This window comes from Patagioenas fasciata, chromosome 2, assembly GCF_037038585.1.
Source record: "Patagioenas fasciata isolate bPatFas1 chromosome 2, bPatFas1.hap1, whole genome shotgun sequence".
NCBI classification, from domain to species: Eukaryota; Metazoa; Chordata; class Aves; order Columbiformes; family Columbidae; genus Patagioenas; species Patagioenas fasciata.
In genome coordinates, this window is record NC_092521.1 from 51,602,953 (window position 1) to 51,747,131 (window position 144,179).

The 144,179-nt window shown below is 40.8% G+C and overlaps 2 protein-coding genes, 2 long non-coding RNA genes and 1 pseudogene across 8 annotated transcripts; 3 read left to right on the plus strand and 2 right to left on the minus strand.

Moving 5' to 3' along the window:
• Window positions 1–6,161: 6,161 nt before the first annotated feature.
• Window positions 6,162–56,875, minus strand: YES1 (YES proto-oncogene 1, Src family tyrosine kinase). The gene is made up of 12 exons (XM_065830721.2): window positions 56,630–56,875; window positions 22,372–22,644; window positions 18,248–18,347; window positions 17,064–17,162; window positions 14,017–14,120; window positions 13,696–13,845; window positions 13,326–13,481; window positions 12,880–13,059; window positions 10,449–10,525; window positions 9,956–10,109; window positions 9,264–9,395; window positions 6,162–8,488 (listed from the first exon to the last, which is right to left on the minus strand). The coding sequence occupies exons 2-12, from the start codon at window positions 22,634–22,636 to the stop codon at window positions 8,280–8,282; spliced, it is 1,626 nt and encodes a 541-aa protein (XP_065686793.1). The 5' UTR covers window positions 22,637–22,644; window positions 56,630–56,875; the 3' UTR covers window positions 6,162–8,279.
• Window positions 23,793–24,821, plus strand: LOC139827373 (histone-lysine N-methyltransferase SETMAR-like; annotated as a pseudogene).
• Window positions 56,876–56,954: 79 nt separating the features above from the next.
• On the plus strand, window positions 56,955–68,263 carry LOC139827172 (uncharacterized). The gene is made up of 2 exons (XR_011737460.1): window positions 56,955–57,432; window positions 65,581–68,263. It is a non-coding gene; the product is annotated as an uncharacterized lncRNA (long non-coding RNA).
• Window positions 68,264–86,700: 18,437 nt separating this feature from the next.
• On the minus strand, window positions 86,701–107,745 carry LOC139827173 (uncharacterized). Of its 2 annotated transcripts, XR_011737461.1 has the most exons (6): window positions 106,604–107,745; window positions 106,384–106,445; window positions 100,665–100,845; window positions 96,174–96,267; window positions 90,004–90,179; window positions 86,701–88,367 (listed from the first exon to the last, which is right to left on the minus strand). It is a non-coding gene; the product is annotated as an uncharacterized lncRNA (long non-coding RNA). The 2 variants fall into 2 exon arrangements; XR_011737462.1 differs by lacking the exon at window positions 96,174–96,267.
• ADCYAP1 (adenylate cyclase activating polypeptide 1) lies at window positions 102,628–109,424 on the plus strand. 4 transcript variants are annotated; one of them, XM_065832932.2, is made up of 5 exons: window positions 102,628–102,645; window positions 103,927–104,034; window positions 105,996–106,130; window positions 106,663–106,758; window positions 107,601–109,424. In XM_065832932.2, the coding sequence occupies exons 2-5, from the start codon at window positions 103,934–103,936 to the stop codon at window positions 107,785–107,787; spliced, it is 519 nt and encodes a 172-aa protein (XP_065689004.1). In that variant the 5' UTR covers window positions 102,628–102,645; window positions 103,927–103,933; the 3' UTR covers window positions 107,788–109,424. The 4 variants fall into 4 exon arrangements, with proteins under 4 accessions (XP_065689004.1, XP_065689002.2, XP_065689003.1 ...); XM_065832930.2 differs by lacking the exon at window positions 102,628–102,645 and adding an exon at window positions 102,845–102,987; XM_065832931.2 differs by lacking the exon at window positions 102,628–102,645 and adding an exon at window positions 102,951–103,646.
• Window positions 109,425–144,179: the final 34,755 nt, after the last annotated feature.

Genomic DNA, 144,179 nt, shown 5'->3' on the forward strand with positions numbered 1-144,179 from the left:
CCCAGGCACGGGTTGTCTGTGTGGTGGCTGGCTGTACCACGGCACCGCCTGGGACAGACCGAGGCTGTGCATGCCAGGGGCTGGGAGGGTTTCCTGATTCAAGCTCCATGGTCTCTGCACATAATAATTGATACAGCAGGTTTGGTGGCAGTCAAATTGCTGCGTGTGGCCCACAGGCTTTACCTGTGTTTGTTTTTTTTTTTACTGGAGTAGCTCAGGTGTCTATTGTGGGGCATAATGGGAAATTGCTGCAGGCTTTTCTTAGGAAATCGCCTTTCCAAGCTCAAGACCAGGAGACGAGGTTGGTAAGCGATGCTAAAATCTGCCCATCTGAAAGAAAATTCACATTAGACTGAACACTAGGTTCTGGCTGCTCAGTCACAGTCCAACTTAATCCTGGATGAGTCAAAATACCTCTTCTCCTCTTGCTTAATTTGCCATCTGGAGACAGTGAAACTGATCTCATTTGTGAAGAGTTTGAGAGTGAGAAGTGTTATATATTAGATAATAATTAGATTGTGGGCTGAGATGGCAGATGTCTTAGAAGCTCCAAAGAGAGATGCTTTGCATCAGTGAATTTCTGCCTATTGTCCGGCATAACGCTGCTTTTGGATGAAGAACAAATGAGGTTTGTGTTATTTTGTTGACAGATTAAGAGCATTTGCATAGGGCAGGCTGACCTGCCAAAGTGAAAGCGTATCACACTAACTTTCTGAATATCATTTGTCTTCCCTGAGCTGCAGGAGGGTCATTCCTTCTTATTCACATTAATGATCAGTTGAACTCAAGGGGCATGTCTATTGCTAAGTATACATACACTTGCTCTTCAAAACTCTTAGCAGTCTGAAAAGGCTGGTGCCGTTCTAATGACGGTGGCACCAGAGATTATATTTAGCCTATTAGTAATCTATGTATTATAACCTGAAACCCAATGAAGCTATTGATTGAACTTCAGTTTCATATGAAAAAAGAAAAATCTCCCCTTGCAAATGATAGTCCTTTGATAAATGTAGCAAGAAGATAAAATGCACAGATTTTGATGCAGTCACCTTAACAAATAACACTAAATTAAAATGTAAACATGGAAACTATTTCTATTGCACTTTCATCTTTTAGCTCAAAGGAAAAATTTACATTTACACTACTCATAAGCCAATTCGAAAGAGAAGGTCATTTCAGAAGTGAAGAGGATAATATAAAACAAAATTAAAGTGATACGGATCTAATCTTGCTCTAATAAAGCTGCTCAATTTGCCAGGCACCTCCATTAAAAAAGAAAGAAAAAAGAAAAAACAGAAGAAAAAAAAAGAAGAAAAAAAAACCCAACATGGTATGTAAGGTTGCTAAACGCTTCTAATCTTTAATTCAGTGAATTCTCATATGTGTTCCAGCTATTACTGCCCAGCCACACGACGGAGAAGTAGAAGCCAGTCAGTTGTGGTGAAGTGTGAGCACCTAGACTAGAACCAAGAGGAAGGTGGGTAGAAGCCAAAGGATGTAAGTCATCTGGTGGTCACCTTTCACTCTTAGAAAAGCGAGCCAACATTCTTGCCTTTTCTTGGGAACTCTTCAGAAGGGCAGAACCACAGACTTGGCCTCCTTGCCAGGACTGAACAGGGGCTGCAATCTAGCACAGTCATTCACTGTTCAACAACAGACCTTGAGCATCACCATGAGTGGCATATTCCACAAGTGCTGGAAGAGCAGAGAGCCACCGTCACTGTTTTCATGATGAAGCAATCAAACAACTAGATATTCTCCTTATTTGTGGCATTTTTATTATGGGAGTCATGCTGAACTGATATTTATCCTTTTTTTTTTTTCAAAGGGCAGAAATGCTTCTTTACCCATCAAATACAATCATAGAATCATAGAATGTCCTGAGTTGGAAGGGCACCACAAGGATCATTGAGTCCAACTCCTGTCCCTGCATATGACAACTCCACAGTCCACACCATGTGGCTGACGGCATTGTCCAGTCTCTTCCTGAACACTGTCAGGCTTGGGGCCGTGACACCTCCCTGGGGAGCCTGTTCCAGTGCTCCAACCACCCTCTGGGTGAAGAACCTTTTCCTAATGTCAAACTTGAACCTCCCCTGGCACATTTTCCTGACATTCCCTTGGGTTCTGTCATTGGTCACTAAAGAGAAGAGTTTAGCACCTGCACTTCCTCCTCCCCTTGTGAGGAAGCTGTAAACCATGATGAGGTCTCCTCTCAGTCTCCTCTTCTCCAGGCTCAACAAATGAAGTGACTTCAGCTGCTTTTCATATGGCTTCCCCTCCAAACCCTTCACCAACTTCATAGCCCTCTTCTGGACACTCTCCAGTAGCTTTATATCCTTTTTATCCTGTGGTGCCCAAAACTGCACCCAGTGCTCCAGGTGAGGCCGCAGCAGTACAGAGCAGAGTGGGACAGTCACCTCCCTTGCCTGGCTGGCAATGCTGTGCTTGATGCACCCCAGGACACAGGTGGCCTCTTGGCTGCCAGGGCACACTGTTGGCTCATGTTCAACTCGCCATCGACCAGGACCCCCAGGTCTCTCTCTGCAGAGCTGCTCTCCAGCATCTCATCCCCTGATCTGTATGTACAGCCAGGGTTGCCGTGTCCCATGTGCAAAACCCGGCACTTGCACTGGTTGAACTTCATGCGGTTGGTGATTGCCCAGTTCTCCAATTTGTCCAGATCCCTCTGTAGGGCCCCTCTGCCCTGAAAGTATCTACAGCTTCTCCCAGTTTTGTGTAATCAGCAAACTCACTAAGTAATCCCTTTACTAAGGGATCCCTAAGGTAATCCCTTACTAAGTAATCCTAGCACTTCCAAATGCCGAAGCAGAGAGAAGGATCATCAGCCATGGAGACCCTAGATGGCTGTCCCAAACATGAATAAATGTGGGGGTATTGAATGAATGGTGAATGCAGCAGCTGGCACCTGTTCAGGTCCAGGACAAAAGTGAGTTGTTAGCACACATGGGATGGATTGTCAGGGCAAAATGTGAGATGCACCGATCTATCCATTTCACAGTATGTACTCACTAGCCTCAGGTAGAGACTCAATAACCTAGCAGCAGGGCACAAAGGAGAGGGGTGAAGTGCTCCTACTGGGAGTAGCTGTTTGATGGAGAAAGGAATGCTTTCACAGCAGTCAGCTTCAGTGTTCGCACATGACTGATTCATCAAGAGTGCTTGTATTCGGGTTCCCCTTTTAAATTTCCAGTCTGTTCCGAGTTTAACTAGGTAACTTGTCCTCTCTCCTTTAAGAAGAACAAATCAAAAGCAACATGATGGCTAACAAGTGTTTCTACTCAAAGTAAATTAAATACTAAGAGGAGATGGACAATGATCTGTAAAAGTTCATAGTGCTGTGAATGCTTTGACCTCCCAAGAACAATAGTTATTACAATTTGACAAAAAATATGCCTTTAAATTAAAAAATAATGTTAAAAATCAATAACCAATGTGCTACCTACAAGAAGCACATATTGTGCATGAAGAACTGACAAGGGAAAGAGGCTCAAAGAGCAGGACCGGTGAAGAACACTGGTCCCAGGGGCAATGCCTGAACTCTGTAAAGTTCCTAGGCATGCTGCACCCTCATGGGAAGGAGGGAAACCTAACAGAAAATCCCACATACACTAGGAAAAGAAATGCTAAACTACTTGCCAGAGCATCTGAAATGGCATCACTCAGGGGCTGAAGTCCAGAGACAAGCATCCCTGTCAATACGGAATCGAAGGACCAGTATCCCTCTGGTTAGGCTATTCTTTTTTGGATTTTTTTTCCTCCTGAGAGCTGATCTAGGTTCACTCCTACAAATGACAGAAGAATAAAGCTCTCTTTTTATATTGTGACTCCCCAGCTAACATGAAGGGGCTCTGCTAGGAACCAGTCAGCGTGAGCTGACCAGAACCACCACAGGGAACAGAAGCAGCACTTGGCATTAGCTTTGCTCCATTTCCACTGCCCACAAGGGAACAGATGCTCCTCAGTTCCCCTGCGTTGCTACCTCCTTTTCAAACTAGGACAGTGAGGAGAACAGATGACACCTGCTATGCCACATCCCTCAACCTGCTTCCCTCTGCTCTGTGAAGGAGCAGAGAACTTTGCACCTCAGCTGATCACCTCCATCCTTCTGTCTCACTCCCTTCCCTCCACTAACAGAGAAGCAGGGAAGCTGTCGATGTTTCTCCAGTGACCACTCTCCCTGCACTTGTCACTGGGGAAAAGTGCAGAGAGAAAAAGGAACCCTGGTCCTTGAGTAAGTGTTTAAGCCTGCAGCTGCGGGTGAAGTCCTGCAGTGGGTTCTGCTCCCCGCTAGCAACCTCCTAACCACCTCCCACACCTAACAACCACCTGTGCAAGAGCCAGCAGCAATCTAGATCAGAGCCCAAGCTTTCCACTCTAGGCCATTATATCACAGACGATACATGGGAATGAGGTGGCTGTATCTATCTCTTCCCACCCTGTCTTGACAATGTTTCTGCCAGAGATGTGGATCCCCAGGGGTTCTCAGCCCTCCACTGCCCACCAGTCTTCTGCAGCTCCTGAAGGTCAATGGCACCAGGGTCCTGCACCAGGGTCAGCCTGGGGGAGGTCCAAGATGTGCTGCTGGGAAGGCACTTACACAAATAGAGTCCAAATACCAGCTGGACAATAGCTATTGGATGAATCACAATTTGGGACTTCAGCAGTCATCCACCCATACCTGCTTACAGTACCCAAATGAGTTATTCAAATTTAGTCTTAAATTCCTTAGCAAGGTATGAAAATTTCCATCTCCTGTTTGCAATGTACTGCTTACCCTGAGCACTCCTGTGGTTTAAACCCAACATGACTGTGTAGCTCTCTTGTGTGTTGGGGGAAAGCTGGCACAAATACATCTACAGCAGCTTCACAGAAAACTTAAAAACTGACAAGTTGATTGAACAGATAAAATAAATAACAGAAGTGGGGGAGTAATTTACTTGTTTATATTAATTTATACTCATTCCAGGTGTGGATAATGTTTTAGAATAAGCAGTATTGTAGGCGACTATGGGTAAGATGGCATTCCAGCTTCTTTCTACCCATCAGCAAACTCTAAGAGACAAACCCAACCAAACAAAACCCAGCCAATCAACCAAAGAACAAACCAAAACCAAACCTTGCCAAGGTTATTTTTCAGTGGTAAGAGCTACTCACAAGCCTAGTGGAACAACAATTCAGTGGTTGCAAGGATAAGAACACATAAGGTTCTTTTCATAATGCTTTTATGCTAAAATAGGGATGTATTTTATCTAAATAGTAGGATCGTACACATTTTTATGTTTGGAAGTTTACTCAAAAATAGTATGAAAATATTCTTAAAATACTACAGCTTGAAACAACACATGACAGAAACAATCTGCAGGCCTAGCATGCAGAATATGTAACACAATGCTCTGACGGACAATGGGGAAAGTGCAGATTTTCAGAAGTTACATTATTGTTGCCATTAAAAATCATAAAACATTAATTACATTGCAGGAAATACCAAAAATACAGCAGAGTTTGCAGGTTCTGGAAGAAGATTGGTTTTAGTGTTGTATTAGTTATTACTGAAACTCAAACAGCACCATCTCCTTAATCTACAGTGGCACTGTCTATATGTGTCAGGATTTGTCATTTGAGTTGTACTGGTCATTGAGACAGGTAACATCCAATGTTATGGTAAAACAAAGTTGCGATAAAACATTAGCTAACACAAGAGAACAAATGTCCAAAATCCTCTGAAAAGCTGCATAGAAGTCAACAGTGGTTGCTAATACCAGACAAAGCAAGAGAGAGATGTGTTTGCCCAACAGCATGGTGGTGGCCACCAGCTGAGAGCCTACATTGAACTTGGTCTCACCAAAATCCCAAGTCCGTCTGTCTGACCATCACACGGGTTAATTTTAGGTCCAGACAGAATTGTGCTAGCCCATTCCTGCCAAGGATTTCTGAACTGCTCTAGAAAATGCCTCCCTTTTCACAGAAATAATGTTCCACAAACTCAGCATCTTGTACAAAAGTACATTAAAATAGTTTACAGACAATAAAAATACACCCAAAACTTAAGAAGGTTTTATTCCCCTCTTTTTCCCCTCAATACGAAGGCTACTCTACTTGTGCCCCCCTCCCACCTTCCCCCTTCTCAAATAAGCAGATGCAATCAAGGAGAAATTTATTTTGAACCAATTCTGCAAAACAGTTCAATAATGCCATACTTTATAAAAATACTTAGTTACATAATTAAACTTATTACTATTTATATAAAAAGTGTGAATGTGAATTTTAAACTCTGTTAGGGTAAGAATCGCGTCAAGGTCTTCAGGTGAAACAAATAGATTTTCATAAACATACAAACTCTTTTGGAGAAGTCTTATAATACACAACCATTTACAAAGAACACGTTCATTAAGTTAGTGTTTTATTCCTTTACTATACAAGTGTTATTACAATGAACTGTTCCATTCAGTAATTAAAAATCCAAACAATGCCAGTGTCATTTTTGGCATTTATTGTTATAACTGTATTAATACATAAACTCATATGATTGTGTTATTAATTTTAAAATATTTAGAAAAATTAAAATTCATTTTATTTGCGGGTTTTTTGATTATTTGTGGAGGGGGGTGTTTTTCTTTTTTTTGGTTGTTTTGTTTTTCTTACATAAAGCCCTTATAAAATTTGATAACCACAGATGTATAGGTGATGAGTGATGATGAGACAAAATGAAAAATAATGGCATTGTTCTTACAAAGATCTGTTTGGTAGTTGGATTCAATGTAGTGTAAACTAAACCCATGAAGAATGTTTAGTACCAGAACTATATTACCAGCTTTCCTGAAATTCATTTGTTGGATAGCTTTACAATGATAATATGAATTCCAACCTGGTAGCTAAGTAAGAGTTTAGTGTTTCAAAATCGAAGTCCATAAGCTTGATCAGAAATTCAAGAACCTCATGCAAATTGTTGAGTAAATGACATGTTATTGCTTGATATGTCAGTAGCCAAAGAAAATAATCTAGATGTAGTGTCAGCTGGGCAGAATGCCAGCAAATTTCAACGTCACTATATTCGGACAATATTAAATATACTTTATCCCTTTAGGTTTTAAACTTCCACATTTTCTTTTGTCTATTTTTAGTTAAATAATTCTGTAGGAAGGTCATAAATGGGAAGAGCAATTGTGTGTAAGTGTGCCTTAATAGTCAAGAAAAGCAAAAGTGCAATCAGATCCCTGAACTAGTGACAGCACTTGTGGCACCCGCCTTTGTTAGCACACAGTAGCCACATACAACAGTACCAAACCTGTCTGTGAAAAAGGACTAAGAAGTGGCCATTTACCAGCTTCAGTCTTGCTCTCCTGGTGAGCTTTGTTCAGGTATAGTCTTCCCATACAAAAGCTTGCTGTTGGATTGGAGCTTAAAAGATTAAAGGCTTTCCTCCCCTGATTGTATTACATAGCTTCAAGTTCAAATATCATCATACTTTATCAATACAATTTTATAAAACATTACCTCATTTTCTAGTTACCTTCATTATTCTTAATTAGCTATGTAGAAAGAAAAAAAGAAAAATCTCTCATGCTACTTTCCAGTTATATTAATACAGTATTAACACAGTGCATTATTCTCTCTAATTTCACTATTGAGGTCTAACATTTAGATCAAGTTTGTCATTTGCTGTTCCAATTCCTCTTTTAACCTGCCTAGCCTAATTAAGTCCATGCAAGAGGAAGCTTAAAGATCAAGACTATATATCAAATAGAGTTGTACCATCTTTTTTTCTGGAGGGGTGAGGGGGCACACACACGTAATTTTGAACACAGGGAGTCTTACAAAAGTGGAATAGAATTGCTTGGTCCCACAAAGTTCTGCTCTAAAAATGTCCTACCCCAAGATCACTTCAATTCCAGACAAATCCCTCTGCAGTAGAATGATTTTCAAATATTGGGAAAATAAAGGATTTGAAACCTTGTTTTTCCTGCTATTGTTCACACCAACTCTCATTTTTCTACCCCATCTTTTCAGTAAGCTTCCTTTGGACCCTGAAAATAAGTTGGGAAAGAGCAAAAAAAAAATAAAAACATGTCATTGGTAAATTAGAGTATAACACTTTAAAAGTGGTTTTGTGCAACTGCATTATGAAATTCCAGTTTGCCATTAAGAGCATGCAAAGTAGCGAAGATTTTCTTTCCTTTGATTCCTTATAGACATCAGGAATTCTTTGCAAGTCTTTTACATTTGGCAGATTTGTGCATGTTATACAGACTGTTGGCTTATAAATTGTCTCCAGGCTGGTACTGTGGTTCTGTAGCAGTAAAGTAGTCCTCCAAGAAAGACTGTATGTATTCAAATGTTGGTCTCTCATCAGGGTCCTTCTTCCAGCACAGTTTCATTAACTCGTGGAGAGACTCTGGGCAGCCTTGTGGGCAAGGCATCCTGTATCCACGTTCCACTTGTTCCAGAACTTCCCGATTCACCATCCCTAAAAGGAAAGCATTTTAGCTCTTAATGACACTACGCAACGAACAGTTTCCCAAAGTTCTTAAAATGTCTTTCCAGCTGCAATGCATATGAATATGGCATAGCAGAACCTTTAATGAACGTGCTTTATAATGAATTAATTTTTTTACATTTTGCATTAAAAACATTTTCTGAAAGTTATTTCGTTACACTGGTAATTCCTCAACACCTGGTCCTTCCATTTGTATGCTTTCTCATTTGTGTATTTTCCCAGTGCCTTGGGCCTGTCCTTTCAAAACAGAGACTCAAGCACAAATACCTGCTGCCTCCCTCAGGTTCCGTTCAAGGGCCACCTAATTTGAAATCAGGCCAAGAAAAAGGCATTATATACCTAACAGAACAGCTTCACAAATTCTAGTCGCTGTGAAGTATCTGTCAAAATATGTTACGTACGTTTAGTTTCAAAAACTGGTCTAGCAGGTTCACTCTGCTGATGCTCACTGTATACTGGGACAATGTCAAAAGCAGAAATTTCAGGGACAGATAGTAAAACATAAGGACACCTACTAATCTGAAAGGAACTATCAGTCACATTTACAAATGCGATTACCTTAAAACACTTTAAAATATATAACAGTTAATCTGTAACTAAAACAAAGCTTTGTGAACACAGGAACCAGTGAAGTGTGATTAAGTTTTTGTCTCTGTAAACTGCGGGATCTGAATGAAGGCAACAAGTACAAAAGGTAACTTCAGAAGCACAGAATAAAGAAAAATCCATTAAATATTCCTCTTACCCGGATATGGCACTCTCCCCTTTGTTACCAGTTCTGTCAGTAAAATTCCAAATGACCACACATCAGACTTGATTGTAAACCGACCGTACAATGCTGCTTCTGGAGCGGTCCATTTAATTGGAAATTTAGCTCCTACAAACATTGGAAAGACAGATATTCAATTTTCCCTTGCTTGTGTGTGGAAATATTTAAAAAGCAATAGTGCACTCAAATTTTTAAATTTTGCTTTGTTGACAAAATTCAAGATGGTTTAGTATTTTAATATTTCAAACTGGAAACCAGTTTCAAACTGAGGAAGCAACTACTGGCTTACAATTTTTGGAAGCAGACACCTGGGATTCCTAATTAAATGTTTCAAAAAGTGGGATGATCTTCAGAATCTGAAGAGCAACCTCTGGAATCTCAGTTCCCTTCAATCTGTAGCAAGTTTTATCCAGGAAAAAAAAAAAAACACCAAACCAAACCAAACACCAAAACTAAAAACATTTTTCGAAAACATAAATGAAGCGCCAGATAATTTTGAACATTAAAAACTTTACTTAGGCAAGGGGGACACCTAAACATAGCTGTGAAAGCACACATCCATAATCTTTAATTATGCAATCAGAATACACATATTCTGCTAAATTGAATAGTTCTAAGTAATTTGAAGGTAACTGGTCTTATTTATTCAGTAAATAAATGGGTCTTACCTTGTCTTGCAGTGTACTCATTGTCCTCTATTAACCTTGCCAACCCAAAATCTGCTATTTTACACACAAGATTGTCTCCTACAAGAATGTTAGCTGCCCGGAGATCCCTGTGGATGTAGTTCATTCTTTCAATGTAAGCCATGCCATCAGCAATCTTAAAAATAAAGTTTTATTAAAGATTATTTTTCATTCCTACATACATTTCTCCCAAGCATTAAGCTGTACCCCTTTATTTTAGCTTCATTCTCATCGCATAAGTAAAGGAAATATAGCATAGCAAGAGTTTGTGTCAGCACCCAGAGTGTCTCTGGCTATACAGTATCTGCTGAGAACCGTTTCTTTTTGATAAATTACAAACCTACAAAAGAATATCTAAGACAGAACTGCATACAATAGCCGGAGTGTTCAATATTTATGTTTAGTTGACACCTGATATAGTTTTATACCTCTTCTCTAAGCACAAAATGCAATCTTATTGGTTTATACAACGTACCTGAGCAGCCATGTCGACCAGCTGTGGGAGCTTTAAGTATTTCCCTTCTCCTTCTTTAAGGAAGTCTAGCAAGCTGCCTGTAAAAGATGACAAATTTGGGAAAAAAAAAACCAGAACAAAAACATTAATTTGACCTGAAAACATGAATGAGATTTTTCTTCCTAGACATCATGATTTACACAATCAGCCCCCAAAATCCATGTTTGAAAACTCATCACTTAACAGAACATATGACTCAATTACCATGGCTGTAGTTGACTCTGCCCTGATAACTAGTACCAGTTTTACACAAGTATTTTGGAATCCATTTCAATAACTCAGACAACTGAACACTAATAAAACAGACTGCTGCTTGATGATTATATGGCAATACATAAGGATTTTTCCCAATATTCCTGGTATCTTCCTAGGCAACACATAAGGATTTTTCCCAATATTTCTGGCTCTTCCTAGTTGGACTTTTTTCCACAATGAGATTTAAAATTAAAGAACAAAGACCCTCCTGTCCATTACTTAAATTTTTCTGCCAGCTCCAGTTATGCAGTTCAGAAACGATTCTGAATTTGTTGCTTTTTCTTCCTTACAGGGGAAACCAAAAGCATCTTCCATTCATTACGATATATTCTCTTTCCTCATTCATATAATACAATTGTGTCCAGAACATTATGACATGAGTAGTATCTGAAATCGGTTTCAAGGACCTGCGCTCCTTTTAAAACAGTAATCTTTAAATGAGTAGTAAGACTTTGCCTCTGACATAACATCTTTACCTACAGGTGTTATTATGCCATAAGTGTACAGGAACATACTATCTTCCTTAAGAAGCTGGTGAAGATTGATAATTGATCAGTCTCATCACAGTCAAAAGTACAATGACAAAATTACCGGTGTGGCAATGGTGGAGAAAAAAAACCCCAATGAACTGCAGATCTTGCAGTAGATTCATGGCTGTAGCCATGAATTAGATACCTCTGATGTGGTTTTAGTCACTTGCTGTATTTTTGCACTGAAAGTAAAAGCGTGACAGGCCAGACCCACAGTGCTGCTGCTGCTTGTACTGTGTGTTTGCACAGGCCTGTTCCCATCTTGGTTCATGAGCTCACAGGACTGAAGAAGAGCAAAGATTTCACAGTGACCTCTAGCCACGTGTCCATATTTGAAAAAAAAAATTTGGGTACTGTGCTATTCTTCCCCAAAAAGAGTTCCTTGTAAAAGGAGGAAAAAAAACATATAAAAGAAAGAAGACCCTTGTTCTATTAACTTTCAAGTATGAATCACCAAAGAGGTTCTATGTTTTTTGGTAAAATATGAGTAGCTTTTCAAATGAAAACAGTGGCTTCCAATGGCATTTTGAATCCATAATTCAGACAAACATGCAACTACTTTTCCAATTCTTTACTTCTGCTTTTGCAAGGTAACATTCCAGTTCTGGTTTTAATCTTTACTTTTTCTTAGAATGTTATAAAGCATTTTTTTTGTCTTAATTGCCTTGCCAAAATGTGTTTTCTGATCAACGAAAATTGATTTTGCATGGCAGCTGTCAGCTCAGACCGAGACTCTAGTGTTATTTAGGAACAACAATAACACAATATAAACTTTGGATTTTATTTTCCTATCTACCTGTTCAATCTTATACAACACTTAAAAGGTCCATCCAAACAAGGAAAAAAAAAAAATCCCCTGCATATTTGTGCCAGAGTATCAAACATAAATCACCACTCTCTCAGACTTTAACATTGTTTATATTTCTTACCAGGGTAGCAAAATCTCTCTGCGTAAGGTGAACAGAAGTCTGCATTTTGTGAAACTGGAACAATTGACAATCTGCTGCTTCTTAACACTAATATGCTTATGATGTTTATTTCTACATCCAGCCTAAATCTTTAAATCTCTGTTTCAGCAGCAGAGGGAGGGGGAAGTGATATAAAGCAAGGGAAGAAGGATGGAAGACTGAAACCAAGGAGATAAAGGAGGGATTCCAGGAAAAAAAACCCTCAACCTTTTTAAAATTTACTATTATGCTGCTGGAAAAGAAAAACTAGAAAAACCCCAAACCCAATTGATTCTGTCATTGTGAACATGATCTGTTTACAGTGAGGTGTATTGTCATCATAATATCCCCAGCTATATCATCCAATTGAAAATGTAAAAGGCAGTGCATACTACAAAATGAGGAGGAAAAAAACCCAATCTTGTACTTGGAAGATTAGCAAGGGTGACACAGATGTGCAAAAAAATCATGGTTCCACCCACGATCTAAATCAGAACTGCTTCAAGTAGGTCAAGCATTGCTCATTTTAATTTAATCAAAATTACCACTTATACTCCAGTCAGCTTAAACCTAACATTAATTAAGCATTTATTTTTTTTGCTCAGATCTTAAATAATCTTAAAATGCACTATCTTGAAACTATTCTATTTTGTCACACACCTTTTGTCATGAATTCAGTGACAATATAGATTGGTTCCTCAGAAACAACAGCATACAGGGGAACAAGCTTGTCGTGTCGTAATTTCTTCATGATCTGAGCCTCCTGCAGGAAAGCTTCTGGCATCATTGTACCAGGTTTTAGTGTCTTGATCGCTACTTTCGTGGTTCCATTCCATGTTCCTAGAGAAACAGATTTGATTTTATTCTCCCTTATAATACCGAAGAGATTTTCTGCTGAAACTATTTGCGTTTTGCTACTGTTTTGTTAGCTAACGGTATAATTCTAAATTAGAACTATACCGAATATTATTTTTACCTTTACGTGACTAAGAGAAAGAGTAATCAGTTACAATCAAATTCTTTATCACATTATCTTTTCAGATTTTGATACTGATTTACTTAAGCATTCACACAAACAGCTGAAAGGGGTCACATAAAGCTCTTACCCATCCATACTTCACCAAAACATCCTTGGCCCAACTTAACTTCCAGCCTCAAGGACTCTCTAGGAATTTCCCAGGCATCTTTTGCTAGTCCCTGTGTTTGTGGTTTCACAGTGGGGCACACAGTTGTTAGCTTATGACACAGCCCATCGGCATGTTCTGGAAAGCGGAAAAAATAAGCTCAGTCGTGAAACAAGTGTAAGACTATAATAAAAATAACATCCTAACATTGATTAAAAGAACTAGTCCACGTAGTGTTTGTTGAAATACAAAAGAAATTTTATAATTGTGAATTTTAAGAATAAGCTACATACAGTTTTTCTTCCTAATGATAGGCAGAAGGTAGCACTGGGACACTAGAATTTGGGTTTACCTCTGTAGTGTTTCACCAGCTTCTGTAGAGATTCAAATTGTGCTCTGGTTGTGATATAGTATCCACCATTGTCAAGTTTTCTGATTTTGTAGTGTTTCACATTATCACCTCTGACCTCATCCCAGTCACGTATGGAAAGGGAATAAGCACCTAGGAAACAAATCATACTTGGTTCTTCACCAAAAGTTTAAAAACACACTTAACATACGTATGTGCATATGTATACCTATAAAGTGACAGACAAAAATGGCCATTATGTCCAGCTTGGCAGTGGGGGTGTGGGGGATGAGAGAGAGAAGACATATACAAAAATATACATACCTTTAGTGGTTTCACTCTCTCTCACTAGAAAAATACCACGCTGGTTCCCAGGATTTAAAAGTAGCCTTTCTGCATCCTTCCTGCCCATCTTACCAAAATACCACCTAGAAGATGTTGAAGGAAACGTGTAAGTAAAAGCTTCTTATGCCCTGGTATTCATATAAATACAAGATTCCACAATCTCAAGCATTGACTAATATCCCAAAGCAATTACAGATCAACAAAGTAACGACATCCATGTAACTGAAAGATTAAGATGACCTGTTTCTATTGTTCGCAAAATATATGTTAAGAGGCCTCTATCTTCAAATACTGTGTTTTTCTGATGAACAATGGATATCAACAGTGCTCATCATTGAAAGTAACACCTTCCTTCTAACTGAGAATCTCACAGGTCAAGCTGAACCAGATGACACACTTTGGCGGCACACCTGAAGCACTGCAGCAACCAAAACTACCTTCTCTAAGAAGTTTTGGCTCTATATTAAAAAACCCAATATTTAATACAAAGTGGGCGTGCATAAATATCACCAGTTCAGGTTGGAAGGGGCACTTGGGAAGTCTCTAGTCCAGCCTCCTGCTGCAGAAGCAGGGTCAGCTGTGAGATCAGACCTGGTCACGCAGGGCATTGTCCACTCCAGTCTCGAAGACCCTGAAAGATGGACCATGCACAGACAATCTGGACAGCCAGGAAGGGACAGAGGTTGCCCTCAGGATAAAAACATTTCTTTTATCCAGCCAGAACCTACCCTGTTTCAACTTCTATTGCCTCCCATCCTGTACCTCAGTGAAGGGAGCACTTTTTTCTACTGAACATTTAGAAACAAGCCTGTGGTAGGTATTATTTGTCTTTGAGTAATGCTCTATCTTTGCTGCATCATTCTGATAACTGAAAACACACAGGTGTTTTAAAACGCTTGCATTTACTCTTTCCTTAAGTTCTTTCACAAAAGGAATTTCTTCTTTTATGCCCCCAAAGAGTGCTCATCCTGATGAAGAGCCTGCACACAGTTTTGTCCTGACCCAGTGATAATTTGGATCCATCTTCCTGTGAATGCCCAGACTTTGGAATAACACTTATGTCTAACAATATTTTATTTTGATTGTATGCCTCAGAAGTCACAAAGTGATGCCAAGTGTAAATTTCAAACTTTTTAATTTCGGACGAACATAGCATCAAGTAAATCTGCCTTCGTTAAGCACTGGTAGAAGAAAAGTAGTATTGGAAACTGCAGCAAAGCAATAGTTTTGTGAGTGAAATGGTTTGTGGGGGAAAACTGTAGGTAGGGATGGATCATTTTGTTGGCCTGTGAACAGACTGGTCTGTACAATCACTTGGGAATTTGAAACTTATTTTTACTTTATATTGTGCTTGCAGTCTAAGTAGATGTGCAAAGTTAGAAGTGGATATGAGTGCACATGCACTTGAGAATTTGTATGTAACCTGTGATGTTATCAAAGCAAACCTGAACCTTAGTAATTGCCTGACACGAAAATGCCTCCTCCCTGGACTACTGTGACAATGTACAAACTACATTGTAAAGTGTTATTTTATTTCATTACCCATCAAATAATAGTAGGGTTTACTTGGGGCTTTTAAAACGAGCTTTAAGCATTTATATTGTGATATAATTCAAAAGCCACACAGATAATACGGACCCCGTCACAAGCAGGTTTTGATATAAATGTCTTCAGGCTTAGAAAAGAGCACTTTAAGAAAATCCCAGCAATCTGGGGCTGTGCATTGCTTTAGCACTTGTAACTCCAACTGCAATCACAACACAAAATCTACAAACACTATCAAAGCCCTGGGCTAACAAATGAACTCTACTCCAAATGCTGTGGTGATATTTAATAATATTAGCACTAGTGTTTTAAAACAGTCAGTTTAAAAAACCTTCGTCGTGCATCATCCCTCACTCTCACCTCCAGTCATCACATAAACCTATGGCAAATCCCAACACCTTGTTTTGTCAGTCTTCAGGAGCAATGCTTTATTTGCAGAAACACTACACCCTTGGTTTGCAAAGCACTGTGGTTTTCATTTTACCACCACTGCAGCTGTAATGACGACATGCTTTGATTGCATAGTTTTAAAAAAAAGGTTCAACTTTTTTTCAAAAAATCTGAAGTCAATAATTTTAAAAGCTGTTGAAACTCATGGGCATAAAGTAACAGTGCATCTTTGATGCAATCACTTCTTAATAGCAATGAGACAGGTGAGAGCAGCAGCAACATGCTAGTCTCAGCCTGAGATTCAGGAAACATCTTGGAAATCGGGCACTTTTCCCAGAAGTGCAGTAGCAGACACAGAAGCACGCAGATCATGTATCAGGGAATTGCTTATTGGCAGTACCATGCCTGTATATTGGAGCAAGAGCTGCGGAGCTTTGTATTCCTTGTACAATAAATACAATTAATCCCATAGAACAATATAACCTGAAAGTCTCAGTTCCCACAGTAACTTTATGTGATTCTCTAAGTGCTCTGGGATCATTGTTTGTAAATAAATGTAAGAAGTACTGGGTACCCAAAGCAATGCAATTTTCGCAATTCGTAGAAGTTCTTAGCGTGCCTAACAAGTCTGCCACCAAAAAGTTGTTATAGATTAATAGATTAGCAGTAACTGTCTACAGTTATATAGTTGATCTTGAACTAGGGTTTGGCAAGCAAAAATAAGGAAAAAAAACTTAGAGCTGATGGTGTGTGAACTCTTTAACTAAAAACCATCCATTTTTGCTTTATATGAAACACAGTGCATGTCCCCCAATTCTTATCTTCAATATTGCATTCTCCCATCCTTTCTCCTTCAGCCCTACATATAGCAAGCAGGCATAAAAACAATCTGCCTGGGTGTCCACCTCACACTTACTACTAATAATTATATTTTTGACCTCAATCAAGTAGCATTGCTATCCTTTAATTAGTAGAATTATCCTACTTTACCCTTAAATGTTACATGTACTGACTTAAAAGAATAGCATCACCACAGGGCACAAAACGTAGAATGGATAATAAGAACAGATTGACAGGATACAATGTCTTACTCTTCTGCTTGAATGGAGTCTGCAGGAGCAACATAATTGCTTGGGATGTAGCCCGTTTTTCCCGTAGCAATGGATCTCGCTTCCCACCAGTCTCCTTCCCTGCAATACATCATCGGTTATCTCTTACATATGCGTAATACATCATTCTCTTGCAGTGATATCATCCTCACATATCAAAGGCAGGTTAAATTCAGGTAACATTTTAATTACGAAGGCACCTAAAATAGTTTGCGCTGCACCTAAATATACTTGTCTTCTCATTGTAAGCAACATGAGTACCTCTTAGTAGAATTTCGTATTTTAAAGATTTTTTTTTAAAAGTGTAAAAGGTATGTATCTATGTATGCAAAATGCAAACCAACAAAATATTTTACGGCAGAAATGTGTAAATAAACTTCCCAGTTCTCTAAGTCTTCATCTGCCTCTCCCAGATCATTCTGCCTGTGTGCTGACAGCGAGTGAAAAAAGAAGCAGAAAGACAGCTAATAATAAAATTAAAGAACTGGATAAATGAAAACTGCTCTACGTACGAATTAGAACTATTACCTCAGCTAAAAGCTGCATGCAAACAAATCTTCAAGGTGAACAAATTAATTCCTTTTCACTACACTTCTAGAAATCAGGCCATAACTTCAAACTACTCCTAAGCTGTCTGAGCATGGATTTACTGTGGAGGCTGGCTAGATGCATGTCCATGGCCAGAAGTCCCTGAACACAGGCAGGACACTCACTCTGGCATTTGTGGTGCTGTCAGCTGCTCCCACCCCCGTCAGAGATGGAAACCTCTCAAGAGAAAGCCTGCAAGGCGCAGAGCCTGGGACAGGGTCGCACAGGCTGCATCTCCACCTCTGCTGACTCAATGCAGGTACCTGTGCCTCTTTGTCACAGGGAGTGGGAGGATGCCACCTAACCAGCTGAGGAGGAGGAGGCTTGGGGCTGCCCAAATCACTGCAGTTCCACACCTGCATCCAAACCCTAACCTCAGCCTGAAGGTTATTGTCTTACCAATATCAGTATTTTAACCCCATGCTTGTTGAACATGTATTCAAGGAAAAAAAAATTGAAAAAAAAAAAATCAATCAATCTATTCTTCACTGAAATAGGATACACAGATTTCAAGAAGAGGTGAGCGTCTATTTATTCCTAACAACCACCAAGTGAAGACGGTGAATGAGAACACTTACGTGTTATTTATTATCTGGAACCGTTCGCCTTTCTTAAATGAAAGGTCATCTGTAGTTCTAGCTTCATAATCATATAAGGCCACAAATACAGTAACACCACCTTAGGAAGAAGAAACAAACAAACAATATATGATATAGCAGTAACGCTGCAACACTTGAATTAAGGACTTGCCTGCGAAACAACTCCTCAATTTTGATTTGGAAGCAACTAAACACTCTGAGTTGCATCTCATTTTGGAAGCTGGATCAATAATCAGCTCATTTCTTAAGAGGCCAGGACATCGAGGAAAGCCTATAAACAGACACCCTAAAAATATGCTTCCACACCACAAAATGCAGCTAGATACATCACTGGAAGTACTTTAGAGTACTTTGATACAGAAATCGGCACACTACATCAGCCGTAAAAAAGCCAGCCTCCTTATTAAGCTACTTCTTGTAAAGAAATACAATTCTAGATGATCCCACAACACCACAACAGTGAACCATCAGCCACAAATTTTTACAGAATTAGTTTCCTGTTGAACTTCACTGTAACTAACTGATGTGTTCCCAGCTTCCTGGGGTTATGCATCAAGAATCATGGAATTGAACCAGAAATAAAAAGCATTCTGTTGGAAACAAAAAACTTTAGGACTAATATATATATTTTTTTTTTTTCCTAATCCCACCCAGCCTCCCCACCAGTGAAGCAGATCCTTGCTGAGGAGGATCCATCAGAGCATTAGTCTAGAGAACAAGGACTGAGATACGTTGCAAGACAAGCAGCTGCACTCCATGGATCCCAAGGATTTTTCTTCCCCATCCCACTTCTGGTACAGGGCACATCGTTCTTGCATCTCATTTTAGATACTAGGATTAACATGACAGTGATCAGAAAGAATACATAATGCAACAGGTTATTGTCTACTTCTAATATTTTTTTACAATGTACACTTTCTGGTGTAAGAGCTCCTAATCATCTAAATACTTTAATTTGATTTAGAGTCTTCCTGTGATTACACTTTCTCAGCAGGACTCAGCTGGAAATGGATTTACAGTTCTTCAAGGAAAAACAGAACAAAAAAATGCCCACAGGAGGTTACAGTAATTGAGGTTTTTTTTTTTTGCAAGTGTGATTTATGAACTGAAGATGAATTATAATATTCCCTAAAAGCTGACAGTTCTGAAATTAAGTTAAAAATCAACATAGCTCTAGCAATTTTTGCCTGCATCACTACATTACTGATTATTTTGAAGACAAAAACTGCTACATGGAACAAGAAAACTCTGGGGACACATGCCATATTCACAAAAATAGAAACCAAATGATATAGAACTAAACCACCCCCAGAGAGTTCTTCAGCAAATGAAGAAAATCAATACTCAAAATTCACAGTACTATAAACATTTTTAACTGCATATAAAGAAACTCGATGACTCTGAGAAATTAGAAGCAAACTGTGCAACATCTAGAAAGATAACAATACGGGAACAAGACAGTGATTATTTCATCTAGACAGTGTAGCCCTAGACAAAGTAAAGAATACAAATGTAAAGGATGCAATAAGAAAGTTATCAGTAATTATCAATATTTGTATAGTCTTAATTATTTTAAAAGAAAGAATTGGAAAAGCTAACATAAATCTTGGAAAGTTTCGTTTCAACACTTAAGCTACTATAAAACCTCTTTGTATTCTCACTCACAAGTGTTTTTTATTTCATAACAAAGAACAACAAAATATTTCAGAAGAACAGCATCAGCACAGAATGTTTTCAACAAATAGATAATGCTCAAATGATTTTTGAATCTTTTGCAGCTGTTTTCTTTGTGAATCGCTGCAAGGTGATCTAGTTTAAACTGTTTAAGCTATTTGTGGTCATAATATTTCCCTTAAAGGTTATCCTTTCATTAGGTCAGTAGTCCCAAACTCTAATCTAGGACTGGTTTTAGAGAGTAGATTTTAACTTTTTTGTTCAGCATGAGGACTACAGAGCACTAGTGCTTCCACAGCCTCATGGGAGACAAGAATAGTGGTCCATTTTTCCATTTTGATTTTCAGTAATGTTCTATGAATTCAAAGTATCTGATGACTTAGAATGTGTAATACAGGAGTAGCGTGACTAACTCAGATTTCTTCTCTTGTTCTGCTCCAGAGGAATGAAAGGTGGCTCAGCTCTTTTCAGCCTCACTGCAGGCTATGATGACAAACACATCACCCTTTCGTCAGACAACGCTGATGGGCTGGGTAAGTACTGCTGACAGTTATGTCCTGTTTGACCAGCCCATCTATTCTCCTCTCTTGCAAAACAAAGGGCCACAGAACACGATCCACTGTTTTATTAGTCACAAATACGGGAAGCTTACAGCCAGATGAGGTTTGTCAGCTTATTGATTCACAAAAACACCCAACGTTGATTGATCTGAAAATTGGTACCAAATGTACATAACAGTTACTAGGGCAATTTTTTTTTTAAAAAAAGTGTGTTTGTGGGCTGGTTTTACAAAACAAGGAAGAATAATTTCATATGCACTACAATTTTAACTGATCGCAAAATCATGAGGGTGTTCACCCAAATCAACCTACCTGCTGATAACTGAATCTGCACTTGTGAGATTCAAGACTACCTTTTCACGAGAAAACTCTCCTGTTGACTCTAGTTCAAGACATAACATGCTTAACTACCAGCAGGACCAGGGATGAGCAAGAGAACATCCGTTCTGGTCTGTGCAGCAAAGGATTTGTGGTACCTGGGCTGGGGGGTGCTTCATCTTTGATGTCTGATAATACCCAGGAATGCCTGCAGGCATGTGAACGAAGAACCAGATCTAGTCAGAAGAAATACAGAGCTTCTTTTCAAATATCTCCTTAAGTGTGATAAAGTTTACCTAGTGGAGCTAATGAATAAAAAGAAATGCTTCTCTTATTTAATTTTTGCATATGTTAATCCAAAAGACGGATTCAGAGCAGACCCAACAATTTTGAGACAGGACAGATGCTCGTTTTAGTTCTTTGGTTTTTAATTAATTCCCGAAAAGGGAATACGAGGTGGTCATTACCTGACAATTCATATTTGGTTTCCTGAATTGCTTAATGTCAAGGCCACAGTGGGTTTTCATGGATCTCCAATTTCTTGTGTTTAAAAGACTTTAAATGCCACTGTAACAAAGAAAACATTTAAGCACTGCAATTGTGCTAAAATTAGAGGTTTGTGGGAACACTAGAAATGGACTAATAAGGAATTATTTATCTTGTTTTTTAAAGTGTCTGTGAAAAGCTTCTAAATAAATTACTCTTTCTTTTCTCTCTTGGAAAAAGAATAAATTATGGCTTCCTCTCAAAAATATGCAGCAAAAATACTCCAATTACCCACAAAAATCAATGGTTTTTGTAATGAAGTTTTAAGATTTTGATACAAAGGTGGGTTTATAACATCTAATGTGCTTATTGCCTTAAAAGCATGTATCTTCGGAGACTTTTTATCTCAGACAAGACAGTCTCTGCACTTTGTAAATTCTATTTTTATATTTCAACTTAGGTTTGAATATGACCTCCAGCAATGAGAATTCTGCTCTTCTGTTTCACACATATTGTTCATATAGTACACAGAATATACTGCATATCCTATTCAGCTTTGTAAATGAACAGATTCAAAGTTGCATTAATACAAGTAACTTACAGCTAATCAAGAAAGTCTGAAAATCAGTTTAAAAATACCAGTTTCCTGAACTTGAAGTGTTTTTCAGTTTGCATCTCCCTCCAAAAGTTTAAAGCCATTATCTCACGTGGATGCCTTCAACATCTTAGAACCGCTAGCACTATTTTATCAACTATTTCCGTTACTGCCTTTAATGAGTCTTAAATTCCTCTGTGCTATGATCCTAAAAAAACCCACCCCAGACAAAAAAAAAAACCCCAAACACCCAACCCTCAAGGCCCAGTCACTAGCGAATATGGGCTGAATTATTATCTGAGCAGCAAAGATATTGAAAATCAGTAATCCCTAAAAAGCAATTTATTTTAAATTTGCAACTTATTTCCGTGTGGTAAGGAGTCGTAATATTTTTTTAAATATGACTATCAGGCAGTAATAAGAACAACAACAACAATCACAATAACAGCATCATTTTATGTAACACTCACCTGTTAATGTACTAGGATATGGACTTGGCACAGCTGAAAATGAAGATGATGCTCCTCCAAAGGGTGTCATTCCTGAGGGTCCTCCAAAAGGAGTCATGGAATGACTATTAAAATTAACTGCTGATCCCTTTATTGACGGCGACTGTGTTGCTTGGCTGGAGTCTGATCCGTAATGGCTGACGTGGGAAATAACGGGTTCTGGAGTATTATCAGTTCTGTATTTCATGGCTGGACCTTTATCTTCTTTGCTTTTAATGCACCCCATAGTTGCTTCTGCGAAAATGAGAGGCAAAAATAAGTTCATGTCTATGTTGTGTCTTTAGATATTTACCAGAGAAGATTCCCAAAAAGCTACTGAAAATGCTCATCTATTACCAGTTTAAAAAAACCTTAAACAATCCCCAAGAATTGCTCCTAGGCGCAGTTTACAGACTCAGATGAAGAAGTGTTCTGGAATAAAATTTTAAGTAATTCCTAGACTAGTGAGGACATAATTATTTTCCTTTACAACAACATGTATTAACAGAGCATTTGGATTATTCTTCACCCCAGTTCCTTGGAGGACTGTAAATGGTAAACCAGAAAAAAAATATAAAAAAGGGAGTCAAGTAACAGATGAAGACAAGACACTCAAGACTTATATAGCAGGGTGGAACGGGAAACAGAGGTGACAAATCCCAAGGCAATTAGAAGCAGCAAATCCAAAGCAATTATATGAAGAAAGTGAGTAAGGCGTTCCTGCTTTCTTTTTTTAAGCATCTGTGCAATAGGTGCTGTCCTGCTGGTGGTATTACGACTTATATCTTTAAAGCGAAGTTTTCACCCATTGGCAGTCCCGAAAATACAACTCACAAACAAACCTGGGATATTCATGGCCACAGGATAGGGTTATGCTCTAGAATCTAACCAGAATTAGAAAAAATATCTAGAAGACTAATTATACCATCCGTAGTAGTTTAGAAAGTGAACTGCACCTGACAGGTGACAATTTATAGCCCTGACAGCCCAAGATTGCCACCAGCTCCTGCTACGTGCAGACTGCACCAGAGCTGTTTACTGCAGGGATACCTATTACCTGCTGATGGAGGCAATTGGAAAGGAGACCTGTCACTGACAATTAAAATGACTGTGTCTTAAGAAGTCACCACCTGCCATTTATCAGGTGGCGACAGCTGAGAGCAGGCATTTTCTGGCTTACCCAGCTGGGAAAACAAATCAGGAAGAAAACAGTAGTATCTTATTACGAGGCTGGTGCAAAAGTAATTGTGTTTTTTCAGTTGTTGAAATGTACCGTTTGATATTGGAACACATTCTTAAATAAACGTGATTATGTTACACATAATTTTAATGCACTTTTCTCACTTCATGCTTTTTTGCTACTGACTTATTACTTGCTGTTTATTTTATATTTATTTTAGATCATGGAAATGATGTTAGACAAAAAGCAAATTTGAATGATTTTCTTATTACAGTTCAAAATGGGTTGTAAAGCAGTGGAGACAACTGACAACATCAATAGCACATTTGGCCCAGGAACTGCTGATGAATGTACAGTGCAGTGGTGTGTCAAGAAGCTTTGCAAAGGAGACGAGAGCCTTGAAGATGAGGAGCATGGTGGTGGCCATCAGAAGTTGACAATGACCAATGGAGAGCAATCAAAGACGATCCTCTTATAGCGACAAAAGAAGTTGCTCAAGAACTCAGTGTTGACCATTCTACGGTTGTTCAGCATTTGAAGCAAATTGGAAAGGTGAAAAAGCTCACTAAGTGGGTGCCTCATCAGCTGGCCAAAAATAAAAAAAATAGATGTTTTGAAGTGTCAACTTCTCTTGTTCTACGCCAACAACAATGAACCATTTCTCAATCAGATTGTGACGTGTGATGAAAAGTGGATTTTATACAACAAATGGCGACAACCAGCTCAGTGGCTGGACTGAGAAGAAGCTTCAAAGCACCTTCCAAAGCCAAACTTGCACTAAAAAAAGGTCACGGTCACCATTTGGTGGTTTGCTGCCCGTCTGATCCATTACAGCTTTCTGAATCCGGGTAAAATCATTCCATCTGAGAAGTCTGCTACACAGATTGATGAGATGCACCAAAAACTGCAATGCCTGCAGCCGGTGTTGGTCAACAGGAAGGGCCTGATTCTTCTCCATGACAACGCCGAACCTCACATCACACAGCCAATGCTTCAGAAGTTGAACGAATTGGGCTACGAAGTTTTGCCTCATCTGCCACATGCACCTGACCTCTTATCAACTGACTGTCGCTTCTTCAAGGATCTTAACAACTTTTTGCAAGGAAAACAGTTCCACAACCAGCAGGATGCAGAAAATGCTTCCCAAGAGTTCGTTGAATCCTGAAGCACAGATTTTCAAGCTACAGGAATACACAAACTTATTTCTCATTGGCAAAAACGTGTTGATTGTAATGGTTTCTATGTTGATTAATAAAGATATGTTTGAGCATAGTTATGATGATTTAAAATTCAAGGTCCAAAACCGTAATTACTTTTGCACCACCCTAATAGATGCTGCAATACTCTGACATGACAATTCCTATATTCTTGAGAAAAAAAAAGAGTTAAATTTTTAACTTCAGTAGTAGAAACCTCCACAAAAATACAAAATCAACTGCTTCACATTCTCTAATGAATCAGTTAAAAAAAACCCCAAATCAACAGCAGTCTGAAAGCATTACAAATACCTCTTTTGATAGCTACAACAGTTTCATGGGTCTAACTAACACTTAGTCAAACTGTTTCCCATTGTACATGTAACTATTTTTTTCCTTTCCAATTCTCTCTTACCTTGTTAACTATTACACACAGAAATACGCAACAAAGTAAATCTTACTAAATAAATACTGCTTTAATGTAGTCACACTGAGAGAAACTAATTCCCTCAGTGTAACTAAGCACTACAATATTAAAGATACTGTAATCTTCTCAAGAACTGTAAAACAGAACTCCTGGAAAGAAGAAGGTCTGTAACTGGCGAAATAGCATACAAAATGTACTGCTCATAAGATTAATAATATTCATTCTGTCAATTCAGCCCCTAATGCTGTAATAAAATACAATTACTGGTGCAAAACCAAGCAGCAAAGTAAAAAAACTGCGTTTTTACAAATCTTGTCTGAGTTTTATACAGAATAACGAATCATCACAGGAGCGTACCTTATCCCTATTTTTTTTTCACTTCTGATAATTATTGGAACCTATTAATTGTGAAGAAATGTTAACAGAGCAAGACACAAATATATGCATGAAGAACACAATGTGTCTATATACCTTACAAAAGAAGCCTTACAATCCACAGCAGAAAAGCCAGTTATTAGTTCATGAGACAAGCCAAACATCCAGTCACATCCTCTGCATTAGACACTGTAATTGGAACCATTTTTTTTTCACCATGAGGCTGCATAGTGTGAATTCTTGCCTTACTTCTAGGCCTATTTCTTTGATTCTCTTTAAAAAACTGCAATCGAAGTTTTCTGCTTGCACAGAATACAAATCCAATCCTCTTTGCCAAAATGTGTTTGCTAATAGCGCTGATTCCATGTCTTTTTTTAAAAGTTAAGCATGACACACAACTTAAAAGTCACAGAATCATTTTGGTTGTAAGAGACCTGTAAGATCATCCAACAAACTACTTACATTAATAATGTAGATTAAAAGGGAGATGTCCGGGCATTTGTATGATTAAGTGCTCATCACAAATATTTTTCCTCCCTTACTTCCAGAATTTGCTTAACTTGTAACAGGCTGATAAGACTTCAAGATTTAAAAAAAAAAAAAAAAAAAAAAAATCAGAAAAGAATTTACCAATTCAGGTAAAACTGCTGGATTCTGCCCACAGTATTGCTGATTTGACCAAATGGCTGGTGCCAACACTACCCTGCACTGCAATTTTAACTGCTATCACCCGTATGTGCTCACCTACTTAAGCTGTGGTTAGCAGCAAGAAGCTACCATCGGTATACTCAAGAGCCACAGAGAAAAGCCCTTACTGAAGGCCTGAATTCATCTGAGAGAAACAGGGTCAGCCTCTCCCTTGCTTCTCCCCTCCCCAGCCACTTCGCTGTTAACATAATCTTCTTTCAGGGGTTAAAGAGATTAGCAACACAGATTCAATCAGTACTTCAAAGAGAAAGACATTCCGAAATATACAGACAAAACTTTTAAAAGCTCTGCTTTTATAACTGCATACCCACAAATTAAAACTAAGGAAGCAAACTCATTAGCTTCAGAGGTCAAAACATAGGTGGAAATTACTATAAAATACTGTGTATGCATTTATGAGGAGGAATTCGAGGAATGAGGGGAGAGAAGATGACATAAGCCAAGACTGAGTGGCAGGGAAGGGAAAAACGATTGCCTACCCTTAGGGTGTAAAAACCCAATGACTTACTAAGGTTTAGTCTTGTAATAAATTACTAGATAAAGAAAAAAAATCCTTAAGCAACTGGTATGCAGTGTTGGATTTGATTATTTTGGTACTGTATTTGTTATCAAAAACGTATGCGACTGAAATAACTTTACAACTATTTTTATCACAATTTGTCTGACCAGCAAAAAATTATGAAGGAATATATTTCTGTCATAAAATTCATCTCTCTCCTTCTAAAGCACTGAACTCTTTTTAGAAACAGATACAGATGAGAAGTTCCTGTTTGCTCTACAGAAGTCCACCTATTCAACCAAATGCTGGCCCAAGGCAGGTTATTCACAAACCACAGATCCATTTCTATTAGTTAAATCATTATTTTAGGTGCCTGAAGCAAACTACTTGAGTAACTTAAGCAGCTTGTTCTTTCTTTGAAAGAAATACTTTCCTGTTGATTCTGACCGAAATGCTCACATGCTTGATCGGTGGGTTGGGAGTCAGCTTGCTGGAGGTCTATCAAACAACCATGTCCAGAAATGCATGGACTAAAAGCACAAATATCTTGTTCTGCTCTCTAGATCAAAACAATCCTATGTTAGAGTGTTTTCAAGAATAAACTGATCACTGGAAGGAGAACTGAAGGTTAGCAGGATGCCCACAGAAATCAATAGAAGAATTAGAGTACTCCAGGAAGCGGTCATCATATGAGATTTTAGTGATGCCTAATTTGACTTGGGCTTCTTAGAGAAGTCACACAAAGGGCAACAGCTCATTGTGGTTCAATACTCTACGAACAGGTCAGACAATGAGAGAGGACCCTTAATAACCGCTCTGTGAAACAAGATTGCTCCAAGAAAGTCATTGCTGCCCTCTTATCTTCCCAACTCCTTTTTGTAGCCAAGCATTGGATCATGAGGAAAGCTTTGCCAAACAACAACTGACAAGTGTGGCCATCAAAGTTGTTTTTTTTTTTCTCCTTTCCTTTCAAAAGGATGACCTATTAGCCCAAGAAAAATGAGTTTTTCCTCAAGAGCCATCATATCCATGGATACCGACAAATGATTCCCCCAGGGTGTGTGCAGCCTCACCCGTCCACCCCAGAGAGGTGGATACCAAAGGGAACCACTTATTTGTCCAGTGAATCTTTGTTCTTTCCAGTTGATGGTTACAGCAGTTATCTGCTCATTGGTTCTGTGGGACACGAGGTTCTCAGGAGTCCTTTAAGAAAGGTCTCCTACTGGCATGAAGGAAGATGCGAGAGCTTTCTTTGAGAGAGGTGATTTTAGATCAGGGAATTAAACTGACAAGCTGTTCCAGCTAGCTGCCCCAGAGAAAAGTAGTCTGGAAATGTCTCTAAACTCTGTATTAATTTTTCTCCCAATACTCCACACTTCAGCATCAAGATTTTGAGGGCTAGATGTTAGCCTCTGAAACCCTGAAGACCAAGAGCTGGGACAGTCTCACATTTTTTCTGTACTTGCTGTAATGAATCTGCTAACAAAACTCTTACACCAGGAAAACAAACAAAAAAGAGTCCACCCCCCAACAACCAACCAACCAACCCCCACAAAACCAAAACAAGCAAATAAAAACCCCAACCAACAAACCTCCCAAACACAAGTAAAATGAGGAGTTTCCTCTGGGGAGAGTTAGTGGTATTCTTCTAATCTTGCAGTTCTGTTATGTTCTAGCACATCCCTAAGTGGCTTCTGGAGATCTGATCATGATGTTAAGACCATGAAAAACAGCCACACAGGGCTGTTTTGTTGTGCCACAAATTGAAAGATGCTTTAACTCCTCCTACATTTATACAGTCCATTTATACATTTGGCCCTTTGACAGCAACTGTGAGGCTGACGTGGCCCCCTGTGAAAATGGGTTTGACACCCCTGGTCTAGGGTGGTGCTCTCTTTTTGACCTCTAGACTAAATTAGGTACTAAAACTGTACAAGAACTAAATGCAAGAGGTAAGGCAAAAAGAATACCACTAAGGGGAAGGGCAAGTTACAAGATTTCTTTTTTCCATTCCTTTTGATTACTGAAATTGTTCATACAGCCAAAAAGAACACATAAGTCATTTTTCACTATGAAGAAAGAGTCAAGTTAGAAGAACAAGCAAGCCAAATCTCTTTCCAGGATAAAGCAAGACTGCAAATATCCTCCTGCATAAACCCAAAACAAACTAAATAAACCACCTCCCATGCTGCATAAGAATTTCATTTGAGGTTCACAAATTGCTAATAAAAAGACAACATTGAAGATTTCTGCTGCCATTCTACCTTCACTTCTCAGTGTTAGCAAAAAAACCCCAAGTTTCTGTCAAGAAGCGCCTTCACTTCTCAAACGTGAAACAAATATCTTACAAAAAGGTCCTCTTAACTTTCAACTAAAGTAATGATTCAAAGTTATTAAAAATTCATGCAATGGCAAAGACAGGATACTCTGCAGAAAGGTCACTAATGGACCCATTAGCTGACTGTTTGCTCAAACTAGCACTGAGCTGTTCCCTGTGTCACTGGAGACACACAACCTGCACTGGCTTTTCATACACAAGCCATCAAGGCAGAGCATCCACAAAACAGGTGGTTTCAGTTTGTGGTATTGAAAACTCATGTCACTGAAAGGAACAGAGGCAACCAGAGAAGAGGCCAACAACCCCTTTGGCCAATACTATAACATCCACCTGATTCAGTCCATCTTTAACAGGTCATGGTATGAAAATAAAGGTGGGCTTTCTCATCTACAAAGCAACCTGCAATGTTTGTAAGGGAAAATAAACAAAAGATTTGCCCTGTGTTCTTTGCCGAGTACATGCAGTTTTAAAAAATTATGCAGTTTCTATCATGTGATATAATTTCTCTTTTATGAGCTGTCATATATTCAAAAGTTTGCTTACTTTACCATGAATAACCCATGGCATTATGAAGAATGATGTTCTACTAGATTCAGTTGCATAATTAGTAATAACATTAATGCAATGAGACCTTAGAGAGTATGCATCATTATACATTTAAAGTGCAACTGACATAACCTTGTAATCCACCCTCTAACAAGGAGCAAAAAGTGACAATAAAGGAAGATGAACAAAGATACTGAAGCAAGGATTTAGGTTACTAGATCTTCAATGTTTACCACACATCTTTGTGCAGTTCTACCCAGCAAAATAACCATAAACCAGCACTATTAGACCTTAAGTTGCCCATGCACTAAAAATGTATTTAAAAGTAAAGAAACATCCTCTTCAACACTGACTAATGCAATCTGAAATGTTTGATCCTCATGTTTCTACAGACAAAATCCTGCTTTCAACAGGACCATGCAAACATATTCAAGGAAAAAATCTGGATGTTCTGTGGTAACGCATTTGATTTCATAGAAACAGAACAAATATCAGTTTGTTTGCTAATATAGCTCTAACTAGTTAAACCAGTGTAGCAAACAGAGGATGCTGCACAAAAAGAAAAAAAACCCCAATTAGTATAAAATTCCTTATCTAGTTGGACATTCTGTATTTCAGAATAAAAAGCTGTTGCAAATATTACATATTTCTGTTCTAGCTTATGCTTTTTAAAGAAATCAGATTTAAAATTTGCATTAAATTAATGATTGAGACTGATCCTTCTACCGCAGGAACTAATTAATTACCTGGCTGACAAGACTGCTAAAACATTAGTGCTCTGAAAGAATACCAGATCTCAAAACACTACCTGGAAAATTAGGATATAGAGGAATTGCATTAAAAAAAAAGAAACGGGTCCCTCAAGCTTTCATGTCTTTCTATAATTTCTAGAGGTTTTTTTTTTTAATGGAAGAAGAAGTTCGATGGAAGAGTGCTTCCTCTGAAGTCTCAAGACAAAGGCTTCTCTCCTGAAGAAAGCCCTACTGGTTTTGTTGGAACTAACAGGCAGAATATGGAGCAGCCCCAACAGGCGGTACAACCCTCATCCCAATCCACATCAGGCCTCACCACAGGACTGCAAGGTCCCACTGGAAGTCAGGTTGCAAAGTTGAAGGAAAAATTAAGCACTGCAAGAACAAGTTCTGATAAATAAAGTGGAATTAAGGATTATCAGTGAGGCAAAGTCAGGAGAGATACAAGTCACTCTTCAGTTTTCCCTCCCAGTCATATCCTTCTTTTATCAGGACTAAACATGCAGTATCTCCTCCCACTCACTGTGTATTTGAACAGCTGAATCTATAGAGGTAGCCTTTCATTTTTAAAAAAGGGCAAAGGCTGCAAGAGCATGTTGGAGAAAATGACATGGATGATGTGTGGCTGGCTCTGCAAAATACACACTCATAAAACTGTGTTTATTTATGATCAGTTTCACCTACACTATCTAAGATAGCACAGGTTTCCTTTGACCAGCTGTTGTATGCAAGCATAGCAAGAAAAGGTGGATTTTCCAATCAGACCAGTGAGTGGTGAGAAAATACACACTAGAGGTGGAAGAAAGCAAGCCTACTATCATTTTAAAGCCTTTTCTAATCAAAGAAGATCCAGTCCAGTACACTGTCTTCAGTATTGGACTTTGACTCTAACCAGGAGCAATTCCTTCACCATGGGCCTGTGCATGGCCTCTGACAACAAATCAGGTTGTCTCTTTATAGAATGAGTAACCAACTGGAGACGCCTTGGAAGGTGAGAGCAGCAGGAAGAGCACGGACTGCTCTAACCTGCACCAGCCTGCAGATCAGAAAGTCCACACTCAAACGGAGACTAAGGACTCAGCTATGTGAGAAAATTCCTGCAGGTGTGATCTACCTTATGAATTTAAAGTAATGTAGTTATGTTGATGCAACATCTGCACAGGATTTGTATTCAGTAATGTCTTTACTTGTATTGTTTTACGCTGCTTGGTTTAACTCAGAATAATCATATCCAAGAAAATAAAAATAGTTACTACTATAATGATAGATTTAAACATCATAACTTTCTACTCTAGACAAGGCTTCTGAAAACCCCCAAAAGGTTTGTGTCACAGCCAAGGCCTGGACTCGGATCTTCCAAGTGCAACTGTAGCAGCCTGACTTTTGGTCTGATACACCTGACCAAGGCTTCCTTGCCAAAGCTGTTCAAGCATCTGAAGAGCACACTTCTATCACCAGACTGGTTGTCTTCCAGTTGCTGGGTGGAAAAAACAACAAAATAAACAACAACAACAAAACCCTTACAAAAACCCACCACAAACAAAAAAGCAGCTAACCCTCCAAAGCCACCTGCAGTAGGTACAGAACCTAGCTGGGGGTACCTGACTGACAGCCAGAGGGAGATGCTTCTAACTTCCACAGCACAGTAGAGAAAATATTTGTCAAATTTAAATGTTTAAAGTTCATTAAAAAAAAAAATGTCAATTGCTAAACAGAACTTCAGTTTTCAGAAAGTTTGTTTTCAGAATCTGTTCTGAATTTCCAGTGAAGTCAGTATATTGTTCACATCCAGAAGAGTGAAAAAGAATTTGTGCTTTTTGTACATCCAACAAAAAACCTGCCGACAAACCTAAGGCAGATGATGCAAAATGGGTACACAACACCGACGGATTAGTTTTCTTTATTCCAGCAGGCAGGATCACAAGGGAGAGATTAACTAAAATAACAGAATTGCAAAAGCAATTTTATGTGCTGAAATACATTATACATATACACGAGAATGTTATTAAAATTTAGGGTTACAATGTCTAGCTATACAATTGCAAAACCTTTACCACAGAGAGACATTTTCTCTGACAACAGAGGATACCACAGACAAAACAACCAATATATTGTCTAGACAGCATTACTGCTGCTCCATTGTCTTGAATGTTTAAGTACATAATAAATAAATGCAAGCAGAAAAGGATTTTTTTTTCCAGTGTAATAGCTATTTTTATTAATTTCTGAATAATTACAACTATCTTAAAAACTAAAAGTCTGATATATTCAAGAAGTCTGGTCAAAAGATTGTTTCAGAATACAGTAAGATGTGTGTCATGCTTTGTCAAAGCCACCTCACTTATTTCAGACAGGATTTAGGAACCAATTTACAAATGGAAAGATTTTGTTTTCATTGAATCCTATTTGGAAAACGACTAAAAGCATGCCTGACATCATAGAATATTTTAATACATTCAGTTTCCAACCATTCCATTTAAGTATATTATTTCCAAAAGAGATGCCCATGAAAGTTATTTAAAAAGCGACTTTTAAATATTGTTTACTAAAGTAAACTAAAACTATGTTATTTGGATCTCACAGCAGGAAGCATGAAATCCACCTTTCCAAGGCACACGCATGTTACAGAAAAACACGAAGTAAACCTTACATAGTAGCAGAACAACTTGGCAGCATTTTTGTTCTGGAAAAAAAAAAATCTACGAAAATTTACAAAGTAATTGCTTTCGAAGTTCAACTATGAACTACAGATGAAAAGATGGACTACAAGATTTGCATGCTCACAGAAATTCAGAGATACTGAAATTCTTATGAATCTATAGTATTTTTCTTCTCAGCTGGGCATACAGCTGAAGCGGCAATTACATTTTACCATAACAGGGGAATTAAATATCAACGAGAATCCAGCTGCAACTTCATATAGTCAGCTTAGGAATATGAAGGAAAGGAACAGTCACAGTAACTTAAAAGACGAAGCAAAAAAAGATCCTGTAATAAATGACTGCTATATCCATCCAAATTATAGTACAGAAACATTGCTAGGGAATCCCATGAAACTTAGTTATTTGGTGCATATTTGACACACTTCTTTTACATTTGCACACACCTGCTTTGTAGAGATGAATTTTCCCAGCTACTGTTTGCCAAATGCCAGCATGGGTTGAAAATAAATTCCCTTTTATTCTCAAGCTACTTTATCCAAATATAATTGACATGATTAGCACGTTAACAAAAATCAGTAATTAAAGTATTTAAATCCGATTACTGACAAAATGTTGCCATTCATTTATTCAAGGGCCATATACCCAGATCCCCATCAGCAATTAGCTCTTTGCTGAGCAGCAGGAATTTCAAGAAGCCAGCTGGAAAATATCAACCTTTTGACTAAAACAAAAAGTAAACGTATGTATGAACAATTACAACTACACATGCACACTGTTCTTCATGATTCAATAGCCTGTGTTTTTCTTTGTACATAAAAAAAACATAAGTGAAAAGTGCAATTAAATTGTAAAGAAATTCAAAATTGAAAAAGAAAAGATGACACCTGCTAAATAATACCCTTATTAAAAGGGAAGAGCTGGAAGACATTTTAACTAAACAAGAATTATTACCCTAATAGCTATCATTACTGCTGTTATATTGCTGTCTATACTGACAGATACAATGGTATTCATCCACAAGAAGACTGGGAGAAATTACGCTATTTAGCTTGTCGGGCATTGTGCACAATAGAGGTCAAAGGGCTGCCCTAAATTAATTTATCTTTTTTTTTTTTTTTTTTTTTTTGAGTGTTTTTGAAGGTACACACATGATGAAATTCATTCAGTTTCAAAGTGACCTGTTATGGAAAGTCGACCCACATTGGACAAGTCCTAAATTTTAAACACTGTAACCACTGAAAGGACATGCCTCATGTCCCATCTGAATTTAATGCCAACCTCCAGCCAGCAATCTTGTTACGCCACCCTGTTTATGTTTCCCTACCTAACCATGTAGATCACAGCTCTTTTTAACATTCCCCTTGGCAAGAATGATGGAGTCCCAGCAGACTCCAGTCTAGTGACCTTCCAGTCACTCCAATCACCTCATTTTCTACAAGTTCGCCCAGTTGTTTCAGGGATCACCAGGAACAGACACAGTAGTTCAGGTAAGGAATATGTCTTCTTTCATAGCATCACAAAATGGTTTGAGTTGGAAGGAATCTTCAGAAATAATTTAGTCCAACCCCCCTGCAATGGGCAGGGACATCTTTCACTAGACCAGGTTGCTCAAAGCCCCATCCGAGCTGATCTTGAACACTTTCAGGGATGCGGTACCCACAACTTTCCCAGGCAGCTTGTCCCAGGGTCTCACCACCTTCATTGTAAAAAATTTCTTCCTTATATCCAGCCTAAATCTACTCTCTTTCAGTTTAAAACTGTTACCCCTTGTCCTGTTGCTACAAGCCCTGGTAAAAAGTCTCCCTCCATCTTTCTTTTATATGAAAGGCTGCAATACGGTCTCCCCAGTGCCTTCTCTTCTCCAGGCTGAACCCCAACTCTCTCAGCTTTTCCTCACAGCAGAGCTGTTCCAGCCCTCTGATCACTTCCGTGGCCTCCTCTGGACCCACTAACAGGTCCATGTCTGTCTTGTGCTCGGGGCTCTAGACCTGGATCCAACGCTCCAGGTGGAGTCTCACAAAAATGTATGCTCCCCATACTTTCATCCTCCAGTCTGTACTGATATTGGGGATTGCCTCAATCCAGGTGCAGGACCTTGCAGCTGGCCTTGTTTAACTTCATTAGTTTCACACGGGCCCAATCTGAGAATCTAGTATTTCTTTTGGCAGCAGTCTCTGTCCTTTATGACTCTCAGGTTTTTTTTTTGGAGTACTGCTCTAGAACAGAAATTCCCATATCCTGAAAGCACAGCCCACATCCTTCTTGCTAGAAGTATAATATTATATTTAGTTGTATTAAACTGACACAGACTCTCAAGTAATCTGGATTACTCCAATCATGGAGCTGTGAGATAAATCTGGAAAAAAAAAAAAAACAATAAAATCTATCACACATCTGAAAACTGAGACAACAGGACACAGTAGAGTGGAGTCTCACCATGACCCTACCCAGGGCTTCCCACGCTTATGTCCAACACTCCATCGCTCTGTTCAACATCTGCCCCACGGAGCTCAGCCATGCAGCAGCTCTACCTTCCACACTTATCTGCTTCTGCAGGAGAAAGACAGCTCTGCTGCATCTCAGCAAGCACACTGCAGAAGTAAAGTACCCACTATCTTCTCATCTTGAGAGGAAAAACTGTCTTATTTGTAGGTGGCAGCTACTTGTCCTAAGTCAGGGCTGACTCCTGCAAAGCACATGTATCCTCTGTGATCAACAGAAAAGTTATGTTCTGAATGTGGACATTTTGCTAGTGATTTTGTGAGCCTGCTAATAAACAAAACAAACAAAAAAATCTTTATTTTCTGCTTTCAAAAACAAGGTATTACTTTCCCTCACACTCATATTGTTTTATTTGCCCAAGGAATCACAATACTCAACTCTTTCCAGCCCCCGACTAGCAATTAGTGACATGTACAGTGATGGCATATAATGGAAAACGACATAGTGTTCATTTCCCATTTCTTGTTCATTTTCCTTTAGACTCATCTTCAGTTGATTTTTCTTCTACCACTTAAAACTGTTGAAAGGGCTTTAAACATAGTTCATAAAAGCATTTCTGAAAAAGATGTCACAGAAAAGACAAACTTTTCCTGAGGGCGTTCTTATTTGATGGAGTGAAACAAAGGGGAACCATCTCAGCATCTCCTGTGATGGGAAGGTTCATCAAAATACAGCTCAAAAAAAATGCTGACATCTTCAGACATCTTCTAAGGATACATTAAAGATGACATCACTTTTCTGTTCATTTTTTTGTAAAGGTTTTCCATATTAGGTAACGTGCTTTCCCTCTAATTTAGCATTTTCCATCTCGGATTACTCTACCATGCAGGCAACGCAATCCAAGCGTGAACAGAACACATTATCAGTCACTGCTCTCCAAAGACACGCAAAGTGAACACAACTGATAACTCTGAGTTAGCTGCTGTGCAGGATACAAAATAAAACAGAAATAGATGAGAGAAGGATATGAAGAGGAGAGTGAAGATATGGTAGAACAACAAATGGAGTGCCAAGAGTTCTCTTTGAAAAAGAAACGGAATATTAGTAACTGAAGAACAAAGAAAGTAACAACAGAAAATAGTTTCGACATATTTCATGCAGGTAAACGCACTACAGCCCAAAAACATCCCTCAGTTTTTATTTACGGGTTCAGATAATGCACTTCTAAACAGGTAAGTAAAACATCTTGGCCATTTTGTGTTATCAATCACTCTGGTACCATGTTTTCAGGAGTACACAATGTATATTCAAAGATTCTGTATATTCTGTGATTCTGTGGTTCTCTTCAGGCTAAACAACTACTCTTTAGTAGCAATTTTACTTGTTCCTAACCAGTAAGCAGAGCTTTTAGCAATACTCTTGTATTGCCAGAAGGAAGGAGAATTTCCATTTTAATTAAATATTACAGGTAGAAACACTGAAGGGTGGGGAAAGACATTAGGGATTCAGTAGAAGCATGCATGTCAAACGACTTAGTCCTCAGAAACTTCCCTTCCATGAGTTACTTAAATTTTGGTCACAGGTCTGAAGGATTTAAGTTATGAGTAGCAATGAAGGAAACAACAAATTAACACTATTTGAAAATAACTCAGGCTGTCTGAGACAGAAATATTGCAATGACAGAACCTGCCACCCTCAAAAATAAGCAGCATGCTTAAAAGAGCTAAAATATGTACCTAAAAAATACAAACATTTTAAATAATTCTATTTTATCATGTTCCTATAAAACAAGAGAAAGGGAATAAAGCCTTGTTCCATTTCTCTCTTAGAGAGCAGGAGAGAGGTATTTTAAGTCCTTTTATGTAGTTTTCCTATTCATTTCAGTGTTCTGGTTCTTACACTGATCTAAACTAATGATTTACAAATACCTAAAAACTCGCATTTCTCATAAGCTTAAATAGGAAGCTGTATGTGAGAGAAAGTTAAGAGATGCGTCCCATCCAGAAGAAATGGGATTTCTTTGCTAAGCCTTAAATCTTCTAAACCTCAAAAATTCTTTAAGTCCTTTCCAGTTTTATAAACTTAATGCTTCTAAATGTCATCTTCTGAGCAGGAAGCAATGCAATACTATCACCCCACAGGTTAGCTTTAAGAATCAATTTTGTGTATTTTTAAACACCGTCTTCTAGACTAAACATGATATGAACCTTCTGAAAAACAGGTTTTACTGTTTACAGTAATTTGTGGACTGCTCGCTGCCAGAATCCACTGCTATTCATAAAAACCAAAATACTAAGAGTATTAACCCTGAGGTCAAGTAGAACTAGAAGTAGTAAAAATCTGTACCTTCAGCCACCAGAGGAGTAGCATAGCTCACTGGTGATTGGTCTAAAGACAGGTCAGATCTGCACAATATAGCACTAAACCCCAAATATACAGTAAAAAGAAAGCAAAGAAAACCCAGAAGGGAGTAACTTCCTTTGAAAAGTCTATAATGGAAGGAGTAGGTAGCACTTCATATTTCTACCAAACACTGGTTGTAACTCAACATGAAGAAGGGACATTGTCACCAAGCAAAGTCCTACTGGAACTCAAGAGGAGAGCTCAGTGATTGCTCCTTATCACACAAACTGACAGATTTGCCTTTTCTGCTCCTACAACACCCAGCATTAAACTGCCAGGGATGGGGAGAATTATCCAGCCATTCTGAGCTGGTAGAGACAACTGGGGTTTTTTTATGTCCCTTCTTGCACGGAAGGTATTTTTTTTCTATGAGTAACTGGCAACTTCCATCTGACAAATGCTCTGCTGGTCTTTAGGGCTGGTGATGAGCTTCATCTGTCCTCATATCCTCCCGCAGTGTGTCACAGTTGTCACTTCTGACTTTTGCTATTTTTGATAGAGAGCTTAGAACTGTTTTAATCCTTGTCGGTACAAGGGAGGAGGCCAGCACAATATCTGTACAGCATCCAGTTCTCCCAGTTAGGAACCCCCAATAACCCTTCAGTTCCAAATTTGCAACCAACTATTTCCCCTAAGCTCCTAGTGAGGAACTCCTCTTCCTCCCATGTTTGTATCCGGTGGAAGAAAATGTTTGAAGGATATAAGTTTCTATGACATACATACATAACTTGAAATGCTGTTGTGAGTTATATTCTGATCCCAAACTACTTTTCTAGAATGTTGAGGCTGATGTATGAAATAAAAGAATGCCCACTTTAATATAAAAACAAATCAAAACACATAACAAAGCTGACAGAGCTCCATCAGCCTTTGATAAACAACTGAACATAAGTATAATTAACACAATAGAAAAATAGAAGCAGTATGATAGCTAAGAGATTGTAATAATTTCTTACTTTTGATCAGGTATAAAGATAGAGTTGGATGTCAGGACTTGACCAGCATGACCAAGAGGGTAAAGTTGCCACAAATTATGACATAAAAAGCAAAGTTTCCAAAAGGAAAGAAAGAGAAAAGAATGGGAGATTGCCACAGACAGGAATCAAGACCTACAAACAGGAAAAAAGAAGGAGGGGCGGGGGGCGGAAATCAAGAGTTTTCAAGCATGGCAGAGCGAGCAAACATGGCACAGCATGAAAAGTACTTTAAAAGGATACCAGCCATTCCAAGGGTCTGCGCCAGACAAACAGAACAAAAATCAAGGAAGTTATCTGCACAGCCTACCTTTTAGTCCTGAAAATCTGAAGGCTGGATCACCTTACACAGGCTTCTTGTACAGCCAGTGGAAAGACACAGGCTCCTTTAAAGGAGCAATGATTTTAAGTACATCTTTTTTTTTTTTTCACCCCTAGCATTTAACAAAGTTTAGAACAGAAAAGAAGTTGTGTTATATGCCCTGCTCTTCTCATTATGCTAGTCTCTGTTATCATTCTCTACCCTAAAAATCAAACCAGTTGATTAGTTAAGACTAATCAAGACTAGTTAAGACTAGTCAGACAGCCTCAAAGAGCTAGATGCTTAGAAATTAGGCTCTGTGAATATACCTTACTTGTTAAGTTTCAAATCTGCCATAAAAGCAGAGCACCTTCAAACAACACAAAATGCAAAACAGGCTACAAAGTGCTGATTTTAAATCTCTGAAACCTAATTCATGGAAGAAAACAAAAGACTTCTACTCAGTTGTCATGCTAGTCAAGCTAGTGCCCTTTAAAATAATCCCCTAGTTTAAACTAATGACATTTGTATTCAGTAATGGACTTCAGGTGGAATTCATCTTCCAAATTTAGACATCCATCTGGGGGTGAGATGAATCATGCAGTGAAAGTGCTTATTTCTCTCCACTGACTATAAAGGGAACTTACAGAACTAGCTACATAGAAGCAGCCAAAGCTGCTGTTCACCAACCTGCCTCCTGGTAGCTAATGCTCATGTCTACGCTGCCTAGCAAGCCTAATGGTCAACTCCTATCACTGAATAAAAAAATTAGTCTAGAAAAGTTTTCTTTCGAGAAAGTGAGAAGCAGCACTGCCCTAAATTAGCACCTGGAATTTGCTTATATCTTTATGTAAACATTAGCAATCACTATTTTCCCCTTGGACAAGAGGTAGATATCTGTTCATGGAAAAATAGACACATCTTTCAAATAAACCCCTCACACATATGACATCTTTCTACAAATCTTAACACCTATTGAGTGTGAAAGAACTATTTTAAAATAATGTAGTCACATACAGAAAGCTATCCAGAAGCCCATATCTTCATAAAATGATGCATAACTGAAAATATACAGGCTTTTTAAAAAAAACACGGACCAAATTTCAAATTGGGCCACATTTCATCTTGGGTCCATCTTTTGTAAACATCCTGTATATTTTCAGTTATGCATTACTACGTCCACTAATTACCTAAACTCAGCCTAAACTTTAAGAATGTTTCTACAGAAAGCAGGGCTGTAGGATTTAAAAAAAAAAAAACAAAACCAAACCAAAACAAAACAAAAAAAAACCCAAAAACCAGTGACACAGTATACTACTATATCAAAATAATCCAAACAGTAAAAATCTGCTGTGTTTTTCACAGCTGTCACATTATGAAAAGGAACAGGGCAGCTATATAAAATAACAGCCTCTTATTTCAATTAGTGCAATTCTTTACAAATGCAGTATTTCTCTTCAGCACAATGTCTGCTTAATATTACTTCTCCGTTTACAAGAACAGAAGTCCCTTGATTATTTCAAGTCATTACAGGCACAAATAAGTATACTTTTATCAATAAGCAGGCCATATGCAACAAACAGATACAGGTACTGAGCATGTTCAGGTGAGGGAAGTGCAATACAAAAATCAACACAAAGGAGTCTGAAGGGACAGCAGAAATAACCAGCCTACAGACAGCACAAACCAGACATTTGTTTGATCAATACCCACTCAAAACTGCCTCTTTCTTAAAACATCTCTTTCCCTAAAGGGCCTCTATTGAGCGAGGAGCAAACAAGAGAGATGTGGCTGGAAGTGCATCCATTACATGACCAAAAAAAAGTACTATGCAGCAGTAAGAGGATGAAGTAACATGAAATTAAGCCATTGACTGACCTGCACCTGCACTCCTACCCCTGCTCTGAACACAATCCTTGCTTCATGGAGATTTTGTATTTTGGTAGAACGCACAAGATCACACAAAGAAAAGAACATGTAACCAGTGGTCCTAAACAGGTCAGAACCCCATTTTGGGCAAAAGTTTGAGGGTTACTGATAGAAAGAATTCTGAAAAATAAGTAACAGAGGGGAAAATAAATAAATAAAGGGCAGGCTTCACAACAAAGGAATGGCTGTACTGAGCGAGATCCAAAGGTCCATGTCCATTCAAATGCCTTCTCACTAACAGGAGCCAATAATAGATAACAAGTGAGGCATGTAAGAACACAATAAATATATAGTAATACTTCCCCAGAATACTCCCTGAACCCCCAACAGTTTGCAGAAGCAGGATTTCCTGAACAAGAATAGGTATTTGCCTTTGAGGATTCTTCTTCCACGAAACAGCAGTTTCCCTCTGCACTGATGTAATGTTTAGTCTCCTTAAATTCCTGAGGCAAGAAATTCTATAGCTTAATTACATGTTCTGTTGAGAACCACCCCTTTTCTGTTTTCAATTCATCAGCTGTTAGTTTCATTATATACCTCCTAGTGTATGTGCACTAAAAAAAGACAGTGAATAAACACTCTCTATTTATGTTCCGTTGGCTGCTGAACACATTACAGGATTCTGTCACACCACTTTTTGGTCACCTTTTCTACCACAGTGAATTCATGCTGCTCCTCTTACAGAAATTGTTTCATAATTTGGATTTACTCTTCCTTAAAACCTCTTTTTGATACGATGACAGGGATATGGGTGAGTAGGGCAGAACTACATAAGATAATTCAATTTTATTTTTTTTTAACAGTATAGTCATTATTCTCCCTTTCTTTCTGAACAATTTCAAGTGGCAATCATCAGCTTTGAGCTCATTTTTTTAGATTAAAAGGCAAGCTTGCTCCTCTCCACCTCCAAATACACCACATGAAGCAATTTATGGGAAATTTCATCTGCTATTTTGCCGTCCAGTTGCTGAGCAATGTCAAGTGTTTGTGCAGAGCTAGGGTCTCCCTTTGCATCTGCTACCCATCAGTAAAGTCTGTGAGCTCACTTTTCTTTTGTATCCTTTATTAAGTTGAACACTTTCCATTAACCTAACCCTGGAGAATTGTTAGCCAGGACCACTCTCTATTTACTCCAACTCTCCCTTTTTTATATTTGTCATTCATTTAACTCCATAAAGTCCTTTTCCCCTATCTTATGGCTGCTTAGTTTCTTCAAAATTCTTTGGTGGGGGCCTCTGTCAAATGCCCATTGGACATGGAAATAAACTATTTCTGTCAGATCTTACTTATTCGTGTGCTTGCCTTCAAAAAACCTCCAGTGAATTTGCAAAACCTGACAGAAGGCTCTTAATTCTTCCTCGGTACATCATGTTTATCTACATTATCTTCATTATTATTTTGATTGATTTACTTAGTACAGATGTCAGGCTTACTGTTCTGTAGTTCCCCAGATCTCTCCTGAAGCCTTTTTTTTTTTTTTAAAAAAAAAAAAAGGTCAAATACAGATTAAGACACTATAGATCATACACAAATGAATTAATATCTTAGCTAGATGTTGTATTTGTTGCTTACTGTCTATGGTACAATGATACTTGCTTGCTTGCCATTTGGAAAGCTGTACTACTTGTAAGTGCAAAAGCAAGCTTCTCTAAAGACACTCAGGTTTTGTTTTTTTCCTTAGAAGTTTTACACAGTATCTTTGAGAAGATCAGCACATTATAAACATTTACCATAACAGTAATACTACAAACTTTTAGCTATACCAAAAGAACTCTCCTATCTTTCCAGTCTGTAAATGACAGCTCCTTAAATATATGCTCCTGTGCAGTGGTAGCCATTCAACTATTTAATAGCTGTCCTAATTACCAGAAAACACAAATGAGCTTGTGAAAACACAGCTATTCATTTGCAAATGAGACCGCATTCAAGGAAAGTATAACTTCTAACATCTTGCTAGAAGACTGGAACTGCAGAGATTAGAACCAACAAGCAGGCAACATGAGACAAGAACTAAACTACATCAATTTTCAATATGGACAAGTATTTTTATACTCACCAGTTGTGTGAAGTTGCAGTTTTGTTTCACAAGGTTTCTAAGTGCCCTTTAAATTTCAAGTACAAGTTCACTATTTTTTTTTTTTTTGCAGCATAGCACTGACTTTAATCTTTTTCACTCACAAGTCCAAAGACAAAGAGTCAAAAGTGAGTCCCATTTTATTAAACTGATCAGGTGCCTTTCTGCAATGCAAACTTAAATGCTAGGTTTCATTGTGACCATATTTCTATTAGTAAGGTGTCAAACATATTAGTGTGTTTAAATCCATATGCAACTGTTTGAGCTCCTTTTTCACCTCTGTATTTTGTATTAGTCTAACAGAAGTTTGTAGTTCCAACACTAACAGAACAAGTGTGGATTCATCAATTCAGCATGTTTAGACAAATGTAGTGAGAAAAACAAAACACACACCTTATCATTATTGGTAAAGAGACTGTTGGCACAAACATACCATTCACATCCTAAATTTTTAAAACATTAAGAAGAACAAAAAAATACTCTATCATAGATGTTGAAAAAACACCTTTCCAAATACGAGATTAGAACATTTCCTTGATTTAAAAGCCTCTGGTACTTCTCAGACTTCCAGGAACCAGTTAACCATGTCCTCACCACCACTACCATGTGAGCAGGCAGAAGACACAGCAGACAAAGCCACACACAGACTTCATTTTAATAACACAAAGCTAAGAAACCCAAGAGAACAACACAGTTGCAGAGTTATCTCCCCTCTTCCCAAGCTGTCATAAGAAAGCTCTTAGAAACAAACAAAACCAGCTTCCAAAACAAAAACAAAAACATTCTGCCTTTCAACACCTGTGTTTTGTTTCATTTCAACTACCAGCTTATTGTCGTGGCCCACTTAAATCCTTTCATGAAAATCTCAGAACAGCTGAAGTTGGAAGGGACTTCTGGAGGATGCCTACTCCAGCGCCCCTGCTCAAAGCCATGTCGATGACAGCAAGTTGCTCTGGGCTGTGTCCAGTTGGGTTTGAGTTATCGCCAAGGATGGAGACTCCAGAACATTTCTGGACCACCTGTTCCAGCATGCCCATCACCCTTACAATAAAAAACCTCAACTTTTTTGTCATATTTGAATGGAATTTCCTGTATTACAATTTGTGCTCACTGCCTCTCGTCCTGTCAGTGGGCACTACCAAAAGGAGCCTGGCTCTGTCCTCTTTATTCCATCCCATCAGGTATTTATACACATAAAATCCCCCTGAGACTTCTCATCCCTAGGCTGAGCAGTCCTGGCACTCTCAGCCTCTCCTCATAGGAGAGATACTCCAGACCCTGAGTTATCTTAGTGACCTTCTGTTAGCGTCTCTCCAGTATGTCCATGTCTCTCTTGTATCAAGAGCCCAGAAGCAGACAGAGCACTCCAGGTGTGGTCTCACCAGTGCTGAACAGGGGAAAAGGATCATCTCCTTGACCCGCTGGTAACTCTTTTCCTAATGCACCTAGGACACCCCTGGCCTTCTTTGTCACACATTACTGCCTCATGTACATCTTTTCCATCAGGACTCTCAGGTTCTTTTCTCTGAAGCTGCTTTCCAGTTGGTTGGAATATACCATATAGTATGTTCCTTCCCCCAGGAGCAGGACTTGGCATTTCCCTTTACTGAGCTTCATCAGGTTTCCATTAGCCAATTTCTCTGGTCTGTTGAGGTACTTCCGGATGGCAGCACAACCCTCTTGTCTATCAGCCACTCCTCACAGTTTTGTATCCTCTGCAAACATGCTGAGGGTGCATCTCTGTGTGCCAACCCAGGTCAGCAACAAAGGTGTTGAACAGGACTGGCCCTGGTTTTGAGCCCTGGGGTACAACATTAGCAACAGGCCTCCAGCTGGACTTCGTGCTTCTGACGACAACCCTTTCGGCCCAGCATTTCAGCCAGTCCCCAGGTGCTCTCACTTTTCACTCACCTCATGTGTACTTCATCAGTTTGTCTATGAGGATGCTATGGGAGGCTGCGCTGAAAGCCTTACTAAGGTCAAGATAAACAATATTCACTGTTCTGCTCTCATCCACTCAGCCAGTCATCTCATCACAGAAGGTGGTTAAGCATAATTTCTCCTTCAAAAATCCAGGCTATGCTGACGAACAGCTGTGTCCCAACCAACTTCTAGTCCTTCATACTTGGGAGTTATTCTAGGTCTTGTTATTTGTCTTTTTCCATCAATTTTTTTTTCTGATGTATATAATATGCAACTATTAATGAGTTAGTGTATCTACTAATTGGGATGTCCTTAAAACAACTAACAATCTCAGGGCACTGCTTAACAAACTACTTATTCCAGCCAGGCACTGAAATAACAATGCTTCTTTTTTCTCCACAAATGTGTCTGAACTAGTAGCAATGTTGTTGCAGCTGTAATTGCCTAATGATCTCAGAGAGGCAAGGAAAACACCCTCCTCCCCACCCCCAAATATACTCACTGCTCTTTGGATAATACAAGTTTACCAGGCATACCGTCCAACCATCACACCTGTAAGAATTTTTCTCTCCTTTAAACTAGAATTTTGTTAATAGCATCCTTTCCACGCATCTAGTATAATTCCCATATTTTGTCAGGCTCTTGACAGACAGAAGTGGCTCCTTTTCTCAGATTTCCTGGCCTCCCTGAAACAGAGATATCAATAATTTCAAATAGCATCTTCTCCACATGTGTTTTCCTTAACTTTTTTCACCTTCTCTCTTCTCTCCAGGAGTGCAGTGAAGACATATCAGACCCAAAACAACTAAGAAACATCCTGTGCTTACACTTATTGGGGAAGAAAGAATGCACGGCACCAAACCCTCTGCATTCAAGTGATGGTGTACCTAGAAGGCAAGCATTCTTTCAATCTCCACTAAAATGAAGAGTGCATCAAAAAATTTTGGTCAGCAAAGCAGAAATGCAGTTTTCCTAAATTCTGTCCAGTTCTAAACACTTCCAGGGAGTGGATAATCCAGCAGCTGGTTTGGCTAAATGGTAGCTCCACTCTGTAGGTCTTACAGTAATGGCAGGTTACAGTTGTGGTTTTACACTGTGTTATACACCCAACTAAGTGCTTCAAACACACTCTGTGGCATTAAACTGAACTGGAAGAGTAGATTACAACACGAATCCCTCATTCTTTCACCAGTTTAGTGACGTACTGCCAAAAAAAGAGTCCATTTTAAAAGCCGTGTTGTACATTTGGCCAGGACACGTCTGCTGTAGTTCCGACAGACCGAGGACGATCGTCTGACAACAGTTTCTAGGGTATTAACGCTCTCTGCAGCCAAGTGGTTGACTAAAATACTTTAAACAAATTTGGACATACAATCAGATTATAAGAATTTTCAGGCAGCTGAAGCCCTGGGCCAACACTAATTGACAGCATCCATTTAAAAACTCTTTCACACTTGTGCAAAGTTAAATCAACTTGGCACTCTCTCTGGTAGGCAATTGTCTCCTTAAAGTATGAGCACTATTCATCCAAGTGAATTGCTGCATTAAGGGGACAGTTGGCTGGCATGGGGAGGATGGGACCAATCGACAATGTGCCTTAGTCACAAAGAAGTTGCAGCAAGAGTTTCTAAAATCCAAAAGGCAGTTGTGACCGTGAATAGATGAAGCTAGCTGAAGACGACAAAAGTACAGGATGTTTCTGGGAAGATGCTGGTGGTTCAATAAACTTCCTAACTATAAGTAATCTTAAAAAAGTTCTTGTGTCTTGTTTTGTAAATTTAGCACCTCAAGTGTTTCAGATAATTTCAGTTTACTACTTAACGCCTTAACAGCAGCTAAATATTGCAGCAATAGCTATTTGTGGATTTTTTTTTTTCAGATATATGTAGACTAAACAGCTAAGAGCTCTGTGGACCTGCATCCTTGCCAGGGAAGGGATTTTATTTCATGTGTAATAAAGAAATGCAGAGCAACATTTAAGGATTCATTCTCAAATTGTTCTAAGGCAATTACAAAGTTCCAGCTCCCCTTCCCTCAGTGAAACTTCGAAGAGAAAGTACAAGAAAGCCACACAGTGCTCAGGTCAAAATAATCACACAGACTGTTGAATTAATTCATTATCCCAACAGGTATCACAAGCACCGAAACAACAGCTTGGCAGTGATAAATGGTACAAGTAGTACAGCAAACTGCTACATAAGTTATCACTCTATTTGAGTTAATTTTTCAAATACTATTTTTAATTGTTTGTGTACACAAGACAGATACCATTCTGTAAAGCATTAAAAAAGATGCTACTGTCCACTGTGGAAGTCAGTGGGATTACTCCGCATACCACCAACAAACACATGGGATGACGTCCAATCCAGCTTGTGGTTTAAATGAATTAACTTCTTCCCACCTCAGCAAGACTACAAACAAGACCCCCAAATCCTACACGACTTGTCATATAAAGCCTGTTAAATTTAAATGATACATGGATCCCTTTCAGCAACTTAAGGATAAACTGCTCAAACATTTGCTAACAGTTTATAAAGTGTTCGAATTTTCTTGTGACAATTTTATGTCACATAGGCAAAAGAGTTCAGAAACAGACTCTAGCTTATGTAGAATATTTGCAGTCAAAAATAAGTGATGTCTTATTCACTGTTCAATGCAGTGAATTAGTATAACTGTACTATCTAATTAGAAAAAGGAAAAAGTCTCTGATTCAACTGCTAAATTAAGCTAGCTATTTGAGTGAACAGCTCCAATTTCCTTGCTTGTAAAGGCAGGCAACACTTCTTTGTCTTCATTTTATACTCTAATGAAGTCTACTTCAATAGAGTTGCCTCTACTCATCCCAGAAGACAATTTGGCCCTTTTGTGTAAAACTAATTCCGCTCTCCCTGAAGTCAAGGGGAATTTTGCACTTGACTTCAGTGTGAAAAAGGATCAGATCATAGAACACCATCACTAAAATATTTGTGAATAATTAGCAAAAAAATAGGAAAAAAAAAATACAATTGATTTGATTTAAAAAACTGAAAATAAGTCTAATTTCCATTTCAGTTTAAACCATGTGAAAAGCTGTTCTACATGGAAATGTTTTTAAAAAGGTAATATAATCCCATCCAAATATTCTGACTGTAAAACTACACTATCTAATGCATCTTGCCTCATCTTTTCAGTTTCAGAGGAACTGAGGGGGAAAAAGTAACTATCCCTCAAGCCCGGGAAATACTTTTAGAGAAGCAGCAGTATCATGGCATGGTTTCCATGCAGCAATAACACCTATGAACTTTTCAATTCTCTGACAGCGCTGTTAGGGTTTCCTCAAGAATGTCTTACACTGTGATCAGTCCACTGGCTCAAAAGTTTTGGCAGGTTACACTGTCAGCCTGATTACGATTTTATTCCATCACCTAAATTACCTGGTTGCCTGGCTATACTATACTACATATAGTGCAGTAAACAATGTTTACTTCTAAGTATTTGTGTAAGAGCAAAAGTAAAATACAACAGACCTGCAAAACAAATATATAGTTAAACCCAATGTATTTTACTGATCAGTAAAACTCAACCTCTTTCTTTGAGAAAAGAATGAAGAAGAACAAGTTTAAAACGAAGTTAAAACAATCATTCAAAATAACCATATAAAATCAAGGTGTCTTTCTTGTTAATGTCAGTCACTCTGTATTAACTTGGCTACAGTTTTACCATGTATGAGCCAAATTTAAATACTATTCTGAAGGTATGTCAGATCTAAGCTAAGAAGTGGGGGGGGGGGGAAGAGAGAGCCATGGACTTAATAATCAATGGAAATTAATTCCAGAATATTTAAATATCCTTATTTTGTATGAACAAATCAAATGTTTCCAGGGAAATAATTTTTCATCTAAAAGCTGTCACTTGCCTGATTTTACGTACATCACAATAGGTTTCTACAGCATTCAAACTAAGAAATATTTTCTAAAATGAAACAGATTGATATCTTTAGCAAATTACATAATATATATAATTATTCAGTCAGTTATTTTGGAAGCTTATCACTTTAAATAACCTTGACTACTATGATTTATGAATTGTGTTTTATTTTAAGTGTATAACTGTGCTTAAAATACAGTATAGAACTGTATTTGAAAGTAAAAAAAAAAAGTATCTGTATTGCTATTGCATCTTAGCCTCTACAGTCATATACAAGTCAGTCGAGAATTTTATACAACTAAAAAAACAAACAAACAAAAAAACCAAACCAAAACACACACGCAAAAAACAGAACTTCACCCCCTACAGAATATTAACACAATACTTACTTTTCAGGCTTAAAAAAGTGTGACTACTGAAAAAAGGAATTTTACTCAAGAAAATTCCCTCAACTGACTAGTAGTAACAGGAATTATCCTGGATTTCCCTTCTCTTTCCTTCATGTGTAATTGTTTTCAGAAGGAACAGTATTTTGCTCTATGCTCTAAAGTGTTCCTGAATAGAGAGTTTAACTTTACTACGAAAACAGAATTAAACACGGCTGTCTACAATGGGATTAGTACACTAATCTTCTCTCTCCAATGAACGTTTTTAAGTTAGGTACAGATGAGTTGGTCTAGCCAATACTGTTATAACCTTTAATAATCCTTTAAACAAATATTTAACAGGGGTGTCACTTAAACAAACTCCTTCCTCTCTTTGATTTCAGGACTTTGTCATTTTATTAATACACCTTCTACTTAGAACTCATGGCGGGGGGAAACCCAAAAAACAAAACCAACATACTTTGGCAAAAACCCCAAATATGGCACACATCGGAAAGCAAGAAGCAAACTTACATTTCAAGATATTCCCAAATTCTTGGGATGTTAAGAATCTTTCCTAAATTGGGGGGGGGGGGGGGGAATAATAAAAGAAATATTTGCCTAGATGGACTTCTGATCTGATTCATGACAGCTATTGTCTCAGTAGGCTTTACTTAATGAACACATGTGAAGAGGAGAAGCACTGTTAAAATTTAGGATAAAAAAACAAACAAGAAAACCGCAAGTCTTCCATCTCACTGCAGTACAGGACAGCTTTCTCACAAGAATGATACACAACTCACCTGGACTAGTCATGACAAAAAGCAGAGAACGGTCTTTGCCCTATGGATCTTATCTAAGCCTTGCATAAATCTGCATTAAAAAAAAAAATCCATATTTTCAGGTTCACCTGTCACTGAAGTATTGCAAGATCTCCTATTAAAAGAAATTATCCACACGTGCATAAGATGCACTATTACATACGTTTGTAGCTTCATCATAGCACCCATATAAGTTCGCATGTCTAAGGAAATGAGGAATACTTCAACTGACCTACTGGAACCACAGCTAGTCACACATACTAAATACTATGTATCAACAAAAACAGCAGAAGTAGTAAAATATTCCGCTGGTACATTCTGTTTTCAGCTCAAAAATTTATGGGAAAGGGGACACAAACACTCACTTTTATCACAGTAAGCCTTCTTCCCTTCCGTCTCACTGCTGCTCAGTCCCCACATGAATATAAATGCCACATCTCTACAGGTTTTTTAAATGTGAAGTTTGCTATTAGGTTTGGTGTACATTTTTAATTTTTAATATGTCTGGAGATGACTATTTTACACAAATTTCAGACTTACATGTCACATTTAATTCTCTGTTCTCACAGACTAACATTGTAAGACTTTTAACTGAAACACTAAAATTTTACCTGTTAATACGCTTCTGAAAACCTTGGTTTGGAAATCAGTAAGGTAAGGCTTTTATCTCAAACTGCATTCAGAAAAACAGCATCAGAATCAAGGCAAAGAAAAGAGCTAGAAGAGAACTGAGAAAAACAAAAACAAAAAACTTGGAAGATGTACTACTAAACTGATTGATTTGTTTTAAACACTTTACAATGTAACACAGAACTTCTGTATTTATATTCAAATTTACCTCCTCAGCTGCAGCTCTTTGTTAAGGCTCTCTTTCCCACAGTTTGACAAATGAATGCTAGTTTCAGATAAATGCATATATTGAAAACCAAAATATTTTCTATACATTAACTCTATATTAATTTTACAGTGGTGCATGTTTTGACCAAAGCCTTAACAGCACTTCTCCTCTTTGAGGCATATGTTCATTAAGTTACGCCTACTGGAAGGTCAGCCCTTATGAATCACACCAGAAGTCCATCTGGACCAAATATCTCCAAGTCAGGTCAGAAGTTCATCACTGGTCCCCACCGTTTGAGATGCCGGGTGACACTGGATGCTCAGGAAGGGAGCCTAAGAACCAAGAATGCCTTTGGCCATGCAATCCTTGGCACAGTCTTTTAGCTTCTGGACTTTGGGGTACTGTTGCTCACAAAATAGAGTATTTGTGTTGAACAAGCTAAGCTGCTAAAAAACAACCAGAAACAGGAAGAATGTGGAAAGGAAGAACAAGTTATACAGGACTTTGGAGGGGTTCTTTTGGATTCTCCTGTGGTTACAAGTGCCAGTCACTCTTTTAGTTTCCAATAAAATGTTATTGAAAACCAAGAAGATACATCTAACAACTCAGACCTGTTTTTCCTCTGTTACACTTAAAGCATAAATATTAATTTTGTTATCTAACCACACATAATAACTTATTAAAATTGGATTGTTCACTATTAATTTGTTTTAAGTCTTCTTTTCCTGGCTTACGGCCAGAACAGTTATAATGCCATACAACTGCAATACTCAAGAGATTCATGGTACCCTTTAATTACACTTTAAATACCTCACACAAGCCCTGCCTTTTCTTACAATCATCAGGGCACTAAATGCAGTTGAAAATTTCAAAACCTTTTGCCCAGGTACTGTATTTTTTCTTCCTGAAGCTGAACTTCATGTGCACCATCAAAAAATTTGCCACAATTACAGGCAAACATTTTGAACAGGTCTGAACATGAACACCATCCTCTACTCTGACCCTTCGTTTGCTACAGGGCCATCAGTCCTGGTGAGTATACCTGAGACCTGACTGCATTTATGCTATTACTGTCTCAGTTTTTCAAGATTAGAAGGTGCTCCGGGCATGTGCAAACAAAGGAAATTAATCCCACTGAAGCGAAGTCTTACAATATGAAGACTGACTTTAAATGTCTCATCAATGCCACAAAGTGCTCTTGAAAGTTCCCCCAACTCAAAACTAAAGGCCCTGATCTGCAAAGATTCACATACCTGGGTGTGTCTACTCAACTTCATTGTCAATGGAAGTAAGCTAAGTTTTTCAATTTTGTAAAGCTCATCTAGCTGATCCTAAAATCTGAAAGGGTGGCTCAACACTTCCAAAGAATCATTTATTTTTCCCAGACTTCTCTAGGCTTCTGGTATGAAGAGAGCCACAGAAACGTCTGTCTTAAGCCATAGAAGTTTTTCATCTCCCTGAAGTACCACTTTGAAAGACAAATGATTTGAAGTTCAGCAGCACCATCGGAATTAAAAATTTACATAACCACTTAAGATACAGATGTCGGCTATATAGATACTTATTAGAGTCTCAGATCACACTATTATACTAGCATTTGCCTTCCCAAACCACAAAGCTAAAATACAGCCAGCTTAGCAAAAAAAATTACCTAATTCCCTGTGCAACATCTGAAGAAGCTGAAATACAGACAATGCCAGTCTGAGGTTTTAGTGGTCATTACTTCCCCAGCACTCTCCCCTGTAACATTACCCAACACTACAATCAAGAAAAAAATCAAAACAAAACCCCAGTCTTGGCCACAACAGTCAATGGGGTCTGGGATCCTCTTAGGGACAATCCCTGTAGCAGTGTCCTGCTGGGCTGTGTGGCTACAAGCCAGAGCCAGCAGTGCCCCCAAGGAGACCCTCAGCTCCAGGGCTCATTTCAGTTCAGCACAACTTTGATCCACTGACTTTAGGGACATGGCATGAAACCTGGTGCCTACCCAGTTCTTCCTTACATCTTTGAGGAACATGTTTAAATCTAAAGGGAACATAACTCATACATAAGTAATAACATTTATTTACTCAATTTCTAACATTAATGCTACTATTATCTTGATCTCTACTCCTGCAATCAGCCATGCACATTAACTTTACCTAAGGGTGCAGCTCTCCTCATTCCAGTAACTTCCTTTGGTGCCAGTTTCTGCTTTGACGCATTGTCACCATTAAGGATAAACCCCCCAATAGGCAGAAATGGCAGTAAGAATGACCTCTTAAAACCTAAAATTAAACTTGTCCTACACTTACTTGACAGTATCTTTCCAATATGACTTTTTTCCCTACTAAATTCAGCATACGCATGGGAATTTGTCCAGGTTTGCCTTCAAAACCTGGCAATTGATAATACAATTTGGAACCCTACAGCTCTAAGTCATTGGTTTGAATACAGCCAGGGACTGTAGTGGTTAAAAGAAGTTACTATATGGTAACTGTAAAGCAGTTTGTGTTAAAAAAAAAGAAAATACGCGGCTGCTACATCATAAAATCCATCACTATGAAACAGCATCTTACTGGCACTCTCAAGGAGAACAAAAATGAAATAAATACCAAAAATGAGCTATGTACTTGTATTTGACGGTGGTTCCTCTAGGACAAAAACTAAATCATTCTGTTACAGTAGTTTGAAAAATTACATTTCTCCCTCACTAATCAATCTGTTCCATCAACTAGCAGAGAACTCCCAGGACAAGAAGCCTCAAACCTTTCATGAGGGCTTCAGGGAAAGCACAGGCTGTGTGTGTACGCATGGAAGGTGTCCTATCTGAAAAAGGCTGCTTGATGCGACACGGCAGAACAAAGATGCATTCCTTAAGTAGCCTTTGTGTTAATACTGACACCAATTTTTAAATTAACATCAAGGTAGCTTACTCAAACTGCAAGCAAAGTAAAAGGCAAAACAGCTGGATTTAAGTAGGGAATACAGATGAAAGAACATATTTCTTTTCACTAATGGTTTGAACACAAGGAATTATCTATTGGAAACATACAGCTTTTGTCCACAGACAGTGCATATAGAAAAGTAAAACCATGCAGCTACTTTGTTCATAACGTAAACTTTGACCGCATAAAGTGACATGTGCCACACCGCAGACTTTCACATCACTGTCACATGACGGTCACCATTTATTGGAGCAAACAGAGGGCCGATTTCATTCTTCAGGAGCTGTAGGAAGTATGCAAAGCTCAAAAAAAAGAATATTCCTCTAGTGCAGAAGTGTAGCTCTCTGCTCTGCTACATAAATATTGATAAAAACCCTAAATTGTGAACTGCAGTTTGTCAATAATTCTGTTACACAGTATGCATCACACCAAATTCAGTATTTTTCTAGTGATGGCAAATAATGTAGCAATTTAAATACACTTTCAACTTCCTTCATTTGTTTCATAGCCAAAGAACTGTTGTTGGCAATAAATATTCCCCTGGAAATCTATATTTATAATACAAAATGCAGATTAAAGCTACCTTGGGCTCACTGCTCTCAATCCAAATGAAGCTGTTCAGATTTCAAAAGAGCGGTACTTGGGTCCAGATATTAAAAAGTTACTGAAAACTCGACTAGTAGCTCTGTGAGCAGCAAAACCAGAGAGGCCCCATTTCTTGCAACAATTTCCAGCTTGGGATAAATGTTCATGTAAACTCTCTGGTATGCAGGTTAAGGGCTCTCTTTTACATGGCTTCCTTACTTTCACAAATTTTGTAGAAACTGCTCACCTGGGAGACCTCTGTTGCCAAATTTGTTTGAAATCAGCTAAAAGCCAGAAGAGTTATTACAGGGACAGCCAGCACACATATACTGTAAGTGCATTTGAGCTGCACCTCTTCAGGAAACAAAGCTAATGAAACCTGTGCAATAATTACTGGCAATTGCTGCTACCAACTATCGTCACCCTTTCACATGCCTGGTGTTGCTGGACGTTTTTCTTCAAAATTCAGCACAGTGCCAGTGTTGCTCTTTCTGTTCCCATCATAGATGCTGCCATGTCCCAAACTTACCCCCACCTGTGCAATCCTGTGCAAAACACACCCACAGTCTCCACTCTATGCCCATGTTCAGCAGGAACCTCCTATAGCTAAATTTACAGATATGCATCAGAAACACAAGTGGAAGCGCAAGGTTTGGTATTTGGAAAGGAACAGTTCTTACATCTGTGAAGCCAGAAGAAACACATAGTTATGGCAAAACTGTATTACACACTCACAGAGATACTGCAAGTGTAACCGACAAGGTAATTTTATTATAAATCTCTCTTCAAGGGCTTACTTTCCAAAAATGAAAGAAAAAGACCCTGAGGTAAACTTTTGTATCTTGCTTCCCTCACTCAATTTTGTTTGCAAAATTTGCTTGAAATTTCATTCAGTTGTCTACGAGTTATTAAGAGAAAGACACACCTTCCTTGGCAACATGCTCCAAATTTGAAAGGGGTTTTGGATCATTCTGCCAGTTTAAGTAAATCCAAACACTTATGTTTTAATGACCAGCTTCTGCTTAGGGTTAGATCCAGCAGGTATGCCTGACTACACCTTAACAACCACGAGGTTCAGAAATACTTATAACCTAGTTTTCCCAATGCAAAGTGGCCCATACCCACACGCACACCAGTCATCTGGAACACATCATTCTGAAATTAGTGCGATAAACCTGTATATTTGTAATACTGTATAATGGAGAAGACACGCTGGCCCCTGGCCTGAGGGACATGTGAGCAACTTTACACACAGCGAAACTGCAGGTTCACACAGCGCAGAAAGCTACACGCAGCCTCCACGGGAACGGGGCCCTGCATGGAACCAATACTTTTTTTTTTTTAATTGTAAGGAAGACGAGGAGGCTTGATGAAGTGTGATGACTGAACATTTAAATTAATGACTCAGAAATTTAAAGCACTCGCATGCCGACTCAATGCAGGGACACAAACCAGAACACTAAGATTAAAAAAAAAAATAAAATAATAATTCCGCGCAGGCCAGGCTACGGGCGACTCACAAGTCGATTTCCTGAATTTTGCCCTTTTACATCCTCCGGCTCTGCCGAGCGGTGCCTGAGCCCGGGAGCCGAGCAGGGAGCCGGCTCACGCCGAGCACCAGCCCGGGCGGTGAACGCCACCACCGGGGAACGAGCTACCGCCCCGCAGCGCCCCGGGACCGCGGCTGCCGGGCGGGAAGGGTCCGCGGACGGAGCCCAGCGGCGAGGCGAACCGCCTCCCCTCATAAACTTATTTCCCCTCCGCCCGTACCCGCAGCCAGCCCAGCCCCGGGCGGCGCGCAACGCCGCGGCTCCCGCCCGCCACCGCCCGACCCCTCGGCCCCACGGGCGGGGGCTCGGGCCCAGAAGAAAGTTGCTGAGAAACTTTCTGTAGAGAAAGGGGCCAGGGGTGAGGGACGTTCCCCATTCCCCGGGGCGCGGCGGCGGAGCTGCCCAGCGGGGAGAGGCCCGGGGCGGGCGGCCGGGGCCTAGCGCCTCGGCGGGCGCCGCCGCCATCGCGGCCGCCTCTCCTGCGGGGCTCGGGAGCGGGGACGCGGCCGGGTCCTCACCTGCTTCTTCTCGGCGTGGAGGGTGGGAGAAGGAGGGGGGGAGGGAAGGAAGCAGGGCCCCCCCCGCTCCTCCCGGAGCCGCGGCGACCCGCGGAGGGAAGGGGGGGAGGAGTGGAAGGGAGGAGGGACGAGGAGCAGGAGGAGGGAGCCGGGCGCTCCGGTGCGTGCGGGGAGCCGGAGCCTCGCTGCGGGAGGAGGAGGAGGAGATTCCCCGCCCCTACGGCCGGGCTCTCCGGCGGGCACCGCGGCCCCTCCTCCGCGGCGCGCTTCCTCCCGCCCCCGCGGCCGGCCCATGCGCCGCGTGCCAGGCTCGCCGCGCCTCCCGGCCGGGGCAGCAGCCCCGCGGCCGAGTCGGAGTCCACGGGGAGGAGCCAGGCGGCCTCCGTGGAGCCGGGCTGGCGGCAGCCGCCCCCTCATCCGCGCCGCTGCGCACCGAGCCAACATGGTGGAGGAGAGCGGAGTCGTTGGCCCCACGGTGCGCTGCCCTGCGCTGTCCCGGGGTGAGGCATGGGCTGCGGCTCGGCCGAGGGCAGCCACCGGTCACCCTGTCTCCCTGGGATGGAGCCGGGGTTGAGTCGCGGGACCCTTGTCTGGGTAAATACGGAGGAGTGGCCGATGGGGGAGGCGCCAGGTGCCGCCCGAGCTGCTTCCCCAGCCGCCCGCCTCGTCGGGCAGGTAACCTCGGTAAAGCCGCTCTCCACATAAAAGCTGAACCTGAAAGATTTCGGCAGCAGGGCCTTTCGGCGTGGTGTGGGAAAGGCGGACAAAAATAACATTTAAACTCTTCAACCAGATATCTCCAGGTGGGCCACGGCTTAGGCTTGGGAAATTTAATTACTTTGGGTCAAACAGATGCAAAACGGTCCTTTTGAAGTGTGGGTGCTGCAGGCGACTGAGGCGCCGCAGCCCCAGGCGTGGAGCAGTGCTTGCAGCTCGGGAAAGCCCAGTGTTGCACCACAGAATAAATCTGTCTCCCAAACACTGAGCAAACAAAGAACAAGCCTTTAAATAACGCACCACTAACTCCGTGGTATTTTATGTTACGAGTTTCCCACTCATGGCAATGCCAGAAGTCTTAATGTGGCGTTTCAGACAGAAAGAAAAAAATTATTTGTGTCAAGGTGGGCTTCATGGAGAAAGGTCATTTAAGTGCATCCAGCCTTCAGAATTGCAGACTGCAGGAAGAAGGCAAAGAAAAGAAAGAAAAGAGGCACTGAAGAATCAAAGTTATCAAAATTTACATGGGCAGATCGGCAGGTCTCATTCAGCATTATATTTTATAGTTTTCAGCTCTCCAGTAGTCAAATTTGGCACTGGAATAACATTTACGTCTCTTGCCTCATTATTTGGTTCAAAGGCTGAATATAAAACAGTAGTTGTATTGATCACTAATGATACTCTAACATAATATATTTTTAATATTGAAATGGGAGGTGCAATTTCTCTTCCAGGCATTTTTAAATTTAGGATAAAAAATAAAAAGTGTATTTGCTTTTGCAGGACCATAAATACACTAAGCAGTTAATAACAAAAAAGCAGAAGTGTTTTACATTTGGAGACTTCTTACTATAAATCATACTCACCTAATCCTGTTAGAGCGGTAGAGTTTATCATGCTCCTGTTCTGTCAGGTTCCTAAATCACATTATACAGAATTGATTTTTAATTTAGAAATCAACAGTAAGTTTTAGAAATTGAACTGGGCGATGAATTACTTAACTAAGGAGGAGTGTTTGTAGACTGGTTGGAGCTCTGAGTCTGCCATGGCTTCACGGCACTGGCTGAGCTTATGGGATTCTTGAATGAGAGCAAGGTTTGATCTCCAGTGTCAGTTGTGGGGTTTTTTGTACACAGGCAAGCATTGCTTCATGGTTAATTTTACAGGACAATGGTAAAACTTGCATATCTGAAAAACAGAATGAGCCTTAAATATGTCATCATCTTCATTATGTTTCGAAGTTACTCATTTTTCCTAAGAAATTTTTCAGCATTGGGCTAAAGCTTTATAGTTAGAGGCGTATTGGCTCTTGCCAGCTGTCACTGTAATTTGACTGCTGGTTCGAGGCCTGGTGTTGATGGATGGGATTACAAAGCTGTCAGTTCTCCCACCGCCTGGCTGTACCCGTGTGGCAGCGAAAGGTTTGTTGGGATTCTCAGTCTATCTCGCCTCTCCCCTTGCTTTCCCTCCTTTGCACCAAGATAAGGAGTGAATTGATGGCTTTCTGAAAGACTGAGCCCTTGACCGTGGCCTCTGCTTGCTGTCGTGTGTGTATGTGTGCTGTGAGCTGCCACGGGTAATACTGAGGCTGCACCAGTAGTCAACTGCGGTAGATAGTGGAGAGACCGGCACGCTTCATTTCAAACACAGTGTGATTAAAATAGCGGAGCAGTTGGGAAGAAGGCGAGATGACCAGTCTCATAACTGAGAACAAGCTCAGACTCCCACCATATGGGCGTGAAAGAATAGATTAGGGTTTGAGTCTGGAGTCTTGGAGGCCAGACATGCTTTCATTGCAGTGGAAAAATTGTCTGCTGCTTAAATTGTCTTGCACTTGTTACTGACACTCCAGAGTGTTCCTCATTTTTGTAAGGAAAAGTTGAACAGGTGACTTGAAACCATCAAGCTGCTGGTGGTTTGGTCCATTTAATCCTGCACTGGTGGGGGACTTGGGGTGTCAGTGCCACCTTCTGCCCGTGAGCCAGCCTGCAACTTGTCGCTGCTTTTTACCTCAGTAAAACTCCTTTACACTAGTGCTCTGCTGTTACTGGGTGGGCTCTGAGATCTGTTGCGGTGCTGAGGGTGCTGTGAGCCACCCAGGTGGAACCAACACCGCTCAGGAGGCATCAGCTGGAACTGGCACCAGTCTCTGCTGAATCAGCTCAGGCCACTGCCTGCTCTTAGGAATTTCCCATCTCTCTTATTCTTTTGGTTTAAATTCACATTTGTTTACTTTATCCAAGAAGGGGAAGGAGGAGCTGCCCTTGTAGGCTTTAGTGTGGCTGGAATATGATGTGATGTACTGCTGCTGTAGGGGTTTGTCACTGCCATTTGAGGGATGCAGTTTCCCGAATATCCCTTCAAACAGGCTGAAGCGTTCACTAAGTCCTCAACTGTGTTGTGTTTATAGTTGTCATTAACATAATTTTAAAGATTTGTGTGATTAGTGTGGGTAGAATGCCTTTCTAAATGTAGGCTATCTTTTAACATTATCAGACACTTGAATTAATTTCTAAAGAAGATTATATTTTTTACAATCTTCTTTGTTGTTGTTTCAACTTACTAAATGGTTGATAGGATCATGTACATATTACACGAAATTAAGCATTTTTAGGGATATAAGGAGAAAACAAGTGTAAGAGCAGAAAGGAAGAAGGAGGAACATCGAGACATTCTTGAAAACACTTGGTGGGATTGCTTTCCAATAAATCAGAATAAACAGAAAAATATAATAGTAGTTCACTGTCTCCAGCAAACAACTCCTGAAAGAAAGAAAAAGTGTTACTGGACATAAATTCATTCCTGCGTTTTGGGAAATTACTATGGTAGTCAAGGCCTCATCCTAGCTTTCACTCTCTTAAGAGTGTGGAAAATAAAGGCATTTTATACCAGTGTCTCCCAAAATTCATGGGCCAGGTTCTCATTGCTCATTTTACTGTGTGGTCATATTACAAAAAGCAGTCTTCTGGGAATCAGTTAGCATTAGTCACATGCTTACTTTCAAGCACTTGCATAAATATTTTTAAGAATAGGGAGTTTAGCAAAGCATAGCTATTTCTTTTGAATCTGAATATTCTAAGTGTTAGTTGAATGAGTAGGTTTGTCTTTTTTTTTGGTCACAATTTCTTCATGTGACGCTATTAATAAAATCATTGATTTCTAAAAGTGAAACATCTTCCTTGGATGTAATGCAAATTACATATGAATATTGTACTTCAGTAAGGAAATGGAGTGCTAAGTCCATGATGGATCTGTCATTGTTCTGAAGCAAGCTTTCTATTTAAGCTTTATGTTGAACTTCAAAACGTTTTTGTCACAAATGTCCCGTTTTGCCGTAAAATGCTTCTGCATCTCCAAATGACTGGGATCTTTTTATTTGTTGGGCACATTTATTTGCAAGATTAAATATTCTGTTCTTTCTTAAATACTATTTCTGTTTAATCTTGTGTAACATGACTAATTACTTAACGTGTATGATACTTTTAGCAAATGTGTGGAGGGTTCTTTTTGAAAAACGTGGGTTGAAACATTGTTTTTGAAATTATTTAAAGTTGCTTTTGAAAGTATGATAGACTTCATCTTGGAAAACCCCGCACTTCCAAACCTGTTGCTATTTACATTTGTGTCACATCCAGTTATATCAGACACACTGGATTACATTGTATAATGAAAGCTGTATTGCTGTACTCTAATCTTTATCTCTTTATATCCGATCTCCTTTGAATTGCACATGAGTATTGCTTATGGTTACTTAAAATAACTACTGCTTCTGTTTCAAGGGCAGTGCTATATATGATGAACACTTAACAATCAACCCTTCTCTGGCAACAGCTTCATATCCTGTATCTTTGGTTCTTGCATGATTTAATTTGGAAGCTGCAAATAAGCATTATTGTTTTATTGTTATTTTTCATGTAAATTTCGTATGTGAAAAAAGTGAAGCCACTGATGTCATACATGTCTGGAAAAATGTAATGCATTTACTTTGGCCACTGTGCTGTTCTGAGAGATTTGGAACACGTGCTCTCTTCGTCACAAAGCAGGTCATGTACTCTCAGTCAGAAGGGAAAGGGACAAACAGTCCTCAGGAGAAAAAGAAGTACGTGAGGTAAAGCTGACCTCAACTGACTTTGGTTTTGACATCGCTGCTAGAATCCTTCATAGCCTTCTGACCTCAATTGATAGCCAGTATAAAGGAGCAGTCTCTGCTGACTTTGGGAGACTTGCCTGTATAGGTATTGGTTATACTTACTTTGTTACGCTGACTGCCTAAGATATTACTGTAGGAGAAACATTTAATAATGTTATTAGCTGCAAAATCCAAGTTAATACAGCATTTAAGGAGCACTGCTAGGGATTCTGTACCAAATTCTCTTCATTTCCAGAGCACTGTGAATTTTAGCTGTTGAACACGTGCTGTTTCAGCACTTTTATACCTGACTTCATAAAGTGAAGCAAAGTAAAACAGCATTCAACAACTTTCTTTTCAAGATGTAGCAACTACATATATAGTCTTAATGTGGCTCTGTGGGACCAGCCTTTCCTAATCAGCCTCTCCTCCATCCACCCCATCATTCTTGTCCCTGCTGTATTCTCCCATCTTATCCTCCTTCATCCTCATAGGTAAGTAGTTCTTATGCTTGGCCTGGCTCTAGAGTCTGTGTGGTCCTTGCTCTGAGCTCCCACCCTGACGAAAGATGGACAAATTCTTCAAGCCTGCGTCAGTGCCCTTTATTATGCATTAATCCTTAACAGATCTTCTGAATTTTCCGTGCCAGGTTGTTATTATTGCCCTAATGTTTTGACAATAATTGTCTGTCGCAACCTCGGGCACCAGAAAGTCTTCCTTGTTAATTTAGAGATGAATGTGATGAAATTTATTACCAGGAACAAAATCATCCCTTGTCTGGGATGCCAGACAAGTCCTTAGAGCAGAACTTCGATCAGGAGGGGACTGTTCACTGTTAGAGATGGACATAGCTGTTGTGTACCATTTAGAGATCTCAGAAAACTGGACAGCTGTCAGATGAATGTTTTTTTTTCCTCAGCATGCCCTGTTATTTCTCCTCCATCTTCCATTTTCTCATCACCATTTCTTCAAATTGAGTTTTTTTTCTATAGTTTTGCAGTTCTACCAACATGATTTTAGTCAGTTTCAATCTGATAGTTTTTTTTTAAAAATGACATCACGTTGATGCAACTTTGCTAGGAAGTGACATATACAGTTGTGCTCTCTGATACAAGGAAAGGTCACAACATAAAGAGGAGATCAGTGACTTCTTACCCACCTCAGCTGTAGCCACAACAGTCTGAATTTTCTGAAATTTCAGAAATTAGGAAATGCAAATGTGACTGTATTGATAAATGAGGGAGCAGTGGTGACAGGGAGTAGGAAAAACTAGATTTTCCTGATTTTTAACTGTTACTTTGCTCTTTCTCCGTTCCCACCCAATGCCACATAAATGTCCTTTTGTTTCCTTACTGCTATCTGCTTTTCCCCCCTGAAGCAGCCACAGTCTCTTCCATTCTTCCCCAAGAATCTGTGCTGGGTCAAATGAGAAAGTCATAAACAAGGCAGCCAAGGTAACAACTACTCGAGAAGAGGCACCTGTGGAAAACCTGATTTTTAAAATCTGAAAAGCACATTAAGAGATGGAAGAAGACTGGGTTTATTGAAAGAACGGCCAGTAGCCTTTCCTGTGGTTAGTGATCAGCAGTACTGTGAGAGTTTTCGGTTGCCTCTGACCACCCATCTTCAACTTCTTAGGCTGAGACTGTCCTTGGCAATCGCCTGCATCACTGCTGTGACATTTGCAATGTGAAAATCTGTTGCTTTTTCATGTTAGAAGGAAGCAACTTTGCCAGCTGAGTTGTAGAGAAGCACCCCTACCTCCAAACTGGGTGCAGTCCTTTGAAAGTTAGCAAGTCTCCCATGCACATTTCTGGGATACACCTTTTGCAGTATGTATTAGTAATAAATCTACGTCTGACCTGGTGGTAAGTAAGCCTCTGCACAATCTTGCTTTACGTTTAGGGGCTTAGTAGATCTAAAGCAAGTTCTCCAAAAACTCTATCTGTAAATCCCCCCACAAGTCCTAATTGCCAAGGAGGCTGGAGATGCTCCCTTGCAAGGCTTCAAAGCCAGCAATTCTTTGCAATTAGATAGGAACGCAGAGGTGGAATGGACCTCCCACCATGCAACAGCTCTTGTGGGGAAATGGTATCGGCCCTTTCCTTCTGCACCCCTTGCTTAAAAAACAAAAACCATAGAGAAATGAATGAACAAGGAAGTCTCTCCTTCCACGTTGCTGTCTTTTATTCTGTGGGCTCCTGGATTGTCCTGCTGTTTGATCACTGTGCTTCTCGAGCATCTGGCCCTCAGCAGAGGAAAAGGAGCAGAAGAGAACCCAGCCTGAGCCCGCTGGAATGAATGCTGAAGCCGGTGATGATACATCACGGGTGCTCAGAACCTTTTTGTTCATATTCTTCAACAAGGGAAAACAGTACTGTAAAGGTTCAGGGAAAAACTAAGTACTAATACATTGCATGAATTCAGGACTAGAAGCTGTTAGAAGGACATGATTTATTTTTAATTAATTTATTTATTTTTAGAAGAGCTTTTACCACATACATTTCTCCAAATTCGAGCTTATTCTAAGAAAGGGAGGTGGCAGGTATTCTTTTTTTTTTTTTCTCCTTTCTTTGAATATGCAAGTGATTGAACCTGTTGTTTCAGAGAAGTGCAAAACTTTGAACACAATATCAAAACCTTTTTCTTTGAACTAACATTGAATTTCACTATTATCTTAGGTTTCCTACATTTCGTTAAACAGTTTGTGGAAGCCCAATAGCATCACATAGCTGGTATTTCATTCCTCATGGAGTAAATTGTAAATGATGGGATAAAAAGATACATTTATAATTCTCCTCATAATAATGGGGCGACATTAATAAATATGCGGACAAGTGTAGCTAAAGAAAAGAAGAAAATTACTGAAGAAAAATACATGACATTGAAGATTACATTAGTGTGGCTCACATGCTGCTTCCTTCTGCTTATTTTTCCTTTCACTTTTCAGATTTTCCAAAGCACAAAAATTTGCTTATCTTACTCGTAATTCCTTTGAAATAAAGCCTATTGAAAGTCAGAATCTTCTACATTGTCACATATTTTTGCTTTTGTTTTCTAATTGGGAAGAAAAATAAAATGTGGAAAGTTCCAAAATATTTTGGTTTTGAAATGTGGGCTTGGGACATCTTTGATGCATCATCATAACACAGCCAGAAGGAACTCTATTGTTCTTGATGGAAAATGTAATCCATTCAGGGATGGTGGAGGAAAATGGGGGACCTAAACCATGATGAAGTCATGATGAGTAAAGACAAGCCTTGCTGAAGCAAAACATTTAGATTTGCTTGGACAGTTCAAAACATTTTGGATTGTTTTTTATTTTCCCAAAGGGACATTACATTGTTTTGGCATAACCAACTTTTTCCTGTGGAAAAAAGTCAATATTACAGAAATGACTTCTCTGTTAAAAACCATAAACATAAAATTCTGGAGCAGCAATAGAGGGAATAAGTCAAACCAAAACTGAGCACATTTGAAAATGTTCTCCCTAGAGAATCTTACAACTGCTCCAACTTAGCAATAAGAATTTTATGTGAAGGTAAGTATATCTCATAGACACCAAACAAAAGGTGATGAAATCTGTGAGTTATGACTTAGTATGTTTCAACACACTTGAAATATGATGTTTCATAGAGGCACTCAAAACCCATTTAAAAAAAAATCTGAAAGAGCTCTGGTGGAAGGCGTGGGTCTTTGAATGGAAAAAATAATATGAGATTTCACAACTGTTTTTCTAGGACTAGGCATTTAAAAAAAGTTTAACACTGTTTTTTGTTTGTTTGTTTTTTAATCTCTCTCTACCAAGCAAAAGCTTATATGTTTAGAAACATACTTTTAGCTTTAGAAACACAGCAAAGTTCATCGTTGTTTTATATTTAGAAAAATTCTGCTAGATTCAGTTATAAAAAATGGGCACAAACCTCTTTTTTAAGCGATGATAGCAAAGTATTTTGGGGGAAAGATAGAGGATATGGCACTCTTACTGAGTTTTTAGGATTTGGGTAGTTAGGATAAGCTGGCAGGCCATTTTGTAGCCTTGTAGAAGTCGCCGTGAGTTGCTGACTTTCTGGAACTGATGGCCATTTCAATGTCTGTTTTTCAGGGCAACTTCTGGTTTAAATGTGACAAACCTCATCCTGGCTTCTTCTGTATCAGGGCAAGCTTCATCTTGACAATACTGGCTAGAAGACAGAGCCTGTTATTTCTTATTACACAAGTTAATCACACGTTTTTCTGAGTATAATAAAATGGTATTTCATTGAATTGAAGAGCAAAAGCGACCAACAGACCAGCCAGTGTCAAATGCTCTGAATCTATTGCCACCTCTCAGATTTCACCCACACTTGAGCCCAGTCAGTTGTGCCAGACCAAAGTGTCCCATATTGATCAGAGGATGCTGAGAGATGGGGAGTGCACAGCTTTGGGTGGCTTAAAGGACCAACAAACAAGAAGAATGGAGGAACAAACCAAGTGTGCCTGCCAGGTGTTTGAAGACAGCTGTTGGCATCATGCCTGTTGGCACACGGATCATTTGGCCAACCAAATTGTACAGTCTTTCACCTGGTTCTTGAAGGCATGTACCATTTTTTCATTCTTTGCATGTACAGTTTTCAAAATGGGATACAAATCCCCATAGCGGGTCTGTGAGGTGCTTTTGTAATAAAAACTATAGTTACATAAACAACCCTTGCTAGTCGGACATGAAAAATAGCCACTCTCAACTCTGAGCTTCACTATCACCCTGTGAAGGCACAGTCAGCTATTGAAGGGCCCAGGGTCATTGCATATGCATGTGTTGGTAAATCAGAATATGCTCTACCTGCTGCATGATGTTTCTGGGAATGTCTGGGAAGTCAAATTAAAATGTAATTGTGGTTTTCATAGCTGAGGGCTTCCCGTTGGAGCGCTTGTGGTTCTTTACCGGCTCAAAGAAAACGAATTACAAATGGATCCCACTGAGGCTTGAAAGGTATTTTAAGTATATTAGGTTTAGTCAACATCACCTGACAAACAGTGCTATTTATTAATACATTCAGCGTGTTTCAATGTGATTTTTCTTGTCTTTCACTGCTCTTGAGGAGGGTGTTATTTCTGTAGTTGTTTTGTTAGTCATTTCTGTAGGCAGCTAGACAGCTGTTCCTGCAATCCGTTTATTAGTTGTGGTTGGCTCCAGGTTTAGCAAAATGCAACTGCACCCTCTTGTGGAAGCTAATAAGGAGATTATTTTTGTTTCCTGGTATCTCCTTGTGTATTTTTTCTGAACAAGTCAAGTAAAAACAAACAGCAGAAGTGTCCTGAGGCCACACAGCAACAAAGGTTCCTGGAGAACTTCAAAAAAATAAGCTGCAACTTAGGAATGTCTGAACTTGGACAGCCTTTGAAGACAAACTTCTGTGAGGAACGCTTTCAAAGGCACCCCAAGAAACCTTCCTGCCTTTTGTGGGCATCCCTATCATAATACGTTCTTGCAGAAGAACAGAGTTGGTATGTCTATATGCAGAGAAATAGCACATTTACACGATTTCAGTCTAAGTACAATAATTCAATAGTGGTATCCAGCATGGACTTGAAAAATGGTTTGTGTTCATTGTCTATATGTGCAAATTCATGAACAGAGATATCTGTATCCCTATATGTGCTAATGGAAATACTGCATGTTCTTGGAGGCAATTATGCTTGTGAGGGAGTAGGATAGGCTGCACATTGGAGGCTTAACTTTGAACCCTTGTAAATCTTGACATGTCAGGTTTTTTTCTGCGGTTCCTCTGGACGCTTTATTTAAAATAAGTGCATTTAAATTCATGAATGCATTTGTAGCCTGCTCTCTGAGTAGTGGCAGGGGAAGCAACAAATCCTTCAACTGGTGAAGCAAGTATATTGGCATGTCCAACTCCCACTCTGCAATATGGGGAGAGGCTTATACAATATGTCCCTTACTTCAGAGGAGAAAAAAATGTTATACAGGAAATTAATTTCCGCTCAAAAAAACCTTAAACTATTTCTTTCTCCTGTCAGCCTGGGGGGGGGGGGTGTGGTGTGTGGAAAAAAAGAGTTTCTGCCAAAGATAGGGGAAATACGGATTTTTTAGACTTTTTTAGAAATAAAAATTCATCATATGCTCCATAAGCAGAGGCACTCACTGATAAAAGGATTAAAATATCCAAAAATAACAATGTGTTTGTGGAAATATCACTTTCCACAAGTAAATTTTAAAGGAACGAGAGCGAAAAATTTTCTATCATTTTAATACACAACTTATTCAGATGCATTAAACTCCCCTGTAAGCAGCAGCTGTTTGTTATGGACCATAACAGTGCTATTTTTTCTCAGAACAAAGAATTAACCCAGAGCTTGCCCTAATGTCAATTAGAAAGCTGGAAGAATTTGTCTTGCTCTTTGCAAATGGTTAATTAAAAAAAAAAGAACCAACCAACCAACCAACCAAACTGTTACACAGCATTTGATCCACTGCTTTATGTAGAATTTAATGAGGTGAATTGATTTGCATTTTTATGTCTGAACATGTTCTTGCATGGGCAGAACACCTCACTGAACGGTGAAATACAACCTCTTGACACCTCTGGGTGGGGTAAGAGAATTCAAGATGCTGGTCTGAAAGTCATATTTAAGGAGTCCTGGTCAGATACTAACATTGCTTTACCTGCAAAAGTGCTTCTATACTTTCTGAAATTCCACAGCAATCATCACGATTTTTAAGATTTGTTTCTACTTGCTTCTCTGTTGTGCTTTTGCTCTGTGCATTAAACGGCCCTCTGCTGTTCTCAGATGGTGTGTGTTCTGTAGTCAGTAACATGGCGCTTTACCCCAGATGAGGATATGAGCTTCATTTTAATATCTCTGTTGGATATTTGTGCTCGTTCTGCACGCTGTAGTTTGTGTATTTCTGGCAGAACAGCAGTGAGCCTGGCACCATGCTGGCTGAACCAGAAGAAGCAGCCACGGTTGCTGGTCGCTGGAGGGGGTGGCTCAAATGGCACGGCTGGCTTTGGGCTGCATGGGCTGTCACAAAGGGAAAGAAGGGCAAGTGTAGAGTCTTGCATCTGGGCAGGAACAACCCCAGGTCGCAGTATAAGTTGGGGAAAGACCTGTTGGAGAGCAATGTAGGGGAAAGGGACCTGGGGGTCCTGGTGGAGAGCAGGATGACCATGAGCCTGCACTGTGCCCTTGTGGCCAGGAAGGCCAATGGCATCCTGGTGTGTATTAGAAGGGGGTGGTTAGTAGGTCAAGAGAGGTTCTCCTTCCCCTCTACTCTGCCCTGGTGAGACCACATCTGGAATATTGTGTCCAGTTCTGGGCCCCTCAGTTCCAGAAGGACAGAGAACTGCTGGAGAGAGTCCAGTTCAGGGCAACGAAGATGATGAATGGAGTGGAGCATCTCCCTTATGAGGAAAGGCTGAGGGAGCTGGGTGTCTTTAGCTTGGAGGAGACTGAGGGGTGACCTCATTAATGTTTATAAATATGTAAAGGGTGAGTGACAATGGAGCCAGGCTTTTCTTGGTGACAACCAATGATAGGACAAGGGGCAATGGGTACAAACTGGAACACAGGAGGTTCCACTTAAATATAAGAAGAAACTTCTTCACAGTGAGGGTGCCAGAGCACTGGAACAGGCTGCCCAGGGAGGTTGTGGAGTCTCCTCTGGAGACATTCAAAACCCGCCTGGGCGCCTTCCTGTGTAATCTCATCCGGGTGTTCCTGCTCTGGCAGGGAGATTGGACTAGGTGATCTTTTGAGGTCCCTTCCGGTCCCTAACATTCTGTGATTCTGTGAAATAGGTCATGTACTCTTATGACTGTTGACATTATAGTTTTGTTATGTCTTTCCGCGAGGCATGCAAGTACACACAGGTGGATGAGCAAAAACAGTTAAAAGCACCCTCATAGACGGGAAAGCTACTTCTTGGACCTCAATGTGCATTGCTTCGTGCTGCCAAACACAGAAAGGCTCCTTTCATCATGCTTCAATCATGGAAGCTTGCTCCTTCTCTAGAGTGAATATGGATGTAAAGTTTATGCAGCTGCATCCGTCTTTCAGGTTAGTTATGTCACTGTGAGCTCCTCAGCTATGATCCCACACTGCAGTGCCTTGCACTCAAACCAGCCTGCCTGCTTCCCTGTGCGCCTGCCACAGAGGTTACCTCCCTGCTGAAGTCCTGGCACATTACCTAGTCCTCTGTAATCCGAGTTTCTTTCAAGCTCTCATGCCCAGGATACATCACTGTAGCCATGCCTCATGTCTCTGCATGATTTCAGCTGATTTGCCAGTCTCCCTTGGGGAAGAGAGCATGTCCAGTCTCATTAAAAAAACATTGCTGAAAGCCAAGGATCTACAAGCAGGTTCAACTACCTAAAACAGTTCCCGTGTGGCTAATAAACAATGAAAGCAATTTTCAACTCCTAAAATTCATCTCCCAGTTTATAATCCTGAGCATCTCTATCAGATACAACCCCACAACCCTGCCCTCAGCTACTCATGCCATGGTCCAAATTTAATGCCATTTCCAACCCTAGCTTTAATCAAGATTATCTTTAGGATGTACTGTGATTGAGAAATGCAAGAAGCAAAAATTTTCTGTCCTTTCCACTTAGAACCCACGAACCCAGTCCTTGAATGGCAACAAAGCAGTGGCCTCTATTTCTCTAAACTCATCTTAAACAAACACACTGTGCCCACCCTACTCTTCTTCACAAGCCTTCTGGTTTTGGAAAATCCGCAAAGAAACAAAATTTAATTTACAGATGACCTAAATCCTACCAAATACCCTACCACTCCTTCTAGCTTAAACATTAACCATGGATCTCTATTTGTGCTTTGTTTAATATAATTGGGTGCTCCTGGCATTAGGCTCTGCCAAACTCAACAATCTGCAAAACTCAACAATCAGCAAAACTCCTTCTAAGGTCATTTCTTCTGAAAACACAAACTATTAACCATCCTTGGCTAGATGCAGCCTTCCCAAATCTTGCATATGTCACTCATCCCTCCCAGCAGAAGCCCTTACCTAGCACCATGGACCTTCCAGGCACACGAATGAATGTGACTCATTGGTCTGGGAATTGATGGTGAATTTTAGCTCTAACCATAATCCTGACTGCATCATGGCCCCCAAATCACCAGCTCTTTACGTCTAAATGTTATCCTTTCCCACAGTAACCCCAGCCCTTCTCCTCATGGATGCTGCAGGATCTTGATGAATTTTGTCATCCCTTGCTGTCACAGAAATGGGGTGATGACTGGGGTGGTGGAGGTGAACACAGAAGGGTCAGTTCTGGGCCTAGTGTTAGAATTGGGGTAAAGATTTGGGTTTTGAAAAAGAAAGCATGAAAAATCTGTGTTTATTGTGTATTTCTACAGGAACATTAAATCTTAAATAGGGACTACTGCTAGTAGGTCGCATTTTGGGGTAACAGGACAAGAAGGCTGTAGGTGCAGTGAAGGCTGTAGGTGCAGCTAGAGGTTCAGAGGGAAAGGGCTGATCCAGAAATGGAGGAGAGGATGGAGATGGCAGCCACAACTGCATATTAAACTCTGAGCTCTGATTAAAGCTAGGGTTGCAGTTTGTCCCTAACCCAGGTTTTAAGAGGGCTGAAAAGTCAGATGATTGCTGAATCCAAGAGGCATACAGAGTTGAGCAATGAACTGACCCTGATAGGGGAAAATAGTTCAATGTTTGGGCTGTTGTTGGAGGGAATTGCTGGGATATATGTAAACCCTGTGGCTGGGTTAATGTTATGGTTTGGTTCACAGGCATCTGAAGCATTCAGGAAAATTCAGGATCTTCCAAGCCCTATAGGACTTTGATGAGGAATGAATCAAGGGTAGGCTGAATTTAAGTTCAGGGCAAAAAAAATGGATAGCTTGACCTGTTCTGGGACAGAATACAATTAATTTTATAGCAAGGACTTGAGATTAGCTTTGGGTTCAGGACAACAGGAACCGAAGAGTTGAGTTTACTGCTGAGTTCTGCAAGATGTACAGGGAAAACACAATCCTGGCAAATAATTTATGGCTTATTCAGAGGCAATTAGGAGTTTCTAGATGATGGTTAAGTGTAAGGATTAGGACACTGAGGACTAAAGCACTCAGTTCAGTTCAGGTTAAGTGCAGCAGCAGATTTGAAGCAAAGGAATGATTTACACCGAGTTCTACAGTTATGTTTAAGGTTAAGTACAGCAGGGCTTAATTTCTTTCTATGTTGGTACAGAAGAATTTAGTTTCTTGCTGAACCTGTTAAGTGTAGATGCTAAGATGAGAGATGTTAGACTGGTTTAAGATTACTTTGGTTAGTGTTTCCTTCTTCTTGCATTGGCTGGATATTGGATTTTTTGGGAAGGAGAGTAGAGATTAGATTGGGCAAAGCCAATTCTCATGAGTTTAAAGCTAGATCTGGTTTTGAGTGATCATAGTCTGTGACTCCAGCAATGAATAATACTTAAGTGTTCTGATGTTTTAGTCAGATTCCAGGTATACTGACTAAGACCAGTAGGAAAAACACACTTAAGCCTGTATAAAAGTGTTAATGTAAATCAAATGTTAACCAGCATTCTCAAGATCTCATATACACACACACACACACACAATCATGTGGACACACACATAAGGAAACACACGCACACACACACATATATATATATACACATGTGGTTAATTGTATGGGCTCGAAGAAAACTGAGGAATTGAGGCATCACTGTGGGAAGGTTTCAGAAAATCAGAGTACTTCAGCTCAAGGCCTAACTACCAATTTTAGCAAATAAAGTAGCTACTACTCAATTATGTCTCATTAAATTCTGTAGTTACCTTCACTGAATTCAGGCAATAGTAATTACCAATTTATTTATACATTTTCCACAGTTAATTTGAAATTAAAACACCTTCACCTATTTTTCTAAGTATTCTGAGTTACATTTGCTTTTACTGATGATTCATGATGGATAAGAAGTATCATAAATAAATAATAAATTGCATAATGCATATTGCATAGTGCAACTAATTTGGTTTGGTATTTATAGAAAATCCTAGCGGCCCTTCAAAATTGTTGAGTCAATATTTCAAGGATAGAAATTTGCAGAAGTGCTTAGAGCAATTCTTCAATGTTATAATATCTAATAGTACACTTAAGAGGTATATATTCAATTTCACATGAAGGCCACAAATCAGTTTATGTATTATACCTCAGAACTGCCTCTGGTATAATTCAGAATTCCTATAAAACCTTTATTAAAAAGCCACTAGGCTTTTTCACCTGCCCTTTTTTGGGTAACTCCTTATATTAAACAAGAGTTGAACCCTACAGCCATAAAGCAATCATGCCAGCCTCAGTGGAGCTGCTCAGGAGAGGAAACATAGTTAAGGAGAGCATAACCTTTTGTAAACAGGAGTGTAACTTGGAAAGCACCAAGGTGAAGTTACACCCTTCTCCTCCTCACTGCAACAGGCTCTTTTGCCTTCAAATACACAATTACATATATCACATGTACTGGTCCTGTAGAGTGAAGTAGCAGGCAAATGCATGAAAGAGAGAGGGCTTTTTGACTTCTTCAGATTTGGAGTAAGAAGCAGCCTATTGCTGGTTTAGATGCTCTCATTGTAGAGTACGGATCTTGTGAAAGTGGGGAGCAATCCAGCCTCCTCTCTGTCTGTGGTGGCTCTAGTTTTTGGCACAGCTTTGGGGAGTTAACACTGCAGGTCACCATGCCCAATATGTTCTTTAAGTCTCCTTCCCCACACTGCGACAACATCTCAGACACTGATTTCAGGTGGGAAGCGTGATTCAGAAATCTGTGCAAGCCTGTTGGTCTGGCACAGCACTGGTAAATCCCCAGAGTGGGGTTTCCTCCTTTCCTCCCTCTCTGTGATTTGCTTAAGTCATGGGAGTTCTCCTGTCAATCCGAATAATGCAATTAATATTAATCTTTTTTCATGCCTTTGTGCCTTACAAGCTGCAATTATCAATATCAATTGAATGACATACTTAAAAGAGTGTGTCATTTAATATAACCAACACTTTCAATTTTAAGAACTCATTTCAATGAGAGTTTCTTCCAGCAAAGGATAATTGATAAGGACAAAAATATGTGCTTTTTCAGAAGGATCTCTAAAGATTTCCCAGTTTCTTTGAAAAATCCCTGAAACCTCAAGCTGAAAAACTACCAATAAGTAAAACATATTAACTTTTTAACTAAAATATGCTGGATTTCTAAATACGGGGCTTTTCCCTTTTTTTTTTTTTTTTAATGTAAAGTTTTAGAAACAAATATTCTCAAGCATCCTGATGAGCTCTTAACTTCAAAGTGGACAATCCAGTTACATTACAAGTTACGGCCAATTACATTCCTAAAAGGAGAACCTACACTAGAAATAGAACAGTCCAAGGGCAAGTCTACTCTTCAATGTGGCATTAGAGTATGGATGAAAAAATGCATTAACTAAAACATTGGCTACATGCTGAGGACCTCATCGGACGTGAAAGGACAAATACAGGCTACATACACGGCCACTCCCATGTGGATCAAAACATTAACTAGTATTGGACGAGCTTAAAACTGCTAAAAGAAAAGCTAAATACTTGCTATGTTTGCACAAACCAATTAATTCTTGTTTTTGAAACTTATGTGCTGTAAATGTTGCAGTTCAAGTAAGTTCTTGTTTCTGTGCACGTCTTTGTGTTTCACAGTCATTTCTCAGCGCCTTGTGTCTGTCAGTCTTTTGGTCTCTTATTGCACACAGGGGATTTATAAATTCTCTCTGTGAACATTTACAGGTTGTTTTAGTTAGTCTGTCCCTCCAAGGGTAAGATTAAGCAGGTTTTCCCTCTTTTTTCAAAACTGACCATGGCTCCTTGGGAGACTATTCTCTCAGGTGCGAGATGGGACATTCATTGGGAAGCTCCTCTCAGGTGGTTTCCTGGAGGTTGCTTGTTGTGATAAGGTCTTTTTTTACTATTACTGCACGGGGACTGAAATTTTCATAACATTTGTAAACTTCTGTAACAAACTAGTATGAGGGTTAAAATAAAATTAAGAAATTATTCACATGCTCCCGACCTCTTGTTGGAATTGCTGAAACAAGTGAAATGAATCTGAGTCGATTTTGATGCTAGGCAAGTTCAAGTAAGACAAACTGAGCCTAAGTGCTAGGCCTGGGTACTGTGCAGGTGTCCACCTCCCCAGTCTGTCTGATGGCCTTTTACTATTTCTGTGGTTTGCAGGAGACATCTTGTGGTCAAAAAGCAAAATCACAGAGCATGCAGAGCGTCATCCTTCTGCGAAAGGCTGAGAAATCAGACTTCCTTCCGCTGCCTCCCAAGCTTTTTGTTTTCTTTTTAGTGCCAGGGAATAAAGGAGGGAAAAGTTATCCATCTGTCTGAAGGGACTTTTTGATTTAGGGAAGGCTAGATGAGCTGGGGCAGGAGGGAGCTTTGAGGCTAGGATGCAGCTTATGGGACATCAGCTTTCTGTCTAGCGAGGACCTATGACGTCTGCTGCAGCTTGCTTGGAGTCAGATGTTTCTTAGATGAGGTGATGGCCCTGCTAGCAGTGTGTTTGCCTGCTTGCAGCCACGTCTCTCTGGCACGAAGCACTAACCCAGGATGATGCAGAGCGTAGGAAAGAAGACGAAGCACAACAAATGACAGTGCATTCTTATTTAACTTCAGCACAGTATTTTTTTCACGACACTATGAAGATGGACAGCATTCAGCCAGTCACCTAAATCTCACTTATGACTATCTGTGCAATTGGGGTGCTACCCAGCGCTTGGAGCGGATGGATACAGAGGGGAGAGTTTCACTGAGGGACCCCATTGTTTAAAGGTATCTGTTTGGGGGGAAAAAAAAAAAAAAAAGAAGGAAAATAAGAACATCACAGGGAAGCAGAAAGACGAGGCCATTCTCACTGTTTTATGATTAGGAATAGCTGTGTGTCTCTGATGATAATTACAATTATTTCACAGTTCTGTAACAGCATTTCTCAGCTGGCCTGGCATTTCACTGTGGTAGGTGACATTCAGACAGAGATGGAAAGTGATAGTATTTGTCTCAAAGAGAGTGTGAGACAAGATAGAGCAGATGAATAAGAAAAAAAAAAAGTGGATTGCAATGTGGCAATGAGAGACGTGGTAACAGCACTGAAAGGATGGATGCGCTTGTAAACTTATCACCATACCAGGCTGTGCTATTAAAAGACTTGTGGAAGAGCAGAGAAATAGTGAGTGCCTATGCTAGGTGAGTTGGGAACGATAGCAGCAGCAAAAGGTAAATCCTAGAAGATGGGTAGGAGAAGCTGGCTACAGACACAGATTCAAGTAGAAGCTGTCTCAGGCCAGGCAAGGGCAATGAGACCATGTAGCTTGTCTCAGGCTGCTATTAGCCATGGTGAGCAAACCTGACTCTTGCAGGAGTGTAATGAAAGAAATCATGACCTTCCAGACCCCATGAAGTCACAGTTTATTGAAAGAGCCTTGCAGAAAAATGGAAATTCCATTTGTCAAAGGACTGGCCACTCGTTCTCATTAGCTACAACACCAGTAGCTTCACGAATTCTATGCAGAAGAGTATTTCATAAAGGATTAGTGTTAGGTCGACCTGCATGTCTCATTTTGACATGTGGCCTTTTTGTATTTTATAGTAAAATATAAAATTAAATGAACTGCCTTAAAAAACAAAACAAAACAAAACACAACAAAAAAAACCAAACAAAAACCACCTCAGAATGTTTCCACAAGTAACAAATTTTGACAACTTCTCTCCCTTTTCTTTCCCCTTTGTTGAATGAAATTACAGAGAAAATTATGCCATTTTGCAAATGTGTCAATGATAATGAAAGTGAATTCTTTATTCCAACATTGTTTTCCCAACAAGCTCCATTAACCAGCTCTCACTTGTCTTTCAAACTAAATTTTGTCCTCTTCCTTGAAGACTGAAAGAAATAATACTTGGCCCAGCAGTAAACATCTGGAACAGCTCTGCACATGCACCTTACACAAGAACAGCCCTTCTGCAACTGAATGCAAAGTACACATGTGGGAGCTCCAACAAGATCTCCTCTTGGAGCAAGACTGGGAAATGGCACAAATACGTGCTGGTCTTTTTAATGTCCTTGGAGCTTGCTGTGCCTGTAGGTGCAGGGTAAGCCTGCTCTGATTTAAATAATAGAATTACAGAAGCTTAGAACAGCCCAGGTTGGAAGGGACTTTGAAAGGTCACCTGGCCCAAACTTTAGTGGGAAAGGGAGCCCTGATGAGATTGCCTAGCACCCTGTCTGTTCACATCTTGAACATGCCCAGTTATGAGGACTCTACCCTGTCCTCGGGGAGGCTGTTACAGTGATTGATTGTTCTCACTGTAAAAAACCTCTCCCAGTGCAACTTGTATCCACTGCCCCTTGTTTTCACCATGTGGCTCCTTGTGAAGACAGAGGCTCTATCTTCTTTGTAGCTGCCCTTTAAGTCTTGGAATACTGTGACGAGGTCCCCCCGAGCCGTCTCTTCCCCAGGTGGAAAGTACTTAATTCCTTCAGTCTTTCCTCATGGGGCACAGAGGAGGAAAATAAAAATGGCAAGCACTGGTAATCCAAACTACTTTTTTTCATTCTTCCTGGCTCTGTTTGTGTAGAACTGGTATAATTTTTCAGTATGCAATATTCTTTGTGAAGTGGAATAGTCTCTGCAACAGCGAAATTGTCCCTTTCACAGTCTTCTCCATCAAGCTCTAAGGACAGACAAAAAATGATGTTTAAATTAAAAAAGTCCTCAAAACAAATAATATAAAAAGTGTTTACTTTTGGCTCCACTAGAAAATGTTACCTGTCAAATAAAAAAGCTATGCCTGCTTGTCAAGATGGCATTTTGTACTTTGGTCATCAGATCAGCAAAGTGACTGGAGCTACACAGTCGTCTGTGTAAAATAGGTCCAACCAATGCAATTTAGGTATTTGTGTGCACATACGCAGGCACATCGCAAGAAGAGCCAGAGGCCACGGGTGCATTTGCAAAGAGCAAGTTTTATTTTAGTTACCTCTCTACTGCGGGATCTCCGAAGCCACACTTGAGCTCCCAGGCAGAGGTGACACCAGCGGGGACGCAGGCGCTGGTCAGTTCAGCCCTGCTGGAAGATCACTGGGCCTGCTGAGCTTGCCTGTATTTCAAGGCTTCAGACAGGCACAGCCTCCCGCTCTTTCTCACAACAAAGCAGGAATCTCAGACACAATGATAAGGTGCCCAGAGTTTCTCCCAGGCCTGTGTTATCTAACACAGAGCTTCTACTCATCAAGCACACAAGGTCAGTAAGACAATTAGTGTGATGTGTGTGCTTTTTCTACAGACAGGTGCAAGTCACTTGAGCGTATTTACATTTAACTAACCTCCTCGCCAAATCTTCTGCTATATCCCTATACAGTATTCATATTGCAGTTGATCACCTCAATGCAAGTTCAGCTTCATTCTAGGCAAGAAAATAAGTTTGCAGCTATGTTGCTACTTTAGTTCAAAAAATACAAAATACGGATGTGTTCTTAGATCGGGGATATTTTACTTCAATTTTCTACACTGCTGTAATCTCTACTAATCTACATCAAGTCACTTGGTTTCTATGCTACACAGTTATACAGATGTAAGATAAATGTCAAAGGTAAATATTGTATAGTATTTAAGTTGCGTAACAGTAATTAATGTGAAAATTAATATTTTGTAAATATTCACGTGTGAATATTAAAAGCTACTGACTGGATTTTGCTTATAAACAGGCATTGCTGACGCAGTGTTAACTGAGAATGACAAGCCTGACAAAAAAATTAGCTTATCTCTACCCTTGCCTGATAAGGGGATTGTAGCCCAGATCAGTGTGGAGAGGTTGGGCACTATCTGCTCTGTTATTTCCCATTTGCCCCAGTAGCAAAACTGTAATTTAAGTTGAACCTGCTTGACAATCAGTTCTGGGCCTGCCTGTCTTCAGGCTCGTGCAGGGAGCTTGGCAACAGCTTTTGCAGTACTCAGTCTCCAAGATGCACCATAGACTCTGGTTATATTTGAGGGACGAGTCAATAATGCTAATGATATGCAGATGAACAATTTAGTTGTCATCCACAGAGAGCAATTTTGTATTGCCCTGTATACCACGGCATCACAGCAAAGGGATGAAATGGGCAGAAATTCTGGTTGATGACAAGTGTTGAACTTTGAAATTCTAGTCACACTAAAAATGCCTTTGAAATAAGATGGTGGGGGGGAAGAAGAAGGGGGGAATCTTAAACTCCAATCCAGAATAGACACTTGATTAGGCACAACTCCTATATTAAGTTGTGAAACTCGTTTCACATATCTGATGGAAGTCAAAGGTATAAAACAGTTCGAAATGCAATTAGACACATACATAGTGAAAAGTCAAACAAGGACAGAACGTCAGAATGAGGATACACTTAATAGCTCTATAGTTCCTTAAGTCACAGCCAGCTAGAATCTGTAAGTGTATGAGGAGAAAGTATCAATATATACATACACACACAAATATATATATATATATATATATAAACATGCCCTGTTCTTACATTCCTTCCCAAGCATCTGCTAGCAGCTGATGTTAGGGGTAGGCAAGCAGATTTGACGGACCACTGGTCTGAGACAGTGCAGCAATTTTTATTTATCCTTTTACATCCTCAACTCTTCTCACTATAGCTCTTAGGTCCTGTAGTCCCAGGGACTTCAATCCAAACATCCTGCATCACAGACACCTCAGGGGCTGGACGTGCTTTCATACACATGTTCTAAGCAGAACAGTTTTCATAAGAAAACGCAGGAAGTTATAGCACTTATAAGGTCTTGTGTGACTTCTCCAATGTCTGTACAAGCAAATATCAGAGTGGTCCTAGAAAATCAGAGCAGAATGTCTAACTTACATTTCAGCAGACTTCTGTTAGTGTTTGCTATTAGTGTTTCTGCAATAAATTCCTCTCACCAGCATTTTTTCTTAGGGGAAGAGAGAGCCCAGATTTTTGACAACTGCCGTTTTCTGTTGATGATTCCTGAAACACTTTAATTACAAACACAGATGATGATAGCTCCTTTCAAACACATATTCAATAGCTATCAGATGATCATGGTAAAATTCTGCACAGTAATTTTCTCACAAGAGACCAGTTGCTAGTGTGGTATAAATACTGCTAAAACTGGAGGCCTAGGACCACATAGATTGTACTAATCTTGATGAAAATTCATTTTATGGGATTATGTCTATTAACATTAACAAAACCGTAAATGTGAAAATGAGAAAAATGCTAAATGCAAACTCTGTAAAGTAACAGTAATATTACATGTATCATGTGTGTACAGAAAATAAACTAGCTGATTATTGATTTGCCTGAAAAAGAGACTATTGAGGGACTAATTTCTGGTAATATTAAACATGGTTTAAGCAGACTTGACCCCCACAGATCAATTGCTGTTTTCAGGAACTGCATACCACATGAGACATAAAAGCATTCCCATAGGAAATCTATTCATCTCTACCCAAATGTCATTATCTTAAAGTGGATAAAGATTATTTGCATAGAAAACTTGAAGAAGGTATTTTTCAGCTATTACAGTGCCACTGGGATTAACACTTTGAGAAGAGATTATATCTTCTTCCCTTTGTTTGTTTTGTTGGGTTTTGTCATGTTTTTTTGTTTCTTTGTTTTGTTTGTTTGGTTTTGGTTTTGGTTTTTTTTTCCTTTAGTGGAAGAATAAGTCAACTTCTGACTGTATTTTATTTTGGTTTTATTTTTTTGCAGTTAAGCACCAGCAAAATGTTCTGCTTTTCACAATTTTGTTTTAATGTAAACGTATTGAAGACAATCCTTCTTTTAGGAGTGGGAAAAGCAAAATATGGTTTTGTTAATTTTTTTTTCAGTCTGCCACTGGGGGCTCGTGCAGAATACACATGTGGTTAGATATTGTGTAAGAAATATGGATAGGATACTGTTCATAGCTCTATAGTGCAAAAATACCTTGCTCTTAGCAGTAATAGAAATAGAAATCCTAGAAATTTACTGTGTTAAGGACCTCAATAAATCATCTAATTTAATCTAATCTAATTAAATCTAATTCTTTGGTGAAAGGCATCAAGTATACCTAGGCCACTGGCAAATATGTTTGTCAAATTATTCCTGAATGCTTTGAATGAAGAAGAGAGCAGCCCTGCAGAAAAGAACTTGGGGGTACTGATGGGTGAAAGATTATACATGAGCTGGCAATGCGTGCTTACAGCCCAGAAAGCCACCCCTGTCCTGGGCAGCATCAAAAGCACCATAACCAGCAGGTCGAGGGAGGTGATTCTGCCCCTCTGCTCTGCTCTGGTGAGACCCCACCTGGAGTTCTACATCCACCTCTGGAGCCCTCAGAACAGGAAAGACATGGACCTGTTGGAGAGGGGCCAGACAAGGTCATGAAAATGATCAGAGGACTGGAACAACTCTGCTGTGAGGACAGGCTGAGAGAGTTGGGATTATTCAGCCTGGAGAAGAGAAGGCTCTGGGGAGACATTCAAAGCCGGGCTGGACAGGGCTCTAAGCAACCTGATCTAGTTGAAGATGTTGCAGGAGTGGTGAACTAAATTACCTTTGAAGGCCCCTTCCAACCCAAACTATTCTATGATTCTATGAAAAAGGTCCCTCCGCATTTCTCTGCCCCTTGGTCCAAAGACTCATTGTCTGTCCAGTTAGAAAGTCCTCCATGTATCTAACGTAGCTAATGTTTTCCGAAAATCAAAATATTGTCTTCTTGACCTTCTTTCAAATCATCAATGGCGTGCTTGTTCCGCTGAACAGCAGTTCACAACTTGCCCTGTACTCCAAGTGTGAATGCATCCTTCCTTCTCAGGAAAGTCAGCAAGCCCAGAAACAAGGCTTTGCAGTCACCTTACATCAACACACCAACACTGCCCTAGTGCCACCAACTCCATGAAGAGCATGTCAGCCAGGGCAGGCTTCAGCCATTGCAGAGGCACCCACAGGGACCAGGGAAGCATGCTGAACTCCATGGCTGCTTCTCACTCCTGTGGTAGCCTCAGGGTGCCCATGTGCTCATTTTAATCAAGCAGGTTGTTCAAGAGTTCTTGCAGATTACCAAAAAAAGCTCAAAATTAGCTTGCTCTGGGGGAGCTGGAAGGGTAGAATAAGCAGGACTGGGCTTAGAGGATCTCCAGCTGCAGCAGACACTGCTGAAACAGCAGCACAGGAACCCCTCAAAAGCATTCACCTCAGGGGGATGTTGTGGCTTCCCTCAGGGAAAACAGCTGGAAAATCCAATGAGACTGGCACATGTTGGAAATCCCAACTCATCTTCCCACAGCTGTACAGATTATCTCCCTGCCAGGGTGATGTAGGGGCTGAGGCATGCCCAGGCACCATGGGGGACCTTGTGAGGTCCATCAGGTCAGAGAATGGCAGCCAGGACCTGTCCTGCTGCCCCAACCAGGAGCAGGACACCCGGGAGGCACTGGGGCAGACCCAGCCCTGGGGCATCAGGCACCTCCACTAGGGATGGAGACAGGCTAAGTCTTGGAGAGGACATGGGCTGGCAGGTGTGTCCAGCTCGGTGGGCCACATGGCCAGGCAGGGCAAGGTTGCAGGGAGCTGTAGACCAGCCCTGCTGCAATGTTGCCGGGGCAGGGGCTGATGGCCCTGGGGGGCTGACAGGCCTGGGGAGCTGACATGGAGCCTTGGGCTGTGGGGAAGGTGGGGAAACACCAGTGGGGTGGTCAGGGCTGGAGGTGCCTCAGGGCTGCGGCATTGCTTGAATTGTCAAGCTTTCCCACCTCTCCATCCTTCTCAACTAGTCACAGTTCTGGCACCAAAAGTTTGTGGATACAAAAGTCTGACTCTAAGGCTCTTGAGATTAATCAGGTTGAAATGATCCTTCGGCATGAGAGCCATGACTAACACAGTCTTTTTACCTATGTTTTGTGAGCCAGAGAGCTTGATTTCCACAAGAGAGGGAACACACCTCCTTTCAAGGCAGAGTTATCCAACGTTGAAAAACATGAGGGACACTTGTTCAAAAGCTCTTTCTACAGGTCACAAGATATGAAAAGCTGAAAAATCTTGGTAAAATATCTTTATAGCCATATTTTGTCTGAGGTAGATCACATTTCAGGAGCATGCAAAATGCTGGAGCAGCAGTTGCAGCATATGTCCCAAGCACACCTGAAGGCATGACCCTTGTCTTTGTCTCAACATTGCCAGTGTGCTACTCAGATGTTATCTCACCCTGTATCTCTTTTGAAACTAGGGTGAAATGAGGGGTTCTTCAGGTAGTGAGGAATGAATCCCATCACATTTCTCTCTGTTGCCTGGGTGATTTTCAGGTTGTGTCAGATTTCTTTCAAGATTTTGCCAGGATCTTTGGGACAAGCCACGACAAAGCGACAACAAGTTTTATGTTCTTGAACATCTTCAGACTAAACCCAGACACTTATTTGTTTCTTTCACCAAAGTTTGATCAACTCTTAACTTACTTGGTTCAATATTTGACTAAATGAGACTAAAAATGTCATGAAACAAAACAAGCTAAAAAACATGGATCTGAACTGCCAAGAGCAGAGCTGTGGTTTCTCCTGCACTCTGGTGTGGGTATGATTCACAGTCCTTCATTCTCTTATAAACTGGGGGCTAAAGAAAGACACTCATGACTACAGGAATACAGTCCCCTGGGTAAAAGCAGAGCTTCTCTCAAAACTTGATTCTAAAATTTCCAAAGTTGCAAATGAAGGTGAGATACAGTACACTGTCAGCTGACAATTGCTATTTTTTGCTCTTACCTCTGGCTTTGTTAGTTGAATTGAACTGGGAATTGTCTAAACTCCGAGCTTGTTGTTTACATTTACTTGAAAATAAATATCTTGCCTTTAGAGAATATTACATGCCTGCAAAGTCTATCTTTCCCTGATGTCACAACAGTAATTTACCAGAATAAGATAATTTTTTTTCCTGGAATGGTGGTGCATAATAATTTTAGGCAAATGTGGGAAAGAACTGTCATGTGTCCTTCACTTTGTAAAGAACCATTAAGCTTTGAACCTATTAGCTTGTGTTTGGAGGTTTCATTTGTCACTCTTTGTAGTTATATAATAAAATATTTATTGGAAAAGAAGGAGTAACTGTTAACTCCCTTTCAGCAGTAAACAAATGTCTCCTTCACCTTGTGAAAATGGAGGATGGATGGTTCTTTAACTAAAAAACAGTGGATAAACAGGTTTGCTGAACATATTTTATCTGAAAAATGGAACATCTGTTCTGCCTCTCAGATTTCCTCAAGGAATTCCTCTTTGAAGCTATCACAGTTTTACGTGCTGCCAAGGATTTTATTTGTCACTCTGACACGTTCAAAATTGCTAACCTGAGGTCCATCCAAACTCTACCAAAGTAACTACAGTAGCTGCAGGATTTTATACTTGGTTTTCTATCTCAAAGTTTGTAAGCATCTGTTTTCCCATAAGTATGTGCACAACTTACATAAGTAATTCTCTTGTGCCCTTTCTTGTCTGACACATACAGAATTCATTTGTTAATAGTGTCTGATTTCCTTTTAGAAATTTCTGGTTTATGATTCTTTACATATTTTTTTAATATGTTGCTTCCATTGCACTATTAACTGATACTACTGTAGGCTTTCATTGTGCAATTAAGATAAAGTAGGAAAAAACAAAAAAAAAATGCTAACTGCTGACAGTTCAGATGCCTAAGAGAGCCACGGAGGCTTTCAGCACATGCCCATGTCAAATTATTTCTCTTATAATACGTTATGATTTATCTTGTTTGATATACTGTTTCTTTTGCATGTAATTGAATACATCAGTTTTCAAGTACTTACTAAGAGACAGATTATCAAAGGGATCCGGCACGCAGCTGCAAAAACAGTGATTTTTAAGACCTTAAAACCTCACCTTTGCAGTACTTTGGTACAGATTTTCAGATAAACCTGGCACCCAAATCCAAGTCCGTGGAAATCTGGGTACCTCTTCTGATGCCCAAAGGGCAATGGGTATTTCTGAGAGCCTATTCATATACGCTTTTCTTTGACATCAGGCTCCTAAAATACAATGTATAGTCCTGAATGAAAGATAACTTACAATGTTAAACACAGTCAAAACAAGTCCTGGATTGCATTAAATAATCTGTTCCCATACATGAGATCACCTGAAGCTCTGACAGTCTAAGCCTGTATTACATCTGACTGATGCCTGACACAGAAATTAATAACGTTAACCTTTCCCTAGCCATAGCAAATGTGTAAGCTCCAACAGTGGCAACACACCTGAGCCTGATCTTTAAAACACCTCTCTTTTCAGGTGTGGCTCCTTCTCAGTGTTAACATCAATCTCACTTGCCTTTCTAACTTTCATTGTCCATCTTCATTGCAAATGTTTTTGGCTGGTGAGGAATGGGAATTGGAAATAGAGCTGCTGGGGGAGTGAAGAAATATCTCAACCAGAGATACTCCTGATCACTTTAGGGAAGAATAGCCCAGTAGCATGAGGCACATTTCTTTCTTTGCCTACAAAGAAAACTACTTCACTTGCTGTATCTGATGTCTAAGGACTTAGCTGTATTATTTTTAATTCATACACCTGGCCTAAACTTTCAATGCATGAAATATGAGTAGAAAATTCAGCATATTATTTTTTTTTCTTTTAAATATTTTAGAACTTCAAAACAGATTCAAAGTGTTCTGATTATGAGAACCGGAACCTCTTCATTTGTAAAGCATGTGGAGGAAAATATTGATAAACTCAATTCCCATATTAAGCACGGAGCTTTGCAATTCTGCTTGCTTAGCTGTTTTCTCATCCCCTCTCTCAGTATCTTCTGTCAGTAATGAAATTAAGTGCAAATGGAAATGATATGTCTGATCTTTGAAGGACAGTGTATAGACAAAAATCTTTTAAATGAGAGTGTACTGCACTGTCAACACTTCCTCTTCTTCCATCATCTTTAAGGACAGTTGATTTCAAACTCTCCCAATCTGTAGTCTCTAAAGTCTAAACAATCATTTTCTCAAGAGAACAGGGAAATAGCGACGGATATAATGACATTCATTATTTTGATGGTATTGGTTAAATAGGTTTTCTGTAAGCATTCTTATTCATCAGAAATTTGCAAACTGAGAGCACCAGATATTGACAGATTCATTAAAGCTATTTGGTTTCCTAATATTTCTCACTGCTGAGTTTGATCTTCTATTTTGTTTATCACCTACCACCTGTGCTCTGGATACTGCTACCCATGAGAAAGGCCATTCAGCTTCCAAACCTAGTTTCATGTCAATTACCACACTTTGTCTTGGCCAAAACACCGTACACTGCAGATCCAAAATGAACCACAAGGAGCTGGATAAAAGCAATTTGGAATAGGATTTCAGTTGTGTGGAGTTCATCCACCTGTACTTGCACAGGCACCTCTAGAATCTCCAAAAATAAATTACCAGTTTGTGGAATAATATCGAGATTTTATGACAGCATAAACACAACTATTGAGAAGAAATTGTTGATGCTGTCATTCATGCATCTGCAAATGTGTTTTCTTCCTAATTTTACTCATACCCAGCTGCATGTTCTCTCTAATTAATGAATTGCCCTCGGGTTACTAACCCAGACACATCTAATCTATCTCTGTCCAAGATGACTAAACTCTGTCCTGCATTAAAGATGTAAAAGGCCACAAATTACTTTCTTGGTCTTTCCAACTAGAAAATCAGTGCTTACTGAATGGCATTCTCTGTATGTGGTATTCAGGGTGATTTCATCACCTCAGGGCTGAATCTTTCAGTAGAAGGGAAGAAAAATATCTACTGCTAAGAAATTTCTCAATTCAGATTCTAGTTCAACAGAAGAGACATTCACTTCAGGTTTAAGATTATAATGATGCCAGGAATGCAATAAAATGTGTAAGTATGCAGTTCTTTCATCTTTAAAGCACTTTATAAATATTAAATAATAGTTCCTGAGAACAGTTTCCCACTAAAGTTATGTGATTAAGATGAAGCTTCAACATATTGTTACAGAAAGGTAGTTTTTTCCGGACCCTATAATAAAAAAGTGTGTGCAATTAGCGTATAAAGTGAAATATGGATAAGTACATGTCATCTTTAATACCAGCTGACCTCCACTGCAGTTATAAAAATAAGGAAATACGCAATTTTCATGTGAATTTTACTGTTCTTTTATTATATAACTTGATATTGTTTCATCCTTATGGCCACCGAGAGGATTTACAAGCTTGTAGGTAAAAAAGTAACTTCATGCTTTTCTGTCTGCTATGAAATAAAATGTCAACAGTATTCGATAGGCTGAGGAATTGGAAATGATAGTGCTGAATGTGAATTCCCTGCAGGAGTGCAAGCAGCAGGAATGCTTGTTTATCAAAGTGGAAGGGAAAAAAATGTCCATACAATTTGACCTCTGTTTTAAGTGTGAACACCGCAAGCCAAGCAGTTAACACCATAGTAATAGTGTGGGTTAGCTAGCAGGCACAAATTTGGCCAGAGATGTTGGACATACATTTAACAGAAAACATTCCCTGTGGTCTCTATCTGGAATCTGCCAGTGAGACCAAGCCTTATTAAACCCCCAAACCACAAAAAAATAGAAGAGAGAGAGAAAAAAAAATCAGTTGTGTACTGCAAAGTAGTATGGTGAAAGAGGCAGAACAGCAGACCTGGACATGTGGAGCTGCTCTCCCACTTTGAGACCAATTTCCCTGTATAATCATAAGGAAAGGAATCTCTGTTGTGCCAACAGTTTCTCATTCATGCCTGTCCTCTCTGTTCAGACTGTGAAGCCTTTGGATGAGAGTCGCTTCAAACAGGTGCATACAGTGCCTGGCATAATGCACTGCCTGGACTAGCCGGTACATTGTGATTTGATCATAATAAGAATAAAAAATGTGAGGAAACATTGAGAAACTCTCTGTCAGTGTAATAAGCTAATATTGGAAGAACATTTCCTGTTCTTTCTTTGTTTTAGAGTAGTGTTAGAAATGTGAATGAAACAAACCCATCACCTATTTGGAATGTTTAAAGGCTTTTTCTGGTTTCAGAAGTTTACTTTACAAGCATCCTTTGATCAAATCATGTGTGCAAGATAAAACTAGAACTTCTTAAAAATAGATTATAAGAGAATGGTACTTTGAGAATATGTCCTCTTTTTGTTTGTTTGTTTATTTATTTATTTATTTGCATTTTTTTCTTTGCATTGGAAATAACTACAAAAATTGCCCATTTGGGAGAAACAGAAGTGATACTGCAGTACGTTTCTAATTTCTGGAGTACCTTCCTACTCCTTTTGTAAAAGGTGCCTTGAAAATCATAAACTTCACAGCTGGTGTGATGGTAGCCTTGTTTTGTTACCCTTCCTGATTGGCAATTCTGAACTGTTGTTACCACATGCCATACTCTACACTGGCTCCCGCTGTATATTTCTGCTTTTCTAATTGCATTTGGATTTCTGAGAAATAACTACAGTGTAAAGAGTTTTGGACCTCAAGCAGTCACCCACATTTAGGACCGTGTAATCAACCCCCCAGGAAGATAATACAGGAAAGCTTGATTGCTGCTGCCAATAGATTTTCTTTTTCAGGTCACTGCACAGAGTGAGGCCTGCAAGGTGTGGATTTTCCGTTTTGTTTCTTTTTCTTGTCATTATAGAGGCCAGCTTAGTCATGTCCTTATTTTAGATGTTTCCACACGATCCAGAGATAATGTTCTTCAGATACAGAATGTTCCATATGGATCCTTTATATTCCTCAATGGTTAGGATGTTGCAGTCCTTGTACAGTTCTTCAGGGTTCGTATTGCAGCGAAATGAGGTGGTTTTGCTTATTCTTTGGAGACATTATTTTAATCCTGAAAAAAACCAAACAACAAACAACAAAACAAACAAGCCACACACACAAAAAAACCCAAAACCAACTAAAAGCAAAAGCAATACCCAAACTGAATTTTGTATTCTACATTTCCATTTTTAGAACTGTGTCTTAAGATAGGATATTCTTCAGTGATTGCCTCTAAGTTCATGACATAAAGTCAAAACATTAAAACTATTTTGGGATCCATTACTGCCTAACATTGCAAAGTAACTGTTATTGTGGGTGTCAGGGTCAGCTGCTGACCAGAGAGCCAAAGTCTTCACAGACTGAATTGGTTCTGAACATCTGAAATTTCATTTTTACTAGCTGTCCAACCAGATTGGCTACTTTGTGATTGCCAAGGTATTGGTGCGAGCTGTAGATCGCTCTCTTGTTGGAAATTAAAAATTCTTTGCAAAGCAACAGCTGACCCATGTTTTTATCACTTGCATGATTATTTCTGGGAGCAGGATATTTGGGTGCGGGGTGATTATTTTTTAACTATGAATGTTTTTGATGCTTCCTATTGAATGAACAAGTAAAAGTCTTTTTAAACACAAAATAAGCCAGTTGTTGGTGCTATTCCAAAACAGTTAGCTCTTCCTACTATAATACTAGTTTCCCTCGGTGCAAAAACTGACTGTAATGCAGTACCGGCACTAAGATCTTCTATTTTTTTCTTTCTTAGCTGCAGGCTGCAGTGGCCAGAGTTGTAAGTAATCTCCAAAATATGGAAGACTTGTGATTTGTAAACTAATTGGCTGTTTTGACTTGCAAATTACTATGCTGAAATTTCTCTATAGAAAGTATTTATACAAGTGTTATGGTAATGAAAGGATCAGAATGAGAGCCAAGGGAGAAGTTTCAGGAAACAGAACTCTGAGTGCCAACCCCTTTTAAAGAAAAATGACTTCTCTAATTACTGAGAGATGAAAGGGGTGAAAGTGGTGGCCCATCCATATGTTTTCCCAGAGACAGCAATGGTAGTACTATACTTGAAGTACATGAGATGGGCACGTTGTGCTCTCTGTGGCAATTTGCCTCATAATATCTCCAAAAGCAGAGGAAAATTTGTGTTAGAAAAAACCTCTTTGTGCATTCTGTTATCCAGTGCCAGGGTGCCAATACATGGTGGATGAAAGGTAAAGGAGAAGAAGAAAATACAGCAGATAGTATTGACTACCTGGTGATGTGACCTGGGCCACAGGCACTACATGCTAATGGGACTTGTACTCCTCTCAGTATCTCTGGTAAATTTTCCCTACAGTGATTTTATACTATTACTGAGGCAAAGATCTGTGTATTTGAATAGCCATTTTGTGAAGAATATGTTTACAAATTGTTTTAAAAATTGTTATGGAAATTAATCTCACAATACATTTTCTTACTCATGCAATTACAGAAAACATTTCTCTGAAGCCTGAGAGTAGATCGAGTCTGGAAATTAAAAAAAAAATAAAAAAAGTAAGAAGTGTCTTTCAGAGTTTGAAGACTCAAATATTTTTAAAGGCAACTGCTGTCAATGTTTGCTTTTGTGTTGACAGAATCCTTTTAAAAGGTTTTGTGGTGCAAAAAGCTCCTTTTAGTGGGTTTTCATAATGCATCAGGGGAGAACAAGAGAATGTTTTTCTCACCATGACCAGCCATGGAGCTCACTTAGAACATCGTGTACCCAAAGCGGGAGGCGATTTTCTATGCAGCTTGTGGGCAGAGCCAGCAGGATCGACAGTCGTGCCTGCCCCCGCTCACCTTGGAGACTCGTTTGCTTCTTCCAAGTGCTCCTCAGGATGACTCAGGCCCTTTAATGTACCTGAAGGAGATACTCGGAGTGAGGGCTCACACCCATCTGAAAGTGATAAATTGACGTCCCCATGGCTTCCAGAGGGCAAAGAGTTTTTATTCTAAGAGCATGCCTGTGGAGCAGAAGGAGGGGTGGCATCCCCCTGTAGTAGCCACAAGGTGGCACGGCGGCTTTGCGTTTCCTCTGAGAAATGTCTGCCATAAAGTAGCATTTTGCCCCATATTCCCAGTGAGTGCTCATCTCCCCCAGTCTGCAGAACTGGTTATGGGGACTCTAGGGATGGTTGTGCATGAAAGCCAGGCCTGCTATGTCCTTGGGGCTGCTATTTCTGTCTGGTTAAATAAAGACTGGACATATGATTACTCATGCACAAATCCTCCCTTCCTATTGTCGCTCAGATGCCCTCTGGGATGGCCACAACTTTCTGTCTTACAGGAACAGTGGCATCTGAAGGTGCCTCACAAATACAGCAAAATGTCAAGCCCTTGGCTAAGCGGCATCTTCCACTAGACCAGGTTGCTCAAAGCCCCATCCAACCTGGCCTTGTACACATCTAGAAATGGGGCATCCACAACTTCTCTGCTGATCTTGCTTCTTTTGATGCAGCCCAGGATACGGTTGACTTCCTGGGCTACAAGCACTCATTGCTGGGTCATGTTTTGCTTCTCATCAGCCAACAACACCCACAAGTTCTTCTCCTCAGGGCTGCTCTCCATCCATTCCCTGTCCAACCTGTATTTGTGCTTGGCATTGCCCCAACCCACGTGCAGGACCTTGCGCTTGGCCTTGTTGAACTTCATGAGGTTCACATGACCCCACCTCTCAAGCCTGGCAAGATCCCTCTGGATGGCATCTCTTCCCTCCAACATGTTGACTGCACCACACAGCTTGGTGTCATCAACAAACTTGCTGAGGGTGCACTCAGTACCACTGCCCCTGTCACCAACAAAGATCTTAAACAGTGCTGGTCCTAATATTGATCCTGGAGGAATGCCACTCATCACTGGTTTCCACTTGGACACTGAGTTTTTGACTGCAACTCTTTGAGCTGTAACCAGTCAGCCAACTGATTATCTACCAAGTGGTCCATCTTACAGTCCATGTATCTCCAATTTAAAGACAAAGATGTCATGCAGGACAGTGTCAAGTGCTTTGTACAAGTCCAGGTAGATGATATCAATTGCTTCTTCCTTATCCACCAATGCTGTGACCCTGTCATAGAATGCCACCAAATTTATCAGGCACTATTTGCCCTTAGTTAAGCCATAGTGGCTGTCACAAATCACCTCCTTATTTTCCATGTGTCTTGTACTGCTGTGCACTTTCTATGTGCATCTTGTACTGCTGTAGCTTTTGCCTAAGCAAAAACTGAGTAATGAGGGTGTGATAGAAAGGAAGGGAGTCTGGGGCTGGGTTATTAAAGAGTGCATGGCAGGGCTTCTTTGAAATACATTTATATGAGCTTTACTGTTCTCTGTGCAATACTGCTTCATTCACAGCCACGGTTTTCCTTATAAGATACTTTCAGGTGCTTTGCACAAATGACATATAAGAATTGCCATTGGAGGTACAGCTTCTACTGGTACCCTTAAGAGTGTAGTGTAAAGCTCTTAGCCCCCAAAAGTTTACCTTTCACCCTTGCCTTACCATTTCACTTAGAAGACATTCTGAAGGTGTCAGCTAATGTGAAATAGTTTCTACTACCGGTACTGTGCAGGTGCCATTAACAGCCCAGTCCCGAAGAAGGCAATAATTCAATTCTTCAATTAATTGTATTTACATATATAGAACTTGTTGCATTTCTAAACACAATTCCAGGCCATGTAAAGATGTTAGTGACATGTAATAGTTCACTGGGAGTTGCAGGTTTGCAGTGCTCAGCAAAAGGCAGTGGCTGTGAGTTAAAGCAACTGTAAGTGCTTTGCCCACAGATCCCTGTGGAATTAAAGAGCCATACCCAACTTCACTCCACTGTGGTCCTTCCATAAAAACATCTGAAAAGGGAAACTCCAAACCCCCTCACCTTTTCTCCATTTCTTACTAGTTCAAAAAATTTGAGTTTAATATCTCTCTGACCTTTCGGTTTTATACCACCTAACTGGAGCAGAGAAGTTATTTTCTTCTTCAAGATGAGCTTTCCTTTCATTGCAGTCTCATTTAGGCGTAGGACTAATGCAGCACAGAACAGAACACCACAAGGATTTGACGTTTCGCAGCACAGTTCCCAGTAAACCATTCCTAAATTTGATAGCCATGCATCATGCATTCTGGGGTGGTTTGTCTCCTATCCTGTGGCATCTATGGAAATGGGGATGGATGATCCTGAGAAAGTATTTACTAGAGGTTTAGCTATTTAAAACAAATGCAGACTTTGAAAACAGGAGGAATCATTGGACATTACACTTCTCTTCACATCCTAATGTAAGTTTATGCTTTTAGCCCGTAGATCAATGCTTGAGAACTTCTGTCATCTTTCTAACGCACTCCAGTTACTGTGCTGACATTACCTGGTGCTGTGTTCTGGAACAGCAGTGCACACTATTGTTCATTAAGAAAAAAATATGAGGAAAACTTGTGATTCAGCTCTCCCTACTGCCTCTTCTTCCCTCAGGAAAATCAAGGAAGGACATCAACTATATTGAGTGGAATGACTAGCAGTATTGTTCACTAATCAAAACTAGAAGAGGGGGAAAGATTTGCTTTGAAGGACAGCTTTTGCTCAGTTGCAAAGTCTCACTTGATTACCTTGTTCTCTGAGGATGAGTAATGTGGTTTTAATTATTTTTACTTTCGTTCAAGGTTATTAATCATCTTCAAACTAACAACAACTACAGGAATCCACTAGTGTTTTGTGTCATTCACTGTACATTTTTTTTTTTTTTTTAATGTATTTCATCATTTAAGTGATGCTGGTTTCTACATGCACTGGTGGAGACCATCACCCAATGACTACTATTCTGGGAGGTGGCACAGGAATTCAGGAATTCACAAAATCACAGAACGTTAGGGATTGGAAGGGATCTCAAAAGATCATCTAGTCCAACCCCCTGCTGGAGCAGGAACACCTAGATGAGGTTACACAGGAAGGCGTCCAGGCGGGTTTTGAATGTCTCCAGAGTAGGAGACTCCACAACCCCCCTGGGCAGCCTGTTCCAGTGTTCTGATACCCTTACTGAGAAGAAGTTTCTTCTCAAATTTAAGTGGAACCTCTCGTGTTCCAGTTTGAACCCATCACCCCTTGTCCTACTCTTGGTAGTCACCGAGAAGAGCCTGGCTCCATCCTCGTGACACTCATCCTTTATATATTTGTAAACATTAAAAAGGTCACCCCTCAGTCTCCTCTTCTCCAAGCTAAAGAGACCCAGCTCCCTCAGCCTTTCCTCATAAGGGAGATGCTCCACTCCCTTAATCATCTTTGTTGCCCTGAGCTGGACCCTCTCCAGCAGTTCCCTGTTCTTCTTGAAGTGAGGGGCCCAGAACTGGACACAATATTCCAGGTGTGGTCTCACCAGGGCAGAGTAGAGGGGAAGGAGAACCTCTCTCGACCTACTAACCACCCCCCTTCTAATACACCCCTGGATGCCATTGGCCTTCCTGGCCACAAGGGCACAGTGCTAGCTCATGGTCATCCTGCTGTCCACCAGGACCCCCAGGTCCCTTTCCCCTACGCTGCTCTCTAATAGGTCACTCCCCAGCTTATACTGGGACCTGGGGTTGTTCCTGCCCAGATGCAAGACTCTACACTTGCACTTGTTATATTTCATTAAATTTTTCCCCACCCAACTCTCCAACCTGTCCAGGTCTTGCTGGATGGCAGCACAGCCTTCTGGTGTGTCAGCCACTCCTCCCAGCTTGATGTCATCAGCAAACTTGCTGATAGTACACTCTATTCCCTCATCCAAATAATTGATGAATATATTGAATAATACAGGCCCCAGTACTGATACTTGAAGCACTCCACTAGATACAGGCCTCCAACTGGACTCTGCCCCATTGACCATGACTCTCTGGCTTCTTTCCCTCAGCCAGTTCGCAGTCCACCTCACTACCCGATCGTCCAGACTGCACTCCCTCAGTTTAGCTGTAAGGATGCTGTGGGAGACTGTGTCAAATGCTTTACTGAAGTCAAGGTAGACCACATCCACCACTCTGCCATCATCTATCCACCTTGTTATGTCCTCATAAAAGGTGATGAGGTTGGTCAAACATGACTTCCCCTTGGTGAAGCCATGTTGACTGCCCCTAATGACCCTCTTATCCTTGATATGCTTTGAGATGGCACCAAGAACAAGTTGTTCCATCAGCTTCCCAGGGATGGAGGTGAGGCTGACTGGCCTATAGTTACCCAGGTCCTCCTTCTTGCCCTTTTTGAGGACTAGAGTGACATTTGCTTTCCTCCAGTCCTCAGACACCTCTCCTGTTTCCCAAGACTCGGCAAAGATGATGGAGAGTGGTCCAGCAATGACCTCAGCCAGCTCCTTCAGCACCCACAGGTGCATCCCATGCGGATCCATGGATTTATGGATGTCCAGATTGCGTTGTCCAGATGTCCAGAATTTCTTCAGCTAAAATCACTCTTCATAGAGGCTAAATACTAGGCTCCCCTGAATCCATGACAGAATTCATCAGCAGAAATCTGCTTCACACATTAATGGCATTGAGTGTTCAGAGGCATAGGAGGTGTTACTCCTGAGTAGTAAACCTCCACCACTGGCAAAAAATTGGAATCAGATTTACCAAATGTGATCATCTGACTCCACTAGAGTAATTAGGATCTTTGCCTTTGATATTGGTGGGGTCAGGTATTTCTTTTATTGCTATTCTGGTTTTTAACTGTGTGCTCCTAAGGAAGTCACTAATTTGCTGTATTTCATACTGTACTGGGTTAAAAAAAAAAAAGTAATATATTAATAAATATATGCCTTATAAGAGCATTGTGAGATTAGTAGTAATGCTTTTGAATGGAAGTTATTACATAATTCATAATTGTAGGATATTTTATAAATATTAAGAACATACAGTAAGTATGAGCATGGCATCAGAAGTCTACATGCAGTTTGTGTTTCATTTAGAAAAAAACATGTTTTTTCCCTACAGTTATGACATGGAAGTTTAGAATAACTTACTACTGAACAAATATTTGCCCCTTCCATAAATAGAACTTTATACCCATATTCTAGTATTTACCTTGTAGTTCAGACTCTGAGGTAATTACATAAAAATATTCTGCACTAGAAATTGGGGTAAAGAAACAGAGACCACGTGGAAATGAACAGTACATCAAAAGCAATCTCTGGCTCAGACTGAACTGGTAGAACTGATTTGAGGAGATAAGGTCAGGAGGTACATTCAAAACAGAATTATTTGCTTTCCATAGAAGAGAGATTTGAATAAATAATGTTCTTGACAATGGCTTTCTTTTAAATGTGATTAAAATATTTTTCCCCCACAGGGAGGTAAGTGAAACATGTAAACGTATCTCTCTGTGGAATCCTTATTAAAAAAACAAACCAAACCGACAAAAACCATCCTCTCCTCGCCCAGTCAAAACAAAACCCAAAAGACAAACAACCTGTAATTTTTAGCATTAGATAATAAGATAGTTATTTCTAGAATTTCTTGCTTATACTTCTTATCTACTGTGTTTCAAGGCAAATTCTTGTCACCATCAGATTTTAAATCAGAGAAGCTAACTAAAGTTCTTTATCCAATGGTAAAATATTCATTTCAGATAGTTAAAACTGAGACTTAGAGGAAAACTGGTTTTGCTGTAGAGTAAAATATGTCAGAGAATCACCAAATTATATGCAGTTAACTACTTTTTTTTTTTTTCCTGAAGACTCATATGTGCAGTCAGTAATATACTTGCACTTGGTAGCAAGAAAGCCCCAGCAATGGCAATTTCACTACAGAGAAAAATATATTGAAGTTTCAGAATTTTAAACATAGCTACAGAGTATCATATTTTATTATTGTGTTTTTACTGTTGACAAATCCATTTACCTCTGGAGATTCAACACAAATTTGGTGGTCAAAAGAGAAGGTTCGGTCTTGCAATATCTTGGCAACTTCTGGTTGTGTTGAGCTCTGTAAACTCCTATGAAATTCAAAAAGGACCAAAAGCAGCAGTATTTACATAATGAGCTCTACAGATACGTACCTGAGATTACAAAATCACATCGGAGTTTCTGTAGACAATCTTCATTTCTAATGAGGAAGGTCAACAAATCTAGTGCAGTTCTGTCTGAAGTCAGTGAGAGTCTTTCCTGTGACATTACAAATGTCAGAGACCAATTTCTGACATTACAAGAGGCCGTGACGAACATCCAGTCTGACCTTGGCATAAAGCAGGGCAAAGGATGGCTCAGTAGCTTTGGATCTTTTAGAAAGACAGCAAGCCTGACTTCAAAGATTTTCAAGTAATGGAGATTGTAATCGCATTCCGTTTAAGTGATTAATTACCTCAGGTGTTACAGAAATACATTTTATTAGAAGGCAGAGATGGAGCAGGCCATAAGGCTACACACAGGAAATTCTTTGTGCTATCTTTATATATAAAAACTAAGAATCACCCATTTCCCTTTAGGCTGAGTAGACCCAAGTACTTTATTGAAAGTCGAATTAATTAAAAAATGTTTAAAAGCAGTGACGCTGCCTCATAATTATGGCTTTGGCCCTTAGACATCCTTCAGTGGGTCATGTCTGCAGTTCGGTATTTATTTCATGCTCTTTGATTACAGCATGTTTCAGATCCTGGGAAGCCCAGAAGCCAGCAGTTAAAGGTGATTGAGTGCTAAAATATCCCCTGGTCTCACACAGCCACAGAAGCGGCTGTCGCTGTGGGCTGCTGACGGAGAAATCCAACCCACGGCCTCACTGGGGACAGCCGCTGTGCAAATGTCCCCACGCTTTCTGCGAGCCCATTTACGACAACAGCCAAAAAAGCATGTGCTGGCTCCTGGCCCCAGTGTCTGGCTCATGATCTGTGTGTCTGCTGTCCAGTCAGCTCCCAGTACAGAGGCCAGCACACCTAGCTCCCTGGTCTCACCCCACACCCTGTGTCTTCCTAGAGCTATGCAGCTGGCTGAGCAGGGCCCCCCCTGAGCTGCAAATGGATGCAGGAACTCTCCCCATTGCTCGCTACACACAAAATACACTAAGCCACACAAAGAGCTCCACACTCAGGGTAATTTTGGCTGTGGCCAGCATGGTCTGCAGCCCCACAAAGCAGGAACAGCACTGCAGGGTGCACAAGCCACCGAGGACAGGCTTCCATGCCTGACCAAATGTCTTTTCTCCTTTCCTTAGTGAGAAAGACTTCATTATTCTCACATCACGATATGCTGTCCTGATTGATATTTACTGGGCTCTGCATGACCCATGTCTATTGTCTTTAACATGGTTAATTGGAATTATTGAGCAGTGCCCGGCTCTGGCAGGCTGGGGTTCACCCCTGTTGGGATGGTACTCACCTGCCCGCCCTGACCTGCTTCTGCACAGCCTTTCTTCCGTCAGACTGAATTAAGCTGCGCTGTCAAGAGCCAGGGACCCTTCAACAGTTTTCCAGCGCAAGCAACACCAAATTAGTGTTTGGTAATAGGTTGCACACTGTTTTGTAATAAGAAAATATGGATGATTCTATTTATTCCCTCTCTCTCCTGCGATGATAAGAAATGTTCTAATTCATTATTAATTTGTTCCAACTATTTCTGGTAAATCTAAACTATGAATAACTTTAGCTACGCCATTAGCAGTACCTCAGAACTACAGATGGATTTTACGTTCTGGACACAGGCACATGGCAGTCCCACTGTTTCTAAAGCTGTACCCAAAATTCTGTCACATTTGGGTACAAAACCAGTACTTGCCATTCACACTGGGTTACAGCTGCATCTAGAGCAACCTGGAACACAAAGATACTGTGGCCATTATTTGTCCAGTATAAATTATTGTAGCTTGGCAGCATTCTGTGAAACTTTGTGTATTCAATCTGCTTAAGGATTTACCCTCCCTTGAACACTGGAGCAAAGGAAAATGAGAGTTGGAATAGACCTATACCTGCTGCCAGCACAGAAGGCTTTTATTCTGTGTGGCAGACTAGCAAAATGCAATATTTAGTGGCAATTTGTAGGTTGCTTGCTTTAGTGCATAGTAGGCCTTTGGAATATTAAATCTTCAAAAGGTGATTTTTTTGGTTGTTGTTTGGCCTTTCATAATTTATTTCTCTACTTTTCATATATAAATTTTTGACTAAAGAACAATTGCCAGAAAGCATAAAGAAAAAAATTTTTATTCTCTTGTAGAGTATGAATTTACTTGGGTGAAAGATGGGAAATTATAAATGTATCTATTGATCATCCAAGGAAATTATCTGTCACATGCATAGTGTGGTGGTACCTTCTTGTGGAACTGAGTCCACTGTTTGGTCTTTCATTCATCCAGAAAATGCTTTTCTTGCCTTTGTGTTTGAATGGGAATGACTCTGCCTTTGCCTTTGTGTTGTCATAGTCATCTGGCTTTGTTTACTGAAAAGGGGGAGGAGGACACCTACCAAGTCAGATCGAACACTAAGCTTCTGTGTGGGCAATCCCGCAAGACGCTGACAACCCACTGGTCTTGTCTCTCATCATAAGCAGTAAGCAGGGGCAAGAACAGGATGACTGCCCTGCTGGTGCTCCCATGCTGCTACTCTGGTAAATATTGTCCTGCCTCCTCGCTTCAGAAAAGGAAAAAAAATCCAGCATGTTTCCTCAGAGTGCTTATACTTGATAATTTTTTTAAACTGTTTTCTTGAAAATATAACTAAGGTGATAAAAGGCAGCAAGGAATTATCTGGAAGTTCCTCACAGAGAGTTTGCTAATGCTTGGTGGTCACCTGTGGAGAGGCTGGCAAGGGTCCTGGCCACCAGGCGAAGTTTGCCTCTCTCATGTCTTGAGGTAATTGCAATCCCAGGACTGTCCCTGGGTGTTACTCTCTATTTTTTCTATAGTTTGTACCTCCTTCCCAGAACGTCCCTGGGTGAGCAAGCTGTCTGGATTACAGCTTTGCTCCATCGGTCTGCAACACACATGAGAAAGCACACAGATGTGTCTGCTTTCCACAGCGTGCCTAAACATTTTGCAGCTTTTACGTAAAGAAAGCACAAGAGGGAATGGTTTAATAAAAGAAAACCAGCCCTGTGAATGAAACACTTCAGCTCTCTGTGGCCCTGAATTGATTTCAACCTAGCCTCTATGAGGAAAGCAGGGCTTTCCCGTCTCTGCCGTGGGTGCCATATCTCAGCTGGAATTTATGAGATGTTCGCCAAGCCCTGGCTTCCCCTGCTTGAGTTTTAATAACTTCTGTTCTTCTGCAAGGCAATCCCTAATTAGCCATTATCAGATGACCACAGCTACACCTGTGTGACTTCATGGATGAGCTTATCTCCTTTCTGACAAGTCCATCCCTCCTAGGAGCTAGCTCTCAGAGAGGAGGAGGCTGGAAAACCAAGAAAAGATGAAGGCTGGTGTTATGTTCATAAAGCTGATCCAGATGTGTACTCATGAGCAGACTGGTCTGCAATGGGTTCCCCATGCCATTCCACTAACAAAGGGGGTCTGGCCAGAGAAAATAACAAGATAGATGATATATCTGTAGTATGTGCGTGTGTAAGAAACAGCAGGTTGGCAGCATTGTTTGCTTTTGAGAAAGAAGAGTTCATCCTTTTCTATATTGGCAGAAAAATGTGTGCCCTTGCATGATAAAACTACATATTCCAGGTCTGTCAGTCTTCCAGGTTCCTTTTAAAATATGCAGCTAAGGTGCCACATACTGAGGAAATATGGATATAGTGGCTGGACATGCAACAAGTGTGCATGAGATATCATCCAGCTCTATGGACCAATACAGTTCCTGACAGTTTGATAGATTACTTGTGGCATATTTAGAAAATATGCATAAATATGGAAAAAAAAAAAAATAAAAGGAGGGGGAACATTCTGAGGAGTGGAAGAGATACCCATCATAGCACATGGTAAAATATGTTTCTTTGAAATAAACCTATGGCAGTAGATTTTAGAACAGTCAGTCCCAGTCAGGCTTAACAAGGCTCAGAGGATGTAAGCTCCCCTAGAAATATCCATAAAGTTATAATGCTCTAGTTAATAAAATAGATATTTAAAATAGCATAGTTAGGTAAATTAAAAAGTCTAATTTAAGCTGGTAGGAGAAAGATGAAGGAAATCCTGCCAGTGAAAAAAACTACTTTTCTTCATATGCTGCCTTAGGAGTTTGTCTTAGAGGCAAGTATTATAAACCTTATATCCCTCTCAGCCTTGAAATGACAGAATTACCTAGAAATTTACTTGTACACAGAGACCAGATTTAAACTTTTACTTATTCAACCTAAACCGCAGTCATGTCATATGCATATTCCCGTTGCACACGCATACCCGTGAAGCAGACTGAAATGCTATGAGACTTTTATTGGCATGCATTATGTGTGAGTTACTCACCCTAAAAGAGATCTTAGAAGCTGTGATTTTTTTTCAAACGATCCTGACATCCCTTCTGCGTGTGCAGTGTCACCGGGGTGGCACCGGGTCGCTATGCAGGGTCTGGAGCTCCAGGTTTATTTTACGGGAATCTGTATCTCTGTGCTGCTGATGCCCAGTGTTTTAGGCATCCTGGTACTTTCTGTGAGGATCTCGGGGAGTGGGGAGGAAGAAGAGGAAATAAGGCGGTGTAAATACAACTAGCTGAAATAGTTTTTCTAAAGTGAAAACAGCCACAGCTTTAAAATATGTTGCCCGTGATTCAGGTCTATTTGGCAAGAGGGTACATTTCTTTCCTGTTCTTCAGGCTGAGTATGTCGTTCAAGCCTACAAACCGAAATTACCTACACAATCCCTGACATGCTTGTTTCTAGAAAAAAAAAAACAAACAACAAACCGGCAAAACCACACCGTATTTACACCCCAAAACGCCACAGCCCCCAAAGCCCGCTGCTGGCAGCGAGGGAAGGCAGCGGGCAGCCCTTCCCCGCCAGCCGCTTTCACAGCCGGGAGCCCGCCGGGGACCCCGTGGGGGTTCTCCCGAACCCTCCCCAGCCGGGGAATGGGGCACCCCCGCTTTCCCCGCCCGATGGCGGCTCCGCGGCGGCGGCCGCAGGCGCGCTGATGACCGCGAGGTGGCACCCTCCGCTCACGGACGATCCGCGCTGGCGCAGCGCTCACCGCTCCCCGCGCTCCGCGACCGCGGAGCGGGGCAGCGGCGGGTGCTGCGCCAGCGTCCGCCGGTGGGGAAGCCCATAAGGTCCTGCTGCGTCCCGAGTCCTGTCCCCCACCCCTGCCCGCCCCGGCATCGCCGTCCGTGACCATTTCTATGGAAGTAATTCATTCACGTTAAATTTCCTTTATCTCCGGAAAATATTGAAACCTTAAATGACCATAATAGGAGTGTAATTGTATGGCGTGTTTTTTGTTGTTGTTGTTTTTGAGAAATCGATTTGGGCTCAAATAACTCATCTAAGCGTGTTACACCAAACCCATTCAGATAGGAAACAGGAGAACTAAATTATTGCTGCTTCCTGAACTCTCTGCTTATGATCCCAATAATTAAAATGTGCAGTAATGGCTCCTGTAACCTGTATTTCTTTGGGTAATTCTCGGAAATGAAGGGCTGGTTTTCGGCAGCTGAGGGAGGAAAGCGCGGAGACGAGCGCAATAGCAGCGGCCAGCAGACGGCTGGTGGTCCGCTCCCGGCGCTCGCATCGCTTGGGACAAAACAATCCCAGCGGCTGGGAACTCCCCAGAGAAGGGATTTCCCTGTCAGTCCCTCCGGCAAATCAACTTTTTTTTTTCTTTTTCTTTTCTTTTTTTTTTTTTTTAAGTATTTTTTTCTTTCTTTCATGGCGATCCTCTTCCCCCCCGCTCTGGCCAGCGCTAAGAGTGGCACATCTGTCTCTGCACAAGGCGGAGAAGGGAGAGGGTCGGGCCAAGGAGGGGGGAGGAAGCCGCCCCCGCCGGCCCCGGGCCCCGCGGCTGCAGCGCATGGGACCCTCCCCGCGGGGCGGCCGTGGGACCCGTCCCCCCGCGCCCCGCGGCTGCAGCACACGCGGAGCGGTTACGGAGCTGCAGGTTTCCCCGGGGGGAGCCTCGCGTAATGAAAACAATATTAACAATCCTTAAAGAAAGAAAAAGGAAAATAAAATTAAAAAAAAAAAAAAAAACACACCAAACACCGGGACTCGGGAAAAAAAAAAAGGCTCTCCTATCCCTAAATAGGGGGCTCCGCGCCGCGGTTGCTCCGCCTGTGCGCTCAGCGCCGGGCAGCTCCGCGGAGGCTCGCGCCCAGCGGTGGCTCCGGGATCCGGTGTGGGTGGGCTGGCCCCGCGGAGAGACGCGGAACAAAGCTACGGGGGAGTCTGCCAGGTCCGGTGACCTCTACCCCATCCCAAACCGCCCTCCTCCACCTCCTGGTCCTTTCCCACGGCAGGTAAAACTTGACCGTGATGAGCGTCCTTTTAGGTTTGTGGGATGGGTTGTGGGCGTTTTCTGTGTGTTGCTGTTTGGTTGTTGATTTTTTTTCCTTTTTTTTTTTTTTTGGGGCGGGGGGGGAAGTGTGAGTTGGTGTTTATGAGAAGCTTTATGACTCCTCGTAAGCTCATCTTTGAGGACGACACAGAACTGTGTTCCTTGAGGAATTGGGGTGGTGACGTCTTTTCTGATACCCGATTATTACGTGACTGGGGAAAAAAAAAAAAAAAGGCATTTGATTCATGAATAAAAATCCGGACACCACCACGGGGGCAACAAACAATATTGCCCGTCCTCAAAGGTAACAAGCAGGCAAATGTTTACGAGGAGGGCTCTTGCTGAAGCGGGGTGTTTGCAAAGATTTTGTTGCTAATTGCGTATCAGACGGAAGGCTGCAGAAGGCTGGTCAAGTTTGGAGCCACCGAGCAGGAAGAGAAGAGAAGGCTGAAGGCGCTCAGTGAGGGGAGAGATCTGGGGAAGACAACATCGCACGCAGCCAGCCCGCGGCTCCCCGCCTCCGCTCCCTCCGGGCTCGCTTGCTCTCTTCCCTCTTCCCCTGCGCTCCCTTCTCCGGCGACATCTCGCTCCATCCTTTTTTCTCCCTTTTCTTGCACAGGTTCCACTCCAGATCTGTGCTGTTACCTACAAACTTTTTTCATTTATATATATATATTTTTTTTTCCTTCTCTCTCTCTTTTTCTTTTTGGAGTGGATTCCCCTAAATCCAGCAAACAACTAACTACTGCTTTTGCATCTTCTTCATCCCGCGGGTACTTCACCCATCGGAGAGGCGATGCCACGAGGGTTTTAACTCCTTTCGACCGCAACTTGGGAGACAGCTCTATTTTTGACCCCACTTGGGGTATATTTTTGATTTTTTTTAAAATTTTTTATTGTTAAGACCTGCCCTTTTAGTTTCGCAGCCAAACGCTCTTAGTGCCAGGTGTTTAGAGTTTAATGGTAAGGACACGAGGCGGCTCTCCGGGCCTTCCCGCAGCGCTCCCGGGGAGGGCGGGCGGGCGGGCACCGACGGGGCGGGTAGCGGCGGCAGCGCTCTGCGCCGGGCACCGCTCCGCGCCTCTCCACGCCGGCACCCGGCTGCTCAGAGCTCTTACCCCAGAGACCGCGCTGCCTTCCTCCCCCGCAGGCTCGACCGGGGGCTTGGTGGGACGTGCGGTGGTTTTTTTCCTTTTTTTTTTTTTTTTTTTTTGACAGCGGTTTTCCTTTCCCTTCCGCACAGAGTGGCAATGTGTAGCAAAGCGATCCTAGCACTCCTGGTCTATGGCATAATAATGCACTGCAGCGTCTACTGCTCACCTGCGGCCGGACTTCAGTACCCGGCGCTCAGGTAGGTCCGTCCCTCTCCCGGGGGCTCCGTCGGGACCCTTTCAGGCCCCCGCTTGCCCGGATCTGCTGGGGGCAGGGAAATCTCACCAGGGAGGAAAGTAGAAGGGGACGGGGATGGGGAGTCACCAAACAAACCCCATTCCACTTTGGCTGTGTGCCTACCCTGTCCGCCCCAGGAGAGGCGCCGCCGGGACGGTCAAAGAGGGAGGGGAGTCCCCTCCCGGCTGCAGTACTGACTTCCCCCAGGGCCACTGCCCGGTGTCCTTGCTCGGTTAACTTGCGGCTTCTTGTCCCTGGGGAGAGGGGGACCTGATCTGCTGCACCTCGGCGGAGCGGCCCGAGGTCTTGGCCGCATCTCGGTGGGGCCCAGCAGCTCCCCTCCGCCTGCCACCTACCCTACACGAGCCCTGGCTGCTTTCGATTGCCCGCAGCTCGCCCAGGGTGAACGGCGAGCATCGCCTGCCTGGAGCGGGGGCAGCGGTGAGGGACACAGGTGCGTCGTTGTTTGCAAGCATGCGGGAACTGTCATGGTTCGTGTAGCAGCACTGGAGTTGACGGGGATTCCTCTGTTTACCTGTCTGTATACGACCCCTCTTCTCAAGGGGGAAAGCGGCTGGCGTCAGGCTGTTTGGTTGTCTGTGGGTGTTAGGGGTTGTCTCGCTGGGCTCCAGCTCAGGCTGATGCCTGGGCTCCCCTTTCCACCGGGGACCCAGGGGCGTTTGGACCCCACTGTGTTCGGGACAGGAGTGTGGGGCTCCCAGAGGAGTCGGCACAAGCGAGTTTCCCATCCTGTGCTGTGGCTAGGGGGTACCCGGCCCGGGACGATCTCTGGCAGCCTCGTCCCACCCTGCTTGTAGCCTGCTTGGGGGACCGATGTTGCTTTGCCTGGGGGGAGTTTCGGACTAGCTGTTGTTGCCCTGCCACACCGGCGCTTGTCTCTATTCCTGGATGCCCTACAGGGGACACTACCGTACGGCTCAGCTGTGAGCCAGGGACAATGCGGGGCGCGCAAGGCTGTCCGAGGAGGGTGTCCTTTTTGGAGCTCAAAGATGTCCTTGCACGAACTGGGAACCCGTCGGGGCTGGCTGAGAGCAGTCCCCTTCCCCTCCCCGGGCAGAGGGCCTGCGGGGCAGCGGGCTCGGTGGCCTGCTGGGCCATTAGCCGGCAGGAACCCGGCTCTCTTCGTTCGAGAGCCTGAATTAGCAGGAGTGAAACACTTTAGCGGCATCTATTATTAATACCTCCTCTAAAGCTCACAGACAAAAATAGCTGCCTGTAACGTACAATGACCTACATCACACTGCAGAGAGGGAGGCAGAGAGCGGGAGGGGGAGCATGGGGGGAGGGGGGAGGACAAAACTGGCGAGATCTCAAAGGGCAGAGGCACCATTCAACGAAAAATAACAACAGGAGAAGCCCCCTCCGGCCCCGTGGGCTCTGTGGGGAGGAGCGGGGCGCGGTCCCCGGCCCCGGCGGCGGGGACTGCCGTTCCCCGCCCCATCTCCTCCGGGGAGGTTGCTTGGCTCCCGCCCAGCCCCTGGCACACAGACGCGCGTGTGTGGCTGTGTGTGTGTGTGTGTGCGTGTGTGTGTGTGTGCGCGCGCGGCAGCCGGCACGCCTGTGCCTGCGTGCGCTCCGCTCGGGAAGCGCCAGCCATGGCCGTGGCAGAGGGAGGCTGTTTCTCGGGCCGGGGCGGGAGTGACGGGGGTGGGGGGATGTTTGGGGCTTTTCTTAGAGCACGTCTGACGGCGGTTGTGTTCCCTCCCCCGTGGTCCTGCCCCGCAGAGAAGGCGGAGGGCGGGGATGGGGAACAGGCGGGCGCAGGGAGGGAACGGGGCTCCTGGGGCACCCGGGCCGGCTGTGCCGGGGGGTGAGCACCAAGGCAGCCAGGAGTCGGCGTCGAAGATCGGAGCGCTCCGCGGAGCCCGCCTGACTCTTTCCCCTTGCTGCTGTCGTTGCCAGGCTAGAGGATGAAGTCTACGACGAGGACGGGAACACTCTGCAGGACTTCGTCTATGACCACGAGCCCCTCGGCATAGCGAATCCGTCCTCCATGATCGGCGAGATGTACACCTTGTATTACCCGCCGGAAAAGAGGTGACTGCAACTCGCGGGGTGTCACGCGTGAATACTGAGCCGGGAGCAAAACGGGTCTGGCGGAGCAGATTAGGGGAAAAAAAATCATAATAGTTCCCAACAAACCAACATAAAAAAAAAAAAAAGAAAAAAAGAAAAAAAAGAGTGTACATATACATATATATACATAAGTTCTGAACCCAAACAAATGACAACCCTGCCCGGGTCCCGGTGTCCAGTTTAAAGCCTAGAAGAAACGGAAAAGCCACCTTACCTCCAGAAACGCGGGGGAGGGAACGGGGGAGCCGCCGACGCCGAGGAGGGCTAGCGATGCTCCTGCAGACGGAGCAGAAATACCTAGTTAGCGCGGAGTCGAGCAAGTGCGGCGGGGAGGGGTCTGGGTGGGGAAGGGGGATCCCGGAGACGCGGGGAAATGCCGCCCTCGACTCGCCAGCGGGGAGGGACGGTGACCGCCACCGCCCGGGCTCCCGTACCCCGCCGCAGCCGGCTCCCGGGCCTCGCCGCTTATCCGCGGTCTCTTCCCTTCGCCCAGGCACGCCGATGGGATCTTCAACAAAGCCTACAGGAAACTCCTGGGCCAGTTATCCGCCAGGAAATATCTGCACTCCCTAATGGCCAAGCGGGTCGGGTAAGGGTTTCTGCTCTTTCTTTTTGCGCGGTGGGCGTTGGAGCTGCAGTAGCGGAGGCGCTTAAAAGGCCGCAGCTGGAGGGAACAAAGCTGCCCCGGCCGGGGCTGGGAATTTGTTGCGCTGGGGTTGGGGGTGTCCGGCTCCCCAAAACTTAGCCGCCCCTGGGCGCGGCTTCCAGCCCGCTCCCGGCGTAGAGTGAGCCCGGCTGTCAGCGAAGGCGTTCACAGAAATTTGTTTGGTTTAATTCTCTCGGGCATATATATAGATAGGTATGTACGTATATATATATGCATATATATGTATATATATGTGTATATATATGTGTATATATATATTTCTCTATGATTTTTTGCTATCGGCCGATTTAAAATTAAGAAGTTGGGCAGCTTCCCCGGTCTGCTGGGGGGAGGCAGTCTTACGGAATCGATAACCGAGGGCTTGGTTGAAGCGGGGGGGCGAGGATGAGCTGCAGTCCTGCGCCGGGCGGGGCTCCCCGGGGCTCCCCGTCGCCGGTGGGGCAGGGGCGAACCCAATGCCACCCGCCGCCCCTTGGCAGAAGGTAACACATTAATAAAGCCCCGGGGAGAGCAGCTTTCCCTGCCGCAATGAATAATTCATAGCTGGGAGATATTGTCTCTCCCGTCGCCGCCTCTTGCGCGCACCGCCTCAAGACCCGGGTTTCGGTGCGGCCTTTGTCTCCCCGCGCATCTTCCGCGCAACGTGTTGCGCGGGGGGCAGCGGCCGATGAGGGGCTGCTGAGGGCCGGGAGGGCGGCGCGGAGGGGCGCGGAAGGGGGCGGAGCGGCCCCGCCTGATGCGATTGTGCTTCTCGGTGCTTGCAGCGGTGCCAGCGGCGGCCTGGGGGACGAGTCGGAACCGCTGACCAAGCGGCACATAGACGGCATCTTCACGGACAGCTACAGCCGCTACCGGAAACAAATGGCTGTCAAGAAATACTTAGCAGCTGTCCTGGGGAAAAGGTATAAACAAAGAGTTAAAAACAAAGGACGCCGAGTAGCGTATTTGTAGCGATGAGTAACCAGCCACTCCTGTGTATACAAAGTCATGAGAGAGAGAGAGAGAGAGAGAAAGAGAGAGAGAGAGAGAAACCCAACAACAACAAAAATATAAACAAAAAAGTCATTTCCAAACTGACTGAACAATCACCGCTCCTGTGTTATCTAAACATGTATTTATGTATGAAGTAAAGCCATTAAATGAATATTTTGATAATAATATTGTTTTTCTTTTGTACAAAGCACTAGAGAAACGCACAGATCTACTTTGTGGACCAATCATTAAGTTATATATAATATATAAATATATATAAATACTACTACGAATAGTAAAGAACAATTCTTCATATAAAGTCTGCACAAGAACAAGAATTCACCTGAGCTGTTTATGTTTTTATATAAAATGAATTGAAAAAAGGACAATCATTGTTTTGAATATTACTCCTATTTTTGTAACGGAAATTAAAAGGATAGTATTTTTATCCGCGACAGGATCGAAGACATTAATTTTCACCATTTGCTACTTACATAGAGAAGGATGCCCTGCTCGCAGGGGATTATGAGGAAAATTATTTGGGAGAATTGGTGAAGCAGATTCTTCCCCCGGTGAGTCTCAAGGCAGGCTCCTTTGCCATTGGCCTCTCCGAAGGGGCAGCGTCCCCTTTCTTCTAGATTTCGATTTTTTTTTTTTCTCCTGCTTTCTTTGATTGCGGTTGTATCTGTACTAGTGTCTCCTCAAACAATGAGCTTAGGAGATAATTCTCTTGTGAAAACAACAGCTCGATCCAAATTGTGCATCTCTGTTGCCTATTGGAGGGAGAAATAGTTTTAAAAAAAAAACCCAACAACAAAATTTAAAACAAAACCAGAAAAAAAAAGCCAAACCCAAGCCCCCCACCCCTAAATCCCGAACCAGCAGCAAGGGCAGTAAGTACTAAGCCCCGTGCACTGCTCTTCTGACTGGCTGGGCAGAGTTGCAGAACAAAGCGAAAGCGGAGACAGGACCCGTTTGGAAAGAGCGGGTAAGTGAGCGGTGGAGGCCTCCGGCGCGCCCCGGGGCCGGAGCCGGTGCCGGTTCTGGTGCCGCAGGGTCGAGGGGAGACGAGGTAATCCCACCTCCGATCCGCTACCCAACTGCCCCGGGCAGCTCGGTACTGGACCTGGATGCAAAGTACAGTGTGTTACTCTCCAGTGCTGTCCACGCTTCTCATCATGTGTAACGAGCAGGGTTCTCACCTTTGCATTTTTCGGTCGGAGTTGCTTTTATTTGATTGTTGTTTTTCTGTTGTGTTTTTTTTTTTTAATTTTTTTTTTTTTTTTTTTATTGTGGAACCTTCCGCCTCTCATTCTATCTGCGCACTTTTCCGAGTTCTGTTTGACCCACCTGAGTCACCTTTTTGGGTTATGTTCTTTTTTGGGGAAAAAAAAAAAAGATTGTGAACGCTCTCTCACTCCTTTGTTCTGTTTTATGCAAGCTCTTATTGTACAAGTTTAGGAACCCCTGTTGTAGCTACCACTAAAGAATTATGCACTACTATGAAAGTTTTTGTTCCTTGTTTATTGAGTTTGGAGGTAAAATGTATTTTTCTACATTCTGGCTTATTGCTTAGTAAAATTTATTTCATAAAACAAACTTTTGTCATAAAAGAATGTGTAGTGTTCACCTGTGGTCCGGTTTCTAACGAGATAAACCATTTTCACCTCATCTCTCTATGTACGGACTCCTATCTTACCTTCCGCCCGGGGGACAGTAAAGCAGGAGCGACCCCGACCGGGGGCTGGCCCCGACCCTCCGCCCGGGCAGGTGGCGAAGGAGGACACGTAGGTAACTGCTTCCTTCCAGCTCACCACACAAACCTTAGAGGAGTCTTTCCAAAGACACAAAACGAGCCCCGCATCCAAGACGTCGGAAAGCAACGCCTCCCACCCCCACTCCCAAACTGAAAAAAAAAAATCGCGGGTAAACACCACCTTTCCTGGCCGGGAAGAGCCGCCGGCCGCTGGGGAGGAGAGAGGCGCGGGCAGAGCCCGGCGGGGCGGGCAGGCGCTGTCGGCTTGGCTTGTCTGGGCTGCCCGGGTGCCCGCCCCGCCGGCAGCGCCTGCCCGGGCTGCCCCGCAGCTTCTCCCTGCCCGCCCCCCGCCGGTGCGGGCTCCTGGGGCGGAGGGACGCGGGGCGCAGTTTGCAGCTTTCGTGCCTTTTCTCTTCACCTTGTAAATCGCCACGAGTTTCACGGATGGCTATTTAGTGGCCCTACGATGCTGCAACACATCGGCTTGCGTTTTAGTCGTACTTCTGTTCTTTGGCGATGGGCAGAGTTTGCTGTGTTTGTGTCGGCTGTGGTATAATGACATAGGGCTCTCTTGATGTTTTGTTTATGACCTTATCAGTTAGAGTTCCGTGGCTAGTCGCAAGCATTATGAAGTGATCACCTGGGTTATTATCCTCTGTATGATTTTTCTTTTTTTTTAGAAACGCCAACAGCCTTACCAAAATTGGAGCAGATTTGAGATACAGTCATAGTTTAGGTAGATGTTAGTCTTGGAGAACTTATTTTGTGTGCAAATGAATATAAAAAGAACTTAAACGAAGTATTATTACACACATTATATCTATAACTAGGACTTTGATAACTGTTATATAACGTGTGTAAAGTTTGTATTAATAAATTTTTGTAAACAATGCAATTTCGTCTAATGTTTGGGGGAGAGAAATCTAGAACCTAACAGTGAAAACTGCTTAACTTTTTTTTTTCTTTTTCTTTTTTTTAATTTTTTTTTCCTTTTTAATTAATTCATTTTTAAGCAGCGTTCTTTTAACTTTTCATCCCGGGGATATCGTTTTATTAAGTCTCCACATCTTATCATCAAACAACCTCTAACACTTTTACCGGTGGTTACTCTTCTGTTCGAGTAAACTGAACAGAACTGCTGAAGTAAAGAGCCCAGTTCCCCAAACACCAGCTCAGTATTACTCTCTAAAATATGCAGACCAAGCCAGTCGGTGCCTATCGTCCATTCATCTAACAATTCCTGTGCTTAGAAGCTGTTTATTTTGAACGGAACCGGTATGTTTGATGAGATCTTCACCTAATCCGCTTTTAATGAACATTCTGAATGCGATAATGTGCTTCCCAGTGTCACCCAGTTTGGGCAACGGTAGTATCTTTCTTTGGATTAAAATCGTACTGGGCTGTCCTAAAAATGATACTGCAACACAACAAAGAATTACTTAACTTTTACAGGGTAAAAGGTGGCTACAACGAAAAAACACAGACAGAGTAGTTTGTTGGCACAAAGCAGACGTCAGGATATCCGACCTTTAATCTTCACTATAGCTCAGCGATAGCTTCTTATGTTTATTATTTTTATTGTAGCTCAGGGACTCTACTCAAGTATGTTCGAAAGTACACAGCAATTCAGTTTAAACTAAACTCTATTTCCTTCTAAGATCACACAGTTAAAAAACAAAGCACAGGAATTAAATGACAATTTCCCAGCAATTTATTTTTCAAAAGTCCAGGATTGCAAACAGACTGGTCATATCCTCTCTGCCATGAATTCACCTTCCAGGCTAGTTTCAACAACAGCATTTTGCCAACTAACTGGAAAACAGTGAGGCAACTTAGAAAGCTAGTAGTATCAGTGATACTAGTGCAAAGTGAGAAAAAAGTTCTAATTAAATGCAGATTGGATCAGAGAAGAATGCAAAAAATACCTATTGGGGGAAAAGGAGAGGACAAGGATTTCTCATGCTGGTAGCATAAGAAAATCAAACCACGGTTTCCCAAAGCCAGAATACAGTTTCTGGATTTATTCAGTAGTGATGCAGTGCTCATACATATAATCACACTACATTTCCTGCCCATCTAAACTGAAAAAGTGCTTAAGAGATCCAAGCTGAAGACCTTCTTGGTAGTGACAGCCAGAGGATGAAACTTAGGATTGGTCCACCTGAAAGATAAGGTTGTCTTCATTAAGTCCTGGCACTCATTGAAGATGTGCAGAAGAGGGAAATTCTGCTGTGGGTTATGTAGAGATGTTCCCAGTCTCACTCTTGAAATTCCTCTTTACCAAATCAAATATGCTACCATGAAGGAGGTCAGCTCTGTTTCCAAAGATTCAAACTGTCATCTGAAATGATACACTTGGAAAAAATGCAATACTGAGTCTTAAAGCATGAGTTTTGTGGGGACTGCTGATATTCTGTGTGCTGCTATATGACTAGCAGCAGAAAGGAGAAAGCCAGCTGAGGAAACACAGATGACTACACAAGACATTAATTTGGAGCCTCACATTGTAAAAATGTCCTGACATTCAATCAAGGTGACAAACTCCAGCTAGTTAGTAAAGGAGGCTAAACAGAGCAGGACAGACTGCTCCAGATTGCAGCCCTCAGAAATGTGGTACAACACCACATCTGCTACAGAGCTACATAGGTCATCAAACCCAGAAAAGCCTGAAAGAACCAATTTCTGTATATATTTTTACCTGGAATTAAGGAAAATAGAAAATCAGGAGCATGTTTGATCTTTTGTAGGCTTGTTGGTTTTGCAGCCTAATTTCAAGTTCTAGGTTAAATCATGTAGTTTTTCTTTAGGAAAAACCTTCAGGGAAAGCACATCCCTGAAAATTTTAAGGACCTCATGCTTTACCTCTAGAAGTACATGTCCTCTTAACTACACTCATAGATTTTTAAGACCCAAAGGGACTCTTATGATCATCTACTCTATCTTAGATAATACAGGGCATAGGATTTCATGGAGTCCTTCATTTAGCATTTAATTTCTGAGTGAGCTACTCTGTATGACAGCAGTATTGATTGCAAGATTTGCAGGAATGGTAAATTTGCTGGATAAGTTGTTCCAAATGTGGCAGTTTAACACTCTGTTCCTTGTTTCAGTTTGTATAATTTTTAAGTTCAGGACATTTGTAGCCACTGAAGAATCTCTGATGCCTTGAGATTTTCCTCTCCATGTAGGTAGTCTTAGGAAGAGATTTGTCCTCCTCTGTGCCCTGTCTTTGAGGTAGCAAAGTTGAGCTTTAAGTACTCATTATGAAGAAGGCTTTCCACAGATGGCATTATTTCTGAACCATTTGTATTTACTAACATTCTTAGGAACGTGTTGAGACTTGCAATGATTACAGTACCTAGCAATGACCACCTTGAGGATGTGGCTAACAGTAGTAGCTTTTCCTCTTCTTCCTCAGATGTTGCTCGTTGCTAACAAGTGTCACGTTTGCTCTCTTGGGCATTTTGTCATGCTGGGAGATCTTGAACTGTTCATAATCCTTTCCCACACCGAACTTCTTTTACAGTGATTACTTGACATGCAGTGAAGCTCTGGCCTGGAAGTGACACCGTCATTCTTGGTTCCTATTGTGTATCACTTCGTGTTGTGTTAAAGCACTTTTTCAAGAGACTTTACCTTACTGAGCTGACTCATGTCATATTCATGTTTTTCCTGTACAACCACCACGCTTTGTCATCTCAGCTGTCACCTGGCAGCCATTCAGAAAGTGTAGACCCATTCCAGCAATGCCATTTGTGTATTTGTGTATTGCGATACATAGGCCCAATGCAAGTCCAGTGCAGATCTGTATAATTATGCCAGAGAAGGATTTGGCCCAGTCTAAGTGCAAATCCTGAGACACAGCAAATCAGAGTGATCGCAGTAGGCTGCTGGCCAAATATCCCTCTTTTGCACTTGGGGTCCTAGAGGCAATCCCATCCTAGAGTAGCTGAGGTTCTGTTCACACCAAACCCATGTAGGAGATCTGGTAGCGCTTTTTGCTAAAACTATGTCTCAGTTGCTTACCTGGAATCCACAGAGAAGTACTACATGATGCATTAGAGGTAATGTGGTTGAACTGCTAAGCAGAATAAGTGAAAAACCTGATGCATCTTTTGCAATAACTAGTTAATTGGCTGTTGATAGGGTTTATCCAAGCCAAAAAATGGGATTTAGTTTTGAACAAGGGTATTTGAGAAAAAGAAATATGCCTATTTACAAGCAGTGTAGACAAGCATCCCATCTTTGCCATTTATACAAGAGCATTTTACAACTTCAGCAATGATCTATCTAAGACAGATAGATATATTGATCTCTGGAACAGTATAATTTATTTATGTGGATCACAGAGAGAAGACCTCTTTCTCTTCAGGCTCTGAGATGAGTTTCAGATATTCCACTTCAAAAAGAACTTCATGGAGTTTCATGGTACTTCACAGAAGTTGGAGAGAAAAATGGCGGTCACTTCTGGCCCTTCTGTGGTGATCTCCGATGCCTCAGTGTCAGAATATGAGGAACTGCACAGGTATAATTGGATGGGGAAGGATCTGGCAGAAACAAACACTTCTCAGCTGACATCCCCAAAATGGACTAGAGAAAGGAGAGGGATGTTGAGAATTATCAGAGATATAGAGAGCTGTCAGTTTTATGAGAAAGGGAATTTCCATTGTCATCTTACACAGATGCCTCAAAACAGGTGTCCAGGATCATTTGCTGGATCAACCACTTGGGAGTGAAGGGCCCACTGATTTTTGTCAGGTGTTAAAGGGTAGAGACATTTTAACAAAAATATGTGTTTTTTTCCTCTCTGCTACACATTTCTGAAAGTCTTGGGCTGTCTCCTCTGACTCTTTGCTCGTATTTGAAAGATTGGTCAGCCTCATATCCTGCCCATTTTTGCAGGGTTAATATGCTCTTGTGCTAGTGTATATCCAATGTGGTATGCATATTTACAGGTGGTGAGGACAGGCAAAGAGAATAGTGGCCAAGGCTAAAGGGTTTACCATTCAAGATTTGACAACGGATCTCAATATATATTCATTTTGGACAGATTAGATTAGACTCAGCCTATGATTGATCTCTGTTTTGACATTTATCTCCATGGTGAGAAGAATGGTTACTTTTGAGTGGTAGGGTTATGAATAAATGACTGCCTTTCCCTCAGGAGTGAAGATTAGTGTCACAAGAAATCAGCCATCATGTATGTTATATGCTGAACGTGTACTCTCTCAGCTCCCACCGCTTGGATGAGATAGAAACTTCCCTGACAGTTTGATAGAATGAAGGGTGCTTGAGCGGTGTGGGAATCAGGCTGCTCTGAAAATGGTTAAACTTTTAATCAATTGTGAGCTCTTATGTCACCATCAAAATGACAATATATGTAAATTAAATTGTAAAAATAGCGCAAGGAAAGATTTGTCTCCCTTGCTATATATATATAAACATATGTGTATGTATATACACATATTTCTAAATCAGACAAAAATGATAGCACATTAAAGTTCCAATATTTATGTATTGGCCATAGCTAAACTTAGATACAACATCTAATTTACACTGACGTCTTTCTTTAACAAGTTTTGTAAGAGGAATGATTTAAGTTCAAGGAAGTGCAGTGAGTCATCTGCACGGTGGGCCAGTGGCTGAGCTATGTTTAGAATCAAGGGGAAGTTTGGATCTTCTGGTTCCAAGTTTTTCTCTTTACATCTCTCCCTTTCTCAAACATTCTCAGTGCTTCAAAAAATTATAAAAAAAACCTTTCTTCACAATATCTTTTATTTTCTTACTTGATTTTTATGTACCCTTGGTTCTCTGGTCTTGTGTGGTAAATCAGCAAATTTAATTTAATGAGCTGATCTGAGTTTTTAAAATCAGGTTACCAAAATACCTTGCAAATATTACCTTGTGACATCTCTGTTTCAGAAGAGCTGAGATTAAAAAGCATAAAACATGGGGTCTGTCCAAGTGATACCTGAGCAAAGGGGGTTACCCAGTTGCAAGGGAACAAGCCAGACGAAGCCAAGCAAGATGAAACCAACCCACTCATCCCAACCTCTGTTGCCACCTGTCTGCTATAAAATTCTGCGTAGTCATTTTCTTCAGTTCTCTTTCCTCCCAAGACTTTCTGAGGGACAATGAGTTTCCTGCCAGACCAAGGGAATCACACAGGTTATGGGGCACCATAGCCTGTGTAAAATCCAGCTCATTCCTCCTCTGAAAACAACCTCACAGACAGAAAGAGGGAAGACCAGTGCACTTTTTTCCATAAGCAGCTGTGGCCAGGCCACTCCCAGCAGGTTATGAGCCCATCTCCTCTGTGTCAGACTCAGGATACTCTTCTTGTGCAACATGGGTTAGAGTTTTACATGTTCCTTTCCACTCTCGTGGCATCTCTCTCCAGCACAGTGTGACAGCTGGTATTACAAGGCACAAGCCATCTCTGATACAAAATGAACGGTTAATCTGCTATAGATTTTGTCTATTTTCTCCTGGGCCAATAAATACACAAAAGCTAAGGAAAGCTGGACAGACTCTTCCAGATTATGGTTGTTTAATGTTTTCTGGTTTTCCTAAGTGGTTGGGTATATTGTTGTGTTTTGCATCAGGAAAGAGTCATGACACAGCTAAGAGGTGATTAAACTAGGGACTTTGTGTAGCACACTGTATGCAGACAGGTGGAACATTTATACTGAAAGGAAGCAGTTTTCTGATTGCGTTTGACTTTGCTATAATAAAATGCAGTTATGTTTTATAACAGTTTCATTTCATTCTAGTTATACAGCAATGACAGCCTTATTACACTACTGTTTATGCTTTTTGCTAAGCTTAGTCATTGTTTAATCTTATAAACAGAGAGTTAACTTCATGCCTGATAGTTGTTGCAGCTCATGCTCCTGAGCTCTAACACAGCTGGAGGTACCATGGGACAGGCTCATAAAATCAATTATACAACCTGGTTATTATTATGGGAACCCCATACCATTTTTACTGCCCAACAAAGCTGGACACTCAGAGGAAATAAAACTATTGAAATATATTAAATTTATTAAAATCTGTTAATTATTAATTATCAGCACCTCACAGAAGTACAACTGCACTATTGGCCAATGCTTTACTCAGCTTTTTCATCAGCAATGATGGTGTTAATGTTAATGGGGCCACAAGCAGAAGGAAAATGCCACTCAATGTGAGTGAGCTTCATCACAATCTGATCCTGTCTTATTAAAGATGACTTTTTCAGCATGTGAAGTCTTTTCATATTCCAGATCTGTGGTTCCTAAAGGGTGGGGTTCAGAGTCAGAATATCACAATACGTCCTTGCAACTTCACAGTGAACAGCTGTCACTCTGGTAAGGTAAATGCCACCTTTTATAAACTGTAGCTATTGCTCATTTTTCTCACTCTCCTTATATAATAGAATATCTCTGCTTTGACCTAATCTGAGTCATTGTCTGCATGGGAAACATTTATTTCCGTGGGCATACATATGACTAGGGATGTGTACTGATAAAAGAGGCATAATTTGTCCTCTGACTCCTCAGTGAAATGCTTCTGCCTGGAATTAGGATGTTTGGTAACACAGTCAAGACACAAACCAGTGGGAATTTGTTAGATGCCCTGCTATAGGTAGATTACAAGTGGAAAAATAGCCTTTAAATGGCAACAAACACTTTGCCTGTGCACCTGTGTGGGGACCAGGCAGGCACAACCTGGGAGTGTGAGGCAGGAGCAGAGGTGTCTGAAGGCTCTGCTGTACCTACCATGCAGAGATCTTGAGAAGGTGCCAAAGGGAATAAACTTGGTTCCTCCATCTTTGAATTGTGAGAAACAGGGACTGACTAGTTTCCTGCTCAGCTCTAATGGCAAGAGATTAAGAGCTTCATTTGGACCAGGCCAAAGGCTAGTCCAGCAGCCTGTTTCTGGTGGTGACCAACAGTTTAGAAAAGTCTACAAATTACGAGTTGCGGAAGGACCATCTTTGCCGAAACGTGCATCTGGCCACCAGTAACTTAAGGACTTGCTACTCTGTAAGCTGCCTTTAAATGACTGTTTTAACAGACCAGGTGGACCTCCACCAATTTGGTGTCTCCCTTTTAACATCTATTGTTATTTTTAACTTTATTTTAGCAATGAATTTCCCATTTTAAAGATGCACTATGAGCTCTTGATATTTGAAAAATTACATTGTTACAAGCATAACTGCCCCTGAAGACTCTGAGTATCTACAGTCAAAGTATCATTTCTTGTATATTCCCGGGTGGGATACATGCTGGCTATTGTTGGAGGTTGTGGAAAAGTCACAGCTCATTAAAAACCCACATCTTACATGAGCTATTCTTTCTTCTCCACTCTTCCTGTCTTGCTTACAATTTAGAGCTTTTTAAAATTTCTTGTTATGAATTACAAGTCATTTCACTTTGTGTTTATACCCAGTGCAGCTACTTTTTAAGTATCAGGAGCATTCTGATTCCTGTTTCTGTAACAACACCTCTAAAACAAGCACCATGAGAAAGCATTGTATGATAACTCAGTTGTGCTTTCCATACTGCTCCAAAGCCTGAGTGTGAAATTTAGGAGAGGACTTTTTGCAATTAAGCTGCAAGTAGATCAAGCAGTGCTTCAGTGTACTTTTGCAATACAAAGCCAAGAATTCGATCACCAGCTTCAGTTCGTTCAGCAATTTACCTAAGAACTTGCAATGATTACACTGCAACACTGAAGAAATCACATAATTTTTCACCCAGTCTGAGACTTTCACCAGCTTTGTCAAAAACGTGAATTGTTTTTGTTTTTAACAGTTCTCTTTTTGATATGTATACACACTCAGAAACTGTATCATAACCACCAAGGTAAAAAGACATACTATTAAAATACCTGCCAAGATTCAGAATACCCAAAGAATGTCACATATACTATATCATTTGTTCATCGGATATGCTATGCACCTTTCATTACTTTGAAGCTCATTGAGAGCTGCTGCTGGTTCTTGCTGCATTTCGTGTCTGAAACCCTTTCAGGTACAGAATTCCCTCTGGCTTTCAACGACTTTCTGCATGTGGAGCAATCAGCCCAGGCTCATTGTCATAGGAATGTGAAAGGGGCATGGAAATGCTGCTGCCTTTCTCTGACCTCTTGGAATTAGAATGCTCCACATCACAGTGAAAGACGTGAGCCAGCAGGTATTTGTTAGAGTCTGGCTGCCTTTATCAGAAAAAAAAATTGCTGGTGAGCTGAAGATGTCCAGATAAAGATAAAAATAACAGGTTGTGGCCTTCCCCCTATAATGAGAAATAATTCCATGTTGATGTCCCACAACATACCACTTACAACAGGGCATATTCCACAGCAAAGAGTCTCTAACGATCACGAGTGAAGGTGAGTGGGACTCTGAATTCAGCAGGAGCTCTGGGCTGTGGCTCAAGGAGGGAAATAGTGCTGTAGAATAAGAAGATACATCCAGGAAAGAGGACTTGACCCAACCAACAAAATTTGTTGGTGCCAGCACACAGGAAACATGGCCAGGAAAAACTTCAGGTAATGGTTTAGACTGGCAAAGAACTGTGCTTCAGCACGGAGGCCCTTTCTGATAGAGACACATGTGAATCAAATTGTTTTGTATTGACAGATCCATCGCTTTGTTGAGTACCTTATACCAACCATCTCGGGAAATGCCAAGATGGCCACAAAGTGGATTTTCTTTTGTAATGAATCTGCAATCCTGGGTGGAAAACAAAGTTGAATTAATACCAGATAAATCATAAGTGACATATACATCAAGGTTAGACTGGGTACTGGAGTTTTGTTGTGTATTCAAGCCAGCAGAAAGCCAGTAGATTATTTATTTATTTACTCACTTACTCAATTTTTTATCTGTCTGTCTGTCTGTCTGTCTATCTATCTATCTATCTATCTATCTATCTATCTATCTATCTATCTATTTTTAAAAGACCTGGGGAGCATTTTCTTAAGAGTTTTAGTAAAGGAGGGAATTATGAATTCTAGTTTTGCTGGAATTGTAGCAGTGATCATGAGCTCCAAACCAGGTGCCTTTCCACAGCTCCCACAGTCACTTTACACCCTCCAACAAGCCTTGCAGCGACCAGGCTCTCTGCTCGCCTTCTCAGTCTGCACATAGAACAGTCTGTGAAAGAAATCTCTCCTTCCAGCTGCAGTAAAGCTTCTCAATGAGCCTTTTGCCAGACCCTCCATTTTACAGTCTTCATGGTCAGTGTAAAAGAGGGGAGATCTCACTGGGGCTTCCACCTCATGCTGTTGACTGGTGGGGGCTGGAAGCCACGTGCAAATGCAGCAGAAGAGCACCTGCAGGCAGTGCTTTAATGTGGACATTGATGTAGAACGAAATTGAGCACAAATACTACTCTCTTTAATGAAGTCTCAACAGGGAAACCTAGAAACATTCTTGGTGGATCAGGGATGTAGGGGTGGAGAGATGCGTTTGCCAAAGGTACAAAGGGAGAGTGAGAGGCCCTTTGATAGGCTATGGTCTACTCAGCAAACTTAGCCTTACAATTCAGGTTATGCTCTACACAAAGCTAATGCAAACCCACTTATATTGATTATTCTAACTCCGTACAGACTGTGCAGATCCTATTTCAGATCTTGATTTTTAGGCTTAATAACTATAAATGACACAAGTTTGCTACTGTACATTAAGCTTGCCACTATTTACCATTTCAAAATTTGGCTTCCTAACCAACAGCAATGAATATCTTTCCACCTTTGGAGGTTAAATATACAGAGAAGAAGTATTAGGCTTCTTGGATTTTGTATTTCGAATACAGTAGAAGACTCACAGTTTTGGGTAAATGCTGGCATTAAAAGTGTGTATCAGGTGACTTTTGTTAACAAGCAGCTTGTCTCTTTGATCTGAGTGAGAGCAGAGACAAGTTTATGGGTAGCTGTTGCTCCTGGATCATTGTGTTTGTCATGACAAATTTGCTTTGTGGGTTGGTGGTATGTGTATCCTAGGATTTGACATTGAGGGCTGGAGCCACCAGGAGGAAGCAATGGTTTGGTGCCTGAGACAGCGCTGTGTTCATGTACCTCCCACGTAGCAGTACAGATGTTTGAAGTTCACTGGTATCTCTCTTCACCTCGTAGGCAGGCATCCACTTGGCTGCCTGAAGTCCCAACATGACCAAATGTTTGGCTCACCTACTTACTGTTCAGGGTGTCATCTGCTGGGCATGCTTAGGAGGGATGTTACCACTGCAGAACACAGCATCGGGCAAAAGCCAGTGATTAAACTGTGAGCTGGGGAAATGGGTGGTCTCATCCTACTGCTCCCCTGCTTTATGTGTTTGGCCATTCTTTTTCCCCACAAGAAAGTCAGAGTGATCTTTAATAACCCGCTGTCCTGGAAGGAGTGGAAGAGCAGAACCTCAGCTTGGTTGTGGTTGAAATGCAAGTTAACTTTTCTCCCATGTAATGTGTTCTTTCAAACCTAATGTATTTGTTAGATTGCAAAGTCATATTACACTCAACTTGTCTGCAGAAGTGAGTTGGAGGAGTCTTCTGTAACCAGGGGATTTGGAAAAAGGTAGGAAAAAATGTGTGTGTATATATATATATTTAAATTAATTTATTTCTCATTTTTCCCCACTGAGGCCTCCTATGAGAAAGAAAATAAACTTGGGAGAAAGCTGAAAAAAAAGCTGTTTATTATGATATTATTATTGATGTACTTCAATTCTTCAGAAATGTTTTCTGGAACTAATAACTATTTCAGGAGTCACTGTGTTTTAAAACGTGAAGTAATAAGCAACTGCAACTCCCATATACTATTGGCTGTGTTGCTGCTGATCCTTAGTCCTGTGTGGTTAAATATATTGCAATGAAGATGCATAGAGTTACCAACTTCATTTTTCAAGGTTTGTCTTCGGAAATATGAGCTTCTTTTATATCTGCACAATATCGTCATGTCTTTGTATTATCTCTGAGCCCTGTAGATTTAGCCTTCCTTTTTGTTTGCAAGTCAGCAGTGTTTATACTTTCTATTTTTAACATTTCATTTTTCACCTATTTTAGAAATGTTTCAACAGGCAAGCATATACTTAAGCATTTCAATGAACAGCACAGTTGCTGGATATTATTAGGTATATGTCACTGTTCAAGAACGGAGGTTTATATTTACTTATTTTACAAATACACCTAGCAGATGTTTCTGTGTGGTAAATGCAAACATGCGTGTACATATCTATTCATGTATGTATGTACTTATGTATCATTCTTAGAGGTATAGACATAATTTTGTTACAAGAAAGAAACAAATATGCAGACTCTTCAGATTTCACCAATATTTGTTATTTTTTCTCTGCAAAACAGGAAGAAAACTAATTATTTTTCTGCACGACTTCAATTTCTGGAACTCTTATGTCCATCCACAATGGAAATGCATATTTGTACATACTCAGAAAAAACAGAGATAGAAATCTCTTAATTTTGAGATTGTTCAGGAAGCATCTATTCTGCAGTACATTCAAATATGACTCTTAAGCTACAGCTTTATGTTGCAAAATCATAGCTTGCCTGGATGAGCTTAATTCTCCTTTATATGATAAACAAAAATATTTTAAAAAGTGAGTATAAATGCAAATTATAGTTATTTGTGGGCTTCTTGCACAGCCAGAGAAGTGCAAAAGAGTTTTCGTTTGAATGAAACATTGCACATTATGCTGTTGTAGAGAGAGAGAAGCCCATGAAGTTACTGCTTGTCCTTTATATGTGCGAATGCACCAGTTTGGACATGCCTGGCTCTGGAACGTGCATATTCACACACACATGCAAACATATCTTCTCCCAGGCACACCTCCCATGACAAAGAAGCAAAGCCATGACCAAGCAATGCCAAAAACCTGCAGCAATACATCACCATGTTACCATTTTATAGCATATATAAGGCATCGTACTGTTAACAAGTGTTTTGGGCCATCCCAATATGGAAATATTGCGCAGAAACACTGAACTGTAGGAAGTGCTATTATCATTGTCCTAGAGAATATGCTTAAAAAATCAGAATATTTTATTCCAATGTATTATTTTTACTATTTATTTATTACTTGTATTGCCATAGCAACTAGGATCTCAGTCACAGACAAAACCCCCACTCTGCTAGGAGCTGCACAAACAAGAAAAACAGATGAGGAGCACATATTCTCATTAGTAAAGTATTCTTAATTTTAAAAGGTCTCTGAGATCATGTATGCAACTGCAGACAATAAATGTGAAGCAAGTTCCAATATAAACAGATAAATAAAACCGCAATCAGGTCGTCAGTGATAACTTGACTGTCCGCTGATACTCCTTGGAGAAATGCTGGCATTATCAGCAGACTTGAACCGTGTCCTTAAGGAAATAAATTCAGGCCGTATCAAGCCAAGAAGGAAAGGTCAGCCAAGGACCTCACGCTGCAGCACCTCTGCATTTACTGCGTGGATGGTTTGTGGGAACATCTCCACTGATCTGGCTGAACACAACCACCTCATGTGAGGAAAGCTATGCAATGCTCTTCGGTACAGATTTCAGGTTTTAATGAACGTGGGATCTGGAAATATTCCTTTTCCCATTATCTTGCCATTGACCTGAGAGAACCTCCATATTTGTTAAGAAGAAAAGTTGTCAGCCCTCCATAAGAAACTGTCAGCCTGCAAATCCCGTGGGGAGGCACTACCGAAAGGACCACGATTACACAAAGCAACGACCTTCTTAAATTCTCCTGCATTTCAGAGAATATTGATTCCTAGCATAGTATTGAGCTGTGTAATACGAATGCTATTTTACATTCCAGAAATGCTAGCTCTGTTAATGCCTTGAAATCTTTCTTCAATTTTTAGTGCCCTAAGAAGAAACAAGTTAACTCCTTCCCTTCCTTATCTCTTTACCTTAGTTTCCGGTTTATTTTTTTCTCTTTCTTGTTTTAACCTTTTTTATTTTATTTTATTTTATTTTATTTTTTTTTTTTTTTCCTGCAGTGTGTTACCAACACAACTTGCTGCCTGAATGAAGACAAAATTTATTTTGCCATTTTAATGTAGGGAGTTTGCTCGAAGCATGAAGTGTTACGTGATTTCAAAACAAATACAACACAACATGTATGTGCTAATTAAACACACCATATTAATAACGTGGCAGCACGTGGCCCTTATAACTCTGGCAGCCATAAGAAGAGTCCTGAGGGAGGCGTATTTCTTCAGACACAATTACTATAAGGATCTTCACAGGGAGGCCCTCCAGGTTTTGTTTTGTGTGTTTTTTTTTTTTTTCCCAAGGGTACTACGCTTTTTGGGGATGTGTTCTTGTCTAACAGTCGAATTTGACAGCCCACTGCCCCGACCCTTTTCTCTCCACGCTACATTGCTGATAAATCTTCCTGGACACCCTGTAAAGTAGAAGAGATAACTAAAAATATAGTGTTTCAAACCAACAAGACCTTAGAAAACAGGAGTGTCTGCAATAGTGTTGCAGAAGAGGGATGCAGCGGGGGTGAAGCCCTGCTGTTTGCAAGCATTTTCACTTACCATCCAGGAGAAAAGGGCAGGCAGGGGATTTTCTCATCCACCCTGCGTGAGCTGCAGTGCCTGGAGCCTGGTTTTGTTCACGGGCTCAGCTGGCCAGCACTGCAGGCTGCACCTGAAATTCTAGGAGCCATCTCTACAGAGTACAAGCCTGTGAAAGGCACCTTTTGAAGCAGGAGAGGGGTCTCATCTTCATGTGAAGATGTAGTCAGGGAGATTTGTTCATTTTCTTATCCTTTTTAATAAGCATGGATTCATAAGCAACTTGATTTGACTTTCTGATTGGGCGTTGTGTTTACAAAAAAAGAGTAGGCTCCTCTGCTTGGAAAACATGGCCTTTTGGATACCACAAGGAGGATCCCAGTTTTTGTCTATTCTATGCTAAAAATATACATACTGGGAACAAAGAGAGTCAATGAAAAACATTACCATCACAATTGAAGGAGGGTAAACCTTTGAGTTTTGTTCAGTCTCTGTTTGAACAAAATGCCCATTTCTGTGTATTAGGCTTTCTAATCCAAATGCCAAATTCGCTCCTAATGGGCAAACCAATAGAAAACTAATTCAGATTTGATGCTAGAAAATTTTCAGTGTCAAATTGTGGCATTTAGCTCTCATAATTTTTTATCTGCATGCATCTACAGATTAGGTAGCTGAAGTCTCAAATGCTGTCATTTATCACTATAAAAACTTCACATTCAGCCTAGAGGATGAGGGTGAGGTGCTCTCAAAACTGGACACTAAAGTCTCTCCAAATACACAAAAGGATTGAATTCCACACAGGTGAAGCACACTGACCCAAGCAGGGAGGGACAAATGAGTGGACAGGCTGTGTGCACTGCACAGTTCAGCTCTAACGGGGTGGGATGAACTGATTCTCCTTTCTTTCAGCTACCTTATGCATTCAAGCCTGGTGACTGCCTTTTGCAAATATTTTTAGAAGGACAGTTCAAAAGAAAGACTGACAGGAGCTGACATGCTGATGGCTTTGGAGAATATCTTTGTAAGGTCCTTTTGGTTGTAAGCATTGACTCAGCTCTGACTCTGGAAAAAATCTGCCTGCTAGCTGTACTGAGCTGATATGTTTGAGTATTCGAAGATTGTTTGGCATACTTGGTTACAGAAACCTGTATCTGAGCTCTCTGCTACCCACACATCTTTGAGTTTAGTCAGTTCCATCTTAAGCTTTTCAGGGATACTTCTGACGGCTGACAGGTATTTTATAACCGTCCACAGACCAATGCTGCCAATGTCAGCCCTGCGGCTCTTTGCCTCTGGCTCCTGGATTTTGCCTTCACCATACACAATCACCTGCTGAGGGGCTGATTCAGAAGGGATGTCTCTTCCTACTCTACCTTGCATGAACTAAGCTTTCTTTTGCTCCCCCGGTTACGGATGGATAAATCTATTTCCTTACCAGCAAAGACAGGATAAGAAGCTCCATCAGCTCTTGGGCACAGCCCGTCGGCTTCATGCAAGGGATGTTAATTCACCTCACTTCTGTTTTTGGCCCTGAATGCCTGTTCCTGCCAAGTGTGCTGTGGGAACGAGTGTTGAATGTTACTGTCACTTATAGTATATGAAAGATGATAAATACTGTGGAGACAAGCTGTGAAGAATGAAGACAAGAAGCTGATGTTTGGTGTGAATGAAGAGGGGGAAGGCTGTGAAAAGTGAAATCACATGCTCAGAGCAAAAGGCTAGGAAAGTTTTCTTCACTGTAATGTTATGAATGGAAATAGGTAGCATTGTTATATTTGAGAAATTCATAGAAGATTATGTTAGTCAAGATGGGAAACAGTGAGAGCCTGGAGGAGTGTTTCAGGTTATGAATGAGAATAAAAGCGTGTGGCTTACAACAGTAATGTAAAAACAGGGAGCAAGAATCAACTGGGGATTAAGCTAAAGGCTGTGGCAAGGCAATGGACCTGAGGAACAGGAGAAGAGGCAGGGCAGTGATATTCCCATAGTGACAGAGAAAAGGAATAAATATCAGAGGAAAAAATGAAGAGTCCTACTATGACCATGCCACTCTTAAGCAGATGGGTGAAACATGGAGCAGGTACTTTATTTATTTATTTTGCAGATGAAATTATCTGGAATTTGATTATCTATATCATTATCTGTAAATGAATTATCTGGAGACAACATGAAAAGAAACAGAGACAGAGCCCAGGTGTAGAAGGCTTCTATAGAAAACTGGAGGAAGAATTAAGAAAATCCTTTGAAAAGTATGCGGGAAGTGAGGTTAGAGGGAAAAGAGGAGAATCAAGACACAGGTGAGTCAAACAAAGCCCATGGAGAGTTGCTTGCCAAGAGGTAGAGTCTTGCAGGCAGGATGAAGAGGGTAACAAGGAGTGTTAGATCTGGCTTTTAAGAGGAATGATTCATGAGAGGCGTCAGTGAGTATGTGGTTTCTTCACTGGAGGGCAAAGAAGTTAGAAAAAACAGGATTTAACACTGACCTTGATTGGAAGAGCTCCAGAATACACTCATAGACAAAAACGGTGGATGGGATGGCTGGTATAGAAAAGAGTGGAGTCAAAGATTTTTTTTTTAAAGATGTTTATATCGTCAGGTGGCGAATCCTGAGGAAATAGAGATAGAAATAATAAAGAAGAAGTGAAAGAGAGCCAGCTGGATTAAAAGACAAGATTAGAAGAAATTAATTCTAAGCTTGTCTGCTTAGAATGAATATTGCAAATTATATGTCCTGCATGTCCTGCAGAAGGAGAAAAAAAATCTTGGAAGGGAAGGAGTTTTGAAAAACCTGGCAGTTTTCATTCAAAATAAGTTGGTGAAATTCTGTACCGCAGGAGAAGTGTATGGTTGGGAAGGGTGAAATGGAGGAGGAAAAGGAAAAGGTGGCTGAAGAAGTGAATCAAACATGGTAAAAAGCTGTCAGCTCTGGAAACGTGGGATTCAGTTATAGATTTTTTTAAAATTTAAACTTTAATTTAAATTTTAATTTTTATTTTTATTTTTGACTAGGAGTGTAGCAGAATCGAAGAACTGGAGGAGAAAAGGAGAAGGGAATGAACTCAGAGTGGAGGATGTTGCCCAGGCTGCAGAGAGCAGGAACAGAGGAAACAGGAGGTAGTGGTGTGTTGTGGGTCAGCGGGACAGACCTTGCAGTGGGAAAGTGGGAAAAAAGAAGTGTGAGTGAGAAGAATCAATGCCTGGAGAACTTCATGAGCATGTGATAAGAGAAGAAAGAGTAACAGGGAGCAGGAAATACTGAAGAGCTTGTGATCTGGGCATGGGAACAAGGTAAACTGAGGAGACAAAGGATTGATGCTCATTTGTCAAGACCGTGAGAGGAATTTTCAAGGCAGGCGGGCAAGTCTAATGGAAAAGTAAAGCTGATCAATGGCAAAAGAAGTTACATGTACTATCAACACAGTACTTGAAGATATAGAGCATAGGTGAGGAAAGATACCTTCCAATTCTGTGAAAGCTAGAAAGAGAGGAAGAGAGACAGGAAGCTGTAACACTTGTAATTAGGATAGAGCTTTATTTCATAATAAATTTGTAACTTCTGATACTTCTGATAATGCTGTTACCTTTATTAGTTTTTAATATCTCCTTTCAAAATTCAAACTGTCCATATGTAATACATTAATCTTCTGTGGGGTTCCCTTAACATTTTCCCCAGAATGCTATCTCCTTAGTGCAGAGCCTGTGATATACTCATTTGTATCTAGAAGCTCCTTAGAACCTAAAATATTTGGCTTACCGAATGATGTGTTAACTTAAATCATTAGTCAATGACTAAGAAATCACGAAGCGCTTTCTGCATAATCAGGTACTGTGAATTAATAGGAAAATATATACTGAAGGAAATTCTGAATAGAATTCTTACGAATGCCAGAGTAGCAATGGTTGAGGTCAACACTGAACTAGGTATCTCTCTTATTTGTAGAGCTGCAGGTAGAAGATAAAAAAGAACAGATGTATAGCACTTGAGGTGTATATATGTATATGAAATATAACAAATATACCTAGCTAGGAGCAGAAGATACTTGATTTCTCAGCAAATTAGGAAATTTTGCTGTGATCCTGGAAAACTCTGAAGCACATTCTTATTCTGAATCTCTACTGATCTGATGATGTAGCTGACATCAACAAATTACTTCCTAAGCTAGACACTTTATGTAAGACAAATGTCACTGTCATTTTCCAATTAAGAGTATTTTTTTTCTCAATTGAAAGTGCAAGATTTCAGTTCCATTGGAATGGATTCCCTTAGTCATCTAATATGTTCTGGTAATCTAGTAATTTCTTTCCAAAACTGGCTTTCAGCTACATTAGAACCTTAATTAAAGGGCTTACTTTGATGTTTACTCCTCTAGATTTTTGTGGGCAGTTGTTAGGACTTCTTGTGGATGTGACCCTTATTTATGGAGAGATTGATAATGCTATATCACTGTAACTGAGAAATAAATCTCGTGTAGGGTACTGCTAGACCTTTCTTTGCGGGCAGAAAGCTGTGTAATCTGGCGTGATTGCAGATGAGAATTCAAAGCCCAGTGTCAGGTCTGTGAGCTGTGATGTCTCTTTTCTGCTTTTCAGGGTTGTTTTTACTCAAAAGATCCTTAATACCTTTTCATCTTATGGAATGTCAGTAGAAACACAAAGAGATGGAGTTACTGTAGATTAGAGAGATAACACTTGTCAGCTGAGTTGAATTTGCATACCTCATGAAAGTGTTTAGTCCTCCCTACCACTGAATTAGAAAGCATTAACTCTTCCCGTATTCAACTGTTGTGTTTTGTTTTGTGCTTGACACAAGCTAGAGGGAATCACAGAGTCAGTTTTTGCAGGCCATCTGACAAGGGCTTACCATTAACTGGTGGTAAACTGGTGCCTTGTAGTGGTATGTAGCACCATAGCCTTAGCACATGCATGTCACCAGGTCTCTCTTCACCAGGGTTTAGTTCTCATTGTCCGGTGGTGGGGTCACATCAGGACCATTTTCACAAATGCCAGACTCTGTTTCTTTTGGCAGTCTCACATTGTACTTTGCTTTGAAACTCCTGCAGCTGTTAAAAGATCAAAACCAAATGATCTCAGTCCCCAAACCAGTCATCTTCTTCTTCATGCCTATATATAATGCACTTATTTACCCTGTAGGAAAGATTTGCCCTTACTGTTAAGAAGGTGATTAGAGTTGGGAAGCTGTTGGAAACCTCCAGTTTTCAGAGGTGTGAAAAGTTGGTGAACTTACGCAACATTGGGCTGAGCAAATAGCTACATCTATGCGAGGAAATTAAGTGGTGCCAGGCAAGGCTCCAGGGCACAGGCATCTGATGCTCTGTGTTGTTATTGCTGCAACAGCCCATGAACAGCAGCACACTTGTGACCCTCAGAAGATAACAGCTCACAGTCAGCTCACGCAGTACTTCAGGAGCCAGCAATTCCCAAAAGGCAGTTTGGCATCTGGGACTGTAGGAGAGTTGGACAGGGCTGGTCTGTACCTGTAGGTCTCAGTGCCAGAGTGCAGATTGAGACAAATTTAATTAACTAATATGAAGAAGCCTTACAGTGTTATACATTACATGTGTCAGGCAAATCTAGGAGTGAGTGGTTTGTTGGTTACAGAGCAGTGAAAAGGTGAGCTGAGTCAGTCAATGGTGGAGGTAGGGACAGTACTCTTCACAAGGGATCTTTATTATGGCAGACGTCATTTCTTGAATCTTCTTTTTCTTAATGTCCAAACATTTGTTTTAGAGATGAATCATCATCCTTATTGAGCTCCATATGAGCCATAACCTTCTTCATTTTTCAGCTCTTGAAATAAGAAAATATTAAATAAATAAGCTTGTGAGTAAAATATAGGAACAGATTAATGTCATTTTTCTATTTATTTCCTATGGTTAGCCATCTCTAGGAAACAAGCTAAGAGAAGCAGAGGGTCTGTGATTACCTATGTGATATTTTATGGACTAATTAGTTTATAAAGACGCTTTCATCCTTTTTAAGTGATGGTTATAACCATTTGCACTGCCTTGTTTTAAAATCTATTTTAATGAACTCTCAGGGGTGCGTGAGAGACAGGTGAATTGACCTGAATTTTCTCTTCAAAGTTGGACAAAACTTTCGTGGGGTTGTAAAAAGTTCAGTTTACATTTAATATTTCTTCTGTCTGAATATGTTGGAAGGAAGGACCTGTTACATGATCCTCCCTGCTAAGTGCTTTAGCGAGGCAAATACCATCGCTACATATAGACTGGTAGCTTCATGGTACAAAAAAGATCCTCAAGCAACCACCTGAAGCAAAGTGGCCATCTGTCTGCATACAGGAAAAAAGATAATTTCTAAAATATGAAAGGTCAGGTTGTTCTAACAGTTCCAATGCAATTATTACTTGTTATATGTTGACTAGAGTATATGCTATTATTATATCCAAACACAAATATGTACACAAGAAACACACAAAAATAGACGCAGTTCTCAGGATGAAGAAAACAACCCAGCAAGAAGTTATGTTGTGATCACGACATTTGAAAATGACTTTGATTTTGAGAGCTTTAATCTGTGAATTTCAAAATAGAGATTTTTTTATTCATTAGACAAGAGCTTATCATTCTCTGGAGCTCTGGACTCTGGAGACATCTCAATCTGGACAAAACATTAAAACTCCCAAATTCTTTCGAGAACATGAGCCTTCTTGTAATTTTTTAGTCCTATAAACCTCGTTTGCTTTATACTTGTTTTCCCTGCATCACAAAATACATCAGCTGCAACTGCATTACAATTCATTTCTGAGGGTTACTAGAGAAAGGCATGGGTCTGTGTCTGGACTCACCTTCATTTTGTAACTTTGTCATCCCACCAATATCAGCGAGACCAATGCCACCAGTGGTAATGAGGTTGCTCCTGATTTGCAACTCTGAAGCAATTGCAAGCCTTCCTTCCTCGTGGTAGCAAAGTTTCAAGCCTCTTTTACTAACACTCAGAGAAGCATATCTGAAATTCTTGCCTGCTTTATGTCAGAGCTGCATCTACTAGAAGACCCTTATCTATGAAAAAGTGAATGAGGTTTCAGATAACCTTTGTGACAGATTCTTAAACTATATGTAGGTTCACAGTGTTAGGAGGCTGTGAGTTAAATTTAGATTAGTGTGGACTAAATATAAATATACTGCTCACTTCCATGCGCATTTGATGTGGATGGGTTAGACTCCTGCCAGAAATATGAGTGTAAGTCCCTGCTCTGCACTGGTTTTCTCTGGAGGCTGGAGTAAATCACTGAGACATCCAGCCTCGAAGCTTGTTGGATGGGACCCTTGGCCTTCATTTCCCACTCATAATGTAGAATTATAATACTTAATTACTGAATAGGGAGAGTTCAAAGATGTCTGAAACAGTTTGACGGCTAGAAATGTTTTAACGACTGTACCAGTAATGCAAGAGTCCAACAGTTAGCCTGGCATGCAGAGACAAGTTTTAGTGGCATGACCTTTGCTCTAATACATGCCCACTCTGTCAAGTGCTTAAAAGATAGAGGTGTATTGATTTAGACATTTATTGCTCAACGAGACACAAATATTAAAGTAACAAGGAAAATTAATAGTTATGGAACTAAGAATTTTTGAAGGTGAATTGATGGAGGCCTTGGATGAAAGGTATGTTTTATGCTCTCTCAGTGTATAACATAAAGGTAAAGGCTTTACATCAGGAAAGAGTAAAGCACCAGTTTTTATTTCTTTAGCCTTTATGAGGAATGCAGAGGATAAGGGAATTCTGCTTAAAAACTGATGCTGTAGTTTGGTTCACCACAGCTGCTGACTGAGCTGCCAGCATTCATTTAAACCCTTGGTCAGGTGTTGTTTTTAAGCCCAGATGAAACCCACATCTGTTCAGGAAAGCACTGAGTCACATACCCACAGGCCAACATCATTTAAGTGCTGTTGACTGCAGTGGGATCTCAGTGTTTGTGGCTGCACCCTTCTGAAACAAGGCTGTTACTCAAAGTAGGACCTGAAGGCTGATTTTTCATGGAGGATGGCAAGACTGTGTAGCATTTATTAGCGTATGAACAAACTCCGAGTTTGAGCGGTTTTCCTAAAACTATGTTTCTTGAAATCTAATGTTCTTCATTGCCTTTGTGTATTTCCAAAGATTTTCTGGTAAGTCCTCAGTCATTAAAGCCTATTTTGGTAGTATTTTTCTACATTAACTAAATTTAATTTGATTAAATTCAGTAACTGAAGGTATATAACAATTGCAGTGCTGCTATTTAAATTATCCAGGGAAGCAATTTTTGTGCAGTGTTAATTAAAAGATGGCTTAAACAAGTAAGCATACGTTTCCTTTTATATTATGTTTTTTTTCCAATTTGTAAGCCAGAGAGAAAACAAACAAACATCACAAGATATTAATAATGAAAAGTGACATAGGGAACAATTTATTCAGAACTGAAAGGCAGGTTAGACTTCATATATCTATCCAAGGAAACTGCAATCAGACAAAATCATTTTCCTTGATGTGAGCTTTGGCAATGCAAGTACAGAAAAAGAAGAAAAGGCCCCTTCTTCCCCAAAACTCTGGGAAGAAGCCTGCAAGTGTTTTTTCCTAGTTTTAACCCAGGGGACCAAATGAGCACATTTGTGTTTTAGGGAAGCTGAGGTTCCAAAGCTAAGTCTAAACACGTCTGAGTTTTGATGACACCGAATACTTCATTTCAGCTGGCAAACCTGAGTACAGTCTTCCAGGCTATTTTTCACCCCTCGCTACCCATGTTATAATGAAAGAAAATAGCTCTGTTTTGGCTTTTTGTGCAGATAACAGGAAAAGCAATGCAGAAGCCTAAAGGTCCTCTCCCATTGGGCTAAAGCTTTCAGCTCACTTGTGAAACGCAGCATAGCTGTTCCTTGTGAACAAAAATGTGGAGCCTGAAAATGTCAAGTAGCATTACTTGGTACCCTGACCATCCCTGCAGGTCCTGGCTTAGGAAGCTGTTCCCCTTGCAGTAGCCCTAGAGGTGCAAAGAGTCTGTGTTCTGCCACCCCACAGGGCTCCCCACCAACTCCCAGTCCAGCAGGAGCTGGTCTGGATGTTCCAGGGGACTGTGGAGCTGATAGTGGGGCAGTCGCAGGTGCTGAGGGAAGAATGCGCTGGAGTACAGGCTGAGGGGTGCACCTCTCTAACACTGCCTTGCTTGAGGAAAAAGAAGCGTAGGCAAAAGGAGCAAGCGCTTGATCAGGGTTTTATTTACCAATATTGATATGGACACAGAGACCCTGGGACATCGCAGTCCACTGCTAATTATTCTTGTTGTTCCTCTGGCAACAAACAAGCTCATTTTTGGTTTATTTTGTCTTTGCAGGTGATTTAATCACAACAGCTCCTAAATGTGCTGTTGCTAGTTTGGCTATGGCCTTTGAGGTGAATTGTGGATCACAAATATATGCTGTATCGCAAAATAAAGCAAATCTAATTTTGTGCTGCAGGCAGCAAAGCTGCCAGTGCAGAAGGTCACTGCATGTTACAGCCTCTGTTATGGACTGGGGGCATCGGGAGGGCAGTTTGAGCACAGAAAGGGGGAATGTGCTGCCAACTCCCTCCACTGGCCACCTTGAAAGACAGGAAAACACTAAAACAGAACAACTGCAAAAAAGTTAGAGAAGATGAGAAGGTTGCCCTCCAGGCAAAATGTTAGATGACGTCTGCTGGTAGTTTGGCAACAGTTGTAGATTGCTTACAGTTTGGGCATGTGAGGTAAACTGTGTTTAAGGAGCAGCACTTCATTTTTCTGCAGCTGAAGAAGTGCGGGATGTGTCATCTGGCCAACACAGACAATGAGATATTAAGCCCTGCTTTTGAACTACCCCCTTACATATTGTTATCAAAGTAAAATACAAGCAGATATAAGATAAACAGTTAAGTAAGGAAAAAGACACCCACAGGCATGGTGAGTGCCATCCAGTGCAAAAAGTTCTTGCTGATAGTGGAATTTTGCCTGTGCTGAGAGTTCTTCCTTTAAGAGAAATATTCTATGCTAGGAAAAAGATCAATGGGCTGAAACTCCACAGGTTCAAAAGGAGAAAAGATATCTGCTCAATTTTTTTCCATGTGTCCCTCTCTCCAGTCTTTGTTGGTATAAAACCAGACAGTGACCAATCTTTTTTAGTTGAATGTTGGGTGATTCAGATCTACACATCTACACCTAAAAGACCTAACCCATAGGGATTAGCCTAGTTGCCTGTTGCATGTGTTCTTTCTTCAGTTGCTGCCAGTGAATTCCAATGTATTGCACAGCTCCCGTGACAGAAATGATTTATTACCTACATATTCTTATGTAAATTAAAAGATACAAGAGATAGATCACTGCTCAGGGACAAACTAACGTGGACTGTTTGTGCAGGAGCCTATTTGATTCTTATAAAGGGATTTTGGGAGATGGGGACCAGGCTGCTGGGCCTCGTTTTATGGTGAAAAGTGGCACACGCATCCTCACTTTTTCTAGTATGGCTGCTTTACTCAGAGACTTGCACTGCCAGAACTTCAGCTAATACAAATCAGGGAGTATTGATTTATCATGGCTGGAGATTTTGCCCTATGCCTCCTCACCAGCTAAATGCTCAGTAGTTGAGCGATCATTTTTCACAAAGCCCTGATGTTTGGCTCAAATGTGTGGGCACAGAAAAATGGCAGGAGAACTTTCAAGGTTCAAAACTCACTCTTTATATTTAATGAAACTATGAAGAGTGCACAGATAGACTGAGTTAAATCTTTCGTGGTGGAGCTTCTGCTCCGTGTGCTGAAGCTGCATAACCTGCCCATTGCAAAGATTATGGTAACTGTCACAGCTGATGTCCCTCATAATTTCTAGACCAAGACATCAGCTTTAAGATAGATTGAAGCACTCTGTAAAGAATAAATGGCACCTTTGGTGCCTTCCAAACTCAGCTGAACTGTTGTGTGATCCAGTAGCAAGAACTTTATCCCTACTGCCTAAGGAATTAAAATCATACTGTGCGAAACTTAATACATACAAAGTAGAAATGTATGCCTCAGAATCTGAGGACAAAAATGAATCATCTGGATCAAACGGTCTTCACAGCTAAAAGATGAAATTGTTGCCTTGCTTTAGATATATAATTGCTTAATATTATTTTTTACTGATGACTGTTTACTCAGCAAGTAAAAGTGGGAGAGCCTTAGCTCATATCTCTGTTCTGGAGTGGTTTGGAGAGGACTCCAGGCAGCATCTCTGCACCTGAAACTCACACAACCAGGCTTCAGGGATGACATTGCTTTCCAGAGACTTTTTCTTCTTATGATTGTTGTGAGAGATAAAGGACCACAGACACCATTACAAGGCTGTAATTTTGTTGTTTAGTGAGCCCATAAGTAATATGGTTAAATTATTCTATAGATTTTGCACAACAGAATGGCCATGTTGAGGTTTTTGTGTTATGATGCCTCCAATAGAGGGGAGTTGCAACATTAGAGTGTTCAGAGTTACAGTGCTAAGGGTAGTCTGCAAACTGTGTATCAAAAGGCCACATGACATTTTAAATGAAGAGAATTGTGAAAAGAACAAAGGAAAACCTCAGTTTAAGAACTTCAATATGTAGAAGTATGGCTCAACTTGAACAAATGAAATATTTTTTTTTTTTTCAGTTAAATGGGAATGAACCATACATACTGTTCAGAAAAGCAAGCAGATAAAGCACAGGATTCCAAAACAAGCAGCTGTTCAAATATAAATTTCCTGTTTATTGGGATTTCAGTTGTATCAGAGTAAAGGTCCCAGAGTGGCTGAGCAAGTCAATCATATACCTTGTTAGTGTGACAGCCCCCTGTGTATTGTTTGACTGGAAATAAAATACAAATACCCCAAACCCCTACTGTGCCTGCTTCATGGTCCATAAAGCTATTGTGTGTTATGTCATTTAGAGTTTTGATGGCAGGCTACCAAATGGCAGAGGAAAATACACAATCAAGCCTTCATTTTCATAAATGAAATTAAAGTACACACTGGAAATATAGAAGTGTTTTCATTAGTGCTATTAATATTTTGAGAGTCCATCACTCAAAATGGAGACTTTTGTCAGCCCCACTGAACATATACAAATGGATGGGTTTCCCAAGTATATGATATTCTTTATGACTTTTTTTTTTTTTTTGGGTAATAATAATGCCAAATTATTTTTCAAAGGTATAGCCTCCAAAGTCAACAATATAACCAGAATGAATATCAAAATTAAGTTTGGGTTAGCTGGTATTTTCAAGTCCATTGTTTTCTTTACCAAATTACTTACACTTAGGAAACACCTAAAAATAATTGATTTAGTTTTGTTGGACATTGAACAGAGCAAATGTGTAAAGAAAGATCTTACCCCTAAACCTTGTGATCTGAACTGGTATGTACACCATGCCAGGCAAAGTGACAATTTTGGGCAAAAGCATAAATAAAGACATGTCCTAAAGTTAATGGCTCTCTCTTCATCACGTGCATCACTTTGAGATCTAAGAAATAAACCAGATAATGTTGAGATTCAAATTTTGCAGCTAGACTTTGAGAAAAATGAATTTGGTGTTCATTTGTAATTTTCAGATTAAGTTGGATCTTGTTAGCTTTGTCACTCTCTATTTCTGCTGCTACTTTCCTTCCACAGCTTGAAACATCTGTTTGTTTTATTTCATTGAGCCCGGGGAATCCTATGACTGAAATCATGCCCACCTAAAGAAAGTTGGCCCCCAAAGAGGTTTCTTTGCAATGCTGTCCAAAATAAGAAGAAAACAACTAAACCAAAGAAATGGTGTGTGGGATTCAGTCTGCTGAACCTGAATGCTGAACTTGTTTTGAAACGGTAGGTGCACAGTGACGCAGTCCTGGAGCAAGTGACAAGTTTCCTGTCTTGTCTGTAGCAAGAATTAATGTGAAGGTCTCCAAGGGAAGCTCCTGTCTGCATAATGTAGATGCTACCTGTCTTCACAAAGATTTGTTTCATTATAGGCACTTTCTCTCTTTGCTGCAGAAAATCAGCCCTATAAAAGAACATAATAAACTCAGGACAAGCACAGACACAGAGCCATTTCTGAGTGCTCAGCCTTTGTGCTAAATGATGGATGACTGTTGAGAGATGCCCTCTTCTGGGGTTCCAGCTGTATGACGTTATAGTCAACAGCAACTGATGGGACTGTTGGAGATACCTGGAGAATGTAGACATCATGTTCTGCTGCTGTCTAACAGGAATGCAGAGCTTAATTCCTTTAAATGTCTTGAGGAAAATCTCAACTGTAATACTCACTTGAGAGAGAAAATAAAAATGATCAAACTCAAGAGCATAAATACAAGTTGGTGGTGGTGTGATTTTTTTCATGTACATTATGACTGGTAAGGCAATCTTGAGAAAAAGAATGACTTTCCATTAATTAAAATTAATTTTGCACAGATAAAGCGTTTTCCCTGCATTTTTCTCATAACTGTCCTATTAGATGTGGGAGTTCCATGAAGGAGCACACCAATTTTGACTCAAAATTTCATGGCAAGGTTGGACATTTTTGATTGCTCTTCCTCGGTAGTATCTCATGATTGACATTTTTGCAGTTATAGTCAGAATTTCTCATGCCTAAGAAGCAAGTGCTGCATTACAATGCTTTTTTTTTTTTTTCTGGGAAAAAATGTGTTAGCTAGACCTTTAAGTATTCGAACAGGCATGGGCACAAGCTATTCATCCACTTGAAGGTAACCTAACAGAGGAAAAAATGCTTCCCTAATAAAGAAATTTCTACTGCATATTTCCAGTTTTTATACTTTGAAGAGTTATTTTAGTTTAAAACAATATTAAGAATAAATGGGTATAGATGGTAGTGTCTTGCTGAAGGCTCGTTCTGGTTGGATGAATGTTTTCTGCTGCAGCTTGCTGTGCTTTCTACTTTAGGCCATGAACATTGCTCCTAGTAGTTATTATCAATAGTATTTTTCTAGTCAGCAGTTGCTAATTTCTAACCCAAACCTCTTTCAGTAACAAACAGGTAATGGTACAGACCCCCGGGAAGCATAAACTTCTTGTGACACTGCTGTATTGACTGTACTGAGGGCTACTTATCTAAATTAGCTGACCCAGTTTATGATAACAGCTTGAGCTTGGCACACTTCAAAAGGTTACAAACACGATATGACAAAAGCCCTCAAACTACTAGTATTTCTCCTTTACTGGCGGAAAAAAAACCCTCATTCCCTATTTTCACCATTCGTTTTACTCTGTGACTCTCAACACTGCACATTCATGTGCAAAATTCAGCTGTTGATGGCAAAAATCCAAGAGTATTTAATCTGTCTGTCAAAACCTCTTTTTCCGTCCTTGTTACTCTACTTTCAGCTTCTGACCTCAGGCTCACGGGAGGCCATGGAAGGACTTTCATTATGGTCATCGTCTCTGAGATTGAACTCTCTGGTATTCGTGTTTCAGCTCCCCCTTCTCATGTTCTCTCTAGCACCTCCCTTCTTCAGGTTATATGAGGCCTGGATTTCTATAAATACTAAAAAAAAAATTCACTCCATAAATAAGCAGCCAAATGAAAAATAACCCCTTTCTTCAATTCATTTCAAGGAGTTTAAGTGAATGTTCCTCATCTCAATCAACCCTGCTTACATCTTGTGTTCTTTTTTATGATCAACAGGATGTAAAAGAAGCAAATGGATACAGTAAGCTCCAAGTTAGTTAGTACTGTTGAATCTAAACCATATCCAGGAATTTGCTGCTGTGACTACAGTTTTGCCTTGTCCATAGAAAACTGGGCCTCAGATATGACCTCACAAACAATATAAAGCAACATTATGCAACTTCATTATTCACTGAATCTCAGGAGAATGGCATAATCATCTATCTCAAGAAAGCAAACAGCAGATGGTACACCGCAGATTTGCGTGTTTGCACCATTTATTAATTTATAGAATTAAGAAAGCAGATTTTAAGATTAAAAAAAATATTTTCCTTATAAGTGATAATGAAGTGGTTTTTATATCATACTCTATTATGTGTAGACTTCTCTATGTGTTTGTGCTGCAAAGGTTCCCTTCTGAGATGTTAGTTCATTTTTCAATATTTGACAACAATGGTTATTCATTCATATGTAGAGATCTAGTTCTCCCTATGATGACTGATTCTGTGTGCACAGAGTATTAGTTCATCCTATAAGATGGAGAAGGAATTCTAAAAACATAAAGTAATACTTTAGCTATTTAATTACTTAGTATCACCAGCCATATAAAAGATCCTTTAGTAAAACACTTTGACTGTGCTGTTTGCTCTTGAGTTTTCAGAAGTCAAATTATGAAAGCTACTTTAGCAACACTGGTGTTGCTGACAGGAGATCCCAAAAGAGGAAGTTTGAATTTTGAGCTATTTGTTCTTAACTCTATTTCTGTTTTTCCGAACACATTATTTTTCCCATACACAATTTAAAAGCAAATGAAAAGGCTAACGAAGCCTATTTCTGGTTGACTATACTGGTGCAATTGATCCCATTTTACTTGAGAAGAGAGATTACAATTTGGTATAGCATAGACATGTATTCTTAAAATAGAAAAAAGTGATAGGTGAAAACGATCAGATTGATGACTCTGGGAATGGAAGGCTTGTACTAATTCAGTCAACTGAACATGAACTATAACTGTGCAGTTCTCCCTCTCTTTACCCAATTAAGATGCTCCGGTTCTTTATTAGAGAAAAACCTACAGGTTAGTATTTGTGCCAGATTGGTGTTTGCCTTCTTGGAGGAGCAGCATGACAAGGAACTGGTGTTCTGTGTTTGAGAGGATGTGGAAATCCATCTGGAAGGAAATAATCTGAGGGAGTTTGACCATGCAGAATATGGATTTGGTGTTACTGCATATTTGAACTTCCCTGGACAAGCAGGGGCTGGAGGCTTGTACTTCAGTATGGATCCCAAGTTACCATCACTGAATCTTTCCAAAATCCTCCTCCTCCCCCTCACCATGCCAAGGCACATGAAGGAGCTTAAGCCTCACATATGGAGGAATGCTTAATTCTTAAGCATTGAGATTAAGATCACTGACATGAATTCTAGATACAGATTTTAAGGGATTATCAGTCCTCCAGAACCTAATTTGACCAAAAAATAATTTGATATTGGTACTTTTTATTTTGTAGGGTTTTCTTTAAAGCAAAAGAAAACAACAACTTTGAAGCACTAAGGCACTCCAACCTTTTTTTTTTAGTTGCTATAAATACAAAATTATACTATAGACTTAATTTCAGCTAGGTCAGTAATGGCAGGAAACTATCAACACTTCTGCTCTCAAAGTAATCAGTGATAATTTACAGTTACAGAGAGCAATCAATATGCAGGAACTGGATTTATTTTGGGTAAATTGAAAACTTTTACCTGGCAAGGACTGATGCCTTGCTCTAAACCAGGCTAGAATTTCCTACGGTAGAAGTGGTAGTCTGAATTATTGCTTTAATACAGCTAAAAGTAGTAAGTTTAGAGACATGCCAATTCACTTGGAAAAACTTCACTTTTTTTCTTACCTATTTATAAATGACCCGCCTGAACAACTTTCATGTGTAATATTTGCATGCTACGGATATTATACTATCGAAGATAACAGTGTTTTGGGCATCTTGTGTCACATGAACACTAGGTAATGGGAGCCCTGGCAAATTGAAAACCTTCCCTGAAATGCCTATGGTGTCAAATTACCTATAACTTTTCCCATTTTTGGCCAGAGGGTCTCACATCTTTTATGCTGAACATCTATCTCTGACTGAATATTTGAAGAAAATTAAAGGGAACAACTTGGCACATGATTTTAATGATATTGCATTTTAATACTGCATATGTATCTTAAACTGACAGAATGATTCATTGACAATCCGTGTTAGGAAAATGCCATTCTGAGGGCCTTCAGTTCTGGTTTGAAGTCCCTTAATTTTAGCTGAGGTTCCATCCTCCATGGCTCCAGACATCTTTTCTGTGTTTTGTTTGTACTGGAAAAAATCACAGCCTCCCAGAAAAACACCTTACATAGCTTGTCATGCACTTATTCCCTGTAGGTAGACTCTCACTGTGTCAGGGCCTCTGGTTTAATAATAATCATGCAATTCTATTCTATAAATTTTCTGGCTTGATAGGGGCTTGGCTGATTAATGTTGTCAGAATGGGATGTGCAGAAAAACACCTTCTGATGTATTACATGAAAGACTCAATCTAATAGATGTACGAAATCAGTTTATTGTCATGTTCTTTTACCAGGAAAAGTCAAGACTTTGGTCTAAATCAATGGTCCAATTTGTTTAATGTGAAGTTTGATTTTGCTTGAGTCAGACCTCACTGATCTTTACTTTCTCTGAGGCATGCTAATAAGTTTCTTTTTAAGTTTCAGATTTCCTTTATTTTTTTCCTAGATTTGCTTCTCCTGCTGTGAGTGAGTTATTTGAAGGATATTTATTCATAAAGTAGGTTCTTTTCTGCCTGGACTGACTGAAAATATCTTGTGGATTCCCCAGACTTTTTCAGAAGTATTTTGATCCTAACACTTCATGTGCAACAAAAGTTTCGCAAACACTAAGCAGGTGCATTTGCTTTGATGAAACTTGAAATCTTGTGTTAAGAAATATGGAAATGTTCTGGCATCCAGGTGGAAAATATGAAGATACTTAGATTTAATATGCAAGAATGAAGTCTGAAGAAACAACATTACATCCTTGCAGAAAACTGAGCTTTATCCGGAAACATTGCATTCAAAGGATCTAGTCTTGAATATGGATAAAAGAGATGTCTATGACAATTTAGATTGATTTCCCGGTTATTAAGAAATGCTATATGTAATTATATATTCAGGAATCGAAGCCTCAGCATTACCTTTTTTGTTTGTTTGATTGTTTTCTTTTTATAACTGCTACCTGGCTATCCCTGTGCAGTTTACAACCAGTTGGAAGGGGGTCTTCATGCTCTGCAATGTTCTATATGGTGTGTTGGGTGTATGTACTGGCAGTATGCCCTGTTAAGGAGGAAGAGTGAGAAAGCAGCTGGGAGGGCATTTGGCTGTCTAGCCCACCACATCTGGACATGTCTGAACCAGAATTTATTTGAACTGACCTTTATTTATTTTAGCCCTTCTCTCCCTGCTCCATTTTCATTTTAAAGCTGGAATCATTATTTTTTGGCAAAACTGAATCTAAGGATGTTTCTGCCTCTCTGTGTCTAGCTATCATTCTGGGAAGTACTTACCATTTAAATACATGCAGGAATAGAAAACAGAAGGAACACTAAATAAGAAAATTCTTGTCTCCAAATAGGGAGAGGCGTATTTCCAAGCTTGTCTGGGATCAAAGCTCTCCTGTGTGGGACAGAAATCCGCCCATTATTTACAGCATTAATGATGTAGCTGTAAAGGCAATCATTAATGATATATAAGTCAAATGCCTGTCCTAGCTATGTGAGTTTTAATGAGAGAAGCCTGCTTTCCCCAGCACTTGACTCAATGAGGACCCAGCGCCAGCTCCACAGTGGCAGAGCTGGTTGGTATTGCTGGTTGGTAAAGCTGTGCAGTTGGTCCCTACCTGGATGCTCACCATGTGAGCACCATGGGGCACCTGGCACATCTGTGGGAACTTGTTTTCCCTGTGCTTAAAGCACTCTTTACTGCATGTCATGTATGTGGGAACAGAAAGTTATTCTTTCCTTAGTATTACTTCACTACCTGCATAAGGTAGTAAGTCTACATTTCTGTGTTCTCAGTGTCTTGAGGAGTATTTTACAGATCTCTCTCCTGCAGCTCATGGCTTCTTCCGAAACTGAAGAGCACCTCTCTCCTACTGCTTTTCAGGTCAGGGAGCCAGCTGCAGTACTTACACAGTTTTCCTCTACAAAAATAGTCAGTTTATCCCTATAGCTTTTGAAGTCTCATTGCCTCTCCTTAGATGTTATGGTTGTACAAGCTAATATTAAGGCCATGGCCTCTTTACTCCATTTCCAAACGGTGACTCTCAATCTTGAGATTTGGGATTTGTCGTTACCTCAGTACCTTCACTGGAACAACCATAAACCCCGATGGGCCGTCACTGCACCTCATCAATGTGCAGAAAGGGGACAAGTTATGTCTGACCTGATCACTGCTTCACATACCCCAAAGCTTTTTCCTGACCTCCTCAGCACTCATTAGTTATGCTGAATTCAGCAAGGAACAATAGAAGTGGATCTGTGGTGAGAAATGGTGACAAGAACATGATGTGCTTTCCAAGGATTTTCCTTTTGGTTGGCGCTAAACTGGTCCTGAGTGCCCATTTGTGGCTGGAGCATACTAGATGTCCTCCTGGGGGGCATCTCTGGGGGTACCTCAACTCAAAGGAATCTAGTTTGTGCGCTCTGCTGCTGCGTCACTGTGTGGAGGGTAGTGATCTTTGAGCAATTCCTTGCTTGAACTAAAACGCTGATGCAAATGCACCATGAGCTGTACATGAACAGCTCCTCTAAGCTGTTGTAATGAGCTTTTGCTTTTGCCTTGTATGTAGCTATGACTCAGTGATGCTTTTATTTTGTGTGTCCTACTTTTACTTTTCCGATACTCATCCTCACAGACAAGAAGGCTGTATTTGCTACTCAGAGACTATGTGGGCTGAAAAGGAAAGCACATGCTATCTTAATTTATGCTCCCTTTTTAAAGCCTGAAAATAGTTGAGTGCTTGTTCTGTGTGGAGGAAAACAAAAAATGTTTAACAAACAAACAGAGTTAACAAGAAATGTCATAAGAAGTGTTTTGTTGTACTGGCAAATTTTCCTTTACAAAAGCATCCGCTTTCAAAATATTTAACATTATCTAGCCAGCTTAAGTGTTACCACAGGTTAATAATAAAGCTTCTAGTGGAGGACAGGTGGTATGTGAGGGAAAAGACGGGGATTCACTTTTTAAAAAGAAATCTGTTCTTTCTGTAGATCACAGAAACATTTACAAAATCCTACTCTTTAGAGATTTCATAGCTTGTGAACCATTTTCCATACTGAGTAATAAACCCTTCCTCTGCCTAAAAACATCCTCAGTTTTTGTATCTTATATCCTGGATGTACTGTTGTAAACTGCAAGCCATCTAGCAAGT

What these genes read in the sequence shown, in the direction of transcription:
- YES1 (XM_065830721.2), bottom strand. Translation starts at nt 22,636, where the DNA reads ATGGGGTGCATTAAAAGCAAAGAAGATAAAGGTCCAGCCATGAAATAC. An exon ending in ATATCCTAGTACATTAACAG is followed by an intron (nt 18,348 to 22,371) that starts GTGAGTGTTACA and finishes CTTCTTCCTAAG; the next exon opens with GTGGTGTTACTGTATTTGTG. An exon ending in TGGTCGACATGGCTGCTCAG is followed by an intron (nt 10,110 to 10,448) that starts GTACGTTGTATA and finishes TTTATTTTTAAG; the next exon opens with ATTGCTGATGGCATGGCTTA.
- ADCYAP1 (XM_065832929.2), top strand. Translation starts at nt 105,319, where the DNA reads ATGACCTACATCACACTGCAGAGAGGGAGGCAGAGAGCGGGAGGGGGA. An exon ending in CCCCTGGCACACAGACGCGC is followed by an intron (nt 105,588 to 105,995) that starts GTGTGTGGCTGT and finishes TGTCGTTGCCAG; the next exon opens with GCTAGAGGATGAAGTCTACG. An exon ending in TATTACCCGCCGGAAAAGAG is followed by an intron (nt 106,131 to 106,662) that starts GTGACTGCAACT and finishes CCCTTCGCCCAG; the next exon opens with GCACGCCGATGGGATCTTCA.